Here is a 124637-nt window from a genome sequence, read left to right on the forward strand (position 1 = left end):
GAGCTGAAGTCGGACGCCCAACCGACTGAGCCACCCGGGAGCCCCTTGTGGGTATTTTATTTTTGCCAGCTCCACTTCTCATCTGTTTAGATGACGAGCAATGCAGTTCAGAGTTTTTCTTTTGCTCACTTGGTCAGACATTAACTTGTATTCTTGCCTTTGCATGTTTAATGTGAACAATCTGGATGTAACTGGCGACTCAGAAGAGGCAGGAGATTTTTTTTTTTTTCCAACGTTTTTTATTTATTTTTGGGACAGAGAGAGACAGAGCATGAACGGGGGAGGGGCAGAGAGAGAGGGAGACACAGAATCGGAAACAGGCTCCAGGCTCCGAGCCATCGGCCCAGAGCCCGACGCGGGGCTCGAACTCACGGACCGCGAGATCGTGACCTGGCTGAAGTCGGACGCTTAACCGACTGCGCCACCCAGGCGCCCCGAGGCAGGAGATTTTATTGAAAAATTCCAGCTTCTGTTATTGAACACAGGGCATGGTAAGAGTTCCCAAACTCATTTGCATGTGCCAAAAAGTTGTGGCAATACAACTTAAACTATTTGTTAAATACTAACTAAATCATTTGGTCTGGCTTACCTTCTACTATGGTACAAGACAAACGATACACATTGTGCAGCACCCTTGAGAGATGCTGTGCTATAAACATGACATATACCATATTCACAGATTAATTTCACATATGCTATGAAATTATATAAATTCACAAGATGTAGCCATACTCGGGAATATAAGCCCTATGTTTGTCTGAGGCAATAGGCTTTCTACTTGGCTGTCAAGATTACTGAACATACTCATACACAGACATACATATCTTTAAAGCTTCATAAGCTTATCACTTAGAATATATAATCTTTTTTTTAAAGATGCAATACCGTACCTGGAAATTGATTTTTTTTTTTTTTTACATTGCTATGGACAAATTTTCCTATATTCATTTAAGTCATTATTTTTGTCCTCGATACGAATAACTTGATTTATGATGAGACTAGACCATTTGCTGAGCGCTTGTCTCTACTGCCTTTGCCACATTCACTGCACAGAGGCTTACTCTCCAATTCGGCATTCTGACGTTCAGGGAAGTAGAACTTCCTGCCAATGAACTTCCTACACTCGTGGCATTCGCAGGATTTTTATAAATGCGTTTTATGATATAGAGAGAAGGGTGATTATTTTCTTAAAAGTGTCTCACGCTCGCTCTATTTCTAGGGTTGCTCTTCTGTGTGAGTTCTCTGATGCATCACGAGGTGTGATTTCTGGGAAAAAGCTTTCCCACAAGTGCTACATCCATAGGGCTTCTCTCCTGTGTGAGTCCTCTGATGTATGATGAGCTGTGACTTCCAAATAAATGCCTTCGTGCATTCCTTACATCCATAGGGCTTTTCTCCTGAATGAGTTTTCTCATGTCTGAGGAGGAGTGACTTCCCACCGAAGGCTTTCCCACATTCGCTGCACCCATATGGTTTCTCTCCTGAATGAATTCTCTGATGTTTACGGAGACTTGACCTCTCTCTGAAGGCTTTCCCACATTCATTGCATTTATTGGGCTTTTCATCTATATGGGTTCTCTTATGAGTAATAAGTTGCGATTTCCCACTAAAGCCTTTCCCACATTCACCGCACGCATACGGTCTCTCTCCTGTATGACTTCGCTGATGAATAATGAGCTGTGACGTCTGAGAAAAGACTTTGCTGCACTCACTGCATTCATAAGGTTTCTCTCCTGTGTGAGTTCTCTGGTGTGTAATGAGATGAGACTTTCTAGAGAAGGCCTTCCCACACTCACATCCATAACGTTTTTCTCCTGTGTGAACCGTCCGATGTGTCACAAGGTGTGACTTCTGGGAAAAGGCTTTGCCACATTCACCGCATTTAAATGGTTTCTCTCCTGTGTGTGTTCTCTGATGTACGATGAGTCGTGACTTCTTGCTGGTGACTTTTCCACAATCATTACATTCGTAGCATTTTGCTCCAACACGAGTTTTTCCATGTTCGGTATAGAAAAAGGATTTCTCATATCCATTGAATTTACCAGGTTTCCTTCTTCCACGGTTTCCAGCCTCAGTAAATAAACCTAACGAGTGTTTCAAATGTTTTCCATTTGAGACATGCTTACTGGACTTTTGCTTTAACGGTGCAAGGTTCATGCTGGATTGGAATGTTTTTCCACTGGCATTAGTTTCATGGACATGTTCCGATTTTTTAATCCTGTCTTGGATTTCTTGGTGCCAAGCTTTGTAATCGTCAACTTTCCAGTATTCTAGAAAGGAGAATGATAAACATATTTTGTGGATTCAATAATCGTGAACAGGTGAACTAGAAGTGCAGAAAACATCATGCACAACTATACATGTTTGGGAATTAAAATTAAATAAAGTGCTCTCATGGAAACTGAGGTAGAAAACTAATAATAGATAAGGAAAAGGGGGAAAAAAAACCCTTTGACTAAATAGGTTGCTAAAGGCCATGATATAATAATCTGTCCTAAGCAAAGGTAGGGTTTTATCTGAGCACAATCTGCATTAAAAAGTTGCACTACAAGGTAGGAAATGATGACACCAAAGTTATTCCTTTGGTTATAGGCATAGAAGGAGTAAACTTCCATAAAAGAAATCAAGTAGAGAATAGAAGGAATGACCACAGGTATATAACAGTAATCTGAGGCATTTAACAATAAAAAGGGAAAGAAAATAGGAGGGAATTAGAATGATGAGAAGAAAAAAACACAATGAATTCTCGGTACCAGTGAAAAGACAAGGGATCTATCAGCAGGATACGTTTGTGGTGTGGAGAGGGAAAAAGAACACACACGGTCTGAGGTGAGAAGGGTTGGGCTCCTTAGTACAGACCAGAGGAGCATAGCTCACTCTAAAATCAAAGCAAAGACGGACAGATTATCCTCATACAGATAAGTGATCTATATAAGATCTGGGTATCTGAGAAGCTCATATCCGTGGTTCTGAGTCCCTTCTAAAGGTTTAGTGATTGGAGAATTATCTAAACAGCATTTCAAAGGTGCCCATCCCTCACTGTCTTTACGTCCACTGTAAACTGACATGTATTTTTTTATTAAAATTAAAAAAAATTTTTTTTTATTTATTTTTGAGACAGAGAGAGACAGAGCATGAGCAGGGGAGGGCCAGAGAGAGAGGGAGGCACAGAATCCGAAGCAGGCTCCAGGCTCCCAGCTGTCAGCACAGAGGCCGACGCAGGGCTCGAACCCACGAACCGTGAGATCGTGACCTGAGCTGAAGTCGGACACTTAACCGACTGAGCCACCCCGGCGCCCCTAAACTGGCATTAAAATTCCACCTTGTCACATGTGACTCACCCGACAAGCTCTGACTTGGGACCTCCAGTTTGAAGATCACATCCGGTTTGATAAGTTGAAACCCTGTATATGAAAAATCACACATGACTTGAGCCTAATTTATTGGGGTTCAGACTTCTGAGAATAAATAAATGCTTAGTTTCAGGGGCTGTGCAGGGAGGCCTTCCATCTGGGATGTGAGTGTGCACTCAACACAAAAAAGCGCTGAGAATTCGTGAATTCTTAAACTAAAGCCTAAGTCATTGCACACTTCAAAGGCCCCCGTTGATAGTAAGCGAAGAGGAAATGGCAAGTGCCTGGGCAGAGCCTGAGTCCGCACAAGATGTCCTTACCCAGGGACACGAGACTGCTCACATTCTCCAGCATCACATTTCTGTACAAGTTCTTCTGAGCAGAGTCCAGGAGCTGCCACTCGTCCCGCGTGAAGTTCACGGCCACATCCTCAAAAGCCAATGACCCCTGAAAGAGCATGTCCCTACTGAATCTGAAGAAATGGATACCATAATAAAGGAAAGGCGGCAAGGCCCTGGAGTGGGAGCCCCCAGGAGCCGTCACGCCAAAGTGCCCAGTTCCCAGTAACGAATCGCAATTGCTCTGAGCCGGATGCCGGTTCCCTCTGTTCTTGTCTCTCTTACATCTAGAGTCAGTCACGTGACTGTGTGCTGGAGATAGGACGTACGAGGTGTGTGAGGGCCATCCGCGGGGAAGCTGCCGTTTTTGGGTAAAAGAGATACTGATTTTGCCCTCTGCCCCCTCTACCTTTCTTCCTGCTGTTACCGCAGACGTTGCCCTCAGAGCTGCTGCAGCCACCTTGGGCCGTGAGACAATGTGAGTGAAGTTTGGCAGAGCAGAAACCTGGAAACAATTTGTCCTTTATACCAGTCATGAGCTGTGCCAGCCCAGGACCATCTACTTCCGGGTGTCTTGCAGGAGGAAGTTCTATGGCCTTATTATCAGAGCTCCCACTATTTGTAAATGAAGTCATCTCTGATACACTGATTTTGACCATTCTTATCAGGATTCAGTACACAGGCTTTTTATCACATGCCTAGATTTGCATTATACCTTACTGGAGAAACAGAAGTCTTAAAAATCCTGTAGTGTTTTAAGTAAGATAGTATGACCTAGAATGTTTATCGACCCACAAGTGTGTGAGGTTCCACTCTGGTGTCATCAACACGAAGGTGAACGGGATCCACTCTGTCCTCACAGGGCCCTCAATCTTGTCGCCAGGTCAAGTTACCACAGACGCTGGGGCCAGAGAACATACGTGGTTTAAACACAACTGTAAGGGGTTATCATTTACCCCTTAGATCGGCAAAAATGAAAACTTTTCAATATCCAGACAAGCCAAGAATATGGATGAATGCACTGCGGGTGTGGCTGGTTCAGAGTACCTTCTGTGTGCCAGCACTGGGGACAGTCACCTGTCTGCCAGCACCGGGGACAGAGTCACCTCCTGTGTGTCAGCAGTGGGGACAGTCATCTGTCTGCCAGCACTGGGGACAGTCACCTTCTGTGTGTCAGCAGTGGGGACAGTCACCTGTCTGCCAGCACTGGGGACAGAGTCACCTTCTATGTGCCAGCACTGGGGACAGTCACCTTCCGTGCACCAGCAGTGCTGTCCGCCCGGCTCGCACCTTAGAGCAGGGGATGCAAATTGCCAAGCCCAGTCAGCACTTAGATGCTAAAATAAAGCTTCTTGAAAGCCAGCTTCCAGCCATCTGTTCACGTACGATCCATGACTCTCTTGCAGGACCGCAGGGGAGGTGAGCAGTTGTGCCAGGGATGTGTGGCCGGAAAAGCCTAAAATATTCACCTTCTGCTCCTGCCTTAGAGACTTTCTTGTACATGTCCGCCGGGCAATAAATACATTGGTGTTTTAAACAGCAAATCTGACAGACACCCGGGTGGCTCAGGGGGTTCAGTGTCTGACTTCGGCTCAGGTCATAATCTCGTTGTCCGTGGGTTTGAGCCCCGCGTCGGGCTCTGTGCTGACAGCTCAGAGCCTGGAACCTGTTTCGGATTCTGGTGTCTCCCTCTCTCTCTGCCCCTCCCCCACTCACACTCTGTCTCTTTCAAATGAATAAACGTTAAATAAATAACCGAACAGGGGTGCCTGGCTGGCTCAGTCCGTTGAGTGTCTGACTTTGGCTCAGGTCATGATCTCACAGTTCATGGGTTCGAGCCCCATGTCAGGCTCTGTGCTTATGGCTCAGAGCCTAGAGCCTGCTTCGGATTCTGTGTCTCCCTCTCTCTCTGCCCCTCCCCAACTAGCACTCTGTCCGTCTCTGTCTCTCAAAAAGTAAAATAAAAACGTTAAAAAATACACAAATAAATAAAACAAATTGTGAACTAATTTAACTCACTTCTAGAAAAAACCAGAATGATAAACCTCCACCCTACTTTCTAAAGGAAAGAGTCTATATACTCTGAAAAGTGAACAAAATGAAGCAAGTTATACTTCAGTTTCCACCATTTTTTATTTACAACATCTAGAATGCAGTAAAATATATATACAAAGAAGTATAAAAATGTGACCAAGAACTACGGCCACAGAAAGTAAAACCAGCCAACAGAAGGAGAACTACAGATGCCTAAGTTATGTGAATTAAGAGACAGACTCTAAAATAACAATACTAAATATGTTGAATAACTTAGAGGAAACATGGATATGATAAGTGAAGGGATGGAATCTTTCAGGAGAGAAAAGGAAATTAATTTTTTAAAAAAGAACCAAATAGAAACTCTAGACTGAACAGCTGATATTAAGTACTTATCAAATGGACTTAACAGCAGATCTGATGTTATGAAGGAAAAGATTCATGAACTTGAAAATCGATTAATAAAAACCATACAGGGGCACCTGGGTGGCTCATTCGGTTAAGCGCCTGACTCTTGATTTCGGCTCAGGTCATGATGTCACAGTTCATGAGATCGAGCCCCGCATTGGGCTCTGTGCTGACAGTATGGAGCCTGCTTGGGATTCCCTCTCCCTCTCTCTGCCCTTCCCCTACACTTGCTCTCTCTGTCTCAAACTAAATAAAATAAAGTTAAAAAAAAAACAACATACACAGTATAAAGTACTGGAAACAATGTATCAAGTGTCAGTGACCTGTAGGACAATATAAAAACATCTTATACACCATAATTGGAGGGTCAGAAGAAAGAAAATAGGACAGAAAAAAATATTTGAGTAAATAATGGCTGGAAATGTTCCAAATGTGAAGAAAAACATTCCACAGACACAAGAAACTCAAAGTATCCCAATCAGGATACATATAAAGAAAACCAGACCGAGGCTCATCAGAGCCAAATCGCTCAAAACTAAAAATAAAATCTTAAAATCAGCCAGAGGGTAAGACACAGTACATTCCAGGGATCAACATAAGAGGGATGGGACAACTGACCTCTCACCAGAAACAATGCAAGCCAACGTATAATGGAATGTCCAAAATGTTCAAACAAACAAAAAAATCTAGCATGTTTTTCAGGAAAAAAAACCCAAAACAACACTTTCAAAGGGTGGCTGCATGGAGACAGCACAGCATGTGTCCACCAACACCGAAGGCCTCGTCAAGGAGGGTGGGCCCATCGCATGGTGAGAAGAAGGAGGGAGGAAGCCCAGAAGAAAGTGCTTCGTTCCTGTGCCTGGGGACTCAGGCTGTGGAAAGCAGGAGGGCAGAGTCGCGCAGAAGCACATGTTCTCCAACGCCGGAGAACAGGGACCACCACACAAACGCTCCAAAAGAAGGCAGGGAAAAGAAACAAAGAACAAATAGTACAAATAGAAAACAAATAGCAAGATGCTAGACTGCAACCCAAATATGTCAATAATTACTTAAAATGTTAACGGACTAAATAAACATTCCACAGAAAAGAGAGATTATCAGACTGGAAAAAGTAAGACCTACCTATAGGATACTTACAAAGACACACTTAATGATGATTTTTTTAAAATTTATTTAATTTTGAGAGACAGAGAGAGACAGAGTGTGAGCAGGGGAAGGGCAGAGAGAGGGAGACACAGAATCTGAAGCAGGCTCCAGGCTCAGCTGTCAGCACAGAGCCCGACGCGGGGCTCGAATCCACGAACCGTGAGATCGTGATCTGAGCCAAAGTCAGTGACTTAATCGACTGAGCCACCCAGGTGCTCAAGACACAATTACAGAGGTACAAATAAGTTAGACGTAAAATACAGGAAAGGGTAATAGCACTCAGACGTTCATATGGAAACTAGTGTAGCTACATTAATATTAAACAAAGTAAGCTTCAAGATAAGGGGTATTGCTTATATAAAAGATAAAAAAGGACATTTCATAACAACAGAAGGGTCAATTCATCAAGAAAACATAATAACCCTAAATGTGCAAACATTTAATAACAAAGCTTCACCTGGCGGCCAGGTGGCTGAGTCGGTTAAGTGTCCAATTCCACTCAGGTCATGATCTCTCAAGTCGTGGGTTCAAGCCCTGCGTCAGGCTCTCTGCTGTCAGCATGGAGCCCATTTCAGATCCTCTGTCCCCCTCTTTTTCTGCCCTTCCCCTGCTCATAGGTTTGCACACACGCTCTCTCTCTCTCTCTCTCTCTCTCAAAAATGGACAAATATTGAAAAAAAAGGAACAGAGGGGCACCTGGGTGGCTCAGTCGGTTAAGCTTCCGACTTCAACTCAGGTCACGATCTCACGGTTTGTGGGTTCGAGCCCCCCGTCAGGCTCTGTGCTGACGGCTCGGAGCCTAGAGGTTACTTGCTTCAGATTCTGTGTCTCCCTCTCTCTCTCTGCCCCCTGTGCTCTGACTCTCTCTCCAAAATAAATAAACATTAAAAAAATTGTTTCAATAAAAATAAAAAAATAACAGAGCTTCAAAATACGTGAAGAAAATACTGACATCAATAAATGGGTGCGGTTTCAGTTGCATAAGGCGGAAAAGTGACGGATGTAGTGATGGTCGCACGATATTATGAACATGTTTATGTCCATCTTATCATAATCAACAAATAGAAAACATTACCAGCAATAATTAAAAGAATGCAAGCTAAAAATACAAGGAAATGTCATTTTTCATCTATCAGGATGGCAAGGATAAAAAGTTGACATGGGGGCGCCTGGGTGGCCCGGTTGGTTAAGCGTCTGACTCTTGATCTCAGTTCACGTCATGAGCTCAGGTCTTGATCTAGGGTCATGAGTTCAAGCCCCGTGTTGGGCTCCATGCTGGGCATGGAGCCTACTTAAAAAAAAAGAAAAGAAAAAAAAAAGGTGATACAGCTCAGTGTTGGTAAGGATGTGGGGAAGAGTCAGCAAAACACTGTTGATAACACAAATTTGAATACACTTTTAGAAGGCAATTTTGTAATCTCTATTAATATGGAAAACTTGCATGGCCTTTGACCCAGAAATTCTATGTCTGGGCATTTATTGTACATAAACTCTTGTACAAATCCTCAAAAAAAACTGGAGGTTTTCACCGGCTCTCAATAATTGATTGAACCAGTAGACAAAAATCAGTAAGAATATAGAATTGAACATGCTATCAACTGATTTAACCTAATTGACATTTATTTATTGAACATTCCATCCAACAACACATTCTCCTTGATTCACATGGATTATTCCCAAAGATACACCATATGCTGGACCATAAAATAAGTCCCAAAGAATCGATATCATAAGGAGACGTTCTCTGACCATAAAAAAATACAATCAGAACGTAATAACAAAAAGGTATGTAGAGAACTCCTCACCTCGAGTATTTGTAAATTAAGCAGCACACTTTACCTGATTCAGGGTCAAAGAATAAATCACAGTGAACATATTTTGGATTTAATTCTAACAAAAACAAAACAGACCAAAAACCCCACAGTACTGGGGCACTCTACTGGAGAAGCCTTACATGGATCTTAGGACAGTCAATTTTAGACATGTCTCAGCCCTGCAGATGTGGCTCTTTTCATACAAGATATGAATTGGGGCACATATTCATTCAGTTCACCGGTTTAATGATTCCCTGTACCATGTTGGTAATCTAATTGAGTCTATGATGCCAGCCAGATTAGTCAATCTGATGTGTGAAGCTGTTAAACTCGTGAATGACTTCTGAGGGTGATTAGATATTCAATGTGATCCAGACTTATGCTGAGAAGTCAGTTCTCTGGAAAAACAGTCCTAATTTGTAGCATTTGCTAATCTGTGTTGAAAATATTCCTACCATGGCTGATTTCAAGCTATCAAAGTTTAATAACTGGTTTACAAAACTCAGAATTTAAGTTTTGCAAGTTGGTATGAGCTGACTCCAACACATTACTGGTAATTAAAAAAAACAAAACAAAACAAAAGAGTGATTTTATGCCAAACACAAGATCTGGATTTCACATCCTATATAGGTTATTATCCCTACAAAAATAGTATATTTAATTTTGAAACAAATATCTTAATGCAAACAACACACACATTTTAGGCCCTTCTCTTCAACCATCACACTGAAACATTGGAAGGAATCATTAAAAAAGTTGCTATTAAAACTTGAATGGAAGGGGCGCCTGGGTGGTTCGGCTGGGTGCACGTCCAAGTCTTGATATCAGCTCAGGTCATGATCCCAGGGTTGTGGGATCAAGCCCCAAGTCTGGCTCCGCACTGAATGTGGAACCTGCTTGGGATTTTCTCTCCCTTTGTGCCCCACCTCCCTGCTCATGCTCGCTCACTCACTCTCTCTAAAAAAATAAATAAGGGGCGCCTGGGTGGCGCAGTCGGTTAAGCGTCCGACTTCAGCCAGGTCACGATCTCGCGGTCCGTGAGTTCGAGCCCCGCGTCAGGCTCTGGGCTGGGCTGATGGCCCAGAGCCTGGAGCTCGTTTCCGATTCTGTGTCTCCCTCTCTCTCTGACCCTTCCCCGTTCATGCTATGTCTCTCTCTGTCCCAAAAATAAATTAAAAAGTTGAAAAAAAAAAAAATTTTAAAAAAAAATAAAATAAAATAAAAAAATAAATAAATAAATACATAAAATTAAAAATAAAATTTAAAAACTTGAATGGAAAAAAATCTCGATATACTGGCCAAACAGCAGAATGTATCTAATGGAAGAGGACATTTGCAGTGTGAATTACCACACTGATGAATTCTGCAAGAATCAAGGTGAGAAGAAAAGAAGTCAAATATATTAAAGAAAAGTTTTTAAACTCAGAGCATAGATCCAGAAGAGAATACCCATCAAGCATTCCAAAACTGGAGAAAATGGAGAATAAAGGGGAGGAAATAATCAGGGAAGCAAAACAGGAAAATTGCCCAAAGTTGAAGGCAGGCAAAAGCTTTTCCAACTGAAAGCAATAAAAGAATGTAAATTAAAAAAAAAAAAAAATGTGACAGGGTGCCTGGGTAGCCCAGTTGGTTAAGTATCTGACTTCAGCTCAGGTCATGATGTCATGGTTCGTGGGTTCGAGCCCCGCGTCGGGCTCTGTGCTGACGGCTCAGAGCCTGGAGCCTGCTTCGGATCCTGCGTCTCCCTTTCCTTCTGCTCCTTCCCCATTCGTGCTCGCTTGCTCTCTCTCTCTCAAAAAATGAATAGACCTTAAAAAAAATGTGAATAAAAATTTTATGCCCAGACACATCAGTGGATACAGAAGAAAATGCAATGAAAACCACAAGGTACCATTTCACACCCACTAGAATGGCCACAGTGAGACAGTGACAGTGTTGATGAGGAGGTGGAGAAATGGAAGCCCTCATATATTGCTGGTGGGATTGTCAAATGAATCAGCAACTTAAAAAACACAGTTTGTCAGTTTCTCAAAATGTTAAATATAGTTACGACATGAACCAGCCATTGCACTCCTAGGCATGTATCCCAAGAGAACAGAAAACATATGCACAAATGTTCACGGTAGCATCAGCCATAATCGCCAAAATGTGGAAATAACCCAAATGTTTAGCAAATACGGAACTGCCAAAATGTGGTATAGTCACACAACAGATTATCATTCCACAACAAAAGACAATAAAGTATTAAAATATGTCCCCTCTTGAAAGCGAGCTACACGAAAGAAGCCAGTCGCAAAAGAACAGGTGTGATTCCATTGATATGAAATGGGGAGAAGGGGCAAATCCAGAGACACAGAGAGCGTACTGTGCTTGCCTGGAGCCGGGGCAGGGAGAAATGGGGAACACCTGCTAACGGGGTGCTCTTTTAGGAGGATGAGCAATTGGATGGTTGCAGAAGTCTCTAAACTTACTAAAAAACAGTAAAAGGGGCGCCTGGGTGGCTCAGTCAGTTGAGCGTCCGACTTCAGCTCAGGTCACGATCTTGCAGTTTGTGAGTTCGAGCCCTGCGTCGGGCTCTGTGCTGGCAGCTTAGAGCCTGGAGCCTGCTTCTAATTCTGTGTGTGTGTCTCTCTCTCAAAAATAAATAAACATTAAAAAAACAGTAAATTGTTCACTTTAAATGGGTGAATTGTATGGAACCATAACTGGGGAAATAAATGAATTACTTACCTGGGACTTAGTCATTTTCTGCCACACTTGGGAAATGGCCAGTAACTTTAGGCTCTGCTCTATCCTTCTTAACTCCTCTGGTCAGGACTCTCTTCACCAAGGATTCACCTCTGGGACTTCTTTATCTCAAATAAGCCAATTACTTCATGGAAACCGGAATCTGTTGAATCAGTTAACAAAGTCTCTTTAGTAGATGCAAATCTCCCTCTTTTGCTGAAAACTCACCTTCATTTAAAGCTCAAACTGTGTTTTCTATAGACTCTAAACAGACTTTAAATGGGTGATGAGTATTAAGGAGGACACTTGTGATGAGCATTGGGTGTGGTATCTGAGCGATGAAGCACTAAATTCTACACCCGAAGCCAACTTTACCATATATGTTAACTAACTAGAAATTAAATAAACTTAAATGAAAAAAAAATACTCTAGGCTCCTGGGTGACTCAGTCAGTTAAGCATCCAACTCTTAATTTTGGCTCAGGTCATGATTTCACAGTTCGTGGGATCGAACCCCGCGTTGGGTTCCACAAAGAGTGGAACCTGCTTGGGATTCTCTATCCCTCTGCCCTTCCTCTGCTCGTGCTCTCTCTTTCTCTCTCAAAATAAATAAACTTTTTAAATTTAATTTAATTTTTAAAATGTTTTATTTATTTTTGAGGGAGAGAGAGACAGAGCGCAAGCAGGGGAGGAGAGAGAGAGGGAGACACAGAATCTGAAGCAGGCTTCAGGCTCCGAGTTGTCAGCACAGAGCCCGATGTGGGGCTCAAACTCATGAACCGTGAGATCATGACCTGAGCTGAAGTCAGATGCTTAACTGACTGAGCCACCCAGGTGCCCCAATAAACAAACTTTTAAAAAAAGATTGTAAACAGATCTAACAAGGACTCAAACAGCAGCGTACGCAGAAGGAACCCCACAGCATTGATAGCATTTAACCAAGCATTCATTGTCTCTGAAAGGAAGGGAGACAGCAATGGTGTGTGTGTAAAATATATAGCAAACAGGAAATAAGAACATCAATTTCATTTAAAAAATGTTTTCAATGTTTGTTTATTTTTGAGAGAAAGAGACACACACACAGAGTATGAGTGGCAGAAGGGCAGAGAGAGAGGAGACACAGAATCCGAAGCAGGCTCCAGGCTCTGAGCTGTCAGCACAGAGCCCGACGTGGGGCTGGAACCCACGAATCACGAGATCATGACCTGAGCTGAAGTCAGATGTTTAACCCACTGAGCCACCCAGGCACCCCTTGAACATCAATTTCATTTTTAAATAAAGGCATGAATAAAAGAGGAAAGTGAATCCAACCATTCATGAAATGAATAATTCAGCTGAGTTTCTCCTCAAAATACAACAAACAATTCATTTTAAGGTCATAACGTTCTTTGAGAGTTCTAAATTAGTTAATACATGTAAGTACCTTAGAACTATAACTGGCACATACACATTTAGTAAATGCTAGTTAGCGCTCTTACTATTACAGGACATGATTATAGAGAAATCAGAAAATACATATCAACTAACAATTATTACCCATAACTCCACTACTTCAAAGGTACCTCTCTCATAGGGTGTTAGAAACCATCTGACATTGTTACAAAACTGTGATCTTACAGTCTCACATTTTTGAATCGCCTTTTATGCTATATAGTAAACCCACTTTCAGGCCAATAAATATAACTGTAGACCTGTGATTATATCGTATAAAAACTCAATCAATTTTCAACCAACACCTGATATCCAGGCATCCCTCGTCTTCGATCCCTGACCCCAAGTCCACCCAATCAGCAGCCTCAAAGACCTCCCAGTCAATTCCACAGCTCACTAATCAACCATTTGCAAAAGCCCATTCACCACTTACTCCACCAGTCATACTCCCAACAAGCCCTGTGAGTCCCAGTCACCAGACACATTCGGCCCATCACTAACTCCCACAACCCTATCACTTACACCAATAAGTCCCTCATTCACCCCCCAACTTATTAACTCCCACAGGCTTCCCGATGACTCCTCCGGCTGTCCCCACAAACTGTCGCCTCAGTTGTCCCAATCTACTATGTCCCCAGTCATTCCCACAGCCCCCCAGTTACTCACAGCCAAATGTCTACCAGTCTCTGCCTCCACCTCCAGGCTACCAAGTCACCAACCCCATAGTACCACAATCAGTCACTAACCCATAGTTCCACAATCACTACTCTTTCTTCCTTTTCTTTTTTGTTTTTAAAGGCGAACTCTGGGGCGCCTGGGTGGCGCAGTCGGTTAAGCGTCCGACTTCAGCCAGGTCACGATCTCGCGGTCCGTGAGTTCGAGCCCCGCGTCAGGCTCTGGGCCGATGGCTCGGAGCCTGGAGCCTGTTTCCGATTCTGTGTCTCCCTCTCTCTCTGCCCCTCCCCGTTCATGCTCTGTCTCTCTCTGTCCCAAAAATAAATAAAAAAATGTTGAAAAAAAAAAAAAAAATAAAGGCGAACTCTGCGCCCAACCTGGGGCTTGAACTCACAACCCCGAGTTCAATAATTGCCCACGCCAGCGACTAGGCCAGCCAGGTGCCCCAATACTCTTCTGACTGATACCCAGGCCTTCCTAATGGCTCAATCATTCCTACTGTCCCCAATTCCTCACCCATCAGGCATCCTGATCCTGATCTCTGGATTCCCCAGTCACTGATGTAAACTGACATCCTAGGCTCACTTCCTCCGTGAGCCTATAATTAGTGACACACACAGCGCCCCCCACACCTCCACTGGCCTCCCAAACTACTCAACCCGAAGGCAAAGTAACAGGTTAATGAGAAAAATCCCCCTCCAGTAATGTCCCCCCACTCACAGAGCTCTTGCAAACCCCAGCAATCCCCAAACCACACAAGACCCCAATCTATCACCCCGAAAATATTCAACTTCACGCTCCCTCCAATCAGCAAATTCTATTTGCCCTTCACTAACCCCACCAGGCGCCCGATTTCTGCACTCCACAGCTGCCCCAATCCCTGACACCCCGAAGGCGCCCCCAGCCCACATCACTGACACCTTGAGACCAGCTCAGGCCTGCGGCCCCATCTTTCACTCCCCGAAGGTGACTTTAAGGCACGAATGCTTTAAATCTCTAATTCTGTCCCACCACTTTCTGCAGGCCCCCGAACGCCGCCCTAACAGGTCCACAACCACCCCTCGCCCCACGCACCCCGCCAGCCCCGCCCCCGCCCCCACACTCGTCCGGACAGGCCCCCGCTCACTCACCTCACTACCCGTCACCGAGCCCCACGGCCCCTTCAGCAGGCGTCGGCCCCCAGCCGCTCTCAGCCCCGCTCCCTCCAGCGCCCTCCGCGCAGGCCCAGTCACCCATCCCCGGAGTCCCCTGCTCCGATCCTGCCTGACCGGCCCGCTCTGCCCCGCCGCCCCAGACCCCACTGGCCCCACACGCTGCCCTGACCCGCAGAACGCGCACCGGGGACACCGCGGGGCCCGCGCGGACACCGAGGCCGCCCCAGCCCCGCAGCCCGCCCGCTCCCCACACGGCCTCCCCCTCCGGCCAGTAGTACCAAGATTCGCCCGGCCCACCGAGGAAGCGTGCGCGCAGCACTACATTTCCCAGAGTGCCGCTCGTCCCAGAACTACATCTTCCAGAGGGCTCCGCGGCGCGCCTGGCCATATAAACTCCCAGGGCTTTTCACCAGTTCCCTGGTTGCAGGGCGCCGGCCGAGTGTATACGCGCTGGTGAACGAATGCGGGAGTTGGTGGTTTCTCGTTCCTTCCATAGGAGAGCCTTTCAGTCAGGGAGAAGCACGCAACTTAACAAACTCCGGTACTAATGAAAGTAGGGGCCTGATTGTGCTCGGAGGACTTGCAGACCGGAAAGCAGTCTGGGGTGCCCAGCTGGCTCAGTCGGTGGAACAGCCACTCCGGATCTCAGGGTTGTGGGTTGAGCCCCACTTCGGTGTAGAGAGTAAAAATATAATATTAAAGGGCGCCTGGGGCTCAGTCCATTAAGCCTTCCACTCGTGATACCAGCTCAGGTCATGACCCCAGGGCCCTGAGACCAAGCCCCACATTGGGCTCTGCACTGGGCGTGGAACCTGCTTGGGATTCTCTCCCTCTGCCCGTCCCCTGCTTGCGCGTGCGTGCGTGCGCTCTCTCAAAATTAAAAAACAAACAACTAAAATCTTAAAAAAAAAAAATTGGTGCCTGGGTGGCTCAGTCCGTTGAGTGTCTGACCGAGTTCAGCTCAGGTCATGATCTCACAGTTGCTGAGTTGGATCCCTGCATGGGGCTCACTGCTGTCAGCGCAGAACATGATTGGAATTCTCCCTCTCTTGCTCTCCCCCCTCCCCTGCTCACACTCTCTCTCAAAAATAAAAATAAAATCAATCAATTAAATTAAACGTTCGGGGAAAAGACCGTAAAGGAATCCAAGGACAAGTGCGTCTCCCATGGGCTGAGCACTGGACATTGGGGTGTGGAATCCAGGTCGGTCCTGCACTATGTGGTTTCGTGGGGATTCGGATCAGGTGATATCTGACACAGAAAGCACAGGGTAGATGTGAGTAAATCTTTTTAGTGTGCCTCATCTCTTTTTAGAAGTTGTGCTCACTAAACTGTAAGTATCCTACTCTTTTAAGATTCGAAGGATTAGGGGAGCCCCCAGTTTAGCATGGGGGGAAAAAAGCGAGGTGAGCCAAGGGCTGGGCAGAGCATTAACTCTTAACACTGCCGACAAGTAAACGAAAGCTGGTCTCTTGATGTTCCAGGAGTATTTGAATGATAAACATGTTGGAAACTGGCGACAGCTCAGATTTGGTTTGGGTTACCTAGTTGAATGGAAGCTAGAGTTCATTGTTCCCAATGATCACGCTCACACATATTAATTCATTCAACAGTTTACTCAGTAAACATACAGGTACAGAGATTTTCTTTTCAAGCACAGCAGAGAGATGTGTGTGCACCAGTCTGAGCTCCCACAGCTCCCACAGGCGCCCTTGCTCTCCAGGTGCACCAGGCAGTGGAAACACATGCCAGCAACTTACAGCCTGCTTCTCACCAAAGGGACAACAGCTGACCTTGTTCATTAGCTGTCTGCCCTGTCCTTGTGTGTGAGGCACAGGTGGCCCAGATCTCAGATGTCATTGCCTGACACATTCTGCTCTGTACAAACACATACAACAGAATAAGTATATATGACTTGTTCATGCACTTAGAGCGGCCCTGTGGCCACCATGGTTTGGAGATAAAGCCACACAGCCATTCCAATGGTAGTGGTAGTTTAATATGCTTCCTTAACATAACCCCTCTCTAACAAATGCTAGAAGTTAATCTGCTTCCCCATCTTCTTGGGAATCTCAGCTTGATGTGGGTTTTTTGTAAATAATTTTAATGCTAGGAATCATAGCAATGCTTTAAATGAGAATCTGATAACAAATGTCACTTCATTTGTATTTCTCTCTTATCTTACCAGTGGCTGCTTCTATAGCTACACTATTTGTTGGGCACTTTTAATGATTTAGGTGTTGTAAAATATCTATGTATAATGACTTAGTTATTCAATAAAGTTGGTGTTCCCTGGTTTATTTAATCTTAGCATCTGAAAGGAATAGGCTCAATGACAAGATGTCCAGACTACCTGGATTCAATGAGTAGTCACTGTGACCTAAGTTACAAAGACCCCCAAAGAAAATAAAGTTACCAGATGGCACCACCAAGTCCACAGGTGGGGTGAGCCACGCTGGGAGGCACCTCGTAACTTAGCTACTGGTCATGCTTGTGAGCTGGTCACAAGATGTTACACTGCCTGTGTCTATGCTGCAGACAGACATGATGAGATGAAGTTTTCTAAGATAATGAGAGTGAGTGTAGCCTGACCTTCAGCATGACAAAGGGGTGGGGAGGGAAAAGCTGTTAGGCTTATGTGCTGCCACCTAGAGGGCACACGGCACTGTTGCAGACACTGCCACAGCTGACTGTCACAGTGCTAGTCCAGTTGTGCCCAAGCTTTGAAATATTTATATCATTTGCTAGCTAATTCCTTAAAGACAGGATCAGAGTTATACACAAGTTTACTGGCACAGACTACAGTGTGAATGGTGCCGTTGCGGTTGTACAAAAAGGAACACCTGCGTGAAAAGCTTCTTCAAAATGCAGATCGAAATGCAAACACAAATGGGAGAGAAAATACAGGGGTGCCTGGGTGGCTCAGTCAGTTGAGCGTCCGACTTCGGCTCAGGTCATGATCTCACGGCTTGTGGGTTCGAGCCCTGTGTCGGGCTCTGTGCTGACAGCTCGGAGCCTGGAGCCTGCTTCAGATTCTGTGTCTCCCTCTCTCTCTGCCCCTCCCCACTCATGCTTTGTCTCTCTCTCAGAAATAAACAAACATTGGGCGCCTGGGTGGCGCAGTCGGTTAAGCGTCCGACTTCAGCCAGGTCACGATCTCGCGGTCCGTGAGTTCGAGCCCCGCGTCAGGCTCTGGGCTGATGGCTCGGAGCCTGGAGCCTGTTTCCGATTCTGTGTCTCCCTCTCTCTCTGCCCCTCCCCCGTTCATGCTCTGTCTCTCTCTGTCCCAAAAATTAAAAAATTAAAAAAAAAAAAAAAAAAAAAAGAAATAAATAAACATTAAAAAAATTTAAAAAAGAAAAAGAAAATACAGCTGTGCAGCCCGATGCAATATTTCCCTTCAAAAGTGGTTACCAGACTGGGTGAGAGAGGGTACAGAAAGGTGAAATGAAGTCTTAAGAGGTATTCGACAAATGACAGGACGGTGCTGCTACGTTGGGCCTCTTTGGTGGTTTATTTCATCCTAACTTATCACACTTCACGAGGCTGGGTAGTGTGTGACAGGCACTGGGGTGGAGCCCCTGAAGTGATTGTCTGTAGTAATGCTGACCTGCTGACATGGAAGTCTTGTGTGGGGGTTACAGATTACATAGATTATATGTAATAAAAAGCAACAGACTCTGGAATGAGGACATTTTAACTGCACAGCACAGTGTTTCTAAGTGACAAGCTAGGAAGCATGAAGCATCATTCCCTTCTGCCTTACTCAGAAACTATCTTTTTCCTTGTCCATACATATTGAACATAAATGACATTTTTTTTTCTTTTTGTTGTAAATTGCTTGGCTAATCGAGAGGTAGCATAAGACTTCATAAATGTTTTGGTTTCAAGAGTTAGTGTAAGTGCAAGACCACTGGATATGTAGCAGACAACAACCTATGGAGCCATTTAGATTTGCAGCAAAACAAAAAAACACAAAGAATTTTGTTGCTTGTTATAATTTCTACTGAACTGGTTAAAAACAGAAAATATTGATATTTAGTGTGGGAAATCTTGATGGATGTCAGTCTATGCCCGACGAGGCACATGTCCCAGTAACTGATTCTGTCCCAGTAACTGATTCTCAGAATTGTGTTAAATGCTCGTTTAACACCTGGCACAGAAAACAAGTGCTACACTCAAAATATTAACCTAAGAACATTCACTAGAGGAACCATGTCCAGGTATGTGTTCTGAATTAAGGAAACCAAAACCAACCAGAGGTCGGTAAGCACCCAGAAATAGTTAACACCCCAACTTGTGAAGAGCAAGGAGAAGGAAGCGTTAACTGAAAAACGGTCTATGGCGCCAGGAGGGCAGCAGGGGGAGGGGGGGAGGGTGTGCTGCAGCCCTTCGGGCACAGACACCACTCACACCCACCACTCACACCGAGGTCCAGGCAGGGGCGTGGGGTTAAGTGTTCCAACCTCTCTCCTCCCGCCCGCTGACTGAGTACCTCCCGTGTTCAAACCTAAGCACAATCCCTGATGAGGCCGTCCCTAGGGGACATCCCCTGGGGGTGCAGAGCCGGGAAAGGGGGGGGATGTGGAGAACGAGCAGCACATACACACGTCCGTCACATGTGCCATTCTACTGTGTGGCTGCTACACACACAAGTTGCCCTGAGCCCTGGGGAAGCAGGTTTCTGACTCAGAGGATGCAGTCTATTTAACTAGTTCTGAAGATTCACACTTAAGTGTTGTCGTTGAGATACACTTTACTTCTAAAGACATCATAACCCACAATACATTATTTGGCTTTAAGCAGTCAATTACCATTTTAAAAGACTCTTAAATGAGGAAAGAGATCTTTTATATTTACCCACATATTCACCACTTCCAGAGCTCCTCTTTTCTTCCTGTAGATCCTCATTTCCACCTAGGATTTTCTTGCTGCACCAAAACTTGCTTTAGTGTTTCCTGAAATAAGGTCTATAGATAAAGTCTCTTTCATTTTGCTTCTCTGAGAAACTTTTTTTTTTTTTTGCTATCATATTTGAAAGATGTTTTTGATGGGAAATAGACAAACGGCAGGTGGTGGGGGTTTTATGTAAAGTTGTCTGTCCCTCACTCCGTTGTGTTCCAGCTCGAGTAGTTTCTGACCACAAGTGTGTGTGGTCCTCTGTTCTGTGCAAGTATCCTGTCTTTCTCCAGGTGCTTTACAACTGTTCTCTTTATCATCGGGTTTTATCCGTTTGACTAGGATGTCCATCAGCAGGATTTTCTTCATGATCTTGAGGTTCTTTGAACTTCTTGAATATGTGGAGTTACATTTTTCATCATCTGTGTAAACATTTCATCTGTTATTTACTCAAATACTTTCTTAGGCCTCTTCTCTGCCCTGTCCTTCTAGGACTCCATACGAATACACGTGCCTTGCTGTAACCAACTCCCTATTGTCTTTTCTTCGAGTTTTTTTTTTTTTCTGTGTCCATCAGTTGGACAGTTTTTATTTTCACTCAAGTTCATTGATATTCTATGTCTAATCTGCTCTTAATTCCATCCAAAGTTGTTTTTTTGTTTTAATTTTCAGATATTGTTGTTTTCATCCTGAGAAGTTCCACTCAGGCTTTTAAAAATACATCTTCCAATTCATCTGTCACATTCCTGTTTTCCCATATATCTATAAAAGCTATTTGAATATCCTTATTTAATGCCAACTGCTTCCATTTTTTCTGTACCTTTCTAGTGACTGATTTTTCTCCTGGTTACAAGTCATATTCTCATGGCTCCTGTGTATGCCAGCTATGTTTTTGGATGCCAGACATTGTGGGTCCAGACTAGCTTTCGATCTAGGATTAATTACTTCACTACTAAGATAATACTCTGCTGGGAATCCTACCCGATGCCCCATGTGTTAAAAGTCGTTGCCATTTCAGGTGGTGGGAATTTTATTCCCAGCCCTACATTGATTTCTGGGAACTGTTTGGCGGACTGCTTTCCAGCACTTTTCCTGGACTCAGGAAATTTCTGGTCACACATGTGCAAATCAGTACTAAGCCAAAAGACTAAGCAGACTCCTTGTAGATTTCTGCAGCCCTCTCTCCGGGAAGCTCTCTCCTCTCCAGTACAACTCGCTGCAAACTTTAGCTACTCTGGCCTCCCCAAATGCCAATTCAGCAATTCTCTTTGATTCAGCAAGACCACATTTGTTCCTTCCCCTGATGTGCACCCTGGGAACTGCCACCAGGCACCAGGCACCAGGCACCAGGCTGGGCTCTTATGGGCTCACCTCACTCTCTACACCTTCTGCCAGGGATCACACACTTCCGCTCCGCCTGTCATAGGTCTCGAAACCGTTATTTCATATACATTTTACAGTTTCTAGCTGTTCAAGGCAGGGGATCAGTCTGGCCCTTGCCACATCACCACAGCAGAAAGCAGATCTTCACACTTAAAACACAGCTACCACTTAAAATCAACTACTCTTTGTAACTTACGTACAACACAACTCTATAGGATTATTTCGATAATCATGCTTACCAGAATTCTTCAAAACTATTAGGACTTCTTCATACTGAAATCTCTAATTCAAGATGCTCAGTCTTTTGCATACGTCCTTTGCATACGTCTTCTCTAGTGTACCACGAACTATCCTTTCTTGACGAACCCCCCCGCTCAATTTTTACAACGACTGAGTTTCTCCTCGTGTTTAGGTCCTCTGATGAGAAGCTGTCACTCCTGCTACCAGGTTCTGCCCTACTAGGATACTGACAAGACTTCCACACCAACAAGTCATTAACGTGTAACAAGCTGTGTGTTTCAGGAGAAGGCTCTTACGCCGTCTACGTAAAAATACCTCCCTCCTTTCTGAACTCTGCTGGGTGGGACCTGCATTCTCAGTGTACTGACAGGATTTCCCCATCAGTCTGACAGATTTCCCATATTCACAGCACTCGTGCGGTTTCTAGATTACATGAGTCCTCTGATGAGCCATGAGCTGTGACTTCCTGCTGAAGGCAGTCCCACACTCACTGCATCCATAGTATTTATCTCCTGTGTGAATTCTCTGATGCCTCATAAGGTGTGACTTTCTAGTGAAAGACTTCCCACATTCACTACATTTATAGGGTCTTTCTCCTGTGTGAATTCTCTGATGTATAATGAGCTGTGCCTTCTCAAAGAAAGCTTTCGCACACTCACTGCACCCATAGGTTTTCTCTCCTGTGTGATTTCTTTGATGCTTAATGAGCTGCACTTTCTGAACAAAGGCTTTCCCACATTCACTGCACTCGTAAGGTTTCTCCCCTGTATGAATTCTCTGGTGCCTTAGAAGCTGTGGCTTCCAGGCAAAAGCCTTCCTGCACTCGCTACATTCAAAGGGTTTTTCTCCAGTATGGGTTCTCTGATGATGAACGAGGCTTGACTTCTCGCTGAAGGTTTTCCCACAGTCCCCGCACTCATAGGGCTTCTCTCCTGTGTGCGTCCTCTGATGTGATATCAGGCTTGACTTCTGGGTGAAGGCTCTCCCACACTCACTGCACTCATAAGGCTTCTCTCCAGTGTGAGTTCTCTGATGCGTCAGGAGCTGTGACTTCCCAAAGAAGGTTTTTCCACATTCAACACATCCATAGGGTTTCTCCCCTAAATGGGTTTTTTGATGTCTGATTAGCTCTGACTTCTTAAAGAATGCTTCTTCACAGTCACCGCACTGATAGTTCTTCTCTCCTGTATGAGTTACTTGATGCTTCATGAGCTGTGGTTTTCGGACAAAGGCTTCGCCACACTCCTTGCATTCGTAGGGTTTCTCTCCTGTGTGGATCCTCTGATGCCTAATGAGGAGTGAGTTCCTGCTGAAGGCTTTGGTACACTCATTACATGCATACGGTTTCTTCCCCGTATGAGTCCTCTGATGAGTGATGAGCTGGGACTTCCAAAAGAAGGCTTTCCCACAATCACCACATTTATAGGGTTTCTCTCCTGTATGTGTTCTCTGATGTGTAATGAGCTTTAATTTCTGGGAGAAAGCTTTCCCACAGTCACTGCAGCCATATGGTTTCTCGACAGTATGCGTCCTCTGATGTCTTTTAAGCTGTGACTTCCTGCTGAAAGCTTTTCCACATTCGCTGCATCCGTAGGGCTTCTCTCCCGTATGAGTTCTCTGATGTAAAATGAGTAATGACTTCCTACTGAAAGCCTTCTGACACTCACCACACCCATATGGTTTTTCTCCCGAGTGAGTCCTTTGATGAATAGTGAGCAATGACTTCTGTGAGAAGGCTTTTCCACATTCACTGCATCCATAGGGCTTCTCTCCTGTATGAGTCCTCTGATGTATTATGAGCTGTGACTTCTTATTAAAAACTCTGCCACACTCCATGCATAAATAGACTCCAGTATGTGTAATATGGTCTGCAATGAGCCACGACTCTCTACTGCTGGCCTTTCTACATGTATTGCAATCACAGTATTTTATTCCACCATGGGTTCTATCAGGTTTGATGTAGAATAAAAATTTCTTACTGAGCTCATCAAGCTTCTTTCCTCCAAGGTTATTTTTTGAAATAAGAAACTCAAAACGATGTTTCAAATGTTTTTCACCTGTGCCACATTTATGGGGTCTCATTGCTAAATGAACAAAGTTAATGCTTGAATGAAGTATTTTCCTAAAAACATCACATTCATCGCCTCTCTCCATACTTCTAAGCTCGTCTTGATTATCCTGGTGCCACATTTTGAGATTGTTATCTAGCCAGACTTCTTCTAAAAAGGAAAAAAATGAATCATACTGTGTAAATCCCCCAATGATTATGCTTATTGAACAAAACTTCTGAAATGGAGCCTAGGATTCCAGTTAAAAAAAAAAAAAATCTCCCAAATACAATCTCTCCTTATGGGACAAGAAAAATGTTCACACACACTGTATGTTAACAAACTGGAATTTAAACATGAGAAACAGTAGGTTCCTGTACTAGCGTTACATTTAAAGAACATTCTCATTCAAGACCATCACCTGAATCACTGACATCACTAACTTCATCATCACTGAAACTATCTCTTGGGGTTATCAAAGAGTTCTCCAGAGCTCAGCATCAACACTTTTATTTAGGATTTTTGACATTTTAACTGAATGTATATAATCTATGTAATGAATCTACATGTAATCCTATCAATGAAAATTATTCCAAACCACAAGAATTCTTTTAACATTAGGACAGGCTTTTTTTCACCAAGTACAATTGTTTGTGATTTCTACAACACGACCATTTATTGGATTATTTTTAAATGAATGCTTGTTTGCTTTAGGATATCATTTATTAGCAATGGTGAGGTAATATTCCCAATATACCCTGAAAGATAAAAGATCTGCCAAGACTTCAAATACAAGGCAGCTACTTCTCTTCTGCAGGATTTTTTGGAGGGAAGGGGGTTGGGGAGGTAGAGCCTAATCTAATCCTCAGACATATCAGAATGTCCGAACAAGGACCAACTAGAGCTGCTGGTATGGAGAATAAAAGGATTCAATGTTTTGAGGTTGAGTGAGTGGACGTATTAATACTATTCGCTGAGTGGGCTCAGTCGGTTAAACGTCCCAACTTCAGCTCAGGTCATGATCTCACAGTCTGTGGGTTCGAGCCCTGTGTCGGGCTCTGTGCTAATGGCTCAGAGCCTGGCGCCTGCTTGGGATTCTGTGTCTCCCTCTCTCTCTGCCCCTCCCCCACTCACACTGTCTCTTTCTCTCTCTCAAAAATAAATAAACATTAAAAAAAAGAAAGAGTAGGGACACCTGGGTGGCTCAGTCGGTTAAGCGTCCGACTTCGGCTCAGGCCATGATCTCGCGGTTTGTGGGTTCGAGCCCTGTGTCGGGCTCTGTGCTGACAGCTGGGAGCCTGAAGCCTGCTTCGGATTCTGTATCTCCCTCTCTCTCTGCCCCTCCCCCACTCATGCTCTGTCTCTCTCTCTCTCTCAAAAATAAATAAACTTAAAAAAAGAAAGGAAAAAAGAAAAGGTGATCAGGCTTTTTACCCCTTTGCTTAAAAACCCTTTGGTAAATACAAGCTTTCATCCTGACTCACGTGCCCTTGCATGTCCTGGTCTCTTCCAACCTCTCTTGACTTCCGCTCACAGGCTCTTCCTCACTACTGCTCAGCCACAGTGAATGCCTTCCCATCCCTTCCATCCCAAAGGCCTTTTCTGCCTTAGGACCTTTTCATTTGCTGTTTTATTTGACACGCTTTTCCCAGCTTTCAGCAAGCCTGGCTCATTTAAGCGTAAACATCATTTCAAGAGCATACTAACGATACCCTGTTTATTTCCTTTCTGGCTCTCACCAAACAAGTAATCACCTTACTTCTGTGTCCCCCACGGGAATGTAAACCCTGGGGGCAGGGAGAAGGCTCGTATTTTTCACTGTTGTATCCCCACAACGCAGCACACAGCAAGTGCTCAACGCACGCAGGATCAGTACTGTTCACTCCTAACTGGACTTCTTTTTTATTTATTTTTATTTTTTTTTAACATTTATTTATTTTTGAGACAGAGACAGAGCATGAACGGGGGAGGGTCAGAAAGAGAGGGAGACACAGAATCCGAAACAGGCTCCAGGCTCTGAGCGGTCAGCACAGAGCCCGATGCGGGGCTTGAACTCACGGACCGTGAGATCATGACCTGAGCTGAAGTCGGACGCTTAACCGACTGAGCCACCCAGGCGCCCCATAACTGTACTTGTAAAGCAGTGCCCTTCCGTGCCATTAATCTTGATCATTAACTTTGCATTTTAATACAAATGCTTCGTGTTTGATACTTAACTATTGAATAAATACAGTTTTGCATTTTCTTCTATATTAAAATTCTCTGGTCCTGTGAGGCTATTTCATGGCTACTTCTCTCAATTCCTCTCATTCTTCGTAACAGCAGCTGTTCTAAAATAGATGAACATAAAATCTATCTTCACAGGTGGTGGTTTCTAAGCTACATATACCCAGACCTAATAATCCATGTGAAGGGTACCCAGAGATCCATAATTTGAAATATTTCTTAAGGTGAGCAGAGACACTTGCTTAGATGAAAACCTTTGCACTAAAGAAATATTTGATAAACAAGAAAGGTCCTGCCTTACCTGGCCCCATAACAGTCAATTAATGAAACATTTAATCAGTACACACCATAAATCCTACAGATAACAGAGAAGAATACGTTATTTGCCATCTTTCTACGTGGGGAAAAAAACCTGTAAGATCTAATTGTTTAAAAATTCCAGGGGCGCCTGGGTGGCGCAGTCGGTTAAGCGGCCGACTTCAGCCAGGTCACGATCTCGCGGTCCGTGAGTTCGAGCCCCGCGTCGGGCTCTGTGCTGACAGCTCGGAGCCTGGAGCCTGTTTCTGAGTCTGTGTCTCCCTCTCTCTCTGCCCCTCCCCCGTTCATGCTCTGTCTCTCTCTGTCCCAAAAATAAAATAAAAAAAAAAAAAAAAAAAAAAAAAACGTTGAAAAAATAAAAATTCCAGATAACGTCTGACCAGGGCCAAGATTCCTACAATACAATACTAACTGGGCAGAGACTTCAGAAAGGCTGGGAGTCAACAGTCTCTGGAGGTAAAAAAAGGGGCCACCTGAAGAGAGGGACACTGTCTACGTGAGGAAAAGATATGATAATCAATGGCCCACGTGCAGAGAAAAATGAATGAAATGCGTGGAGGAAGAAACTAGTTCTAATGCAGCTGACCCTGACTTCTGGGCCAAGAAAATACAAACCAAAACTGAATAAAATGCTGCTATACCATGAGTTCTTCAATATAAATGTAGTTAAAAGATCACATGGCACATGGGGGTCCTGAGCCCAGCAGACGATGGGTTGAACGAGGAGCTTGGAGAAGACAAACATCAAAGGCACCAAAAAGCACCACGGGAGCTGACCGCACAGGGTCAGTCTGCACAGAACAGGGAAAGAGGCAGAGCCCCCTGACCAGGTTCACGGTGTTAGCTTTTCATTCTGTATCCTTAGATTCACTGTCTGCTCTCTCTGGGTTTAAAACAGAAATCTGACCAATTAGAGGGACAAATCAGAGGGACTGACTCAGTGTTCCTTTAACAGGAAAAATTTATGAATTCATAAAGAGTTATGAGTAAAGAAGCCTAGCCCTGCAGGCTAGAAGTGCGGGAAAGAAGGGAAAGGAGACCGAGGAGCTGGGAAGAAGAGCCCAGCCCAAAAGCAAGGCCCTAAGTGCTAGCCCCCAACTTATGCTGCTGTATAGGAAAGGGGGTACGTGCCGCTTTCAGCTCTGTGCAAAAAGGACACATCCTGATGTGGAGACCGGGACAGAGAGCACATGAAAACCCAGAAGGAACTCAGGGCACCAGTCCTGAGCCAACTCTAAACATTTAGGAATTTCAACCAGTTTTATAAATAACATTTCAAACTAACTTTTCAAAACATTATAACCTGACATCAAAAACCTTATTAAACTTTCACTGTCTGTCACACACCTGATTACCTCTCACCTGAAAAGTTCTGACTTAGAACTTCATCTATTATCCATGGCTCTTCCTGCTCCAGCTTGAAAATCCCATGAGGCTTGATAATTTGATAACCTGTTAATTAGAAAAACAGACAACTTGGACCCAACTGCTTGGGCTGACGGACTCTTAAACATGAAGAATATTTACCACGAAGGCTAGAAAATAAACCAAGTGAACCAAAATCTTGTGATTGCGTGTCAAGTGATCCTTGAAATCTGTAACTCAAATCCAACATTAGTAAACATCTTCCAGGTGCCACAGTTACTAGACTCACGCTGTTTCCACAAGAACACTCTTACCCAAGAACACTAGGTTGCTATAGTTCTCCAGCATCACGTCTCTGTACAAGTTCTTCTGCGTAGGATTAAGTAGCCGCCACTCCTCCAACGTGAAGTCCACAGCCACATCATCAAATGAGATCTAGAAAAGCGGATTTGCTGTTAAACCTGAATGGGCTCCATGCAGAATACATGCTTTCTTCTCCACGGTGCCAGGCAGCCGCAGGGACCCCTAGCTCCCAGTTCTGGTGCATGTGTGTCACACTTCCCTCCTGAGTGTGGGCTGCACTTACAGGCTCACCTCCGCTGAACACAATAATGATGGGATGTCACTGCTGAGATCAGGTCACAAAAGAAGGTCACTTCCATCTGGGGAACGCTCCTTGCTCTCAGGGGGAATCCAGCTGCCATGCCTTGAGGCAGGCCTGTGGAGAAGCCCATGTGGCCAGGCACTGAGGCCTGCCCACTCCCACGTGAATGAGCTTGGAAGGGGAGTACCTCCCTGTTGCACCCTGAAAGGACCTCAGCCCTTCCTAACCTCTTGAGCACAGGCTTGTAGGAGACCCCGACTGGGAACCAAATGTGAGCGCAGCTGGCAAATTTCTAACCCAGAGAAACTGTGAGATAAACGTTGATGTTATTAGCCACGGAGGTTGTGGTAACTTGTTACACGGCAATCGAGAACTAACATAATATCATAACCGTGCACTATACGTTGAGAGAGAGACAAAATGTTAAAATATTTATCATTATGAATTTACTTGTCTATCCATCCATCGATCCATTACAAAAGAATTTGGAATAGGTTGTATTTAAAGTCACTGTGCTTCTCAAAGAAGGTACCACTGGGTATTTGGGAACAATTCTTAGCAGGCCCACGCAGTGTAAGATCCTCAGCATGCCTGGCCTCTACGTGCAAAATGACAGTAATGTTTTTTGGTTACTGTCAAAACCCAAACCAAACCTACACATTTATCATTATCATTATTTTAATATTTATTTATTTTGAGAGAGAGAGACAGAGCATGAGCAGGGCAGGGGCAGAGAGAGAGAGAGACTCAGAATCCAAAGCAGGCTCCAGGCTCCGAGCTGTCAGCACAGAGCCTGATGTGGGTCTTGAACCCACCAACCGTGAGATCGTGACCTGAGCTGAAGTCAGACGTTTAATCCACGGAGCCAGCTAGGTGTCCCCCCCGCCCCCCCGGCATTATCTACATATTTAAAACACGCTTCTCCCTCCAGGTGGTTTTGCACCCAAGTAGTAACAATTAACTGGCTCCTTCACATATCTTCTTGAACACAGGTTTTGAGCATTAAGGCTCCCCAAACCGGAAAAAGTATTAGAAATATAAATATGAGTAGAATAAAAACCATGTTCTTAAATACTTTTTGGTCTTTTCAGGCCAGGAAATAAGGTGTTACAAAGGTCATGAAACAAGATACAGGGTTTTGGGACAAAAGGCAAAGGAACTACAATAACAAAAACGAAACGATGTGGAAGAACAACCACGTTGCAGGATTCACGTTATCTGAGTTTAAGACTTCCCACAATGCCCCAGTGATGAAGACAATGGTAGTATTAGACAAAAGTTGAATGAACCAGAACGGACAGCCTAAAAACAGACCCCCCTAAACATGCTCGGTTCATTTTTTACAAAATGAATGCCATGAAGAAAGGAGTTTTTTCAACAAATGATGCTAGAACCCATAAGCAAAAGAATAAACCTCAACACATACCTCATACCATATAAAAATGAATTCAAAATGGATCACAGGCCTAAATGGGGGGAAAAATCATAAAGCTCTAGGAAAAAACCCATGTGATCTTGGGTTTGGCAATGAGATTAATAAGAATTGGGGGGAGGGGTGGGGAGGGACACCTGGGTGGCTCAGTCGGTTAACTGTCCAAATTTGGCTCATATCATGATCTCACAGTCCATGCGTTTGAGTCCTACGTAAGGCTCTGTGCTGACAGTTCAGAGCCTGGAGCCTGCTTCAGATTCTGTGTCTCCCTCTCTCTCTGCCCTTCCCTTGCTCGTGCTCTTTCTCTCTGTCACTCAAAAATAAATAAACATTAAAAAAAAATTTTTTTTCAGTTTATTTTGAGAGAGAAAGAGCATGTGAGCCGGGTAGGGACAGAGAGAGAATCCCAAGCAGACTCTGCACTGTCAGAGCAGAGCCCAATGTGGAGCTCAATCTCACGAAGCACGAGATCATGACCTGAGCCAAAACCAAGAGCTGGACACTTAACCTACTGAACCACCCAGGCACTCCTTGGCAATGAGATTTTAGGTACAACACTGAATGCATGATCAACTTAAGAAAAAAATCAACAAAATGGACTTTTTCAAAATTGAAATTTTTTCCTATATGAAAGACGCTGTTAAGACAAGGCATAGACTATGACAAAATATTCGAAAACCACTTATCTGACAGAGCGCGTGTATTCAGAATAAATAATTCGTGAAACTCAACAATAAGAAAATACAATTAAAAAATGGGTGTCTCTTGAAACAAGGGAAATAAAAGCAAAAACGAACTACTGGGACCTCATCAAGATAAAAAACCTTCTGCACAGCAAAGGAAACCATCAACAAAGGTAAAAGGCAACCAGCAGAATAGGAGAAGATATTTGCAAATGACATATCTAATAAATGGTTAGTATCCAAAATATATAAAGAACCGATACAACGCAACACTCCCCAAAATGTAATCCAATTAAAAATGGGCAATAGATTGGGCGCCTGGGTGGCGCAGTCGGTTAAGCGGCCGACTTCAGCCAGGTCACGATCTCGCGGTCCGTGAGTTCGAGCCCCGCGTCAGGCTCTGGGCTGATGGCTCGGAGCCTGGAGCCTGTTTCCGATTCTGTGTCTCACTCTCTCTCTGCCCCTCTCCCGTTCATGCTCTGTCTCTCTCTGTCCCAAAAATAAATAAAAAACATTGAAAAAAAAAAAAAAAATGGGCAATAGATATAAACAGACATTTTCCCAAAGACACGTGGATGGCCAACACAGGAAAAGATGCTCAACATACTCATCACCAGGGAAATGCAATCAGGGAATGGCTAAAATTAACAACACAAGAAACAACAGGTGTTGGCGAGGGTGCAGAGAAAAGGGAACCCTCTTATACTGCTGGTGGGAATGCCAACTGGTACAGACCCTGTGGAAAATAGTATGGAGGTTCCTCAAGAAGTTAAAAATAGAGCTACCCTACAATCCAGTAATTGCACTACTGGGTATCTACCCCCAAAAATACAAAAACACGAATTCAAAGGGATACATGCACCCCGTTTATAGCAGCATTATCTACACTAGCCAAGATGTGGAAGCAGCCCAAGTGTCCATCAGCAGATGAAAAGATACAGAAGACGTGGTATACATACAATGGAATATTATTCAGCCATGCAAAAGAATGAAATCTTTCCATTTACAACAATGTGGATAAAGCTAAGTAAGTTAAGTCAGAGAAAGATAAATACCCTCTGATTTCACTCATATGTGGATCTTAAGAAACAAAACAAACGAGCAAAGGAAAGAGAAAGAGAGAGAGAGATAGAGAGAAAGGCAAACCAAGAAACACTGTTAACTGTAGAGAACACACTGATGGTCACCAGAGGGGAGGCGGGAGGGGGCATGGGGGAAACAGGTGATGGGGATTAAGAGCACACCCCCCCCCACCCCCCCCCATGATGAGCGCCAGGTGACATATGGGACAGCTGAATCGCTGTATCGTACACCTGAAACTAACACTCTGTTAACTATACTGAAATTAAAATAAGAAACTTAAAAAAAAACCCTCTTATTTAAAAAGAAGTCAGCTGGGGCGCCTGTGTGGCGCAGTCGGTTAAGCGTCCGACTTCAGCCAGGTCACGATCTCGCGGTCCGTGAGTTCGAGCCCCGCGTCAGGCTCTGGGCTAATGGCTCGGAGCCTGGAGCCTGTTTCCGATTCTGTGTCTCCCTCTCTCTCTGCCCCTCCCCCGTTCATGCTCTGTCTCTCTCTGTCCCAAAAATAAATAAAAAACGTTGAAAAAAAAAAATTTAAAAAGAAGTCAGCTAACCAAAAAATAGACAAAAGATCTTAACAAGCACTTAACTAAAGAAGATGTACAGATAAAAAATAAACATGAAAACACGTTCAACATCATTTGTCAATAGGGAAATACAAATTAAAACTATAATGGGACACTACATACCTATTAGAATTGCTAAAAACAAAAACAAAACACCGCACACAAAAAGTGACAAATGCCAGTGAGGATGCAGGGCAACAGCTCTCCTGCCGTGAAGTTGGGAATGCCAAAAGGGCAGTGACTCTGGAAGATGTTTTGGGGTTGAACAGAGACTTACTACTCCCAGGTACGTGCCCAAGGACACTCAAAACTTCTGCTCACCTCAAGATTTACGTTCAAATCTGTATGCACATGAACACAATTGCTAAAATCTGGAAGGAACCAAGCAGCCCTTCAGAAGTGAGAGGGTAAGCAAACTGGCAGGTTCGTACGAGGGGGTGCGACCCAGTGACCGCACTCAGCAGGAAAAGGAGCCAACTACTGATTCAAACAAGGGCGATGAATCTCGAAGACACAAGTGAAACAAGGCAGTATCAAAAGGTTATACACTAATGAGTCCATTCTATGACATTCTGGAAAAGGCAAAACTGCAGTGACAGAGAACAGATGAGTTGCTGCTGGGGTTAGGGACGCACAGAGGTGAGACGGGGAATTTCTGTGGAGGCTGGAGCTGTTCTAAATCCCGACTAGGATGCTGGTCATGTTAATTTATACACGTCCTGATCACGAGGAGCCCTCCCATGGGCCGAGACATCTGGATACGCTCCCGGTGAGCTTGTCGTTACCCGTGTGGATGCTCAGGAGCAAGGCCCCCACACTCACCAACAGACGTGCCCCGTCAACCCGACGTGGAGACCAAACCTGCCTCCACCACAAAGCCCTCGAGTATGTGACTGATTGCCACCAGGACCCAGAAGACGCTGGCCTGTGGAGACTCAGATTCCGTCCTCAGTGGGGCCTGTGCACGTGCCGCCCGTGCCATCAGAAGAGGCTGAAACGGCCTGGACGTCACGTCTGGCCTTCCACACGCTGGCCGTGGCTAGAAACTGCCCAGACACAAGTTCCTGTGCCGAGAACCACGACATTGACAGGTAGCTCTCATCGGGCCCTCTGCCCCGGCCAGAGGGTTTCACTGGACTCTGACTGCAGCTGACACCCTCTTCAAGTTTGGTTTAGCGTCCCCATGGGTTCCACTGACTTGGGCCACACTATCCAGGCACTACAAGACCACATTTGTTCCTTTCTGCGGTTCCCTGGATTCACCACATCTGAGAATGGCCCCAGATGAGCCATGCAGTTGTCTCAGTGGACACTTAAGGACAGACTTATGTGACTGATGGGAGGGGTCAAGATAGCCCCAGCCCAGATTACACAGCTCAGACGGGCATCCTGGGGCCTCAGTGCAGTAAGTCCCCAAAGGACACTTCTCTTTGCTGCCATGTGAAGACCAGGCTGTCTTCACAGACACACCCATCTTCCACAGTTACTGAGACCTCAGGCTCCATGGGGGACACAGCAAAAGGCTTCCATCCCCTATGACCTCTTCCTGAAGATTTGACGAATGTGAGATTATATAAAACTGTTTTAAAATCTTTTGAAAATTCTGGAGGTTTTGCTAGCCGATTCTTAAACATGATGCATGTTTCCGGTTAAGTTAGATAAAAATATCTGTACCTCTTACATACACCCTTTCCAGACAAAGCGTCTGGATGAAAACAGATGAGCTTTTAAAAAGTTGTGGGAGTGCCTGGGTGGCTCAGACTTCAGCTTAGGTCAGGATCTCATGATCATGGGATCAAGCCCCAGCATTGGGCTCTGCAATGAGTTGGAGCCTGCTTGGGATTCGCTCTTTCTCTCTCTCTCTCTCTGCCACTCTCCCCTGCTTGTGCACGCTCTCTCTCTAGAATAAAAATTAAAAATAATTTAGGGGCGCCTGGGTGGCGCAGTCGGTTAAGCGTCCGACTTCAGCCAGGTCACGATCTCACGGTCCGTGAGTTCGAGCCCCGCGTCAGGCTCTGGGCTGATGGCTCAGAGCCTGGAGCCTGTTTCCGATTCTGTGTCTCCCTCTCTCTCTGCCCCTCCCCCGTTCATGCTCTGTCTCTCTCTGTCCCAAAAAAAAAAAAAAAAAAAAAAATTAAAAATAATTTAAAATAAATAAAGTTTTGATTACTAAATGGGGTACACTGATACAACAGAAAAACAAAAACAAAATCAACCTAGCACCTGGGGAAGCATGGGGGGAGAGAAGTACACGAATGATGTTTGTTCTCTGGACTTGCTCCTAAAAGCTTCCCCCTCCTCCTGGAAAAAACAAAAAGCAAAAGACACACCTCCCAGTGCTGCCTCTCCAAGCTCGTGCAAATCTCTGGATTTAGACTGACTGCTGAGCCAACACAGATGCCTTCCCGACAGGGCTGACTGGAGATAGCAGACGGCAGCCTCAGTTCCTGTACTTTCCAGGAAGAGCATCCCCAGAAGTTGCCCACATCTAACAAAGAGTGGACTAATAAACTGGGGTCGTGGACACAGCAATTTGGAAGTAAATGCCCCAAGCACTTCCTCTAAAGCCAAGGACTAAACTACATTATTCAGACTTGACTAGAAACCCAGGGCAGAAGGGCCCACAGTGGAAAGCCACACTGGGGGCTGGCCCTGCTTGAGGTACCCTCCGTAAATCCTTTGTTTCCAGAAAAACCACACGTGTCCTCTAGGGTTGCACTTCTGACCTGTGTACCCCAACCTTCGTGACACTCTCCATTTCTTGAGTCAAGAAAGTAAAAAGAGCTAAAGGCAGATACACCCACGCCCAGCTTTTGCCAACAGAAGCAAAGATATTTCTATCCAAAATGTACCAAAACTCCGGGGCGCCTGGGTGGCGCAGTCGGTTAAGCGTCCGACTTCAGCCAGGTCACGATCTTACGGTCCGTGAGTTCGAGCCCCGCGTCAGGCTCTGGGCTGATGGCTCGGAGCCTGGAGCCTGTTTCCGATTCTGTGTCTCCCTCTCTCTGACCCTCCCCCGTTCATGCTCTGTCTCTCTCTGTCCCAAAAAAAAAATAAATAAAAAACGTTGAAAAAAAAAAAAATTAAAAAACAAAATGTACCAAAACTCCAACTGAGAGAATATGGGGACCATCTGAAAGTTTTGTAGTGGTCAATTCTGCCGGATGATTTAGGTTTCTTTCCTAAAACTGGAACACAGGTAAGATGGGTATCGGGGCCCACTGTTTCAGTCCTGAAACAAACTCTGTTCTGAGCTTTCCTTCAAATTTGTGCCCTTAGCTCACACTGAGGAACTCTGTAATTTCTTAGCACTGCGAAATATGTTTATTATAGGGCTATTTAGGACTGTGTCCACTCTCTCATCCACATCAATAGCTGTCCAAATATTTTGGGCTCTGCATCATCAGCAAGGTTTGCTTCTACTGAGTAACTAGTCTGCTTTTCATCAGAGGAGACCACGTAACTATTCCCGCTTCCCTTCCTGTCTCCACTTCTGGGAACATCTGAGGACAGCGGGCAGCTCACCTTCTTGTACATCCATGCTTCAACTTTAAGACTTTGGTATGATTCCACAATCCACTTCGTTCTTCTCTGACATCTTCTTTCCCAAGTTTGTATTTTCTGATTATGACTCAAATGTATTTAGAGCTTTCCTGCAAACCTCTCATATCTACATATAAAAACTGCCAAATAATAAACAAGTAACTCACCTGTGACTTGATCATTTTCAGCTGCTTGGAAAATCTGCTCTGTTCTGATGCTCTGGAGAGAGGCCTCTGGTCAAATGTCTGTACACTGAGAATGCACCCCTAGTCCTGAGGCCTCTTCTTTTTTTATCTCACATGAGTTATCTTGTTCCTCAGAGCCATGCCCTGGAGATGCAGTGGAATTTCATTTTAGATGATGTCATTAATTCGGGACCCTATCTCGGATCTCTCTTCCTGACAACACCCATCGGGTTTAGTGGGTAAGAAACAGGGAGGAAGTCTCGGCTGGGCCAGACTGCATCTGGGCTGGGTCTGCGCCACACAGCACACTTGCAGCCCTGGCCCGCACCCGAGAACGCCACGTGAAAGCCACATGTCTCACTGGTTCGGCCAAACATCCCCAGAGGAGCGTCACCCCACCAAATGCTCTGCAGAGGTCAACAAAGTTCAGGAACATAACCTTGGCTCGCTCACTCTGCAGCAGTATTTCCTGGGGACACAGGTGCTACAGAGTAAAATGCAACTTATCTCTAGGCAGGATGGTAAAGGGAAAATGGCTGTTAGACCAAGACGGCGAAGCAGCCTGGGGTGCTGGCTTTCTACTCCAAAACCAGCCCTGCAGTGAAAAGAAAGCCTAGATCAGAGAAACTAACAGAAACAGTAAGAAGAGAGGCTCTGGGGGAAGACTAAGGCTCCCGTGTGGGTCTGAGGCGGAGCTGGGGGGAGCCACATCCACGACAGCGAGGAGAGGCGTGAGGAACCTTCCCTGTGGTGCCTCTCGGTGCGCGCCGGGACAAAACCGCCTGCCCTTTCCCTCAGAAGCCAGCAGGGACAGCCCGGGCCACACTTCCAAGATCAAAATCCCTGCAGAGTGAAGGGGCCGCAGAGATGACAAGGGCTGCCCTTCGTCACCTCCCACAGCCCTCCGTACAAGGACGCTGTCCACACCTGCTGCTCAGGGTCTCCGACCCTTGACGGCAGGAGATGCTTGAGGGGGTGGTGGGACAGCACTGTGTGTTCTGCAGGGTCCACGCTGTCGGCCCTGGCGCCCCTCCCCTCTCCTCCCCTTCAAAGGTGCAGCCTCAGCCCTCCCCTAGTGCAAATTACCCAGAGTGCAGGAGAGCAGCTAACATTCTAGAGGAATATGCATGAGCTCAGAGGCCAGTAAAGGCAAATACAAACTAAAACTAAGAAAAAAAATTAATTCTCCCTCATGCAAAAAAAGGGAAAAAGACTCCCCTGACTCCTCTTCGCAAAGTATTTACTTTCGAAAACCCACAACCGTACATTCTCTGTTCCTTTGACACACGTATAAATCTCTTCTAAAGCTAAACAAGCTTCGTCCAGCTTCCCACCCCAAAACATCTTTCTTTTTTTTTTTTTTTTTTTTTAAATTTTTTTTTTCAACGTTTTTTATTTATTTTTGGGACAGAGAGAGACATAGCATGAACGGGGGAGGGGCAGAGAGAGAGGGAGACACAGAACCGGAAACAGGCTCCAGGCTCCGAGCCATCAGTCCAGAGCCGGACGCGGGGCTCGAACTCACGGACCGCGAGATCGTGACCTGGCTGAAGTCGGACGCTTAACCGACTGCGCCACCCAGGCGCCCCACCAAAACATCTTTCTTAAGGACCTAGGAGCTATCTCTTTGAAATCATCGGGAAGATACACTCCTATTTCCCAATCTCAGGAAGGGCAGGGGCCTGGCCAAGTGCCTGACTTTGGCAGCTGATGTCCCGCTGCAGTCCTGTCACCAACACAGAGGTCTATTTTCCCTTTGGATAAAGGTGATTGGCTAACACAAACAGCCACCCCAAGTGCCAGGTAAGTAGCATGAACCATGTGCGACACATTATCATTTATCTTGAGACCACGTGGACATGGGTTCTTCCGGCCTGGCTGGAGAAAAGAGGGAGATTTCTTTCTGCCTTTGCAATCTCTTTAGCAGGTTGTCTGTGAAGCTCACTGCATTCCAGTTTAACTGCTTTTCTTTTTCTTCTGCTTTTGTGAGATTTAGGGGTTGACAGATTTGGGTTTTAATTATTTCCCCAACAGACCAAATAACCAGATAACTGAGTACAACCACTATTTTAAAAGCTTTTTAAGAGATCACAGGGGCGCCTGGGTGGCGCAGTCGGTTAAGCGGCCGACTTCAGCCAGGTCACGATCTCGCGTCTGTGAGTTCGAGCCCCGCGTCGGGCTCTGTGCTGACAGCTCGGAGCCTGGAGCCTGTTTCCAATTCTGTGTCTCCCTCTCTCTCTGCCCCTCCCCCGTTCATGCTCTGTGTCTCTCTGTCCCAAAAATAAATAAAAAACATTGAAAAAAAAATTAAAAAAAAAAAAGAGATCACAAACCACCTAACAGATATCTCAGGCAGAATTATTGGAACAAATGAACCAAGATTTCAGCTAAGTATAATAAAAAAAAAAAATACTACATCTTGATGTGTACACATACTTACACTTTGAATTCCTTCACTGCTCATGGACCAGGTCACTTACATTCAACCAGATACAAGATCAGCGCCGGGGACTCCACAGCATGAGATCACAAAGAGATGTAATTTCCTTCCTAATACACCTAAAAGGAAATGTTCAAAAATCACAGTACCCAGTAAACTTGGGGACAAGAGGGACAAATCCCACCTTTCGCAGCAGCCCTGCCAAGAGAGGTCTGTCTGGCAACTGTGGTCTCTACCTGTGGTCTAGGGTATTTGCTGAGCACCTAAGCTCCCGGTGCTCCCAGCTTGGTCTCCACAGGCTGACAGGCTACTTAAGAAGACTGGACACGGTGGACTGGTCAGTGGGCACTTTTCCAGCAAATAAACGGAACAAAGAGATAATATAGTACCTGTGGAAGGTTTAGGGCAAGAGCTCTTTAAAGACACTGTTCTATTAAAGAATAGGTGAGGGTGTCTTCAATGTCCCAATGGACATAGAGACAAATCTGCTGCAAATGAAGATAGGAAGTTATGCTTGGATGTTAGCGAACTGCCAGGTTTTGCCCCAGGGCAACTAACAAGAGTGGGGCCAGACCAGCCCCCCCGAAGGCAGTTACTACCCACCCCAAGTTGGGCCAAGGGCTGGAAACAGACGAGACAAAGCTGCTCTCATCACCACATGCTGCTTGGTCAGCAAAGCCCGTGCCCTGTGCAGACAGTGAGCAGGCAGGAGAAAAGAAACATCTGAACACATCTTAGCCTTGACCTGACCCTGTACATCAGCTTCTGCCATCATCTCCTGAGGGCCTTGAAAGTCTCCCACTTTATGATGAAGAGAACGGAGGGACGACTTGGGCCAGTAAGTGGAGACAGGTTCCCACAACAACAATGTAAGGAGGATCTTGTGGGGCAGTCAAGAAAGAATCGAAAGACAGGCTGGATTTTGAATATTGACCCAAAACAGTGGTAGAGGGCAGAGCAAGGGCATCCAGAGCAGGAAAAATTCCGAAAAGTGGGAAGGGAGAAGAATGACAGGGGTTTTGCCCACTTGTGGCGTATATACACATAAAAGTCAGATCCCCCCAGGGAAACTGGACTCTGTTTAGTCCAGTGTGAAGAGTGTAGGGCTGGAGGGCAAATCTCTGAGAAAAGGTTCTAGGAGAGCAGAGAGCAACATTCAAAGGTGAAATGCCCCTTTCCAAGATGCCCAGGGAGTTCTCCTGGACACAGTTAGGGGTCTCAACAGTCTGGGAAGCCCTGAGTGAAAAAAGAGAGTTGTTGCCATCCGAACCTGGGGTCCCTGAGATCAAAGGCCCACCTGCCCCAGGAGCTTCTGTTTAGCTTGGACCCCTTTGGGGTTGATGCACGGATCTTCTCTCACCTCTGGAAAAGGGAATGTGCCGACTATACTAACCTCCCAAACTGCCACTCTCGTTTCCTCCTTCAGGATCCTGACATACTCCTGCACCCCGCCCTCACACGCACATGTACATTCAGCACTCTCATGTACACACACACATGCACAGTCTTGTTTACGGGCGGGGAGAGCAGCAGTTTGCTGAATGCCTCTCACAACCAGGCCCTGTTCTGAACACATGGGAGAGACGACTTAAGGTCCCAAGACAGACAGGGTCCCTGTCCTCTAAGAAATGCATTCTAAGATGGAAAACAAGTAAATAAAGTAACGTCAGACTAAAAGAGTGCTCACAGGAAATTTTAAATGTGACAGAGGAAGCGGTGGGTGGAGGGTGCTCCTTCCCACGGCCAGAAAAGGCATCCTGGAAATGACTTTTAGCTGAGTCCTGAACAGAGGATGGAACCCACTGTGGACGCCTGTGGGAAGAGCATGCCCATCAGGGAGCACCACACTCAAACGGCTGGAGCTAGAGAGAGCTGAAGGCGGTTCGGGGATAGAGGAGGGCAATGAGGCTGAACCAGCTGAGAACGTTTAAGTGAGGAAATATTTCAGTAAAAGGAGCCGTCACTGACCAACAAAGTGATGTGTTGGGTGAGAAAGACCAAAGAACAACAGAGAATATGGTCATTTAACAGAAGTTACTCTGTGAGAGTCTTGCCTGAGCCAATGCATGGTCAGCACTCATTGAGACTACCCACACCCACAAACACAACCACACAGGCCAATAATCACCAAAGATGGCCTCAATCACACACGAGGTCCAACAGACCTTGAATGACTGAACCCCCAGCCACCCCACCCCACGGACCAACCTTTAGCATTCACAAGGCTCCCAGTTCCCCACCCACCCACCTGAGAGTTCTCCAGCCCCCATTTCACTGAACACAACAGGGACCTCACAAATTTCAGACCGCACAACCACTGAGCCCCATAAGCCCCACTCCCACTTATCCCACTAGCCCATCATCCCACTAGGACCCTCATTATTGATTCCACAGGCTGCCCCTCCAGGACCTTCAATTACACATATGGTACGTCTCCAGTGACTGCTCTACAAAGCCCCCAATCACCAACCCCCAAGTGACAAAACCAACGCACAGAAGTGCATCAATCAATGAAATCCAAAGTCTCTCCACAGCCCTGCCCCCAATCAGATACCCTTAGGACCCTTTATTCCTGATCATTCCAGGCTCCCCCTCGCTCAGCCCCAAGCACCCCGCATGGTCATTCCTATAGGTCCCTTGACTGATTATGACGGCACCGCCCCTCATCACTGATTCCCACAGGCTTCTAAACACTAACGCCGAGAAACCCGTCACTGGCTCCCCTACACTCCCAGCCAGTAATCTCAGCAGAGTCTGTTCATTGACTAGGAATGGAGTCAGTGAAATCCTAAACACTGAGTCCCAAAGGACCCCTACAGAATTCCAAGCCCTCCCTCCTTCAGTTGCCCATCCACTCACCTTAACAGTGCCCCGATCACCGGTTCTCACAGAACTGAACCCAGGGGATGCCCAATCCGTAATCATACGGGGACCCCAACCACTCACTTCCATGACACCCCACTTTCTAATCTACCCCACGCTCACCCACCATTCACTAGCACCCCTACAGATCCTCACAACCCTCACCTGAACGGGCCGCCAGCTCCGCCCTGCCCTAACACGCTACCTCCACACTGTCTGCTCACTCACAACCCCCACAGGCCACCCACCAACTCGCATCCAGACCTTGTCACTGACACGCAGTGCCCCAGTCCCTGATGCCTCAACCACAAAATCTCCCAAACACAGGCACAGACCACTCAGCAGCACAGGCCACCCCGGTCCTCCCCCTCCATCGAAACAGCTACCGCTGAACTGCCAAATAGAATGTAAAGAAATATCTTATTCCACAATTACTGCAGGAGGTGGAGGCATACTACAATAGGGAGAACACTGTGGCCGGAAGAGTTGCCAGCATCTACGCAGGGCAAAGACCTACGTGGTTCCTTCCACGGAAAGGGAGATCCGAGGTCAGAAGAACCAGGAGCGTGGAAGGAAAGGGCAGGATGATCAGATAGTAGATCAGAGGAGGACAGTTCTCGGGAAGGAGGGGGCGCAAAGCAGCTCAAGTAGGCAGTGAATCAAAGTTCAGGGCCTGGGGCAGGGGTGGGGAGGTGGGGGAGAAGAAGGCTTAAGTCCCACGTCTCAGTAACAATCATCTTCTCCTGACTGCTCAGTGGGGACGACAGTCCAGCTAATCGCTGATGGGGCAAAGGATGGGAGTTTGGAGGATTGCTATCCGGCCGCGTCATCGGCCAACAAGGGGGCATGTGTTACGCAGAACACATGCTTCCTGGAACAGGAGACGGCGGGAGACGTCTTAACCTTCCTGCTTCCCGGGAGCCCAGGGCTCAGTACAATCCAGCACTGTCACAAACCAACAGTCCTCGCAGTCGAAGAAATCCTCGGGCCGCCAATTCTGAGCTCCCCCAAACAGACCTCCACAAAGATCTTATGGTTCATCCACACCGGGCCCACTTGCCGACCCGGAGGCATCTAAATCACTGACGAGCAGAGTCCTAATTACTCCGGAAAACCACCCTTCGGCTGCATCCCCGACGGCACACACTCGCCGTCCAGCGTCTCCACACTGGGGCAGCTTCAGGGACTTCCTCTCACCCGATCCCTGCCCCTCATGCCCAGAACCGCCAAGCCCACGAGTCTCGGCCTCCGCCCAAAGCCGCTCCCACTATGACTCACGCCAGAGGGCCCCATCACCCACTTAATTCCCTCCGCCGGCTCCACAACCACTCGTCCACCGCGAACCCCGGCTCACTGATTTATCACAGACACTCCAATCCCTTGGCCCGCGAGCGCCCCACGAATTGGCCGGTTCCACCATCTCCCTCACAGCCTCGTCACCCACCACCACAGGCGGCTCCGCCAGACCCCCAAATCTCCCTCCTGACACCCACAGTCGCCGCCCGCCACACCCGTCCCATCCCTACTTGCCCCCAAGCCCCTAAAGCTGCCCCAGAACCGCACCGCACCGCACCGCCCCCACGCCACGCCCCACCCGGACCGGAACCGGCGCCTGCGCTGCGTGGCCGGCCCCCACAACCTCCCCCCCCCCCCCCCGCCCCGGATCCTCGTCGCACCCGGCTCCGGAGCCAGTTCGTGCGCGCGTCAGGGTTCACCGCGGGGCCCCCGCGGACATCAAGGCCGCCCCGGCCCCCGCAGCCTCGCCGCGTCGCCCCTACCCCCCACCTCAGGCTTCGGGCCGCTGCGCCTGGACTCACGCGGCCCACCTCGGAAGTGTGCGCGCAGAACTACATTTCCCAGAGTCCCGCCCTCCCTAGAACTACATCTCCCAGACGGCTCTGCGGCGCACCTCCCCGGATTGGCAGGTCGGAGGTTTCCGATGGACCTCCTCTCCCGCGCTGCCTGAGGGTCTCCGGGTCAGAAATGTCAGGCGGAGCCGCTCTCCTCAAAATATGTCTGTGGGTGAACATAAATGTGTCACCAGGAGGAAACTTCTGTATCCTTTACATTTCTGATGCTAAAGCGAAGTCATTTACAAAGTCAAAGTCAGTGAAGCAGGTAAATTCTAGTGCATCCAACTCAGCACTGACCAAAGTAATGAAAATAAATGAAATGAGGGCTTTAGGGAGAAAGAAACTTTAACTGTGGAAAGAGGAAGAAATTAACGAATATAAAAGCAGAAGTTAGGGGCTCAGGTTATGATCTCACGGTTCGTGAGTTCGAGCCCGGTGGCGGGCTCTGTGCTGACAGCTCGGAGCCTGGAGCTGCTTTGGATTCTGTGTCTCCCTCTCTCTCTGCCCCTCCCTCACTTGCACTGGGTCTCTATCTCTCTCAAAAATAAATAAACATTAAAAAAACTTTTTTTGAAACAGAAGTTAAGGAATTAAAACGGCAAAAACTTGAAAAGCCACGTTTTTAAAATAAAATATGAAATCATACTAGAAATTTTTACCAAAAAATGGGGAGGAACAGCAAAAACAGCTGGTAAAGAGAAAATAGAAATAGCCATAAAAAACAAATTTAAGGGGCGCCTAGCTGGCTCAGTTGGAGGAGGGTATCACTCTTCATCTTGGGGTCCTGAGTTCAAGCCCCACATTGGGTATAGAGATTACTTAAAATAAGCTAGGCACGTCTGGGTGGCTCAGTTGGTTAAGTTTCTGACTTCAGCTCAGGTCATGATCTCGTGGTTTATGGATTCAAGCCACAAGTCATGCTCTGCTGAGACTCAGAGCCTGAAGCCTGCTTTGGATTTTGCGTCTCCCTCTCTCTTTGCCTCTCTCTCTCTCTCCCAAAAATAAAATTTAAAAAAAAAATTAGAAAAAATTAAAAAATAAATAAACTGAAAAAATTAAATACTTGTAAAAGAATATTTTACTCAATTCTCTGTAGTATGTTAATAAATGTGGAAAACAATGAAGTACATGTTTAAAGGAATAGTTAGGTAACTAATTTATTTTAAAATAATATCCATGTAGAACTAAAGCCAGTGTTAAAAAGCTTTCAGCTCCTGGCTCAGATGTTTTAATGGGTGAATCTGAATCCTCCACACTATCAAAGGACATAGTTCTTGCCAATTTCCAGAAAAATCTAGATAGAAGGGAAGTTCTTAACACAAAGGTAGCAAAAAACTTATGCCATAACGAGACAAAGTTTAAAAAAAAAAAAACCAAAAAACTATAAAGCAATCTCAGTTCTGATATTTTTGTGAAAATTATGAAAAAATAGCAAATGAAATCAAGCAATATTAAAAATACATATCAGGGCGCCTGGGTGGCTCAGTCAGTTGAGTGTCCGACTTGGCTCAGGTCATGATCTCACAGCTCGTGAGTTCGAGCCCCACGTTGGACTCTGCTGACAGCTCAGAGCCTGGAGCCTGCTTTGGATTCTGTGTTTCCGTCTCTCTCTGCCTCTCCCCCCACTTGTGGTATGTCTCTATCAAAAATAAATAAAATGTTAAAAAAAATACATATCACAACTAAGTAGAAGGCATTGCAGGACTTTATAAACTAATGTAATTAGTAATGTAATATAATTATTAAAGATTAAAGGGGGAAACGTGCATCATCATCTCAATGGATACTGAAAAATCATTCAATGAAATTCAATCTGGAATGTGTATTTTTAAAGAATTTACTCATACAGGGGAGCCTGGGTGGCTCAGTCGGTTAAGCGTCCAACTCTTGATTTCAGCTCAGGTCGTAATTTCACGGTTCCTGAGTTCAAACCCCGTTTGGGCTCTGCACTGACATTGCAGAGCGCGGTTGGGGTTCTCTCTCTGCCTCTCTCTCTCTCTCTCTCACAATAAGTAAACTTAGAAAAAAAAAAAAAGAACTGTGTTATAGCTACAGTTTTTTTCACATTTAAAATGCTCATAAAATTTCTGTCAAGTAAGAACTCTCAGATATGGGGATGCCTGTGTGGCTCAGTCACTTAAGTGTCTGCCCTCAGCTGAAGGGAGCTGCCTCACCCCAAGAGTAACCTCCTTGGGGTCAGCCCATATCCAAAAACTGGTCAATATAAGGTTACAAAGTCCCCACCCCTTTATCCCAATTTTCTTCATCTCTGAACAACCAGTTTCAGAGATTCTGTGAAATCAGTTGAGGCCTCTGTTGTGAAAGCATCACTGTTCAACTTTACCCCTGTCCAGTCCTGCTTCCCTTATTCCCGCACGGTGGTCGTTCCTGAGAGCAGTCCCTAATACACCACCTGTTTATTATAAAGTCTGTTTCCCGCAAAATTCAACCTACTGCATGTGTATACTTACTGTCCTAGCTAGCTTATAAATCTTAGAAAAACAAATTTGTCTCATTCTTTGCTGAGTCCCTTAAGGGAATAGACTTAGATAGTAGATATTCTACAAGAGCACAGTAATAGGAAGATCTAGAAAAGCTAAGACTGAGAAGAAACTATTACGGGGGCGCCTGGCTGGCTCAGTCTGTGGAGCACGTGATTCTTGAAATCAGGCTTGTTGAGTTCAACCGTCATGTTGGGCGTGGAGCCTACCTAAAAAGGAGGAGGAGGAGGAAAGAAAAGAAGAAGAAATGGTGATGTAAAAGACAATTCCAAAAATGAAGAAATAATTATTCTAGGTGTATTCCATATAAATTAACCCAACCAATCCAATATCTAATAAGAGCCCATTGTTTCCAAATTTGGCAACAAAAACAAATAAGAGCACTTTTTAAAGTTTATTTATTTTGAGAGAGAGTGTGAGCAGGGGAGAGGCAGAGAGAGAAGGAGACAGAGCCACATTCTGTAAGCATTTATGGGAGAAACAAAGCAGCAATGACAGAAAATCTCACGATCTTGAGTAATTATAACAACACCAAAAAGGCAAATTAAAGTCTCAAAAACCTGGTGAAAGAACAAGTAAATAAGCCAAAAAAAAGCAAAGGATATATTAAAAGTAAAGGCAAACAACCAGACAACACTGGCAAGAACTAAAAGACGGAAAGTAACGGACATCTAGAGAACACACTATTAGAAAACCACAGGCCCAAAGTGGGGGCACTTGTAATACCTAACCTAATACAGTCCCAACTTCCTAGAAATGCAATCCTAATAGGTCAGCACCAATAAGATAATCTGTCACATAGCCCTTTTCATCCCCCAAAGGAAGAGGAGGTAATCCACACTAAACATCCTTTGTCCTCAAATGAAGGTGACCTTACCTAAAATAATCTTTTTTGTTTGTTTATGACCTCTTTGTCCTGCCTTTTAAAACCTTTTCCTTTCTGTAGCCATTTGAAGCTCCCCTCTACCTGTTAGATGGAATGTTGCCTGATTCATGAATTGATTAATAAAGCCATTAGATCTTTAAATTTTAGTTGGTTTGATTTTTCTTTAACAACACTATCTAAAGACTGCTTCTTTATGTGCACATGGCACACTGTCCTGGATAGGTTCTATATTGGACCACAAAGTTAGTCTCAATAGATTTACAAGGATTGAAATTAAAACAATTAAGACAAAACTCAACATACCAAAAAAGTCTAAACTGATAGAAATACAAGTCCTGAGCTCTTTTCTTTATTCCACTTACCTCCAATTTAATCTTCCCTTTCTATCTGAATCCAGAGCCACTCAGTTATAGACTCATAAAACTGCCAAGCAGATTATATTTTTAGCAAGTCTCAAAAATATATTCTCTGCCTAGTTCTCTGATTGATGTAAATTTTTACCACGTAAAACCTTTCTTAGGCTAGCCTCCAATCCTCCAATCTGGATTGCCATTTTATGTCATGTAAGTAAATGTAAATGCACAGGCTCTAATCCTACAGTCTTCCCTGATCTTTCCATAGGGACTTTAGTCTCTTGCTAATCCAGGTCTCCTTATTCATAATTATGTGCCTACATTTTTGTCTTTATTTCCCTATTTCATTCAAATATTTGTTGAATAGAAAGCTTTTCTTTAAAAAAAAAAAAAGATTTTCAGGCAGAAAGGCCTTTTAAAATTATGCTGTTCAGGGGCACTTAGGTGGCTCAGTCGGTTAGGCTATGGACTCTGGATTTCAGCTCAAGTCATGAGTTCAGTTTGTGAGTTTGAGCCTTGCATCGGACTCGGGATTCTCTCTCCCCCTCTCTCTGCCCTTCCCATGCTCTCTTTCTCAAAATAAGTAAAATAAACTTAAAAATATGCTATTCATAGTTTTGGGGGGTTTAAAAAAAATTTTTTTTTTAGTGATCTCTATACCCAACGTGGGGCTCGCACTCACAACCCCGAGATCAAGAGTCGCCTGCTCCACCAGGAGCCAGCCAGGAGCCCCATTATAGTTTTATTGTATTGGTATGAGATAATTGTTTGATCTTGGACCAGGAGTCTATTCGTGTCTATTCTTGGTGCCCTTCTATTTATTTCTTTTCACCTACTGTAGTTTCTCTTGTATGGAGTTACTGTGTTATTCAGTGCGCTGCTATTCAAGACTTGTTTTATAACGCTGGGAACGGCAGCTGGTGGCCTTACAAAGTGTCCTTCTCTGCTACGCGTTGGGATCTGAACCCTGTCTTGTTTGAAAGCAGACCTCAGCCAGTCGGTCCCTGCACTGAGGCCGGAACGCAGAGGGGACCGACACTAACCCACCAGGCTTGGTCCGCTCTGCACAGCCGCCTTCGGCTGGAGGCCGGACCAGTGAACAGGGACCCTCCGCAGAGGATTCTGGGAGATGTAGTTTTCTTCGGGGCCGTTCCTTCAGGTGCATCGACGCATGACGTACTTCCGCTGCGCCGCACCCGCAGCTGTAGTCGGGTACTCTCCTGCAGGGCTGTTTCCGGCTCGGTGTTGGTGGACCGGAGCGGGCCGGGGAGTTGCGAGTTCCCGGGGCCCCGGCCCCGCGAAAGCACAGACTTAGCCCTGGCCGGCACGTCCTGTGCAGACCGGGAGCTTGGCCAGCTAAGCCCTACGGTCGGTCTGGGGCGTGGTCGGAGCCAGGCCGGCCTCGGGGGTTCCCGTGTCAGGGCCGCGTCACCGTACAAACTCCTCTCCGACTTCTTCTGCCCGGGGCCCGAGGCCTCGGACGGGTAGGTGACGGGTGCCCGCGGACCCACCTTCTGTGGGGCGGGAGGTCCGTCCTGGGTGGGCGCGGGTGAGACCAGCAGGGAGACCCTCACGGTTCGGTTCTCTGCTCCGCAGTCTGCACGAAACAGCACGGGATGGCCGCCGGGTTCCGGACAGCTTCGTGTTGGGTAAGTAGGGACTTTCTCGTTTTTAAAAAGGTGACTCGGCACTGAGGATGGGCACGTTCATCTTATGGTCACAACCGGGGCCCGAACTCGCGTGTTCCCGCGCTTCACCCCTCCCCGCCCCCTTCTCCCCGTGTCTCTGGTCTCTAGAAACGTTCCCTGTTTTCTGGCATTTTGTGTCCGGTGTCCTCTCATTCGAAAGTTATGCTTTATTGCCAGCTGCAGACCCTGAACTTTGGGGGAAATGAGGGTCCTTGTTAAGGGAGCAGGAGGGAGCAGTTTTGGAGCTGGGGAGGGCCAGTGGATCTGGCTGGTGACTAGCCAAGTGATTGATGGAGGGAGCGAGAGGGGACTTGACAGTGATTGCTGAACTTCTGACCTCTTGACAGGGTGGTGATGCTTCCAGTCTTGGGAACGTTATAAGCGACATCCAGGAAAAGAGTGTAGCTTTGTAGGTGTTGAACATGTGGTGCCTACAGTTGAATCTGTAGCTCGAGCGGGAGTTCTCAATTGGAAATGTCCGGATTAAAGGTCCCTATGTTAGTTGGAGCTCAGGATATGATGTCACAGAGCCCTGCAAAGGGCCAAATGGAGCGTTTGTGGCAAAGACCAGGAAGGACTGTAGTGCAGAAGGGCCAGGGAGCAAGAGAGGTGGAAGTTTGGGAGAGTGGCTGTTTCCCTGTAAATTTGAGAAAAGAGATCTTCATAAAAGCCGTGAAATGGAATACTTCAGAGCAGTATTTCATGAGACAAATGGTATCTTTTGGACTTGGATATTTATAAATCCTAAGCAGTTTTTCCCTACCAGAGAGAACGTTGGAATGGTCACTTCCTGAGAGGTAGTGGGAGTGTTGTAAAGTGGATCACATAAGATCGTGGACAGTGGAGCGTAAGGCAAATTACTGACAGCAGAGACCTTTCTTAGGTGGTGTGACACTTCATGTGTGACAAGAGTTTGGGTGCCAGTAAGAAGGGAGTTCACTGAGGTGGCCTGAGTGATACACTTGACCTTAAAAGTAAGGATATTTTACTTTATTTATTATTATTATTTTTTTAAGTACTGTCTACACCCAATGTAGGGCTCAAACTCACAACTCTTAGATCAAGACTAAGCCAGCCAGGTGCCCCAGGATCCCCAGGATATTTTTATCCTTCTTTTTTTTAAACGTTTATTTATTTTTGAGAGACAGAGAGACAGAGCCCAAGCGGGGGAGGGGCAGAGAGAGAGGTTGACACAGAATCTGAAGCAGGTTCCGGGCTTTTGAGCTGCCAGCACAGAACCGGGTGTGGGGCTCAAACCTATGAACCTCCAGATTATAACCTGAGCCAAAGTCAGATGCTCAACTGACTGAGCCACCCGGGCGCCCCTAGGATATTTTTATTCTCAGTAACTATATAGGAGCGCCCGGGTGGCTCAGTCGGTGGAGTGTCCAATTCTTGATTTCAGCTCAGGTCATTCCTGGGTTTGTGGGATCTAGTCAGGTCTGCATTGAGCATGGATCCTGCTTGAGATTCTCTCTCCCCCGTCCCTCTCCCTTGCTTGGTCATGTGCACGCTCTCTTGCTCTTTCTTACAAAAACAAACAAAACCATAACCGTATAGAAAATACAGTAAGAGAAAACATGTTTACAATAGCAACTAAAAAAAGGTAAAATAAGTGAACGGACTCATACTTTATAAAGAATAAGTAAGTAAACAAGACTAAATTAAGACTCTTTATTTTATTTTATTTTTTATTTTTTTAAATTATTTATTTCTGAGACAGAGACGGAGCATGAGCGGGGGAGGGGCAGAGAGAGAGGGAGACAGAGAATCGGAAGCAGACTCCAGGCTCCGAGCTGTCAGCACAGAGCCCGTCGCGGGGCTCGAACTCACGGACCGTGAGATCATGACCTGAGCCGAAGTCGGACGCTTAACCGACTGAGCCGCCCAGGCGCCCCAAGACTCTTTATTTTTTTATTATTATTTTTTTTTATTTTTATTTTTTATTTTTATTTAAAATTTTTTTTTTCAACGTTTTTTATTTATTTTTGGGACAGAGAGAGACATAGCATGAACGGGGGAGGGGCAGAGAGAGAGGGAGACACAGAATCGGAAACAGGCTCCAGGCTCTGAGCCATCAGCCCAGAGCCTGACGCGGGGCTCGAACTCACTGACCGCGAGATCGTGACCTGGCTGAAGTCGGACGCTTAACCGACTGCGCCACCCAGGCGCCCCTCTTTATTTTTTTAAATGAAGACTCTAAAACTATTGAATAGTAGTAGGTACCACAGTTGGGTAGGTACTTTGTATGAAATCATTAAAGACTTCTGACGCTGTGAGGCAGGTGTGTCTCCATTTTACAGGTAAGGAAACTGGGAAACCTGTCCATGGTACCAAACTGGTAAAGGATACAAGGGGACCAGGGTTGCAGGGCAGGGATTCAAACAAAGCAGTGTTTTCAGAGTTTGTGCTCTTATTGCCCCTTACATTTTAATTTTTTTTTTTTTTTCAACGTTTTTTATTTATTTTTGGGACAGAGAGAGACAGCATGAACGGGGGAGGGGCAGAGAGAGAGGGAGACACAGAATCGGAAACAGGCTCCAGGCTCCGAGCCATCAGCCCAGAGCCCGACGCGGGGCTCGAACTCATGGACCGCGAGATCGTGACCTGGCTGAAGTCGGACGCTTAACCGACTGCGCCACCCAGGCGCCCCTGCCCCTTACATTTTAACGTGAACAGTATTTGCCTGTTTTGAGTGCACGTTTTAACTTAACAAACATTTATTGACTATTACGCCAGGTAATTTTCTAGGGCATGTAGGGGTGAACAAGATTGTCAGGGTCCGTGATCCCATGCAGGGTGTGGGAGATGGTCAAACATTCCAGAGGAGCGTCATAAACAGACAAAAACAGCTGTGAATATCATGCGTGTGAAAGAGAGCGGCTGGGTGGCTACTTTAGATTGGCTTCCTCTCGAGGCAACGTATAAGTAGAATCTGAGTGATAACTTCATGATCATAGTACAGTGGGTGTAGCAGGGGAGGAAGCATTGCCGCCTGGGGTTGCGTTCCAAGCAAGTGGCAGGTGCCTCTGGTGGAAAGCAAGCCCGGGCTGGAGTGGATCGGGTTGGTGCATCAGCCGGGGCCAGATTGTGTAGGGCCCTTTAAGTGAGGGGAAGGATCATGATGGAAAGTCCTAGGAGATTTCATGTTACCTTATGTTATGTTATTATTTTCAAACTGTAGAGAAGTTGCAAGAATAGTATTAAAAACTCCTGTACAGTATTGTATAAAAAAAACAAAAACCCTTGCCCCAGAATTGTCAACTATTTGCCATATTCAGTCTGTCATTTTCTCTTTTCTTCCTTGCCTGTGTATATACGCATGTGTACACACGCACACTCATTTTCCTCCCTCCCTCTTTGTTCCAGTTCGTGGCATCACTTCACCTCTGAAAGCCAGCTCTTGCCTACACACCTCATCTTTTTTCCCCAGTCCTCTCTTCCTTCTTTCTTTCCCTCCTCCCTCTTCCTTTTCTTCTTTCTCCTTTCTTTCCCTTCCCTGTTATTTTATTGACACATATATTCTAGCTTAAAAGTATTGCTTTTCCTCTTTAATATTAAACAATTTTTGATTGCATCCTTTTAGAAAATGGGATTGTAAGACACAGCCAAACCCCCTTTGGCTTCCTCTTCTGTCAAGAGGTAGTCACTAGCGGGTGCCCGATCTCAGGGTTGAGTCAGGCCCCATAGTGGTGTGGAGCCTACCTAAAATAAAATTTAAAAAGCTTTATAAAAGGTAGTCAGATTGGGGGCTTCCCATCCAGACTTTTCCTTTCCTTTCCTTTCCTTTTTTTTTTTTTTTAATGCTTTTTTTATTTTTGAGAGAGAGAGAGAGAGGGAGAGAGAGAGAGAACGCATGAGTAGGGGAGGTGCAGAGAGGGAGACAGAGGATCCAAAGACAGCAGTGAGCCCGAATTGGGGCTCGAACTCCCGAAGCATGAGATCATGACCTGAGCCAAAGTTGGACACTCGACTGACTGAGCCACCCAGGTGCCCCCAGACCTTTTCTACTGGAAACGTGGTTTTATGTTTTTCTTCTCTTCTGTAAATGGTGCAGTTTGCCATTTCCCCTACATTTGTTTTCGAATTCTTTATGGCAATACATATAGATTGTTGTGTTTCTTTATTCTTTTGAGAGACAAGTATGTTTAAATTTTTAAGAATAATTGATTAAAATTATGATTTTTATGGGTGATGGGGTGGAATGTCAGGTGTGCTTAATTCAACATTTGAAAAGTTTTGTTTCTATATGAATTGCATCATACTGTGTATAATTATATTCCAATTTGAAAAAACGTCACTATGGAATGGACGTACCATATTCTCATTTAGCTATTCTCTTATTGATGGAAATTTAGGTTGTTGAGCGTGTTGCTCTTACAGACTTTGAAACAGTGAACAACTCTGCACGTGTGTGGATGTTCCTATCATTAATTTTTGGTGACAAATTTGGTACTTCTACATTCTCTTAAAACACAGTGCAGTCACAGGGCGCCTGGGTGGCTCAGTCGGTTGAGCGTCCGACTTCGGCTCAGGTCATGATCTCGCGGTCCATGGGTTCGAGCCCCACGTCGGGCTCTGTGCTGACGGCTCAGAGCCTGGACCCTGCTTCAGATTCTGTGTCTCCTGCTCTCTCTGCATTCTCGCACGCGCTCTTTCCCTCTCTCTCAAAAATAAGTAAACATATTTTTAAAAATTAAAAAAAAAATGCACAATTCAGCTTCTTATAATCATCTTCCCATCCTACTTCCCCTTTCTCTCCTTAGAGGTAATCAATTTGGTGTATATTCTTCTAGATCTGTGTACATACCTTTGTGTATAGCTGTTTATATCCTTAAAACATTTGGTTTATTTGTGTGGGTTATTATTTAAATGGGTTTCACTCTATATAACATTATTTCTGTTTTTTTCCATTAAAAAATATATTTATAGTTGTGTCTGTAATGGTTTTATACATATTTATCTCTATGTGACTTTTGACATTTTTTTTCTTTAATTGAGTTCTAACTTAATGATAGTAAAATGCATAAATCTTAAATAGACTGTTTATATTCTTTTAGGTTTCTGGACCCAATTCCAACGAGAGGGGTGGGGGTGCAGTTCCCCTACATACAACAGCAAGCAACTCTCGGACACCAGCAGGTTGTCTGAGAATTCAACTTAATTCCAGCACTGTCTGCCCAGAGATGGCACTAGATTTCACAAGCTGAGGGCTCAGTCCCACCAGACTGCCCTTCTTCCCCCAAGCTCAGCCACAGGTTTCAAGGCCCAGGCTGTTGTTACCAGGGTTACAGATGGGAAGTTTCAAAGACTTGCTCCTTAGGTTCAGTTAATTTGCCGGAATAGCTCACAGAACTCAGGGAAACACTTAATTTACATTCACCCGTCTATTAAAGGATATGGTAAAGAACACCAAATCAACAGCCAGAGTTAGAAGCGCACATGGGGAAAGGGCTTGGAGCCTCCGCGCCCTCCCAGGTGTGCCAGTCTCCCCTCTCCACGTCTTCAATCTGGAAGCTCTCCGAATCCAGGCCTTTTGGTTTTTAGGGAGGCTTTGCTGCATCGGTGTGATTGATTAAATCATTGACTGCTGGTGATTCAACCTCTAGCCCTTCTCCCCTCCTTGGAGCCTGGGCAGAAGTGGGGGGGCACTCTCCCATCAACCAGCTGCCCAACTGTAGGTTACCTAAGGGTTTCCTAAAGTTGCCTCATTAACATAACAAAAGATACCTTAATCACACTTATCAGGGAATTTCCAAGGGTTTTAGGAGCTGTGAGCCAGGAACCCTTGGATGAAGACCAAATACATGTGAGAAATATGTTTTGAACATTTGAATGACCAGATATTTTTACAAATCACAAGACTGAAGCATACACTGAAGACAAATCAAAATCAAAATAAAGATTTCCGACCCCCTAGCAGGTTCCGTTGTGTTTCCTATCACCACTGCCCCACCCGCCAGGGGCCACTTCGTTTTTTTCTGTTACACCGTAAATCTTGCCTTTTTTTTTTTTTTTTTTTTAAACTTAATGTAATTGGAATTCTAAGTGTCTGGGGTTATGTGTCAAAGAGTAAAATTCCTTTCTACTTTTAGCTGAATTCTGAATTTTAAGTGTTGAATTCTACTACATTACTTTGTTTCATCTATTAAAATGATTGGTTGGCTGTTCTCCATGAATATACTAGTGTGACTTCACTGATAGATTTTTGTGGGTTTTTTGTTAATTTTGGATTGTCCCTTAATTTTTTGGATAAATTTCCTCGTCCTAGTGCTATGTGTGTGTGTACAGGCCTTGTTACTTTACTAGTATTTTTATCCAGATATTTTGATCAGAGTTAATAATAAATGAGTTAACACTACAGTCTGTGCTGTACTTGCCTGGTTTTGTCTGTGGGGTTTTGTGTAAGTTTGTGTGATATACTGTGTGGGCATCCCATGGTTTCCTGGCTCAACATCAGTTAGACATTTTGGGAATTTTATGTTCTTTCCATGTTGGTAGAACTTAAATGTAGTGTGGGTCCATTGCCTTTCTGGAGAGGGTATACCTTTGTGGGGTTTTTTGGGGGTTTTTTTTGTTTTATTTTTTTAGTGTGTTTTATTTTTTATTTTTTGAGAGAGACAGAATGCGAGCAGGAGAAGGACAGAGAGAGAGGGAGATAGAGAATCCGAAGCAGGCTTTAGGCTCTGAGCTGTCAGCACAGACCCCAATGCAGGGCTCGAACCCACAAACCATGAGATCATGACCTGGGCTGAAGCCGGACACTTAACCAACTGAGCCACCCAGGTGCCCCAAGAGGGTATGCCTTTGATTGCTACTTATTTATTTGGGTTTTTATTTATTTTAATTTTTTTTTTTTAAAGATTTTAATGTAACCTCTGTACCCAACATGGGGCTTGAACTCCTAACCCTCAGATCAAGAGTCGCATGCTCTTCTGACTGAGCCAGCCAGCGTCCCACTACTTATTTTGTGACCATTGATTAGTCAAGCTTGCTTTTTAAATTATTTCTGGGCCAATTTTGGTTACTTTTACTTTTTTAAAACAATTACTTAAATCCACGTTAGTTTACAGATTACTTTTACTTTCTTAGAGGATTTTTGCTTCTTAAGTTTTCAAATTTATTGGAACAAATTTGTAAATATAGTTAGGTCTGCCACCATGTTTGCTTTAGAAACGTGAATTCAGCACAGTTGGTACCGTAGGGAACAACGTGAACTTTCTGTCTGACTTCAGACAGGCCTCTTTCCACTATTTTATGATGAGCTGCAGCCCCTCTGACATCCAAACACCAGGTCTTGCAAAGTGAAGTGCTATATTGTCATTTTATATATTTCTTAAATAAAAGAAATATTTTTATATATTTCATAAATGTCATTTTATATATTTTATATATTTCATAAAACTTCTGGTTTTGGTAGGTTCCTGGTGTTCATTTTTATGTGTTGCTGACAAAGGTGTTGTGCCCCAACCCCATTCTCCCCATAATCCCCGTGAGTTTGCTGTGTGACTTTGCATAGTGATGATTTTTTGCAGCGTACCTGTCACATTATGGTAGAATTGCCTCTGTATAATAATCTCATGAATTTAACAATCTGAGAGTTATGGACTCTGTCCTGGTCATAATAGTCTTCTTTTTTTTAATTCCTGCGTTTCTTGACCAGGCTTGGCCAATAAAAGCTTTTTAAAATAGTTTCTTTGTATTTTATTTTTATTCTCATCAAGCTCAAAATATAGTAAAAAGCTTAAAATAAGCCTCATGGCTTGCCTCCACTCTCTGCTCTGCACCTTTTTTCTTCCATCCTGTGCCCACACTCAGCCATTTTGGTCCCTGTTCACTCTTGGGCCCCTGCCGTAGCTTTTACACAGTCACATTGGTGTGCGTTGCTTTGGTTTCTCCTCCGTCATAAAGTTGCTGGCTTGATGAGTGGCCTGGGCTTGATCTGGATGCAGGAAGTCGCGGCCTCATTTTTCTCCATCACAACCTCAGATACGCCTGTCAACTCTCTCTGTCCTTGGCTCCGGCGGTTGTGTTGGCGAGCATTCGTGACGCTCTGGTCACTTTCAGATATTGGAGAGTCCAGTCTATGCTCTCTTCCCGCCTCCTCTACTCGCTGGACTTAGGCTGCGCAGGAGAGATGGGAGGGCTCATCTCTTTACTCCCACTTCCTGCGGAGGCTCCTCCTGGGTTGGGAAGATCAGTGCTGAGGCCAGAGAAGCTCCTGTTGTCAGGTGGTCCGTGCCCAGCGCCAACACGGTTGCTTGGAGCCTGAGACGGGCCCCGCCCTGTATTTCCATGTTGTGAAGCGATTCTCTCTCGCTCACCTCTGCAACTTCCCCCAGAATTCACTGTCTCTTCCCACTGCAGGGTCTTCCTGCAGGCAGCTCTGTTGGGTTGGGATCCTGTCAAGGGGGATCACGTTCAGGAATCTTTGGGTGTCACTTCTCCACTGCCTTGGCAGAGTGCTCCAGAATCCTCGTCTTTAGGAATTCCCAGAGTGCAATGTACCAGATTCCTGGTTTACTGAAATCCCTGAACACAGACCAGTTCCTTCTGACTGGGCTCAGTGGACATCCACACTGCCTCTTCCTTCCCTCCCTTCCCCCAGTGGCCTGCTTCAGGGAATTGTGTCCGGCTGCTTCTCCAGCCTCTCGTTCCCCTCATTTCTTCTCCCTCAAGCATCCTCGCCTTGTCAAAGGGCCGCGTCCTTGCCGTCCTCCTCAGCACCCTTCTCTGTTGGCCATGTCATACCCACCAGGATGTCATCTGGCTCTGTTCTCACTTGATGCCCAGAACCCAACCACTGCTTATTAACTCCAGTGCTCTCACTCTGGCACCAGCCACCTTCATCGCTCCCAGATCCAGGACCCTCCCTCCTCCGTGGCAGGAAGAATGCTGTCAGGTGTGAGTCAGATCACTCTGCTCTTGTCTGAGGCCTTCCGACGGCCCCTCCTCTCTTGGAATGGAACCCCAAGACCTTCCCATTCCCTTTGAGCCATGCAGGACTGTGTCTTAGTTTTCATGTAGCCTGGAGGGCTCTTCCTGCAGAAATCTTGACATTCCTTCCTACATCGCTTGGGTTTCTGCCAAATGTTGCCTCACTGGAGGGCTCCCTGATCACTCCATCTTCCTATGCCTGCTTCCTGAACTCTGTCCCCTTACCCTGCTTGAGTCTTGGCAGAGCACCGTCCCCACCTGCTTGGTGGGTAGTTACAGGTTTACTGTCACCTCCCCCTGAAGGAACAGAAACCCAATGTGCATTGCTGAGCCCCCAGCACCTGGGACAATCCTGGCACTGTCGGTGACTCATAAATGCTTGTTGAACGATCAGTACTTTTTTGGTCCCATGAAAGGATTTATTACGAGCCTACTGGGTAGTTCGCGCTTACGGCTCACACAGAACTGCCAGCCCACCCCCACCCACAGTGGCTCTCCATCGTCTTCAGCTCTGCAACACGAGCTCCAGGCCCAGAGTCTGCTGGAGGGAACCCTGCTTGGCCTCAGTAATGGATCCCTTCTTTTTTTAATCAAAAAAATTTTTAATTTTTTTTTTTTTTTTGAGACAGAGCACGAATGGGGGAGGGGCAGAGAGAGAGGGAGACCAAATCTGAAGCAGGATCCAGGCTCTGGGCGGTCAGCAGAGAGTGCGACATGGGGCTCGAACTCACAAACTGTGAAATCACGACCTGAGCCGCTGAAGTTGGATGCTTAACCAATGGAGCCACCCACGTGCTGCTGGGCCCCTTGTTTTTTAATTTATGTGTTTATGTATTTATTTATTTAATTTTTTTTATGGTGCCAGGCTCTCACTCCCTCTGAGACTCAAGATGGGTTGAGTAGCTGTGAAGATGACAGCTACTTTGGAGGGTAGCCCTTCCCATGTGTTTAGAATTGTTCTCTCCATTCCTGGGCAAAATGTATCCTGGATAATTTTTTTTATCAAAGATTTGAAACACCTGTTTCATATGCATGTATAGATGTTTATTTCCCTCTACAAGACTGAAAGCTTCTTGAAGGCGGAAGCTGGTTGTGTTCATCCTGATATTTTCAGGATCAAAAACAGTATTTTGAACATGGAAGCTCAAAAATTTTTTTGTTTTGGTTTGGTTTTATTCTAAAAGCCTGTGCTGAACTGGGCACAGGAGGCAGTCAGTCTATGGAGGAACATTTCTCCTTTCCCAGCTCCTGTACATCTGTCCACATCACCTAATGCAGTGGCATCCGATTGAATGGGATGTATATTATTACAGGGGTTGTTGTCATTCAAGGATATATCTATGGAGTTCACCTGGGATGAGTGGCAGTTACTGGACTCTGCGCAGAAGTACCTGTACAGGGATGTGATACTGGAGAACTATAGCCACCTGGTGTCTGTGGGTAAGTGCAGCTTCTTTGTTGAACTCCGATCACGAATTATAAATTGCCATCCTTTTTTCTTTTCTTTATCTACCCTGAGGTCTCTAAAGTACTTAATGATTATGGACTTGAACTTTGGAGGTCACAGGCTCCTAGTCCCTATTTGGCCCTCATCTCCTAATTGTAATCTTCCCCCCAAGTGCAAGTGAGCAGTTTCACCTTGTAGTTCCAGACCCCTGAGTTCCTAGCAGCTCGGCCCACATCCTCTGTGATTTTCCATCAACAGGGTATCATGGTACCAAACCTGATTTAATCTTCAAGTTGGAGCAAGGAGAGGAGCCATGGATAATAAATGCCAAAGTTTCCCGTCAGAGCTGTCCAGGTGGGTGAGTGGGAACCAGGAAGATGTGGGTGGGGGTGTGAAGCACAGCTTGCACTTAGGCCGTGTTGTGCAGAAACTTTCCTTTGAAGCCCTTGAACCATGGGGGGCACTCGGGATGGGCCCACAAGCCAGCTCCTCAGGAAAGGAAGGGACCATCGCTCTGTCCACGTGTGGGTTTTTGTCTCTTAGCTCTGAGGGGCAGGCACACCCTTCCTATCTGCACTCTGCTCAGATGCTTTCTGGGTTAGTTTCCTTCCCCCCATGGTCCAGGGCCGCCTCAGCCATCCCAGCCTCTGAACAGTCCTCTCTCCTCTCCTTTTGTGTGACTTCATGCCCTCTGCTCTCCTTATGTGTACTTCCTCTCTTCCTTCCACAGATGAAGCCCTCAGTCTTTTCGTCCTTTGCTCAGCATCATTGTGTTGTGTTATTTCAGTGCTTCCTTTTCTCAAACTGGTCACCTTGAAATTACAACTGTTGCTTTCTTGGGCACTTTTCTTAAAAGGATTCCAAAACCTACCACGGACTCACCTGTGTCATTAAGTGATTTTGTCACCTTACATTTCCTGGCTCCTTACTCTTCCCTTCGGAGTCATACAGAGTTTCCCAAATTTACCTGTTCTTTCCTGCCAATATTGTAACGACTGAAAGTCTCTTGCACTCTGAGGATTTAAGCTTTCTTTCCCCCGTGTTGTAGCATCCTGTGGACATCCTTGTCCTCTTTCTCCCGCCCTCTCTTCCTGGCTATAAATGCTCATAAGAGAGCCGGGCTTCCTCACTCATTCTCAGCAGCAGAACTGGGAAAGAACGCTTCCCCTGTGCCTTCCTCACTTTGATTACTGCTGCTGTTGTACTTGAGCTACCACGACCCGGCTCTGCAGGCTCTCCTTGGGTGCCCCGTCTCCCTTCTCCTTTGCTAATATCGGTTCTGCTTCTGTTTTTGCTAGTAGTTGAACCTTTGGTGGTGTCTCCATAGCTCCTATGTCCTCAGTTGTCACCCAGACAGGATCAGTATTTTCCCAGGCGTGGACAGCTCAGATTCTTAGCCATATTTGAGAACTCTAGTCTTTTCTTTAGCTGTTCCTGCTGTAGTTATTTTCATAAACGTCCCTGTCACTAGTTTGAAGAAATACACAAGTGTCTTACATCCCAGATTCAACCTGAGTAAACATTAAAGAATTTATAGTTTCAAGTGACGCTTGTCTGGCACAGGATGGCAGCTCCACAGTGGCTCAGTGCGGAAGCTCGGAGATGTCAGGGACCAAGGTGCCACGTGTGTCCCTTTTCTCACCCTCAGATGTTATACTTTTCTTCTGCCCAGGTGGGTACCTTCATGCCGGGCATCACATGAAGACACAGTCACTGGATAAGCCCTGTTTTTTTCCAGAAAATCCCTTTCATCAGTCCCCAGAATTTTTCTCAAAGCCTGCCAGCATGTTTTCTTACAGTTGACACGCCAGTGTCTGAACTAGCCGGGGGGCGGGGGCGGGGTGGCAGAGCTTGGTGGAGCACCACGTGGACCCTGTCCTCCCCAGTCAGGGCTGGTGCTCGGGAGGAGGGCAGTACCGTTGGGAGTGTAGTGAACAGTGTGTGCTAGGGTCCTGCCTCTGGGTTTTCATCACACTGCCCTTCTTGCCACCTGGACGCCTTTAAATGTGCGAATGTGAACATGAAACACGGTCATCGCTTCTCCGGGGAGCGGTACATGTTCTTATCCTGGACCTGAGTCCAGTCCCAAGTCCAGAATTTCTTGAGATGTGTGTGGTATCAGCAGACAGGTGTGGCTGTGGCCTCACGATCTGAAGTGATGGGGTGAAAAGATCGACGGTCTGTTCTAGACACATGCAGTAGTGGGGAAGGAACTGGAAGCTATGGTAAAAGCTTCTCTTTCCAGAGGGGTGGATGAGGGATGGCAGTCATCACTGGTCTGTCGCACACTCTCCTCCTTGGGAAAAAGTTCAAGGAGGACTTCTTGCCCTGGCATTGGTGTAATTTCCCTGTTCAGTCTTCTCTTTTTGTCCTGTGCAGCCCCTGGTGAGATAAGGCTTGGGAGAATGGCCCGTGTCTGTCGGTGCAGATTTGGGGGTATTTAGGGCTAAAAAATCATAGGCTGTTATCAGATCAGGCTCAGGTTCCCTTCAAAACTTCACAAGTTTCCGGTTAGTTTTTTTTTTTTTTTCCCTGCCTAATTCTGTTAAGCCAGTAACAACAACCAAAAATTGTCCGGACGTGTCTTCAAGCCTGAGAAGTCCTCTTTTCTAGCCATTGGTCTTGGTATTATCACCCCATCCCCCGATTCTTGAGTTTAGTGGGCCCGCTTTGAGGTACAAACCATACTCCAAATGGTTTCCACGTGAACAGGGAGAGAGGGTTTATCAGGAGGTCCTCAGGAAGCAGGAGAGCTCCTGATGATTCCACGGTGTGAAGCTGTCGTGGGATGATGAGGCTGTACCCCGATGAGTGCTCGACCCACACCTGCCACTTCTTTCCAGGCGCCCTGTGTGGACCTCACACTCACCATGGCGTGATTGGGCCTCATTGCTGTGCGGCCTTCAGTGTCATCCGCTCCAGGGCTGTTTTGGTACCCCTGCCCTGGGGGGTCCTGTCCATCACAGCATGGAGATCAGCCCCCTCTTCACTGAGCACTGACCTGTGGTCTGTGTGCCTGCTTACTGTCTTCATTTGGATATTTGACTGGGATCGTAAGTGTAGTAAGATTCAAAACAAAGTCCTTCGTTTTTCCTCCAAACATGGGTCTCTCAGTGTTTTCCCTCTGCAAGGGCAGCACCCCGTTTCTCAAGCCTACAATCTGGAGTTAGTAAAGCGTCCCCTTCTCAGCTTCTCCTTCATCTAGTCCTTTGGTAGGTTTTCTTGGTTCTGTCTCCGTGTATGTTCCACATTTGCTCAGCTCCAGAGTTCAGTCTGAGCCACTATCAACGTCTTCCTGCCTTACTACAGCGGCTTTCTCGTTGGTCTGTCAGCCCTTCTCTTCATTTTTATTTAACAACCAAATATCTTTTAAAAGCATGACATGAAAGGAGGGCCTGGGTAGCTCAGTCAGTTAAGTGTCCAACTGGTAATTTCAGCTGAGGTCATGATCTCAGGGTCATGAGATTGAGGCCTGTGTCATGTGGAGGATTCTCTCTCCCGCTCTCTCCCCTATCCTCTCCCCTCTGCCCTTCCCCCGCTCTCACACATGCTCTCTCCCCCAAAAAATGTTTCAAAACATGTTTTCTGGGAAAAAAAGAAAAAAGAAGAACAGGGGCGAGTCGGTTAAGCATCCAACTCTTGATTTCGGCTCAGGTCATGATCTCACGGTTTGTGGGTTCGAGCCCCACATCAGGCTCTGTGCTGACAGCTCAGAGCCTTCTTTGGATTCCGTGTCTCCCTCTTTCTCTGTCGCTCCCCCACACGCACACTCTCTCTCTGTCTCTCATAGATACATATACTTAAAAGCAGAACACGAATCAAGATGTTCTCTGATTAAAACCCCTTGGTAAGATGAAAACTTTTTGTCATGGCCTTGCCTGTTTGGTTCCTGCCTCACTCTATTCATTCAGTGGGCTTTGACTATCCTGACCTTTTTCTATTTCCTTTTTTTTTTTTTTTTTTAATTTTTATTTAAAGTAAGCACATGCAACATGGGGCTTGAACTCACAACCCTGAGATCAAGAGTCTCATGCTCTACTGAGTGAGCCAGCCAGGTGCCCCATTTTTTCTGTTCCTTAACTGTGCCAAGCAGGTTCCCTTCTCAAGAACTTTGTATGTGCTTTTCCTTCGGTTTGAAATGCTCTTGCTTTAATTTTCGTGTGGCTAACTCAATCTTCTATTTTTTTTTAATTTTCACTTTTTCTAAATATTTATTTTTGAAAGAGAGAGTGTGAGTGGGGGAGGGGCAGGAAGAGAGGGGGACAGAGGATCTGAAATGGGCTCTGCGCCGACAGCAGAGAGTCTGACACAGGGCTCCAACTCATGAACTGTGAGATCATGACCTGGGCCCAAGCTGGACACTCAGCCACTCAGGAGCCCTGCTAACTCAGTCTTTTAGTGTCTCGTTGTACCTGTCTGAATATTATACCCTAGTTACTCTGTATTGTCTCAGTTCACTTTTTGAGTAATAAGCATCTGTAATAATGACATTTCGATATCAGATAAATGACGTTGGCTCCTAAGTGCAGGCTAAGCTTTGTAAGCCTCTGTTTTAAAAGCCATTTTGGGGGCACCTGGGTGGCTCAGTCGGTTAAGTGTCTGACCCTTGGTTTTGGCTCAGGTCGTGATCTCGAGGTTCATGAATTTGAGCCCCACGTTGGGCTCTGCACTGACAGTGCAGAGCCTGCTTGGGATTCTTTTCCCTCTCTCTGCCCCTCCCCTGCTCACCTGCTCATGTTCTCTCTCTCTCTCTCTCTCTCAAAACAAATAAACTTATAAAACCATTTTTAATCACTGCTAATTTGCCACCCGTATTTCCGTAATGGGCTTGGTTTGACGTCGTTCCTCGTGCTCCCCAGCTCAGAAAGAAGGCATGTACACTTGGCCAGTATTTCTTTCGAACCAGTGTCTGAGGTCTGTTATCAAAAAAAGACTCATTACGTGGCAGTTTTAAAACTAATTTGATATCAGCTACATGTGATGATTAAAAATGTATATATGTATTTTTTTCTTAGAAGATTGGAAAGAATGGTACCAGAAAAATCCAGATGAGCTTGAAAATGTTGAGAGAACTTATGCTTGTAGTGCATTTGGAAAACTTAATCTGAGCAGAACCCATGTTTCTTCAAGACAGAGAATCCATAAGTATAACACACATGGAAGAAGTTTGACACAAAACTCAGGTTCAACCAGAAACTGTCTGAGAAAAAATCCTGATAAGTTTCATGGATACGAAGAATCATATTTTCTTAAGCATCAAAGAGCTCACAGTATAGAAAAAAACTGTGTGTGTAACGAATGTGGGAAAGCTTTTCGTTGTAAATCACAGCTGATCGTCCATCTGAGAATTCATACGGGAGAGAGGCCTTACGAATGCACGAAATGTGAAAGGGCGTTCAGTGCGAAGTCAAACCTCAATGCTCACCAGAGAGTCCACACGGGAGAGAAGCCCTACTCCTGCAGCGAGTGCGGGAAAGTTTTCTCTTTCAGGTCACAGCTCATCGTCCATCAGGAAATTCACACGGGAGGGAAACCTTACGGCTGCAGTGATTGTGGGAAAGCCTATAGCTGGAAATCACAGCTCATTTTACACCAGAGAAGCCACACAGGAGTGAAACCTTATGAATGTGGCGAGTGTGGGAAAGCCTTTAGTCTGAAGTCCCCGTTTGTTGTACACCAGAGGACTCACACGGGAGTGAAGCCCCATAAGTGCAGCGAATGTGGGAAAGCCTTTAGGAGCAAGTCCTACCTCCTGGTTCACATCAGGATGCACACAGGCGAGAAACCTTACCAGTGCGGTGATTGTGGGAAAGCCTTCAATATGAAGACACAACTTGTTGTTCACCAGGGAATCCACACGGGAAATAATCCTTATCAGTGCGGTGAATGCGGGAAAGCCTTCGGTAGGAAGGAGCAGCTCACTGCGCATCTGAGAGCACATGCAGGGGAGAAGCCCTACGGGTGCAGTGAGTGTGGGAAGGCTTTCAGCAGTAAATCCTACCTCGTTATACACAGGAGAACACACACAGGAGAGAGACCCTATGAATGTAGTTTCTGTGAGAGAGCCTTTTGTGGGAAATCACAGCTAATTATACACCAGAGGACTCACTCAACAGAGAAGCCCTACGAATGCAGCGAATGTGAGAAAGCCTATCCTAGGAAGGCTTCACTTCAGATACACCAGAAGACTCATTCAGGAGAGAAACCTTTTAAATGTAGTGAATGTGGGAAGGCTTTCACCCAGAAGTCGTCCCTCAGTGAACATCAGAGAGTTCATACAGGAGAGAAACCGTGGAAATGCTCCGAATGCGGGAAGTCCTTCTGTTGGAATTCAGGGCTTCGTATACATCGAAAAACTCACAAGTGAGAAATTGAAGTGAAGTAGATGTTAGAAACTCTCTCATAGAAGTTGATCCTCAGGAGACTAAATGATAATATGGGTGGGATGCACCAAGCGGGAAGTCCTAAAAATACACTCCTGCCGATTGAGTCCGAGAGAGACGGTCATATTTGGAAGAATGGGCAAAAGCTTTGAGAAGTAAGTCCTACAAGTCTCTGTAGACAAGAACTGAAGGAGTGAGGAACAGTGACATCAGATGCGGTGGTGTCATTATGAAGATAAAATTCAGAGAATTTGTATTTAAAACCTTCTAAATTTAATAAATTGGAAAAGGATTGTCCCATAGAAAATGTTATATGTGGAGAGTCACATTCCAGATTTGAAGCTATGTTTTAGATTGAAGAAAACCTCAATTATAAATGGTAGATTTTTTCATGGTGGAATATAAAGTTGATTTTTATTTTGATATGTAAATAAAGCGGTGGAGGAAAATGGCAAGGAACATATTCTGAGGGTTGAGAGATATTTAGTGTGACTTTCCTGAGTAACACTGAATAGCATTTTTAAAAATTTTTGGTATTTTATTTTTTAACGTAACTTGTTAGACATATATTTGGTAGCTTGTGGAATAACATCCCCCCGATATTCTCCATATTAAATGCTAAATATCAGTATTGTCTCTTCATTTCTTAGCAATATAACAGAAATAATGTTGGTTTTAATAATGAAAAGATACTGCTCCCTAAATGAGTTGACTCACTCACCGATCTACATAAGTGGGTCTGGCAGTTATTACGCGGCTGCTGCATACGAGAACTCATTGGAATGAACGTGGATTATATGTTAGCAGTGCGGGGTCTGTTCATGGGTAAGAGCACAACTAGTTTTCTCTGCAGAAGCACCTCTCGTGTGCGTTGTCCAGTTGGCGTCTTTCCGGGCATCTGTTCATCAGCCATTGCTGGGTCTTTGCTAGATTTTGAGCCTCAGATTCAGTGTCACATGAACCAGAAGGGAAGTGTGGGAACTCACTTACTCTTGCCCCAGAATTGAGACCATCAATTCCTCCTGCCCTCCTGGTTTCCCAGAATAACTCTGGGTGCTGTCTCTCTTTGCACCTGCTTTGCTGGCCTGTGTGCTTCCTCCTCTCCAGTAAAAGTGTTTTTTTCCGCTAAAGTTAAAAAGAGTTAATTTTTTTTTAAGTTTATTCATTCATTTTGAGAGAGAGCAGAAGCACAAGTGGGGAGGGGCAGAAGAGAGGAAAGAGCAAGAATCCCAGGGAGTCTCCACAGTGCCAGTGCAGAGCCTGACATGGAGCTTGAACTCAGGAACCGAGAGATCATGACCTGAGCCGAAGTCAGACACTCAACCGACTGAGCCACCCAGATGCCCTATTTCTTTTTTTCAATATTTATTTATCTTGAGAGAGTGAGAGATTGTGAGTGGGGGAGGGCCAGAGAGCCAGGAAGACAGAATCCCAAGCAGGCTCCACACTCAGCGCAGACCCCGACTTGGGGCTTGAACCCAACGAACCAGGAGATGATGACCTGAGCCGAAATCAAGAGTCGGACAGATGTTTAACCGACTGAGCCACCTGGGCGCCTCAAGGAGAGTGAATTTCCGGGGTGCCCGGGTGGCTCAGTCGGTTAAGCGTCCGACTTCACCTCAGGTCATGATCTCACGGTTTGTGGTTCGAGCCCCACTTCGGGCTCTGTGCTGACAGCTCGGAGCCTGGAGCCTACTTTGGATTCTGTGCCTCCCTCTCTTTCTGCCCCTCCCCCACTCGCGGTCTGGTCTCTCTCTTCCGGAGTCAAGAAGAAAATCAGATTCTGTTTACATTCCAGTATGGAAACCTGTTAGCCCATGGTATGAAATAGTGTCCTTGTGGACACCAAGAACCTTGTAACCCCTGATGATTAGATTTTGGGAACACTGAGGGACTGTTGCCAAAGAAGAGTTTTTAATTTATGAAGAAATAGGAGACAAGGTGGGGTGGCTACTCCTGGTCATTCATACTAGCCCTTAAGCAGTGACAGACATGAAGCCCTGAAATCTATTCTCAAGGAAGAGTATTAACTGTGACATTTGTCTTGCTGAAGTAAGCTGTCCATTTCACGTGCTCGCTGATCCCTTATGTAAACAAGTATTGGTCTAGAAAAAGTTGTCTCTTGATGATTCGTGTATTGATAGCTTACAGGAGTCTGAGGACTCGGCCTAGCAAACTCCTGGCAGACGTCACTAGAGGCTCTAGAAATACATAGCTTGGATGTTGGAAACTTACAGCTCACCCGTCACATGCAGCTTGCTGCCTGTATTTGTATGGCTGGCAAGCCAAGAAGTCTTTATGTTTTTATTTATTTTATTTTATTTTTTTTTCAACATTTTTTATTTTTTTTTTTTATTTTTGGGACAGAGAGAGACAGAGCATGAACGGGGGAGGGGCAGAGAGAGAGGGAGACACAGAATCGGAAACAGGCTCCAGGCTCCGAGCCATCAGCCCAGAGCCCGACGCGGGGCTCGAACTCACGGAGCGCGAGATCGTGACCTGGCTGAAGTCGGACGCTTAACCGACTGCGCCACCCAGGCGCCCCAGAAGTCTTTATGTTTTTAAATGGCTGCAAAAAGATCAAAACTACTTCACGAATTGAAAAAATTATTTGAAATTCAAATTTCAACATCCATAAATCAAGTTTTGTTGGAACACTGCCAGGCCTAATCGTTTGTGTGTTGTCTGGCGGCTTTTGCACTAACTACAATGGCAGAGCTGTGACAGATACTGTTGCCCAGGAAACCTGCCAACTCCTGATGTAGGGCCCCTTTCCCTCCCTGAAAAAGTGGAAGAGAAAACCTTGCAAGAGCAGGTTTATTCTGCCAACACCCCAGGGCTCAATACTACCAGTTCTGTGCCCAAATCTGTTCTCATAAGGATCCCAGTCGTTGGCTTAAGTCTCACTCTTGTTATCTAATTTTCACGTGATTATTTCCATAAAGAAACTATTGCTAATTAACTTCACATCCTGAGGTACTGGAGGCTAAGAATCCAATACATCTTTTTTGAATGGACACAATTCAAACCATAAGTTTGCCCTCTTGCTCCCCCTCACCAAATCCGTGTTCTTATGCAAAGTACATTCCCCCCAGCCCCAAACCCCCTGAAGGCTTAATTCACCCAGCAAGCAAGGGAGCTCAACTTGAAAGACTCCCTCTAAATACCATCTAAATACCATCTAAATCAGATGTGTGTGAGACTTGGGGTAGCTTTGTCCCGAGGCAACGTTTCTCTCCCTTTGGGAACATGTGAAATCAGACAAGTTCTCAGCTTCCAACGTACAGTGATCAGACAGGCACAAGATAGACCTTCCCATCCCAAAAGGGAGAAGTCAGGAAAAGGAGTTGTGAGGCCTAAGCAAGTCCAAAATGGGGCAAATTCCATTAGATTTTAAGGCCTGAGAATAATTCTCCTTGGCTAAATGCTCTGTCTTCTGAGCCCACTGGGGTGGTGGCCCTGCTTCTCATCCTGGATGGCGGCCCCGCCTCTGGAATTGAAAAGGTGGCTTCACCCTCTGGGACCAAGGAGGTGGTTCTGCCCTCAAGGTTGTTCTGACCTGTGTGCACATCTAGATAGCTCTATCAGCCTGTTCTTCTGCCTGTAGAACCCCAGACATCCAACGACTTTCCTTCATTTCAACCCGTCCCTGTCCCCATCAGTCCAAGCTGGTAACATTTCTGCTGAGTCGGTTGATGGATTTAGTCCCACACCTAATATCTCTGCTGTTCTGCCACATCCTTGTTCTCTCCAGAGCGTGCTTTTGCATTTTTTGCAGTATGGGTAAATTGAGGGTCTTCCAAATTTGTTTAACAATTGCTTCTTCAGCGTATCTCTGTCCTCCCAAATTGTACTATTAGCAGCAAGAAGTCGGGCCAGGTCTTTAACGCTCTGCTTAGAAATCTCTCCCGCTAAACATTCCAGTTCATTGTTTCTAAGTTCTGCTTTTTACGACACACTAGAACACAGTCTAGCCACGTTCTCTGTCACTTCATTACAAAAACCATTTCTTCTCCAGTTTCTAGTACCATGTTCCTCACTGTTACCTGACACCAGAAGTACCTTGGACTTCCATGTTTCTACCAACAGCGTCTTCAGAAGGCAGTCCAGGTTTTTCGTACCAGGTGCCATCCTCTGCCAAATCCAAAGCTGCTTCCACATTAAAATATATAATTATTTTTTTATGAGAGCGTGTGAGTGAGCGAGGGGCAGAGAGAGAGAGGGAATCCCACCAGATACAGACAGAGGGAGAGAGAGTGCAGAGCCCAAGCTGACCTGATGCCGGGCTTGAATTCACCACCTGTGAGATCATGACCTGAGCTGAAGTCAGATGCTTAACTGACTGAGCCACCCGGGTGCCCTGCTTCCATGTTTTAAGGTATTTGCAGCAGCACCCTGCTTTCCAGTGCAGAGACCTTTATTCATTTGCTAGGTTGCCATAACAAAGTCCTTCAAAATGAGTGATTTAAGCAGCAGACACTTGCTGTGTTATGGGTCCAGAGGTCAGAAGTCTGAAAACGAGGTGCCACAGAGTTGTTCTCTCTGATGCTGAGAAAGAAGAATCTTGTTGCTAGCTGCGCTCTTTGGCTTGTCCATTCCTTTGCCTCTTCACATCATTTTCTCCCTGTGTGTGTCTGTATTTGTGTCCAGATTTCTCCTTTTTATATGGATACCAGTCATCTAGGCTTAGGGCCCCTCCCAATGACCTCACTTAAACATGATTATCTTTGGGACACCTGAGTGGCTCAGTCGGTCGAGCATCCAACTCTTGATTTTGGCTGAGGTCATCATCTCATGGTTCATGGGATAGAGCCTTGGATGGGGCTCTGTGCTGATAACCTGGAGCTTACGTGAGGGTCTCTCTTTCTCTCTCTCTGCCCCTCCCCTGCTCTCTCTCTCCCTTTCTCCCAAAGTAAATAAACTTTAAAAAAGACAATGATTATCTTTTTTTTTAAGTTTTTTTTTTTTGTTTTTTTTAATTTGAGAGAGAGAGAGAGAGAGAGCGAGCAAGCAGGGATACTGAAGCCACGTTTTGTCTCTTGGACTTTATTAGGACTACTGATGGAATTTGAACAAGTTTTGTGTATTTGATAATAGAACTGCATTTATGTTCGATTTCTCAATTTGATAACTTACTGTGGTTAGATAATGGAATGACTTTCTTGGAAATACTGAAGAGTTCAGGAGTGTAGAGGAATTATGTCTGTCAGAAAAATATGTTCTTATATAGAGAAAGCAGACATGGTAAAATGTTAACATTTGGGGAATATAGGTAAAATGTATTTAGGAATTCTTCACTATTCTGTGAATTCTATAATTATGTGATTTTTTAAAACGTTGCATCAGTATCAAATAATTTCTAAATAATAAAAAAAATGATTCATCAGATCAGGTCAATATATCCAAATCAATGCTATTTTCTGCATACCAGAAACTTTACAAAATGCGATTTAATAAAATGAATCCATTAAAAAATATATTAAAACACAACATGTAAAAAAAAACTTGTGGTGTTGGAACTGTTCAGTATCATGACTGTGATTATTGATACATTAACCTACACAGGTGTAAAACTGAGTAGAACCTAATACATGAACACGGGTGTAAGTGAAACTGGAGAAATCTTGATAAGTACTGTGGACCATATTAATGCCAGTATTCTGACTGTGATACACTATAGTTTTGCAAAATGGTAACATTGGGGTAAACTGGGCTAAGTGTGTAAGGGATTTCTTTCTATTATTTTTTACACTGCAGGTGAATTTACAATTGTCTCAAAGTTTCAATCGAAATAAGTCTATTAAAGATGTAAAAGGGGAATGAATATTATATACAGTCAATGGAATATTAAGTACTATGACACAAACTACAACTGCATAAACCACACGTCCAAGTATTAGATACATAATACTGAGTGATAAAAGTCACTCTCAGAAGGCTATGCAGAATCCCATTGTTGAAGGCCAAATTAAAGTGAAATGGAATTACATATTATTTAGGCAGGCATGTATCTGTGATAAAATGATGAACCAGAAAAGAAAGGACGATAACTGAAATATTTGTGTTGGTGTCTGTCTGTGCAGAGGAGCAGCAAATAGAAGCTGCAAATTCCTTGTAATTTCTTGTTTCTCAGATTGGATGACAGAGTCGTGAACATTCATGAGAAGGAACTTGAGAACTTGTAACTAATGTTAGATGAAAAGAGGACATAAATACAGATAATACATATTTTTTAAAATTACAGGAGAATACTAAGGGTAACCATGTGCCACTAAATATGAAAAATTAGATAAAATTTCTCCATTTTCTTGCAAAATTCTCCCATTTTCTTGCATGGCCAAAATTGACCAAGCTGAAAAAGCAAGACTTACTAAGTCAGTAACAAATAAGGAAATTGCATTGTAGTTAAAATGTTCAATGAGGGGCGCCTGGGTGGCGCAGTCGCTTAAGCGTCCGACTTCAGCCAGGTCACGATCTCGCGGTCCGTGAGTTCGAGCCCCGTGTCAGGCTCTGGGCTGATGGCTCGGAGCCTGGAGCCTGTTTCCGATTCTGTGTCTCCCTCTCTCTCTGCCCCTCCCCCGTTCATGCTTTGTCTCTCTCTGTCCCAAAAATAAATAAATAAAAAATAATAATAATAAAAAAAAATGTTCAATGAAATGTAGCAAGCTTAGATTACTGAACAGTAAAACTGTACAAAACATTGATGGACTTGATCATCATTGTGTTATACAACGGTATGAGAAAATTTTATTTTATTTTTTAGTGTTCGTTTATTTTGAGAGAGAGCATGAGCAAGGGAGGGGCAGAAAGGGAGAGAGAATCCCAAGCAGACTCCACGCTGTCAGTACAGATCCCGATGCAGAGATTGAACTCATGAACCGTGAGATCATGACCTGAACTGAAATCAAGACTCAGATGCTTAACTAACTGAGCCACCCAGGCACCCCAGTATTAGAAAAGTTTAAAGGATAGATTACTCCTAAATTCATTTTACAATCCTAGTATAAACTTCACACCAAATCTGGATAGAGACCATAGAAAAACATATTATAGGCTGGTCTAATAGATGAAACTTCTCTGAATGAAATGGAATCCAAGCTTTCCCATGTACACATCTGTATATGTCCATTTAGGCTGAATTATGTGAAATTACTGATAATTGGCCATTTTTTACATATGTGGTAGATTTTGCTTTCCAAAGATGACTGTAGCCAAGAGCCAGCCCCTTCTCACCTCCTCTTCCACAGTGTGGCTGAGCCACCCCTCCCACCGAGAGTTCTGTTTGCTGGTGGTCGCCCTAGCCACCAGAATGTGGTGGAGGGCTGCTGCGTGCCCCCTACACACACACACATACACACACACACACACACACACACACACACACACCGGAAAGGCAATGCAGCTTCTGCTGTCCTGCCTGGAGTACTTGTTCTTGAAGCTCTGGGCTGCCACGTGAGCAGTCCTTCAGGCTGTGATGCTAGGGGTACCCCTGAGAGTCCATAAAGAGAAACAACGTAGACGGGTTCTGAGGCCACATGAAGAGAAAGATGCCGTATTCTTCAATGCCATCGTCCCAGCTCCAGCCACCAAACAGCTTTGCATGCGACATCCTGAGCCAGAAACTGCCTGGCCAAACCTTTCTGGAATTCCTGACCAACAGAACCATGAGAGAGAATAACATCTTTGTTGTTATGTGTGCTAGGGTTTTGAGGGTGATATTTTAGGTAGCAGTTGTGATTAGAATAGAAATTTGGTCTACAAGTGGGGTGCTACTGGCCTTGGCACTGGGTGGTCAGCAGAATCTGGAAGACTCTAGAGGAAAATAGTAGTGAAACCCTGAAGGACCCTTGGGGAGAGTATTAACAGAGTCCAAAGTCATAGGTTGTTGCTGAGCGCTTGAAGGAACATGGGGAGAGTGTTATGGGAACATGGGGAAAGAAGGCTTTTTAAATTTTATTTTTGAGAGAGAAAGAGACAGAGCATGAGCAGGGGAAGGGCAGAGAGAGAGCGAGACACAGAATCCGAAGCAGGCTCCAGGATCTGAGCTGTCAGCACAAAGCCCAATGAGGGGGCTCAAACCCATGAGCCGTGAGATCATGATCTGAGCCAAAGTCGGACGCTTAACTGACTAAGCCCCCAGCTGCCCCAAGGAGACTTTTTAGATAAAGTCAGACCTTCTCAATATTGCCTTTGCCCTGACATACCTAATGTCCTCAAATAGAGTACCTGGGGATGTGGCTTTTGCCTAGTTGATACATAAAAAGCCCACAATGTCCCCGCTCCCACTTCCTATGTATCCCCTGCAACAATGCATATTTATAATTACCAAACTCCTTCTCTACCAAAATACTCCTAAAACAGAAATGGGGGTGGGGGGAGCGGGCGGTGCCTGGGTGGCTCAGTTGGTTAAGCATCTGACTCTTGATTTCAGCTCAGGTCATGATCTCATGGGTTCATGGGATTGAGCCCCATGTCTGGTTCTGAGCTGATCGTGGAGACTGCTTGGGATTCTCTCTCTGCCTCTCTCTCTCTCAAAATAAATAAATAAAACACAGAAATTTGGGAGCTCCTCTTTTTAAGAATAGAAGTCAAGCCTTCAATGAGATAAGCCATAGCATCAGCTGGTGAGTTCTAAGAACCTGCTTGCAAATCTGGTAGAAAATCATTTTGAAGAAAATTTTATTACAACTTCAATTCCCAAGAGTATTTTCCATTACTTGAGTTGGAGACATGCTAACCAAAGAGTTGTCGTGAGATTCATGAATGTCTAGTTAAAAACAAACCCAAAAAAAAAAAAAAGGTAAAATTGCAAAGTTAGTGGAAAAATACAGGATAAAATTATGGTATGGCTAATTGTAGTGTTCACGCAAAAAAGAAAATGGGAGAAAAATCAAATTGTAATCTGAAAAGTGATATAAATACATGCACACAATAAGTTTTAATTTTTGAATGTTTATTTATTTTTGAGAGAGAAACAGAGCATGAGCAGGGGAGGGGCAGAGAGAGAGACAGCGACACAGAATCCAAAGCAGGATCCAGGCTCTGAGCTGTAAGCACAGAGCTCGACGTGGGGCTTGAACCCATGAACCATGAGATTGTAACCTGAGCTGAAGTTGGACGCTTAAATGACTGAGCCACCCAAGTGCCCCCATACCACAAAGTTTTAAACAGCAATATCAACTTTGACTAAAAAGGACAAACCCTATGCAAAATAAAAGGGGCTCTTAGGACTGCCAACTTTTGGGGTCAGGAAGAGACTGAGAAGGATTTCTTCTTGCAGACATGGATCAGTTTTTATTAATAAGGAAGGATGACTCAGATGGCAGAATCAAGGTCCAGAGGGCGCAGCCAAGAGCTAGGAAGAACTCCAAGAGAACAGGACCAAACCCTAAAGGGCGAGCTGGTAACATGTATTTAGTAGGACTTAGGCATTTCTGTAGACCAATGACTGCGGGGTGGGGACTGTTGTCCCCGGTTTCAAATATGAGTATCTGTAGCAGTTTTTCTGTGTGTGCTCTGCTATTGTATTTTGGGTGTGCAAGATGAAAACAGCCTCATTTAACCTTAATTTCCTTAGATGTCCATCTCCAAATATAGCCACGCTGGGTTGTGATTTCAACAAAGGAATTTTGAAAGAACACAAATATTCAGTCCATACCGTATTTAATAGCAAGTAAGAAAATACACTAGGGGAAAAAACTTCATAATATCATTAGGATTGAGAAGCTTCTTAGGAATACATCTGATACAATGTTGAATTTAAAATGAGGGGCGCCTGGGTGGCGCAGTCGGTTGAGCGTCCGACTTCAGCCAGGTCATGATCTCACGGTCCGTGAGTTCGAGCCCCGCGTCAGGCTCTGGGCTGATGGCTCGGAGCCTGGAGCCTGTTTCCGATTCTGTATCTCCCTCTCTCTCTGCCCCTCCCCCGTTCATGCTCTGTCTCTCTCTGTCGCAAAAAAAAAAAAAAAAAAAAAAAAAAAAAACGTTGAAAAAAATAAAATGAAAACTATCAGGGTGTGTGGGTGGCTCAGTTGGTTAAGCCTCCAAATCTTGGTTTTGGCTTCAGGTTACAATCTTGAAGTTGTGTGAGTTTGAGCCCCAAGTCAGGCTCTGTGCTGACAGGGCAGAGTCTGCTTGGGATTCTCTCCCTCTCTCTCTCTGCCCCTCCCAACTCACCATCTCTCTCAAAATAAAGAAATAAACTAAAAAAATAAAATAAAATGAAAACTAGGAATAAGTCTCTTAAAAACTTATAGAAGCAGAATTTATGAATAAAACAATAACATTCATAAAAGAACTGAAAAAATTCAGGGGTGCCTGGGTGGCTCAGTCAGTTAAGTGTCCGGATCTTGATTTTGGCTCAGGTCATCATCCCACAGTTTGTTGGTTCGAGCCCACATCAGGCTCTGTGCTGACAAAAGCATGGAGCCTGCTTGGTTTCTTTCTCTCCCTCTCTCTCTGCCCCTCCCTGCTTCTGCTCTCTCTATCTCAAAAATAAAAAAAAAAAAAATTTAAAAAAAGAACTGAAAATTTCAAAGATATACTATGTTTAAAAAAATTTGTTTTTAATTTTTATTTATTTTCGAGAGAGAGAGAGACAGACAGACAGACTGTGAGTGGGTAGGGGTAGAGAGAGAGGGAAACACAGAATCTGAAGCAGGCTCTAGGCTCTGTGCTGTCAGCACAGAGACCTACCCGGGGCTTGAACTCACAAGTGGCAAGATCATGACCTGGGCCAAAGTCAGACGCTTAACCAACTGAGCCACCCAGGCACCCCAAAGATATACTATATTGATAGAGTCAAGTCAGTATAATGAAAATATTAATTCCTGCAAAATATACATTTAATAAAATTCCAATGAGAACAATAAAAGAATTTTCTTTCTTGAAATGGGACAGATTCTATCATTTACAGGAAAGTTTACTGGTCTCCAACTATGCAAGATAATCATGAACAAGCACAGGTAGAATAGTTTCCCTTCCAGATACAGGAGGTTTTTTTAAGCTAGAATATGAAAACATTATGGTACTCACACAGTTATAGACTAATAGGCAGATGGAACAGAAAATATTCCAGAAAGGGTAACTTGGGCATAGAGGAACTTGGGATATAAAAGAAATTAATTTGTAAGTATTGAAGAAAGAATGGGTTGTTTGATACTTGGTGTTATGGGCTGAATTGCGCCCCCCTTTCAAATTCTTATGTTAGAGTCCAACCCCCAGCACCTCAGGAAGTGACTGTATTTGGAAACAGGGGCTTTAAAGAGGAAATTCAGGTAAAACTCAGTCATATAGATGACCCCAATCTGGAAATGACTGGTGTCCTTGTAAGAAAGGCGATTAGGACACAGACACACACGGAGGGACAGCCATGTGAGGACACGGCCACCTGCAAGCCAAGGACGGAGTCTTTGGAAGAAACCAAACCTGCCAACACCTTAGTCTCGGACTTTTCACGTCCAGAATCTTGACACACGAGATTTCTGTTGTTCGTCCCACCCTGTGGTATTTGTTGTGGCAGTCCCCGTGCTACTGCTGAGAGGGTCTGCGTTGTGTCTGTGGAGTCTTGGTTCTTGGATTCCCCTCAAAACATTTGCGTGGGGATCCTGCTCAAATAAAGAGGGCCAGAAGGAAGGGATCAAGCACAAAGCAGCTTGCTGAGGACAGGCCACTCTCGGGAAGGGAGGGCGGGCAGGTCCAGGGTGGCACCTGCACTGAAGTTTTGTATTGGCGACGGGTCACAGGTAGGGCAGTCTCCGACTGAGGTTGTTCCCCTCCCCTGGGAGGGGCAGTTCTGGCTCCTACAAGGTTCTTGCTGGAACTGTCATGGCCATCTTTCCCCAGGGGGAGGCGAGGTGGGAGGGGGGCTGAAACCACCAAACGCGTGAACTATAATAAACCCGGGGTGGGGGGGGGGGTCATGCTGGGCAGAAGTTGAAGAGGAGAGCACGTGTTTTGCACCTGTGGCTCTTGGTCTGTCAGCTCCCAGGGTGTTAGAAGCCACAAGGCCAAGATGTTGAAAACCACAAAGGATGTTGTGCCCTCGGCTTCTAATGTGTCACCTGTTTCTCACCACCCTTGCCTCCAGCTAACTGCCTGCTCTATCACTAGCAAACGAATACCCTTGGAGTCAGGAAATTTGCTTCCCATAGGGCAACAAAATGAAATGAGATCAATACTTCGCACTATACGCATACACACAACTCCAGAAAGATTAAAACTTAAGTGTCAAGCCAAAATGCTGAAACTGTTAGAAGATAATACAAGGAAATATTTCTTTTTGTTTTCTCTTTCAAGAGAAAGATTTCTCAACGAGACACATAAGGAACCCATAAAAGGAAACCTAGATACATTTTATGATGTCAAAACTAAAATCCAAGGGACCAACATGGTTATGATCTAAGTTCAAAGACAATGAATTAAACAAAAAAATTAAAACATGTTGCATATTGAGGATTTGTAAACAATATACATTCAACTCCATGAATCTAGTAGAAAAAGATAACCTGACAGAAAAATGGGCAAAGGATAATTGACAGTCTATGAAACAAAACCCCAAATTGTGTGGAAATATATACACTTCAGCAGACACGTTACCTGTATGTTCTGCATTTCAAATATTAGTCCAGTTTTTAAAATCTTTATCTTAACTATTCATATCTCGCCACTAACTCCTCCTGATGTTCCAACATTAAACAGCATACTAGCTTTATGGTTATTGTCTATTTTTAAAATTATGTTAAAGCAGCTAACAATTTTTTCTAATTTGTTCTTTTTTTATTCTTTTTTGAGGAGGGAGGGGGAGGGGCAGATGGAGACAAAGACTCTTAAGCAGGCTCCAGACTCAGCACAAAGCCTGACATGGAGCCCCATGCAGGGCTCAATGCCATGACCCTGGGCTCACGACCTGAGCCGAAATCAAGAGTCGGATGCTCAACCGACTGAGCCACACAGGTGCCCCTCTAATTTATTTTTTAAAATTCTGGAATATAATTGTAAAATGTTTATTTATATTTAGAGAGAAAGAGCATGTATGCAGGAGGGGAAGTTAGAGAGGGAGAGAGAATCCCAAGGAGGCTCCGCACTGTCAGTGCAGAGCCAGACATGGGGCTTGATCCCACGAACTGGGTGATCGTGACCGGAGTCAAAATCAAGAGTCAGATGCCCAACCAACTGAGCCACCCAGGATCCCCTCTTAGTATTTTTGCATGGGTAGTCATAACCAAGTTTTGTCTGAGCTTCCTTTTCAAGTCATACATGTGGATTTTGGTGTCTTTATGCTGCCTAATAAATAGAAACAGTTCCTTCTTCTATTTCCTCTGGAAATTTTTATGTGTAAGAATTCTGTAATCACTGGATGTTTGAAAGAATTCCCCAGAAAGTCAATGGTTGGTGCTTTTTGGCAGATAATCTCTGAAATTGTCCTCATTTTTATCCATGACGTGTTTTTCTCCTTTCTTGAGTTGAATTTGACACATCCATCCCAGGAGAATCATTTAATTTCAAATTTCTTAGCATAGAGAGGATTCTCATTCAATTTCCTGTATGTCTGTGGTTGTTCTCTTTTTATCATCCTTTCCTTCTCTCTGTAAGGATAGTGACTTATTTAGAGCTTTCCCCACATCACTTGAATTATGGATCAGCTTTATTTTTTTGTTAATTCCTATCTACTTAATATAAACGTATGGGTAAATTTTTTTTTATTTCCTCAGTTGGATTCTTTTTAAAAAATTTTTTTTTCAACGTTTTTTATTTATTTTTGGGACAGAGAGAGACAGAGCATGAGCGGGGGAGGGTCAGAGAGAGGGAGACACAGAATCAGAAACAGGCTCCGAGCCATCAGCCCAGAGCCCGACGCGGGGCTCGAACTCACAGACCACAAGATCGTGACCTGGCTGAAGTCGGACGCTTAACCGACTGCGCCACCCAGGCGCCCCTTTCTCAGTTGGATTCTTAAACCAATTGTCTCTCCTTTTTTAACGTATTGATAGATTTGGGTTCTCAGTGTTTCAAATCGTAATCTTTTTTTTTTTTTTTATAATGTTTTTGTTTCTTTTTGAGACAGAGAGAGAGCATGAGCAGGGGAGGGGCAGAGAAAGAGGGAGACACAGAATCCGAAGCAGGCTCTAGGCTCCGAGCTGTCAGCACAGGGCCCGATGCGGGCCTCGAACTCACGGACCGTTGGATCATGACCTGAGCCTCAGTCAGACGCATAACCGACTGAGCCGCCTAGGCGCCGCCTAAATCGTGATCTTTTACGTTTTTCCCAAAAGCGTGTTCACGCAACTCGGTCCTGAGCGCGCGGTCGCCCTCGCGTCTCTAGGCAACCAGGGCTCCTCAGAGGGCCGGGAGCCTTCGTGCCGCGGAGCCTTCTGGGAAATGTAGTACAAAGGCCCCTTCCTTGAGTGAAGCTGACTGAAAAAAAAAAAAAAGAAAAAAGAAAAAACAAAGGCGTCTTTCTCGCGCACGCGTACTCGCACTCGCACGGCCACCGACGCTTTCGGGTTGCGCCCCTTCTCTTTGTCCTTCGTCGCCAAGCGAGAGGCGAGTGTGGGCGTCTCCGCGCGCGCGCCCGCGTACCCGTGCGCGGCCCCGGGCCCCGCCGCAGCCCGGTCGGGATTTCGTGGGCCCGCTGGCTCAGCACGGAGGCCAGCGGGTCGTGGCCGGGGGCGCGTGCGGGCGGGGGGCGGGGCGTCGGTGAGTCTGGGGGGGGGGGGGGCGCGCGGGGCGGGTCACGTGGTTCCCGGGCCTGCGCGTCCGAAGACTGAGGCCTGCGGTCGGTGCCGGGTTTTTGCGGGGTCCGGGCCGGCCGTTGGGGTTCCGTGTGGGGGGCTCGCGGGAAGGACTCGGCGGTCGTGTTTGGGCCGCAGGCTTGGAGGTCTGTGGGCGTCGGCGCGGGGCTCGGGGTTCGCAGGCAGCGCGGCGGGGCGCCGGGTGAGTGCAGGGGCGCGGGGCCGGGGCCGCCGCGGGGACGCCGCCGACCCCGGGCCTCTGGGCTCTTACTTGGGCGGGGGGGTTGGCCTTTCCGCTGGGGTTGTGAGGGCCGTGCCTCCCCGCCTGGGTTCCCGGACGCGAGGGGCTGCGTGGGTGGTCCCGGCCTGAGCCCAGAGCTGGTCCTTGAGACGTCGGGCGGCGAGGGGACTTCTTGCCTGTGCCCATGTAGCCCGGCTTCATCCGCCCAGCCCCGCCTGGATCAGTAGGATTGTTTCCAAAGGCTTCGCTGCTACAGAACAACCCTCCGGGCCAAACCCAAACCCAAACCCCAGGCAGTTTCTGACCGACGATAAGTGGCCGCCGTGGCCGGGACAACAATGGCCCGAAGTTCTTAGGGCCGAATTTGGTCCACCCGCGATTTCTGGGCCTCACGTTTATCGGCTGAAAGTGAGGGGGTGAAAAGAAATGTTTTTCCCCTAGCTCTGATGCTTTTTGCCGTCATTAAAACATACTTCTGTTTATTTTAATCACTTACTGCTTGTTTCATCCGTGTAGCGGTGGACTGGAAGCGCTCGGCTTGCCGGCTGTGCTCTTCTTGGATTAGGGACCTTAAGATTTTGAAAAATAATATTTATACTTTTTTTCTGTTATGAATTTAGAATGTGTTCACTGCAGTCAGTCTGGAGCATCTGGACCCACAGACTCAAGTGAAAATCTTCCATGATCTCATCGCCAGGAGATAGTGACTGTTAGCATTTTAGTACATTTCTTCTAGTCCGTGCATGCTGTCTACTTTTGGTAGGCGTTATTTATGTTTGCTTAAAAAAACAAATTGGGAGTATGCTGTTCGCAGCCATTTCAGTTTATCACAGATACGTTTCTTCAACGTGAGCTGTTTTGTTCCAGGCCCGTAGTGTTTTCAGCGGGCCTCTGAGAACTTCTTTTGTTTTCCTCCTCACTCTGCCCTGGTGTCCTTATTTCTGGACAGCGAATGGACTGCATGGCACCTGTACTGGAAATCTGAACAGAGACTCTGGGGGCCTTTGTCCAGCTCTCCCTCCAGCGTTTTGGGGGGCGGGGGGCTGTGACTGCAGGTCTGAGGGGCACTGAGGGGACCAGCGGCCCAGATTTGCCACTTCCTAGGCGTGTCATCCATGTTGGGCAACTTGCTGAACCTCTCTGTGCCTTATCACTGTCTGTAGTGGGTGCGGGATGCATCAAAAAAAGGCACGATGATGTTTAAAACGTCTGTCACAAAGTAATTAGTCAACACTTTTTATTACTCTCCATTTTCCCCCTGAATTCCCTTTAGAACTTGACGCTGAGTGGAACTGTGGGATGATGATGAAGGTTGCGCCTTCCTTCTGAAGATAAACCTGAGAGCTGTCACAGGGAGAGGTGCAGTGTGATGCGGGAAACTGCCCAGGTACATGACAAAACCGCTGAAGTTAAATCGGGCCAAACTGTACGGTGAAGGGCATAGGCTTCATTTGCTGAGAGGACGTGTGGTGCCAAATATAAAAGTTCAGAGAAGAACTTCTCCCTGAGGGGCCAACTTTCAAAACATTTGTTTAGAGTAAGGTTGGATCTCCCTTTTTTTTTTTTAAACCTTTTTTTAAAAAAATGTTTGTTTATAGGGGCTCCTGGGTGGCTCAATTGGTTGAGTGTCCGACTTCAGCTTAGGTCATGATCTCACGGCTCGTGGGTTCCCAGCCCTAGGTGGGGCTTTGTGCTGACATCTCACAGCCTGGCACCTGCTTTGGATTCTGTGTCTCCCTCTCTCTCTGCCCCTCCCCTGCTCGCTCTCTCTCTCTCTCTCTCTCTCAAATGAGAGAGACAGAGCACAAATAGGGGAGGAGCAGAGAAGGAGAGAGGGAGACCGATTCTGAGGCAGGCTTCAGACTCTGAGCTGTCAGTACAGAGCCTGACATGGGGCTCAATCCCATGAACCCTGAGATCATGACCTGAGCCAAAGTTGGAGGCTTAACTGAGCCACCCACTTGCCCCTCCTTTTTTTTTTTTTTTAAAAAGATTTTATTTTTAAGTAATCTCTACACCCAGTCTTGGGCTCAAACTCACAACCCAAGATCAAGAGTCACATGCTCCACCAACTAGGCCGGCCAGGCACCTAACTCTGCATTTTTCGTAATGATAAACTTAAATATCATTGGAAATGTTTGATTTTTTATTTATTTGTTTATGTAAGTAGGCTTCATGCCCAGCATGGAGCCCAGCACAGGGCTTGAACTCACACCCAGAGAACAAGACGTGAGCTGAGATCAAGAGTTGGATGCTTAACCAACTGAGCAACCCAGGCATCCCCATCAGAAATACTTTAAAACTACCACACTGATGGCTTGTCACACCCTGTTGAACTGAAATTCTCAACTCTGTTTTCTGTAGTAAGTCTACATCATGTTGACTTAAGTTTTCCACTCTTGATAGGTTCTCACTGAAAGCAAGTAAACTTTCTTTGACAACAATTGTAAAGGAAATTTTAAAATCAAATTGTGAATTTGTGTTTAAAGAAATGATTTCAATAAGAAACCTAGTTTCATTTGTCACAATGCCAGAAATTTTATTGTGTGAAATGAAGTGAAAGCATAATGTGAAGCAAGTGACATTTATTGTAGGTATATTTTCTTGGTTTGTGGTGTGTGTGTTGATGTTTTTTTTTTAGCCACACGGGGGTTTTTATATTTAAAAAAAATTTTTTTTTAATGTTTATTCATTTTTGAGAGAGAGAGAAACAGCGTGAGCGGGGGGAGGGGCAGAGAGAGATGAAGACACAGAATCTGAAGCAGGCTCCAGGCTCCGAGCTGTCAGCACAGATCCTGAGGCGGGGCTCAAACTCACAAACCATGAGATCAGACCTGAGCCGAAGTCGGACGCGTAACTGACTGAGCCACCCAGGCCCCCTAAATTTTTTTAATGGTTAAATTTATTGACTTTTTAAAAAAAATTTAAAACATTTTTAAAAAACGTTTATTTATTTTTTCTTGAAAGGGAACATTTTATTTGCGTTTTCTAGGAAAAAAATAGGATCAAGAAATACCCTTGAAAAGATTAATACATCCCCATGGAGACTAGAACAAAGAACTCTCAATTCAAGCTCTTTTATTTATGTAAGGATTGTCATTAAGAAAAAAGAAAGGGGGCGCCTGGGTGGCGCAGTCGGTTAAGCGTCCGACTTCAGCCAGGTCACGATCTCGCGGTCTGTGAGTTCGAGCCCCGCGTCAGGCTCTGGGCTGATGGCTCGGAGCCTGGAGCCTGTTTCCAATTCTGTGTGTCTCCCTCTCTCTCTGCCCCTTCCCCGTTCATGCTCTGTCTCTCTCTGTCCCAAAAATAAATAAAAAAAAAAAAAAAAACGTTGAAAAAAAGAAAAAAAAAAATTTAAAAAAAAAATAAAGAAAAAAGAAAGATGTACATATATCATTATCTACTCATCTATCTATATAGCTAGGTACAGAGAGGATACATTTACACACATATTCATACATGGTATGTATTGGTTATATAGATCCGTGCGTGTATACGCCCACACACACACACTACTGTGTGTATCAAGTACCGTTTTAAGCACTTTGCAAATAACATCCGAGATGTATAGATTAAAATCACTAAGCCATAGTAATTTTATAGTAATTATAATCTGTGAAGTTTGAAATATGCAAATAATGGTAGAAAATTATTTATAAAAGAGGTTTAATGTCATTTTGGTGCTTTTTTTTTTTTAACACATCTTTTTTTTTTTTTAATTTGTATCTGAATTAGTTAGCATATAGTGCAACAGTGATTTCAGGAGTAGATTCCTTAATGCTCCTTATCCATTTAGCCCATCCCCTCTCCCACCACCCCTCTAATAACCCTCTGTTTGTTCTCCATATTTAAGAGTCTCATGTTTTGTCCCCCTCCCTATTTTTACATTATTTTTGCTTCCCATATGTTAATCTGTTCGGTGTCTTAAAGTCCTCATATGAGTGAAGTCATATGATATTTGTCTTTCTCTGACTAATTTCGCTTAGCATAATACTCTCCAGTTCCATCCACATAGTTGCAAATGGCAAGATTTCATTCTTTTTGATTGCCGAGTAATCCTCCATTGTCTATATATACCACATCTTCTTTATCCATCCATCAATATACATTTGGGCTCTTTCCGTACTTTAGCTATTATTGATAGTGCTGCTGTAAACATTGCGGTGCATGTGTCCCTTCAAAACAGCACACCTGTATCCCTTGGATAAATAACCTAGTACTGCACTTGCTGGGTCATATAGGGTAGTTCTATTTTTAATTTCTTGAGGAACCTCCATACTGTTTTCCAGAGTGGCTGCACCAGTTTGCGTTCCCACCAGCAGTGCAAAAGAGATCCTCTTTCTCCGCATCCTTGCCAACATCGGTTTTTGCCTGAGTTGTTAATGTTAGCCATTCTGACAGGTGTAAGGTGGTATCTCATTGTGGCTTTGATTTGTATTTTCCTGATGATGAGTGATGTGGAGCATTTTTTCATGCGTCGGTCGGCCATCTGGATGTCTTCTTTGGAAAAGTGTCTATTCATGTCTTTTGCCCATTTCTTCACTGGATTATTTGTTTTTTTGGGTGTTGAGTTTGATAAGTTCTTCATAGATTTTGGTTACTAACCCTTTATCTGATATGTCGTTTGCAAATATCTTTTCCATTCTGTTGGTTGCCTTTTAGTTTTGCTGATTATTTCCTTCGCTGTGCAGATGCTTTTTATTTTGATGAGGTCCCAATAGTTCATTTTTGCTTTTGTTTCCCTTGCCTCTGGAGATGTGTTGAGTAAGAAGTTGTTGCGGCCAAGGTCAAAGAAGTTTTTGCCTGATTTCTCCTTGAGGATTTTGATGGTTTCCTGTCTTATGTTTAGGTCTTTCATCCATTTTGAGTTTATTTTTGGGTATGGTGTAAGAAAGTGGTCCAGGTTCATCCTTCTGTATGTCGCTGTCCAGTTTTCCCAACACCATTTGCTGAAGATGCTGTCTTTATTCCATTGGATATTCTTTCCTGCTTTGTCAAAGATTAGTTGGCCATACATTTGTGGGTCTATTTCTGGGTTCTCTATTCTGTTCCATTGATCTGAGTGTCTGCTCTTGTGCCAGTACCATACTGTCTTGATGATGACAGCGTTGTAATACAGCTTGAAGTCTGGGATTGTGATGCCTTCTGCTGTGGTTTTCTTGTTTCAAGGTTGCTTTGGCTATTCGGGGTCTTTTCTGGTTCCATACAAATTTTAGGATTGTTTGTTCTAGCTCTGTGAAGAATGCTGGTGTTATTTTGATAGGAATTGCATTGAATATGTAGATTGCTTTGAGTAGTACTGACATTTAAACAATATTCTTCCTATCCAGGAGCACAGAATATTTTTCCATTTTTTTGTGTCTTCTTCAATTTCTTTCATAAGCTTTCTGTCGTTTCCAGTGTGTAGATTTTTCACTGCTTTGGTTAGATTTATTCGTAGGTATTTTACGGTTTTTGGTGCAATTGTAAATTGGATCCATTCCTTGATTTCCCTTTCTGTTGCTTCGTTGTTGGTGTATAGGAATGGAACTAATTTCTGTGCATTATTTTTATATGCTGCCACTTTGCTGAAAATTTTTTTTAATGTTTATTTATTTTTAAGAGAGAGACCAAGTGTGAGTGGGGGAGGAGCAGAGAGAGAAGGAGACACAGAATCTGAAGCAGGCTCTAGGCTCTGAGCTGTCAGCACAGAGTCCAACGTGAGGCTCGAAATCATGGACTGCGAGATCATGACCTGAGCTGAAGTTGGATGCTCAACTGACTGAGCCACCCAGTTTCCCCCCTCTCCCCCTTTTTTAAAAATTTCTTTTTAACGTGAAGTGCCCAACTCTTGATCTCAGCTCAAGTCTGGATCTCAGGGTTGTGAGTTAAAGCCCCGTGTTGGGCTCCATGCTGGATGTTGTCGTAGACTCTTTTTTTTTTTTAATATGAAACTTATTGTCAAATTGGTTTCCATACAACACTCAGTGCTCATCCCAACAGGTGCCCTCCTCAGTACCCATCACCCACCCACCCCTCCCTCCCACCCCCCATCAACCCTCAGATTGTTCTCAGTTTTTAAGAGTCTTTTTTTTATGGTTTGGCTCCCTCCCTCTCTAACTTTTTTCTTTCCCCTCCCCCATGGTCTTCTGTTAAGTTTCTCAGGATCCACGTAAGAGTGAAAACATATGGTATCTGTCTTTCTCTGTATGACTTATTTCCCTTAGCATCTAACACTTTCCAGTTTCATCCACGTTGCTACAAAAGGCTATATTTCATTCTTTCTCATTGTCACGTAGTATTCCACGTAGACTCTTAAGTCTAAACTTCTTTCTTGGCCAGCAAGAAATCGGGTGCAGGATTAAAATGGGAGGGATGGCTAATGTTCGTGAAAAGACAAGAGCCCCGATTAAGGGTCCTTGCTCCGTTTTTATTAGGATCAGAAGGCTTACAAACATGGTGATGGACATGCACAAAGAGACAATGAAACTGTGGACATTAACTCATGGACGTGAGGGAAAGGGGTTCTTGAAGATATTCGGGTTTAGGGGTTTGGGTTGATAAAAGACAAAATGCTGGCAACAGGTGGATGGGCAGGTGTTAATGGCAGACATGAGGAGCTGTGTCTGTTTATTTTCGCTAGCCTATGGGATAAGACAGCAAGTAACCTCAGTGTTAACAAGGCACCTTTCTTTTGTTAATTAGCTCGCCTCTGGGCAGCTTCACCTACAGTGCTCTAGCCCTATTTACCTAATTTGGTCCTTCCTTCCTATGAAAGCAGCTTTCTGCTATAGTACTGAATTGGGGGTCCTTTAGCCTTGAATACCTAATCTTGCTTACCTCATGTACCTTTGTATTGGGGGCCTTCCCCCACCCCCGTTCTGGGGGCCTTTGCCCCCACCCTACTCTATTCTGGGGGCGATAGCCCCCCTTCTCTATCCTTATTCGCCTAATCTTGTTTACCCAGTCTTGGGTGTGAGCATCCTATGGCTTTGTAATTCTTTATGCTTTGTTAACCCATCAGTGCAGGCTCAGGGAGTTCCTAAGCTTATTCCCCACAGACATGAAGACTACTTGAAATCCTGGTTCCTAGCAAGAGGAGAAAAGATTTTAGGTGCAGTATGAATATACCAATAAAGTGCTTTATTCCTATGTTCACAGATCCTGGTTACCCACAAATGAGCCTGCTCATGTGATATAAGAAAGGAGCTCCTGGAGCCAGGAACTTGTCAGTGTGAAAGACCCAGCCACCGCCTTACAGTGGAGCTTTGGGACAGAAACGGAAGAGGCTCAGCGTGGAGCAGTTCTCAGATGTGCAACTCATCTGGCCTAGGCAACAGAAAATGACCATGTTACAGGTTAGTTGATTGTTTCTTCTTCATTATTTTCCAGGGGATTAGAAGAGGTATGTAAGTCTTCCAGTGAAAAAGAAAAGTGTAAGTAGTTCAGAAATCAGAGGAAGATAACCTTGGAGTTGAAGATCCAGGTTGGGACAAAACTGGAGCAGTTAGAATAACATGGGCATCAGGGATGGCAGCTCCCTCCACAGTGGAAAATCTATGTGTAACTTTTGACTCCCCAGAACTTAACTACTGGTAGCCTACTGTTGACCAGAAGCCTTACCAATAACAGGTGATTAACACGTACAGTATTTTGTATGTGTATGATGTACCATATTGTATGATAAAGCTAGAGAAAAGAAAATGTTAAGAAAATCATAAGAGAACATACATTTATAGTACTATACTGTATTTATTGAAAAAATCTGTTGGGGCGCCTGGGTGGCGCAGTCGGTTAAGCATCTGACTTCAGCCAGGTCACGATCTCGCGGTCCGTGAGTTCGAGCCCCGCGTCAGGCTCTGGGCCGATGGCTCGGAGCCTGGAGCCTGTTTCCAATTCTGTGTCTCCCTCTCTCTCTGCCCCTCCCCCGTTCATGCTCTGTCTCTCTCTGTCCCAAAAATAAATAAAAAACGTTGAAAAAAAAAAAATTAAAAAAAAAAAAGAAAAAATCTGCATATAAATGGACCTGCACAGTTCAAACCCCTGATGTCCAAAGATCAACTTTATTTAACTATAGGGCTTTCAGAAGGTCTTGAGATTTGAATTTTAATGAGCCATAGTGTCCTGCATAATCAATGAATTTGAGGTACAAACTTGGTTCTCAAATTTTTAGCAGTTTTAATAAAGAAATTAGAACATTTCTACGAGTTGCACTATCCTAGAAAAACGTAAACTAATTCTTCATAGAGAGTAAATATTTTTCATTCTTTGATGAAGTTTTGAACAAATAATACCGTGTGAGTGATGTCCTCAGAGAAATATAGTAAATACATGGGTCTTATGGTAATTTTTCATAGTTTTCTGGAGTGTGACCCAGGGAGAAAATGCCAGAACAGAACTTAGTAATCATAATTTCTCTCTTTAAATGCGGAGCAGAATTCACATACAGAAAAGTACATAAAATGTAAAAGTACAAAGTAATGAATTATTATCAACTGAACGAATACCCATGAACCCACCATTCAGGTCAAGGAACAGAACATTCCAGCCCAGGTGAGGCCTTCCATGTGCCTCTGCCAGTCACAACTTCTCCCTCTTAACAGAGGGAACCAGGACCCTGACTTTGTAACCATTTCCTTGCTCTTTATGGCTTTACTCCAAAGTATCCGTCCCTAAACACTGCAGTTTCATGTTGTCTGCTGCAGTATGTACTAATTCGTGTTTGTTTCTTTCAACATTTTGTTTGTGAGATTCAGTGCAGTTGGAATCTTCTCTCCAGTTAAGGCAGCTTCTCAGTATCACCAAATCCAGTCGGTGGTCACATTTCTAGTTGTCTCGTAAAATTTACAAGTCACTTGCAGTTTGTTTGCATCAGAATCCAGGAAGGTTCATACGGTGTAATTGGTTCATCTGTCTCTTAAGTCTTCTTAACCTATTGGCTCCTTTTTTTTCTGGCCCCATTCTTGATTGAAGAGGCCAGGGCATTTATTCTGTGGATCTCCCACTGTCTGGGTTTTGCTCCTTGCATCCCCACAGTGTGCCAGCGTGTTCTGTGTTTCCTGTAAATAGGCAGATTTAGAGTTGTGCTGGCTAGGACCCAAGCCACTGGCCACACAACAATGTTTCAGTTTAAAACCACTAAATCCAGCCCTTCAGTCACACTAGCCACATTTCAGGTACTTAGTAGCCATGAATTAGTGCAGACAAAAGCATATCTTCACCATTACAGATTTGATTTGGAGGCTTGATCAGACTTAGGTGTGACTTTTTGGGTAAGAGTGTTTCAGAGGTGGTGGTATGTATTCCAGGAGGTGACTCCTGTCTGCTTGCCCGTTTTGTCACGTCAGCAGCTTCATGATTGTTGCCTCGATGGACTTTTATTAGGGGCCACAGAATGATACTCTGCTTCTAAGCACTTCTTTGTTTCTTAAATGAAGTTATTGCTCTATCACATAAAATATGTCAAGGATCAGCTTGTACACTTTCTGTCCCAGATCTGTAATTAGTCATTTCCACAGTACGTGGCATTTGAAATTTTATGGTATATAAAATTTTAAAAATTTTCTTGCCAAAACGTGGAAATATAGTAGGTTTTTACATACTGACTTTGCATTCAGGAACTTCTTAAGCCTGTTTGTTTATTTTTAAAGTTTATTTATTTATTTTGAGAGAGAGAAAGAGAGACAGTACCAGTGGGAGAGAAACGGGTAGAAAGGGAGGTAGAGAATCCCAAACAGGCTCTGTACCTGTCAGTACAGAGCCTGATGTGGGGCTTGAACTCACTAACTGTGAGATCATGACCTGAGCGGAGATCAGGAGTTGGACTCTTAATCCCTTGAGCCACTTAGGCTCCCTTAAACCTTTTTATTAATTCTAATAATTTTCTTTAGATTTTATTAGATTTTCCATGTTAACAAAAATATCAGCAATATTTTTTTTCTTAGTAAAAATAAATTGTAAATTTCTAGTTTGCCAGGACTTTTTTTTTAATTTAATTTTTTAAAATATTTATTTATTTTTGAGAGAGAGAGAGAGAGAGAGAGAGAGAGAGAGAGACAGAGCACTAGTGGGGGAGGAGCAGAGAGAGAGGGAGATGCAGAATCTGAAACAGGCTCCAGTCTCTGAACTGTCAGCACAGAGCCCGATGTGGGTCTCAAACTCACAAACCATGAGATCATGACCTGAGCCGAAGCCGGATGCTCAACCGACTGAGCCACCCAGGTGCCCCAGGACTTTTTTTTTTTTTTTTTTTTTTTTTTTTTTAAGTAAGCTACATACCGAATGTGGGGCCTGAAGTCAACGACCCTCTTAGATCAGGAGTCAGACAGTCCTCCTACTAAGCCAACCAGGCGCCCCTGCTAAGACTTTTTGTAACAAATGTTGATTACTTTTCAGTTTTTGGTATGTTTTACTCTTTTCTCGTCTGCTTGTTCTTTTTCATATTTTTGTATTCCTTCCTTATGGAATCCAGTCCTTCTATATGAAAATTTAAACGAGTGTTTTAGCAATTTTGTTCAGTTTTTTTCTGTTGTTTGTAGTTCTTGTGTACATTCTTTTAATTTGCAAATATTCTTTATCTGCATCTATTGAAGTGATTACATATCTTTTCTTAATCTGTTAAAGTAGTGAATATATATATTCCTTTTAATGTTAAATGCAACTTGAATTTTGAATTTCTCGGATAAACTCCAACTTAGTCCTTTTTTTTCTTTCCCCCCAGTGCAAAAAGGTGATTTTCTTAAACCACAGGGATAGGACCCATGGGCAGGAAATGCTGCCTGCCCCGGGACTGAGGAGAGACTGATTATATACCCAGGAGTAACTCTGACTTAGCCTTAAATTTTTTTTTTTTTTTAAGTTTATTTATTTATTTTGAGAGAGAGGGTGAGCAGGAGAGGGGCAGAGAGAATCCTAAGCAGGCTCCACCCTCACAAGTGTGAGATCACGATCTGAGCCGAAATGAAGAGCTGGACACTCAACCGACTGAGCCACCCAGGTGCCCCTCCAGCTCAGTCTTGCTATATTTTCTTCTTTACATATTGCTCAGTATAGTTGTCATTTAGGATTTTCACATCAATGTTCATGTGTAAACTGGCCTTTGCTTTTCCTTTCTTGCAGTATCCTTACTGAGTTTTGTTATCAAGGTGATGCTTGTATCAAAGTATAGGGGTGTGTTCTTGCTTCTGTGTTTGGTAATTGTTTAGTAAAACAGGAATTATTTCTTCATTAAATGTCTACAGAATTAACTGGTAAAGCTGTTTTTTTGTGAGAAGACTTTAACTCATAAAACCAATATTTTCCACATGACTAATGCTTGATGTTATAAAATCTTTAATGGGAAAATTATCCACTGAAAGATCAAGATAAAACGTTAGATTTTAATGTAACAATATGAGAAGCTCATTAATTGCTAAAGGTGGAGGTTGTACACTGCAGCTCATCTTTTTTGTAAAAATTTTTTTACATTTATTCATTTATGAGAGACGAGAGCATGAGTGGGGGAGGGACAGAGATAGAGGGAGACACAGAATCCGAAGCAGGCTCCAGGCTCCGAGCTGTCAGCACAGAGCTCGATGCGGGGCTCGGACTCATGAACCGTGAGATCATGACCCGAGCCTGAGTCAGATGCTTAAGCCACTGAGCCACTCAGGCGCCCCTGTTGTAGCTCATTTTTAAGAGACTATAAGTTGATTAGTTCTGGTGTGGTGTCAAAGAATATCCACAGTTAACTAAATATCATTGTTTGTAGGATTTCTTAAAATCCTACATAGCGGTGGGGTGCCTGGGTGGCTCAGTCGGTTGAGCGTCCGACTTCAGCTCAGGTCACGATCTCACGGTCCGTGAGTCCGAGCCCCGCGTCGGGCTCTGGGCTGATGGCTCAGAGCCTGGAGCCTACTTCCAATTCTGTGTCTCCCTCTCTCTCTGCCCCTCCCCTGTTCATGCTGTGTCTCTCTCTGTCTCAAAAATAAATAAACGTTAAAAAAAAAAAATTAAGGGGCGCCTGGGTGGCGCAGTCGGTTAAGCGTCCGACTTCAGCCAGGTCACGATCTCACGGTCCGTGAGTTCGAGCCCCGCGTCGGGCTCTGGGCCGATGGCTCGGAGCCTGGAGCCTGTTTCCGATTCTGTGTCTCCCTCTCTCTCTGCCCCTCCCCCGTTCATGCTCTGTCTCTCTCTGTCCCAAAAATAAATAAAAAACGTTGAAAAAAAAAATTTAAAAAAAAAATTAAAAAAAAAAAATCCTACATAGTGGTCATACTATGCACGACAATGTTACATCTTCTTTACAGTATTTGTACTTTTTCCTTGCATTTTATTGTACTGGCCAGGACCTCCTGGACAATGTGGGTTCGAAGTGTCATTGCCTCCCTGCTCTCGGCGGGCACTGCTTTCTGTCTGGTGCATTCCAGCATTCGTTTCTGGCACCATCTGGAGTTAGTACAGACTGCCGCTTAAGGACACCCAACAAGACTGCTCTCATTTCAGTTGCCAGCTATAAGTCTCCCGAGCCACCTGTACTTGTGACCAACTGGCTACAAATTTGGGGGGCTCCCATGACCCCTTCATGTTTGCTGGAACAAGTCACAGAACTTAGGGAAGTGTTATACTTACAATTACAGTTTTCTTATCAACAACACAAACTGGAACCAGCCAAATGAAGAGACACATAGGATGGGGTCTGGGAGGGTTGTGGATGCAGAGCTTCTGTGCCCTCTCCCTGTGGAATCAGGGCACATCACGTTTCTGGCACGTTTTTGTGTTCAGCACCTAGGAAGCTAACCTCATGTTCCAATGTCCAGAATTTTTATGGAGTTTTTATCACGTAGGTATGGTCATGTAGGTTGATTGAATCAGGGGCTGTATGATTGAGCTCAGCCTTCTCCCCTTCCTGGAGGTTGTGCTGATACCACCTGACTCAAAGCCTCAACTGTTTAATCAGATGGTTGATCTTTCCAGCCAGTGTCCATCCGGAAGACTAGGAGCCCACTGTGAGTCACCTTTTTTGTGAGAAGCATAAACTCAGGAGGGGGCCCCATGAATAATAAAAGCATTTCTGTCACTGGGGAAGAGCAAGGCTCTGTCCCAGGAATCTGACACAGAGGCCAGACAAATTATACAGCCGTTTGCCATTAGCTGCCTGTGCTGTGTAAATTTAAATTAGTTAAAAATAGGGGCTCTTGGGTGCCTTAGTCAAGCGTCTGACTCCTGATTTTGGCTCAGGTCATAATCTCAGCGTGGTGAGATCGAGCCCTGCGTAGTTGGGTTCTGGGCTGGGCATGGGGACTGCTTAACATTCTCTCTCCCTCTGCTCCTACCCCCCTTGCACACACACTCTTGAGTGCTCTGTCTCTGAAAAAATAAAAAGCTGAGGGGTGCCTTGGTGGCTCAGTCGGTTAAGTGTTTGACTTCGGCTCAGGTCATGATCTCATCGTTCTTGAGTTTGAGCCCCATGTCGGGCTGTCTGCTGTCAGTACAGAGCCCTCTTCATTTTAGGTCCTCTGTCTTAAAAATAAACACACATTAAAAATAAATAAAAATAACTATAAGTTGGTTAAAAATAAGTAAAACTAAAAAGTCCTTTCCTAGTCACCTTTGAAGTATTCAGTAGATGTTTGTGGCTAACAGCTACCTTGTTGGATGGTGCAGATAGAGGACATTTAAGTCATCACAAAACATTCTTTTAGCTAATGCTATTCCAGTCCTCAGGGAGCAAATATTCCTTATTTTGCCGTTAAGTGTGATGTTAGCTGTAGATATTGGTAGGTTATGATTATTAGGTTTGTTCGATTCTTCGTTTGTTTGACAGTATTTCACAATGAACAGATTTTTATTATCTGCCTTTTCCACGTCTGTTAAAATAATGGTTTTTTTTCCCCGTATTCTGTTAATTTTTATGGATTTCTGAATGCTAACCCTGTCTTGCACTGCTGAAGGAAACCTTATTTGGTCAACTCACATTATGCTTTGTTTATATATGGCTTTTTGTTAGGAATTTTGTTTCTATTAATTTCCCTGTGATGTTCACTCCTTTCGTGTTCTTCTTTGGTTTGGTCTGCTGGCCTTATACAGTCAGTTGAGAAGTTTACACTCTTGCTCTGGTCTCTGGAGGAATTTCTGTGAAGTCACTTTATTTATTCCTTAAATGGTTGCAGGAATTCACCTCTGAAGCCTCATAGATTTGGAGGTTTCTTTGAAGGAAGGTTTTGGGGGATGGGGTCAGTCTTTTTAACATTCAACTAATACAGATTTTTATTTCATATTGTGTAATTTTTGAGTGCACTGTTTGAATATCTGTTTCATCTAAGTTGTCAAATACATTAACATAAATTTACTAATTTTGTTATCTTTTTTAACAGCTTTTTTGAACTATGACCTCAGTAGGATCTACCCAATTTAAGTATATACTGGGGTGATTTTTTGGTAATTTTATGTTGTGTTACTGTCCTTACCCTCCAGTTTTAGAGGGTTTGTTTCATCCCAGGAGAATTTTGTCATTTTGCAGTCAATTCCTATTTCCATCCATAGCTAGGGAAACCACCAATTTGCTTCCTCTCTATATAGGGTTTCTTTTTGGACATTTCATATCAGTGGATTTATATAACGTGCATTCTTTTGTGTCTAGCTTCTTCGCATTAGCATAGGTTTTGAAGTCCATCAACATTTTAGCATATGTCAGAAATTCATTCTTTTTATTGTGGACTAGTGTTCCGTTAAATGGATATACCTCTCTTTGTCTCTTCACTACTTGACGGGCATGTGGATTATTTACCCCTCGCAGTGGTTATAAGTGCTGCTCACGGGAGCAGCCATGTACAAGTTTTTTTTTTTTTTTTTTTTTTTTTTTTTTTAAATTTTTTTTCAACGTTTTTTATTTATTTTTGGGACAGAGAGAGACAGAGCATGAACGGGGGAGGGGCAGAGAGAGAGGGAGACACAGAATCGGAAACAGGCTCCAGGCTCCGAGCCATCAGCCCAGAGCCTGACGCGGGGCTCGAACTCACGGACCGCGAGATCGTGACCTGGCTGAAGTCGGACGCTTAACCGACTGCGCCACCCAGGCGCCCCAGCCATGTACAAGTTTTACATGAACACGCTGTCATTTCTCTGGAGTATATACCTAAGAGTGTAATTGCTGGGTTGTATGGTCCAATTATATTTACTTTTCAAGAAACTGCCACAGTCCATCGTGTCAGACCACTTTGTATTTCCAGCAGTGTCGAGTTCCAGTTGCTCCACATCCTTTCCAATACTCATCAGCTCTCTTTTTATCACTATGGCGAGTGTGAAGTGGTGTTTCATTAGGGTTTAATTTCCTTCATAACTAATGATGTTGGTCATTGTTTCATGGGCTCATGTGCTTATTAGCCGTTCCTGTATCTTCTTTGATAAAATATATTAAAATATTCTACCTACTTTTAATCTTAATTTTTATTTTTTAATATCTTTTTTTTTAATGTTTTTAATGCTCATTTATTTTTGAGAGAGAGAGAGAGACAGAGCACGAGAAGGGGAGGGGCAGAGAGAGAGGGAGACACAGAATCCAAAGCAGGCCCTAGTCTCCGAGCTGCCAGCAAAGAGCCCGACGTGGGGCTACAACCCAGGAACCGTGAGATCATGATCCGAGCCGAAGTTGGATGCCCAACCAACTGAGCCACCCAGGTGCCCCTATGTTTTAATATCTTTTTAAAGGAAGCTCTACGTCCATGCAGGACTTGAACCGCTAACCCCGAGATCAAGAGTCACCTGAGCCAGCCAGGTGCCCCTACCTACTTTTTAACTTTTCTTAAAATTTTAATTTAGTTTTTTTATTGAGTCCTAAGAGGTTTTTCTTATAAGTTCTGAGTCAAGTTTTTTTTTTTTTTTTTTTCAACGTAAGTAGGATTTGCAAATAATTTATTCCTGATTGTGGCTTGCCTTTTCATTTTTCAGTTGTGTAGTTTGAAGTGCAACAGTTTTATATCTTGTTACTTGGATAGGAATGTGGAAACCTTACATTGTCTAGGTGTTGTGATGCTCTGTCTGCTGTGTTTATGTTACACCTTTGCATATTGAAAATCCATCAGAAGATACTACAATACTACGATTTTTGCATCCAGCGGTCAAACATACTTCAAGGAACGAAGAGGAGGGGCACTTGGGTGGTTTAGTTGGTTAAGTGTCTGACTCTTGACTTTGGCTCAGGTCGTGATCTCATGGTTCATGGGTCAAGTGTGGAGCCTGCTTGAAATTCTCTCTCTGCCCCTACCCCACTCTTGTGCGTGAGCTCTCTCTCAAAATAAATAAATCAACATTAAAAAAAAAAAAAAGGAGCATCTGAGTAGCTCAGTCAGTTAAGCGTCCCGACACAAGCTCAGGTCATGATCTCACAGTTCGTGGGTTCGAGCCCCACGTCGGGCTCTGTGCTGACAACTCAGAGGCTGGAGCCTGCTTCGGATTCTGTGTCTCCCTCTCTGTCTGCCCCTCCCCCACTCATGCTCTGTCTCTGTCTCTCTCTCTTAAAAATAAGTGAACAGTATAGAAAGGAAGGGAGGGAGGAAGGAAGACAAAGAACGGCAAAGAACGTAAGAGGAGAAGATTGTGTTGTATTTGCATGGATATTTGCCATCCCTGTTCTTAATTCTTGAGCCTGGAGTTGCCTGCTGGTACTGCTTCCTTCAGAAGGCCTCGCATCTGTCAGCCCTTTGCCAGCAGCTCTGCTGCCCTGGATTCTCTTAGTTTTTCTTCATAAGAGAAAATGCCCTCACGTCACAATTATTCCTGGTGAATAAGCTGGTTACAAAATCCTCGGTTAACAGGTTTTTCTTTTCAGCACTTTTAAAGTGTTTTCCTTTTCTGGCCTCTGCTTTTTAATAGGAAATTTACAGTCGTTTGAATTGCTGTTCTCTGTAAGTGAGGTGACTGTTTCCTTGTCTGTATTCTGTAGCAGTTTGATTATGATGTGTTTGGTGGTGGCTTTCTTTTTTTCACGTCAGACACGTAATGTGCCGACGTCGTAACAAGGTTTAAGGGTGGCACATGTCACACAGTGGCGTGAACGCTCACTTATCACACTTATGAACTACAAAAGGCTCGGTGGTGGCTTTCTTTATGTTATCATCCAGTTGGGGGATCACTGAGTTTCCTGTTGACTTATGCCTTTTGCCCCATTTGAGGAGCATTTGGCCATCATTTCTGTTTTCCACCATGTTCTTGCTTTTTTCCTTCTGGAACTCCTCTGACATGCATTTGGTGACAGTGTCCTGAGCCCTGAGTGTCTGAGCTCTTTTTTAAGTTTTTGTTTTTTTTTTTCCTTCAGTTGCTCAAAATGGGTACTTTTATTGACTGTCTTCAGGTTCACCAGCTCTTCTCAGAGTGTATGATGTGCTGCTTAGAGTCAGGTTTCTTATTTTCTGATGCTATTATGGATTATTTAGAGTGCATGTTTTCTGATCATCTCAGGTAACTTTGGGATGGAAATCCATCTCTTTAAAAATTTTTTTTCTTAATGTTTATTTTTGAGAGAGAGAGAGATCATGAGCAGAGGAGGGGCAGAGAGAGAGGGAGACACAATCTGAAGCGGGCTCCAGGCTCTGAGCTGTCAGCACAGAGCCTGACGCGGGACGTGAGCCACAAACTGCAAGATCATGACCTGAGCTGAAGTTGGATGCTCAACAAACTGAGCCACCTGGGCACTCCGAGATGGAAATCCATCTTGACCTAAATCCAGAAACCTTTCTAAAACGTAGATTTGGTTATATCTCTCTCATCTCATGGAATCATGGCTAGCTGTTGACAATGAGAAAGTGTCTATCTCTGTTAACCAGTCTGCCCCCCCACCCCCCCATGTGGCCTTTTAATCTAATTACTACTTTGTACCTTGTGTTCTTATCTAACTGAACTGTTTGTATCTCCTCAACTCTCCTGGTTTTGGGGTTTCATTGGAGCTGTTGGCTCTCAGAATGCCTTTGCACCTCCTTTTTTTGTGGAAAGCATTGCTAATTTCTTAAAACTCACCTCAGGCTTTACCTCTTGCAGAGAGCCCGAGTTGACACCGAAATTGAAGCTGTCCTTGCTTTGACCCACGTGGTGCCTCAGCTACAGCAGCTTATTGTGTGAATAGGCGTATATATTTGTAGCCTCTACAAGACTATGCAGTTTTTTAGGGTATTGTGTTATTACCTTTTTTTGGGTACCACCTCTCTGGTGGCAGATTTGAGGTTCAGTAAATATTTTGTTGGTGGTTCAGAATATTTTTGAATTTTTATTTATTTATTTTTTTAATTTGATTTTTTTTTGGGGGGGGGGGTGGCGGAGAAAGAGTATGTGTGTGACCAGAAGAGGGACAGAGGGAGAGAGAATCCTAAGCAGACTCCAGGCTCAGCATGGAGCCTGACATTTGATTTCACAACCCTGGGATCATGACTTGAGCCGAAGTCAAGAGTCACACCCTCAACCAGCTGAGCCATTCATACGCCCCCTGTTGAGATTTAAACTCCCGAATTCCATTTCTAATGTATTGTATATATGGAAGGGTGGAAGAGTGCATCATCGTGTTTTATTGCAGAAATACCGTGCAAAGGACACAGTCATTGTCCATAACTTGCTGTGATGAGAAAAATGTGCTTACACTCCAATTCTTTCCTATCTCTCAGAGTGATAATTGCTTCAGATTGACCAGGGTTATGCTTTTACAGGAGGCATTCTCATTTGAGGATTTATCTGTGGACTTCACCCAGAAGGAGTGGCAACTCCTGGACCCCAGTCAGAAGGACTTATACAAGGATGTCATGCTGGAGAACTACAGCAGCCTAGTTTCGCTGGGTAAGAAGAACTTCCTGGAGGACCTCAGACTATGCCTAATACCTTACTTGTTTAGTTGCTGAGAGCTGTGGGGGTTCTGAATTTTTTAATGGTTTTGAACCTGAATTCAGGAGATTAAAAGTTCCGTGCACTGTGACACTAGGGAAAACATCTGGACCTGCCTTCCAATTACGAAGGCTTATTTTCTTTATGCGTCCTCCGAAACTTACCGCATTCATGGGGGGTTGGCACCTAATGCAAGGAAATGGCTATGTTTCACTTGCTTCTTCTGTGTTGAATTACTTACAGAGCAGTTTTGTATAGCAGGTACAGTTCTGCTCCTTTTAAGTCACTTTCCCAAGGATTGACAGCTAGTCATTGAAAGAGTCTGGATTTGAACCCAGGCTGATGGGCTCAGGAGCCTCTGAAGCATGTAATGGTTTTGTATTTGGATTACAGAAGTGAACAATCTTAGAACCATCAGCCACCAGGGAGACCCCTGCTGTTGAGAATTATTTAGTCTGTTCATACACAGATGGGTACTTCACTGGGCCGGTGTGATGCCAAATCTTTCTGTTTCTTCGGTGGCCCTGAAGCCCAAGCAGTCAGGGTCAAGGCTTTTGTGTTTTCCCCTGAACAGGGTATGAAGTTATGAAACCTGATGTCATCTTCAAGCTGGAGCAAGGAGAAGAGCCATGGGTGGGAGATGGAGAAGTTCCAAGTGCAGACTGCTCAGGTGCGTGTGAGAACCGGCCAGAAATTCAGTCTCAGTTGGTCACTGGTTGATAACATCTCTGAAATGTGCTTTAGAGAGCTCTTTTCACAATCTCTGGCCCCGTGGTGGGGTTTCAGAACACCTGATGTGAGCCACTTTGTGTCTTTAGGTGTGGCTTCTTTGCTTCCAGCTTGTTTAGGCCATGAACTACTCCCTGTCTGCCAAGTCTGGAACTTTGGCTTCTTTCATATTCTGACATGTTTAATCTTCTGTTCTCTGCTCACCTACGGTTAGACACTTCTGCTTGTACAGTTAGGAGGTTTCTTTCTCGCCTCAGTGGGGTGTCTGATGCCCAGAGAAGTACCCCGTGGGCCCACTGCACTCCATTCAGCCTCTGTACAGCTGAGAACAGTTGCTTGTTCCTCCCAAACAATTGGTCCTTTTTCTCCCTTTTTAAAATTGGGTTCTGTTGTACTTTTCCTGTAGATTGGATACCACGGAGTACATTGAATGGTCTCTCTCTTACTTAAGTTTTTTTGCCCTTTGGAAGTTATCTTTTTAACTTAACTCCTCAATGCACACTTAAAACTAGGCCCATGATGTCCCTTAGGGACATCTGAATTACCCAAATAATTGGATTTGGAATTTACTTCACTTACTGAATTATCCAAATTTCTAGATAGGTGTAGAATCTAACCTTCTTTTATAAGTTCAGGCTCCCTCGAAATCACCCCCTGAGATACGTATCTGAGTGGCACTGCGGTGGGAGGAAGGGCGTTGATATGGGGGTGGGGAGGGAATGGCAGTGCCTGTGATGGAAGGGTGCTCACCTGTGGCGGCTGCCTGGACCCCCCCGAGGGACCAGGAAGCCGGTCACCTGCTAATGCCCAGTGCTCAGGGCTTGAGCGTTGCTCTGGGGGCGTTCGTGAATTCTCCAGAATGCCCAGAATCCCTGCACACAGACCAAGAATGCACTTGCAGCTTAAGGATTATTTTGGGCAGAGAGAGATGGGTGCCTGGGGTGGGCCCCACAGTCTTCCCAGGGTGCAGGTGCCATCTGAATGTAGCTGAGGCATTGACAAGAGTCTGCTACAGCCTATAGCCTCTTCTTTCAGGCTCTCCACTGTGTGAATCTGTGCAGCCTCTCCTGCTGTTTATACCCTCTTCCTCAAATTCATGGTCAACTCCATTTGAACATTTCTCAGTGTTTTCAGACGAAGTACTTACTCTTCTCTGCATCTCCGTTTGATTGTGCTGTGTTTTATCTTAATCCTTTCCACACAAACTCTGTTTTCACATACACATTCATACACACGGAATGTTCCTTGACTGTCCAGCTCAGTTGGTCTCACTTTTTTCGGAAGTCCCATTCCAGACCTGATCACAGGCTGGGTAATATTCTTTAGTTGGTTGGTCTCTGAGCTTTGTGTGCATGCACAGACACAGGCTTATAGTTTTATACCCAGCTCTGTGTCAGACAGGATTCATTCTGCAAATTCTTCTCCACAAGCCCATTGTTCTAATACAGGTGTTTTTAGCCAGGTGTGCATTAGATCACATGGGGATTTGATTCAGTAGAGTGGTGTATACGTATTTTAAAATGTAGTATTCTAGAACTGGAATTTGTAGTTTGAGAAACTGTTGTGATTTTTTTTTTTTTATGTGCCCCTCTCTCATTGATAGCCACCACTTGAGTTTCTACTAAAGTGATTAAAAAGTAAAATACCTGGAAAATACCATACAGAAGCATAGAACTTACTTAAGAAGTGACATTTGCATCCAATTTTTTAAACTCTGCATTTAAATAGTGAACATTTATGTTTCACTGCAATGTAGCGCAAAGTTAGTTGTCAAAATTAACAAGGCCTGCACTTCAGGGTCCCCAAGAACACCACTATGCTCAGAGGTTCAACGGGACTGCGGATGTTGTAGGAATGGCTAAGATTTATTACAGTGACATAATGACACATAGCTGCATCACCATGGAACGGGCACAAGCAGAGGCTGGAGGGATCCAGGTGCAGGTTTCCTGTGCTGCTCCCTCCATGAGGGTGACACAGAGCTCACTTCTCCCCCAGCAACGAACATGCAGTAGTATGTGTGGTATTTCTGCCCAGGAAAGGTCACTAAAGACCCAGCACCCAGGGTTTTATTGGGAGCTGGTCAGAGGCACCTCTGCCTAGCACTTCAGCTAGGAGTCCAGCATTCCAGACTCCCAGGAGACCAGGTACTCACCATAAACCACGTGGTTCGCACACAGTCCACCACAGGGAGCTCCTTTTATCAGCTGGGGAATGGTAGGAACACTCCAGAAACCCAGGTTCCCAAATGCTAGCCAAGAGCAACCTTGCAAGTAGTCGTGTGTGCATAGCACTCTCAGGCCTGGTGCCAACTCTTTTCTGCACAACAACTTTAGCAATTCATAGAAAATTGAATATGTGTTGATTTCTCTTATTATTTTTAAGGTATTGTGCTGGATGGTGTGGGTATTCCTTGTCTACACAGTGCTTACTTTCTCACGGGAGGATAAAAGTGAACAAGTTTTCAAATAACCAGGGTAAAACCGAGATCCTGAAAGTGCTCTTCTAGAAATAAGGTAGATAATAATGTGGTAGAGAGAGTGTTAGTCTGCTCAGGAAGTTACTCCCACAGTTTTGGAGGCTGGAAGTCCCAAGATCAAGGTGCCTGCGTGATTTGGGTTCTGATGAAAGCTGTTTTGCTGGCTTGTAGCAATGTAGCTCTGCCCTCATATGGCCTTTCCTCATTCATGCATGTGGGTAGATTAGGGGCCAAGGAGTACTCTGGTGTTTCTGATAAGGATACTAATCTTTTTGAATCAGGGCCCTGCCATTATGATCTCATTTAACCTTAATTCCTTCCTTTGGAATCTCATTTCCAAATACAACCACACCGGAGGTTAAAGCTTAAATATATAAATTTTGGGGAATGACACAAACATTTGATCCATAACAGGGTCATGTGGAGAAGGCAACTCTAGACATGAAGACTGAAAGGAACAAGCTGTCTGAATTAGGAGAAAGTGTTCCTTAAAGGAATGACAAATATGGGGGTGCCTGGGGGGCTCAGTCGGTTAAGCATCTGACTCTTGATTTCAGCTCAGGTCATGATCTCATGGTTTGTGAGTTCGAGCTCTGTGTCAGTCTGCTCTGACAGTGCAGAGCCTGCTTGGGGTTCATTCTCCGTCTCTCCTTCTCTCTGCCCCTCCCCTGCTCGCACTCTCTCTTTCTCAAAATAAATATTAAAAAAAAGGAATGATAAATATGAATGTATTAAGTCAGGAAGAGACTTAGTTACTTAGAAAGGCCTTGCCTCAGGGAGATAGGGGTTGGGGAGTGTGTGGAAAGTAGATCATACATCAACTTGTAAGCAATAGGAAGGAGTTTGAATTGATTCAAACAATTTTAAATAATCATAAAATTATCTGATTTGTATTTTAAAAAGCTTAACCTGACTGCAGAGTAGAAAATTAACGGGAAGCAGGGAAACCAGTTGGAAGGCTATTTTACGGAGATATTAAGATGGATTAAATTACAGCAGAGAGGAACACCTGGGTTGCTCAGTCGGTTGAGCATCTGATTCTTGATTTCAGCTCAGGTCATGATCCCGGAGTCATGGGATTGAGCCCTACGTGGAGCCTGCTTGTGATTCTCTCTCTTTCTCCTTCTGCCCCTCTTCCTCACTCATGCTTTCTTTCTCTCTAAAAGAAAAAATAAAATACTTAAAAATAAACAAGCTACAGCAGAAAAAAGTGGTGGGGAGAGTTGGGGTATCTGGGATATACTACAAATGGTCAAACATGAAGCAAACCCATTTTTCTAATGGGGAAAAATTAAAGTTGGAAGAAGTTAGATACAATTTCCAAATGTGTATTTAGTTTAACAATGTAACAGTTAAAGGAACAAAATTACAAGTTTAATTTGTAAGTACTCATTTTCTGTTCTCACGTTTCCTGTTACCACTTTATTCAAACTTGTAACGTACATCTCAAAGCTAACATTTCTGTAGTAGACTTTTGATTTTAACCCCCAGACTTCATTATCCTTCATTCTTCTCAACTCAGTAATGAACACCATAATCCACTGAATTGCTCAAACCCCAGTCTTAGGGTTCATTCTTGATTCCTTGCTTTCCCTTATTCCTTACATGTCAAATCCATCAGCAAATCTTGTTGACTCTACCTCCTGAATGCATATGGCCAACAGTAAGTTGTGGGTTTCCTGCAAATTTATTACCCTTGATTGACATTTAAGTCTTTAAAAAGTTTTTCACATTACTGGTTGGCTTTCATACCTGTGGGTAAGAGCTCAGGAAAAATTCCAAGTGTTGATTATTAGTGAAAAATAAGCCTTTTGAAGAACACTTATAACAGTGGCCTAAGTGGTTATGTTGTGAGAATAATGACAAAAGAGCTATATAATAAAGGGCAAATTGAGAATATTTGAAGAATGGGAACTTGTATCTTAAGATATTTTCAGTGAAAGAACACATAGATTGTGAGGTTTTGTGCCTAAACACGTTAGATGAAAAATGGTGTGCTCCACGAAGTGGCTCTCTTGGTGATAATGCTGAAAATGTTTCTGGTAAGTTTAAAACGTTCAGAAAATTTTAAAATGGGAAAAGGGGGGGCGCCTGGGTGGCGCAGTCGGTTAAGCGTCCGACTTCAGCCAGGTCACGATCTCGCGGTTCGTGAGTTCGAGCCCCGCGTCGGGCTCTGGGCTGATGGCTCGGAGCCTGGAGCCTGTTTCCGATTCTGTGTCTCCCTCTCTCTCTGCCCCTCCCCCGTTCATGCTCTGTCTCTCTCTGTCCCAAAAATAAAAATTAAAAAAAAAAAAAAAATGGGAAAAGGGACAAATATGATTTCTCATTCTCTAAGCTTGTAATGGCTTTAGTAGTTACTCTGTCAACCTGTTAATTTTCTCTATTTGTTTTCTTTTCCATTACAATTAAGTTGCGCAAGGTCAGGGGCTTGTTTCCTGTCTCTTGCGATTCGTGCTCCACCTGGGGCACAGTGTGTACTCAGTAGGTGTTGAGGAAATCATTTCCTCACAATATTGGATCAGTGCTTCTTCCAACCTCCTTTCTTTGTTCCTCGTTGCTCTTGATATATTTTTTACATTCTCTTACTTTTTATAAACTTATATTTGACCACAATCACAGGTGACATAATAATACTGCCTGTATGTCATTCCTATTTATAGCATTTTATTTTCTTTTTTTCCCCAGTACCTAGAGGATAGACCTTCTACCTGGGACTGGGAAACGGCCTTCCCCAGCATTCATCCCCTTACATAGCATTGCTGGTTTTTCATTTAGGAAAGACAACCACAGAAACATTCACAGGTTTTTATTTCTTTGTAGAACAAGACTTGCAAGGAAATGGTCACATGACGTGGCGCCAGGATGACCAGGAGAAGCTTAGAAATCTGAAACAGGATCACGAATGTGATGCATTTGGAAAAAAACTCAATCTGAGCATGAACTTTGTTCCTTTAAGGAAATCAAACAGTGAAGATAATGTAGATGGATTATTTTTAAAACATCACTTAGATTTACTAATTCCAAAGGCAGATTATGGAAAGACAGAATCGGATGGTTTCAGTGTATTTGATAAGTTGTTTCTCGATGCCAAGCCTGAAGAAACTGATGCTTGGTTAAAATACTATGAATATGATAAATATGATAAAATTAGTTCTAAGAAGTCACAGATTATCATATTTCACAGAACTCGTCTAGGGGAGAAACTCTATGAATGCAGTGAATGTAGGAAACGCTTCACTAAGAGATCAAGTCTCATTAAACATCAGACCAGACACATAAGGGAGATAGCCTATGGCTGTGGTAAGTGTGGCAAAACCTTTCCCCAGAAGTCACAGTTTGTTACACATCACAGGACTCACACAGGAGAGAAACCTTACAATTGTAGCCAGTGTGGGAAAGCCTTCTCCCAAAAGTCACAGCTCACATCCCATCAGAGGACACACACAGGAGAGAAACCATATGAATGTGGTGAATGCGGGAAAGCCTTCTCCCGGAAGTCCCATCTCATATCACACTGGAGGACACACACAGGTGAGAAACCCTATGGGTGCAACGAATGTGGAAGGGCCTTTAGTGAGAAGTCAAATCTTATTAATCATCAGAGAATTCATACAGGAGAGAAACCTTTTGAATGCAGAGAATGTGGGAAGGCCTTCAGCAGGAAATCACAACTCGTTACACATCACCGGACTCACACAGGAACAAAACCCTATGGGTGTAGTGATTGTAGAAAAGCCTTCTTTGAGAAATCAGAGCTCATTAGACATCAGACAGTTCATACTGGAGAGAAGCCCTATGAATGCGGTGAATGTCGTAAAGCATTCAGAGAGAGGTCAAGTCTCATTAACCATCAGAGGACTCATACAGGAGAGAAGCCTCATGGGTGCATTCAGTGTGGGAAAGCCTTCTCCCAGAAGTCACATCTCCTATCCCATCAGATGACACACACAGGAGAGAAACCGTTTGTATGCAGTAAATGTGGGAAAGCCTTCAGCAGGAAATCTCAGCTTGTTAGACATCAGAGAACTCACACAGGAGAAAAGCCCTATGAATGCAGTGAGTGCGGGAAGGCTTTCAGTGAAAAATTAAGCCTTACTAATCATCAGAGAATTCACACAGGAGAAAAGCCTTATGTGTGCAGTGAGTGTGGGAAGGCCTTTTGTCAGAAGTCCCATCTCATATCACATCGGAGAACTCATACGGGAGAGAAGCCCTATGAATGCACTGAATGTGGGAAAGCTTTTGGTGAGAAGTCCAGTCTCGCAACTCACCAGAGAACTCATACAGGAGAGAAACCATATGGGTGCAGGGATTGTGAAAAAGCCTTCTCCCAGAAGTCACAGCTCAATACTCACCAGAGAATCCACACAGGAGAGAAACCCTATGAATGCAGTCTTTGCAGGAAAGCTTTCTTTGAGAAATCTGAGCTAATTAGACATCAGAGAACTCATACAGGAGAAAAACCTTATGAATGCAGCGAATGTGGGAAAGCCTTTAGGGAGAAGTCAAGTCTCATCAATCATCAGAGAACACATACAGGAGAGAAACCCTTTGAATGCAGCGAATGTGGAAAAGCCTTCTCTCGGAAATCACACCTCATACCACACCAGAGGACACACACTGGGGAGAAGCCCTATGGATGCAGCGAATGTAGGAAGGCCTTCTCTCAGAAGTCACAGCTTGTTAACCACCAGAGAATTCATACAGGAGAGAAACCTTACCAATGCCATGAATGTGGGAAAGCCTTCTCCCAAAAGTCACAGCTCATTAATCACCAGAGAACTCATACAGCAAAGAAATCCTAGGATTGGAGTTAATATTAGTCTTTGACAGAGACCTTACCTCTTTGTACTTCAGAAAATGCAGTTATGGTAAACCTTTCAAATAAATAGTCACATCACATTGTAGGTCTGAGTAATCTTTTAGGGTAGGAACTCTAAGTGAGGTTATGTAGGGAAAGTTTTCAGATGATTAACATGCTTATATAGGAACTCATGGAGTAGAATGAACCTATGAGATGCAGTGGATTTTAAAAGCTTGGCAAGCATACAGTAGGAAATTAATAGCAAAGATGAGTACTGTGAACATCAGAAAGCTTTGCAGAGGCCACATCTCATTAGCTGTTGGAAATATGCCCACTGGGGTAAACCCTAATTCAGCAAATGAAGAAAAATCCCATGAATGCGGCAAGTGAGGTAATATTTCCATCAAGAAATCACAGCTCATTGTGCATTAAAATACTCTCAGGAATGAAGCTCTGTGAAAATACTAAATATGGGACACTCTTCAGCAGGTAATCCAACCATATTTTTTTGGGGGGGGGGGATTTACATTGTGGGTAAGCCTAATGATTGAAAGAAATGGGAAACGTGCCCCTAGAAATAAGGCTATAAAGGGAAGCCATACATTTTTTTATAGACGTGGTTATTAGAAACCCCATACTGATGACTGACATGTTCATTCTGAAGTATGAAGTTTCAAAAATATGTGAATAAATTGAGTCATTGAAACATCTAGATAAGACATTTCTCAGTGGTATTTATGGTTTATTTTCCTGTGTCACACAGTGTGTCTCATATTTTGGAATCACATATGATGATGTAATTGTGAGCATGAAATGCACATACCTTGTAGTAGTGCCTCTGATGTCAGGACATAATCATATGCCACTGGTTTTTCTGTTTTAATGATACTATTGAAATGGCAATTGGTATAACATGTCTTACTGTTAAGTACACAGCTTAATAACACCACATCTCTTTTTTTCCTTATGGCTTGTTGGCATATAAACGGGTCTGTGGTTGCTGATGTTTCTCTTCCGTTATGAAAGCCAACATTATATAAAGTCTGCAATCTCAGACTCAGAAACAATTTACCTAATACCTGGTTAACGAGTATTCAAAGACAGGAACGCAAAACGCAATAGTGACTCATTGTGTACTGAGTGAGCAAAAGAAAGGCGTGTGAACTGTGTCACACAGCACTCGAGCTAAATGGCAGTAGTGCTGTCCAGGTGTTCTCATTCAGCGTGGTGCCTTTGTGCATCCAGTGTACGTACATCAAGTGCTGTGTGCCCAAGTACAGCTTGTATTTAAGTTACTCTGATGAAATATGCTGTGTGCTATTGTTTTCAGTGTTTCATAAGATATTTTGTGGAAAAGCTAGGGGGAGAAACCAGTTATTTAGGGGTCACTTTCAGAAAATGTAAAGTATAGATTTTTTTGTGCTGAGAAATATATTTTTGATGTATTCAAGGAAGCCTATTTTACCTTCCTGCACATTTCTGTGATGTCCGGACAGGTATTAGGAAGTAGGCCTTTCACTGCTTCGTCATTTGAAGTATCTGTGCTTTGCCTCTCTTCACCAGCTGCACCGTGCACATGGTGATCCTGTTGTGAACCTTTCATTGTAAGTAGGGCTCGCTTTGACAGTGCATGAACCACCCCTTAGCTCAGGTGGAACTTGGCAGTGATCTTTATAATGATCCTTGACAAAGTGTATAGTGTTCTTTGTATGATGGTGAAATGCAGAAAAGTCCTGACTTTGATTCCAGACTTGGGAAAATCAAGACTTCTTTCATGCACAAGTTGCTTTGTCTGCACCTTTGAGTTTACCAGTGTTCTTCCCTGTCATTACCAATTTTACATCATTGTTGAAAAATTGGGAATTCAATGAGAGTAATTTTCTAATCCACCACACCGGGATGGTAATTTGAAAAGTATCTAACTTCCCAAATTTTTATTCATGCTCAAACATATGGACTTCCTGCTTTTCTCCCTCAAACCTGAAGGTGATTTTATCAACTTCATTTGTAAATGAATAGTTATAGGGTTATGTTTTACTTTGTAGATTCTCCCATTTTTAAATTTTTATCTCTCCTGATTCTCTTCCCTAGTCCCAGATATTGATTCATTAGTCCTTGGATTGAGTTTGGAGTCTGTTGTCTAAAAATGACCTAATTTTTCTCACTTCAGTTCTAGATTGTTCCATTTACTATTAAGGAGTTAAACCCAGTAGTTTACTCTCTAGATAACCGAACTTTGGCTTTAGCCTACTGGTTGAATACCGAAGAGCAGATTTTTTCCTTAGGGGTCATGTGTCAGTCATAGGGAGTGCTAACGCTGGCAACAGAGGCCTTGTTTATCAAAGTACCTTACGTGGAGACCCAGGTACGCTGTGTAGAACTCACTGGGTACTCTCTTTCTGAAGAGGGGTCTTTGAATCTGAAATTAGATATTTTCAGTGTCCACGTTTTAAATTACCTTGGTAAACCACAAAAAAACACGAGTCCCCCCATTTCCCCTACCACAAATCCCACATCAAGAAGAAAGCTGGTTTTGATGCTAAGAGGGATTTACTTGCAGCTTCATGGAGCATAGTAGCTGATGTTGGTAGAATGCATAGGGAGAGCATCCCCTCCCTCCTCTTTCACCACCCAGGTTCCCCCACTGTCCTGGAAGACAGTTCTGCCAAGGACAGTTCTACTGTATTCCTTTTACTAAGTAATGGATCATTTGGAGATCAAGTCTGTGAGTCTTGGGGAGTGCCTTTCTATTCAGTGTTTCTTTGTGGGCTTTTGTAATCTGACACCATTCTCTCTATGGATCCAATGTTCTGGGTATTTTGATCTCAAGATCATCGCCTGTAGAACCTGAGGTGAAATAAACCCAAAGAATATCCACTTTATCCAGCAATACCTGTACCAATAGAAGAATATAGATCAGTGGGCATCTGGAATCTACATCCGAGGCTTCCCTCATTTGGCCGTTTATTCCAGCAGTATATGCTCAGGTTGTCAGCTCTGCTGGGCTCATGAGTCTACAGATAGGGTACCAGCAAGCTGCTAGGTGTTCAGCACCTAGTCTGGCCTATGCTGATGTGCTAACCCAACCATGACCCTTGTAGCTGTATGTATAATTTCTTGCACCTTGCCTTCATTCTTTTTTTAGTCCATTTTCCACACTACACATAGTATTTTAAGGTGCAATTCTGATTATACACTTCTGTGTTGAAACAGTAGGTAGCTAATTGTGGACTTAATGAGGACTTCTGTATAAATCCGGCCTATCCATCATTTCTGAATATCTTTCCTCCTGCACAGTACTTTTTGGCCTCCTTGAACTACTTGCAGTTCCTTCGTATTTCTACAATCTCACAAGTCTCCTGTCACTGAAATGCCCATGTTCCTTATTAATGCTTGGCCATCCTTTATGAACCGCACATGTGTTTGTCACTGTGGTAATACAATCATCGCATGTCTTGTCTTTTCCATTAGAAAGCTTCTGGAAACCTGGGACTATCTTGTTTGTCTATACGGTTTTAGCAACTGAGGTTGTAATCTATGAACGTGGGCGCTCACGGTGGCTGCTTTCCACCACATAGGGAAGCATAGTCTGCAGTGAGGGAGAAGAGTGAAGCCTGGAAGCTTATTCCGGGACCTGGTTCTTGTCCTAATGTCCAGACTCACATCTGCCCTTTTCATGCCTTGATTGTTGCATTCTTCTGTGAGATATCCCAAATACCCTTCTAATAAATTCTCATGCTTGCTTCATCTGGTTCAAGTTGTGTTTGTTACTTACAACCCAAATATTCCTAACACAGGAGGTTAGGCTGTGCGATAAGTTGGGTTCTCTGGAAGTGGATCCTGAGATGCAGTTTGGAGTGCAAGGTGTTTATTGAGGATCAGCATCTGTGGGGTGATGGGAAGATGAATAGGACGGGGTGGGTCGGAGGAAGAAGTCAGGCTGGACTGAGGCTGGTGAGACCCTGGCCACACCAGTAGGAAGCTCTGAAGGAAGTGCTGCTCGTGAGTGTCTCCTGTGGGGCCAAGATGGTCAGGTCTCCACATCCCCGAGGAGCTCCGTCACCAGGGGCCTGTTGCCCTGGGAAGGGGAGCATCCCAAGTGAATCTGCTCTCTTTAACTGAGACCAACTCCACAAACTCCGGCAACTGGGGGCAGTCAGCTGACCACTCCCTGCTGCTGAGCAGCAAGTCCTTCCCTGGAGAAGGTTGGGTGGCCTCACTCTGTGCCCACAGTCCATCCCACCACTGCTGAGTTCCATTTTCCCAGCGTTAGGTCTGTCCAAGGAGAGACTGAGGAAACAAAGTTCGCTGGGACCGAATGGTCCCTCCTGATGCTGTTGTTTTCTCTCACCTGTGAGCTATTCTGGGGCCTCTGCCACCTCTGCTGGCATTGATGGCTCACCTCCTTGCTGAGGGGTCTGAGCCATGGTTCCCGTGCCCTCAGACCAAGTTGCTGTATCTGTGCATGTACCTTCACAACTGGGTAAGAAAGTTGCAAGAAGCCCCTAAGTGGATCACCTGAATCCATTCCTTCCTCCCCACCCTGTTGTGTAAGCAGCACTGCATCCTCCTCGTGCATCAAGTACCCCTGAAAAAGAGCGACTCCTCGTCTGCCCTGCTGGTCCCTGGACACAAGGAGCACAATGCCCGCGGTGTACCTGGAGCTTGCAATTAAGTAGGAAACTTGCTCTGTCTTGGTGAAAAGTGTGTTCTCCTTACAGATCAAGACTTCTAACCCTGCAGAGCCCAGAGTTGTGGGTATGGGAAGCACAAAGGCCTCTGGAGGCAATCATTGGTAATGTGACGGTAGGTGAGGCCATCCCTGCTTAAGAGAGACAGAGAGAGCACGTGGTGAAGGGCAGAGAGGGGGGCGGGATCTGAAGCAGGCTCTATGCTGACAGCAGCGAGCCCAGTGCAGGGCTTTAACTCACGAACTGTGAGGTCAGACTTTTGGCTCTGAGCCAAAGTCAGATGCTCAGCCAACTGAGCCACCCAGGTGCCCTTCTTGCTTTCCGTTTTTGTTTTGTTTTTTTTCTTTTTTCTTTTTTTTATTTATTTAAAAAAAATTTTTTTTTTTTTTAACATTTATTTATTTTTGAGACAGAGAGAGACAGAGCATGAACAGGGGAGGGGCAGAGAGAGAGGGAGACACAGAATCTGAAACAGGCTCCAGGCTCTGAGCTGTCAGCACAGAGCCCGACGCGGGGCTCGAACTCACGGACCGTGAGATCATGACCTGAGCCGAAGTCAGGCGCTTAACCGACCAAGCCACCCAGGCGCCCCTTTTTTTTCTTTTTTAAAAGAAAATTTTTAATGTTTATTTTGAGAGAAAGAGAGAGGTAGTGGGGAAGGGCAGAGAAAGACAGAATCCAACGCTGGCTCCAAGCTGACAGCACAGAGCCTGACACTGGGCTTGAGCCCATAAACTGTGAGATCAAGACCTGTGCTGAAGTCAGGTGCTCAACCAACTGAGCCACCCCAGTGCCCCACTTTTCTTCTTTTTAAAAAGATTTATCTTAGAAGGAGAGGGAGAAAGCGGGATAGGGAGAGAATCCCAAGCAGGCGCCACACTCAGCACAGAGCCCGACATGGGGCTTGATACCATGACCCTGGGATCATGACCTGAGCCGAAATCAAGAGTCAGACATTCAACCTACTGAGCCATCCAGGCGCCCAGAATCTGCTTTTCAAATGGAGAATATATCTCTGCCACAGAAATCATGGCTTTGCAACAGAACCCTAGAGGGCTCTGCAGCTCTATCAGAGATTGAAGTAGACTCCAGACAGCATCTTTAACTGCCTTGGATACTTCTAACAGACCTTCTGCACCATGTGAGTTAACCCACAGGGTACCTCGCACCAGTCCTGTGTCTGCTGCAGAGCTCTCTTGCTCTAGGGGCCACTCAAAATTGGGAGCTTTACAAACCACCCAAGATCGGAGTCAAACTTCCAAGTGTGTTCCATGATCCCTTCCAACGTCAAAGAGGCCCATGTTAATGTTCCTTTAACAAATTTTAGTCTTTCCATTTTCTTAAAAAAATTTTTTTAATGTTTATTTTTGAGAGACGGAGACAGAGCACGAGCGGGGCAGGGGCAGAGATAGAGGGAGACACGGAATCTGAAGCAGGCTTTAGGCTCTGAGCTGTCAGCACAGAGCCTGACACCGGGCTCGAACCCACGGACCATGAGATCATGACCTGAGCTGAAGTCGGATGCTCAATCAGCTGAGTCACCCAGGTGCCCCAGGTCTTTCCATTTTCATTCATTCTTCAGAACCACGTTTTAGGACGAAATTTTGATAAAATTTAGACAATAAAATGTATCTACTTTTCACATAGAGTTGAACTTCCATGAGTTTTGGTAAAAATGTTTAGGCCAACGTGAGTACCACTCCTACCAAGTTGTAGATTATTTCATTTCCATCACTTTAAAATGTTCCCTTGTACCTCTTCACAAATTTCACTTCCACTGCTGACCTTAACCGCTGATCTCTCTTCTGACACTAGATTCTTTTTATCTGTTCTAGAATTTCATATGATTGGGATTGTACAATAAGTAACCCTTCTTATCTGGCTTCTCTCAGTCTAATGTTTTTGGGATTTGTGCATGTTTTTTGCGCATTAGTAGTTTTGTTTTTGTTGTTTTTTTTTATCGCTCAGCTTTCCATTGTATGGAAATACCATTGTATGGATATATCAGAGTTTGTCCATCCACTCACCTGCTGATGGACGTACAAATTGTTTCATATTTTGGCCATGAAGAATAATGCTGAGTCTTTCCACTACATTCACCAGAATAGCCAGACGTGGAATATAAAACAATACAAGCACTTTGGAAGACAGTGTGGCAATTTCTTTTTTTTAATTTTTTTTTTTTAACGTTTATTTATTTTTGAGACAGAGAGAGATAGAGCATGAATGGGGGAGGGGCAGAGAGAGAGGGAGACACAGAATCCGAAACAGGCTCCAGGCTCTGAGCTGTCAGCACAGAGCCCGACGCGGGGCTCGAACTCACGAACCGCGAGATCATGACCTGAGCCGAGGTCGGCCGCTTAACCGACCGAGCCACCCAGGCGCCCCCAGTGTGGCAATTTCTTAAAAGTTAATCATACAGTTGTATGGTGACAGCTGGCAGCTACACGTGTGATGAGCAAGCACAATGTGTGGACTTATCAATCATGTGTTGTATACCTGAAATGTTAACATTTTGTGTCAACTATATGTCAATAAAAAATAAAAAACTGGTAAATATATACGTACCATAAGATTCAGGAATTCCACTCCTAAGACTATACCCATGGAAAATGAAAATATATGTTCAGAAAACTTTGTATACCAATGTGCGTAAGATCTGTGTAGGGAATGTTTGGTTTGTCTTCTTTTAAGCCCTGCTGCTGACGCTACAGATTGAGGGTCAACGAAAAGGAAAAAAAAAAAAAAAAAAAAATAGAGTCAACAAAAGGAGAATCCTGAGGGGTATATATTTATATATTCCTGTTCTGAAAAATGTTTGAGGAATACATTCAGAAGAGCTTTGTGTGGCAGAATCTGGGAGCCTTTTTGAACAGATGTGTTATTGTTTGTCCCTAAGTAATCTCAGGCCACTGAAGAAATTTGACTTTTAAAAAAACTTTTTTTAACATTTATTTATTTTTGAGAGCGTGAGAGCAAGCAAGTGAGTGGGGGAGGGACGGAGAGAGGGAGAGAGAGAAGCAGGCCGACTGCAGGGCTTGAACTCACAAACCATGAGATCATGACCTGAGCAGAAATCAAGAGTTGGCCGCTTAGCCGACTGAGCCACCCAGGCACCCCAGAATTTGACTTTAAAATTAAAAGCAGGATTGGGGCACCTAGGTGGCTCAGTTAAATGTCTGATTCTTGGTTTCACCTCAGGTCATGATCTTGTGGTTCCGTGGGTTTGATCACTGCGTTGGGCTCTTTGGTGACAGTGCTGAGCTTGGGATTCTCTGTCTCCTTCTCTCTCTCTGCCTCTGTCTCTCAAACAAAATAAACTTAAAAAAATTAAAAGGATGTTTTATTTAATATATGTTATTAGGGCCCACAACCAAAAATTTTGGACAAAATAATAGCATTGCATCCTTACATCACACTAAAAAACAAATTACAGAAGGGATAATTTTGTAATTGCATATAAGAAACAATGAAAACATCATATATAAATATATGAATATTTATAATATGGATGAAAAAGGTTTTAGAAACACATCCTGAGGATGTGTTTTTAAAACCTGAACCGTGGTTCAGTTGGTTCTGCATCTGACTTTGGCTCAGGTTATGATCTCACAATTTGTGAGTTTGAACCCCATATCAGGCACTGCTCTGAGAGCACGGAGCCTGCTTATTCTCTGTCTACCTCTCTCTGTCTCTCCCTCTTTCTCTCTCAAAAATAAGATAAACATTATTAAAAAACCATAAATTTCACTGTGTAAAATTTAATGTTATAGGATATAAAATTACCTTCTGTTGTCTAGTTTTAGGATTTAAGTCTTTTACTCTAATTTGTGATAAATCTATACAATGAAAATGTGCACATTCACAAAATGATGCTAATAGGATATATTAATTCACTTAATTCAAAAATATTTTATGAGCCTTTATACACCATGTACTACCTGTCATGTACCACTATTCTAGGCAATGGGGTAAAGGTCTGAACAAGACAGAAAAGGTTTCTGCTCTCAGGAGGTTAATTCCATTTAATAAGGAGAGATATGGCAATGCAAACTGGTGCCCCTTCCCTGGGAAACTGGGGGGGTTCCTCAGAAAATTAAAAATAGAACTACCCTATGACCCAGCAATAGCACTGCTAGGAATTTACTCAAGGGATACAGGAGTGCTCATGCATAGGGGCACATGTACCCCAATGTTTATAGCAGCACTTTCAACAATAGCCAAATTATGGAAAGAGGCTAAATGTCCATCAACTGACGAATGGATAAAGAAGGTGTGGTTTATAAATACAATGGAATACTACTTGGCAATGAGAAAGAATGAGATCTGGCCATTTGCAGCAACGTGGATGGAACTGGAGGGTATTATGCTAAGTGAAATAAGTCAGAGAAAGACAAATACCATATGTTTTCACTCATATGTGGATCTTGAGAAACTTAACAGAGGCCATGGGGGAGGGGAAGGGGAAAAAAAAGTTAGGCGAGGTGAGAGCAGAGGAGGGACACAGAGAGGGGAAGAAAGAGAATCCCAAGCAGGCTCCATACTGTAGTATGGACACCGGGCTTGGTCCCAGGAACATGAGATTGTGACCTGAACTAAAATCAAGAGTTGGATGCTTAACTGCTGAGCCACCTAGGTGCTCCAGTGTTATATTTTTGTTTCAACTATCAAACTCATGAGAAGGACAGTTCATTACATTTATCCCTATTTTTACCCACGCCACTGTCTTTATAAGTTCTAACCCTTGTTATAATTTCTTTTACAGTTGGAGAATTCCCTCTAGCCAGCCTCTAAGGTAAGGGCAGCTGGTGACAGATTATTAACTTTCCTTCACCATCATATGGAGGTCTTTATTTCCCCTTCATCTGAAGAGTATTTTTGCTAGATACAGAATTAAGGGTTTACAATTATTATTTTTTCCCTAGCATGTGAAAAATGCTTCTGGCCTCCACTTCTCAGATGAGAACTCCCCTGTCACTCACTTTTTCCTCTGTAGGTAGTGCTTCATTTATTTTATTTATTTAACATACTTATATTTTTAAATGTTTATTTATTTATGAGAGAGACAGAGTCAGTGGTGGAGGGGCAGAGAGAGAGGGAGACACAGAATCTGAAGCAGGATCTAGGCTCTGAGTTGTCAGCACAGAGCCCAACACGGGGCTCAAACTCACAAACCACGAGATCGTGACCTGAGCTGAAGTTGGATGCTTAATGAACTAAGCCACCCAAGTGCCCCTACAATATATTTTAAAACTTAGAATGTAGATACCCTTTCTTTTTTTAAAAAAAATTTTTTTTCAACGTTTTTTTATTTATTTTTGGGACAGAGAGAGACAGAGCGTGAATGGGGGAGGGGCAGAGAGAGAGGGAGACACAGAATCGGAAACAGGCTCCAGGCTCCGAGCCATCAGCCCAGAGCCTGACGCGGGGCTCGAACTCACGGACCGCGAGATCGTGACCTGGCTGAAGTCGGACGCTTAACCGACTGCGCCACCCAGGCGCCCCGTAGATACCCTTTCTAAACAAGAGAAATTCAATAGTCAAAAGGGAAATGAATAGATTTTACTGCATAAAAACTTCAAAGTACAGCATGCACGCAAACACACACACACAAAGGGAAATGAGAAGTAATGGCTTGTAAGAATATGCTTTATCTGTAACATACATATAAAGGCATAAAATCCCAAAGAGCTCTTATAAATCAATGATAAAAGCAGAGATTCTAGTAGGAAAATGGACAAAAGATATGAATAAGTATTTCACAGAAGGTAAATAAGAACTAGTCAATAAACAGAGTTGCTTATTCTCACAAAAAGCAAATTTACAATAAGATATCTTAAGTCACTATATGACAAAAATTAAATTTGGTAATAGCCATTTGTCATTCATTCAGTCAATAAATACACATTGGGCCCTCACTCTGTGCCAGCAATATGGTATAGAGATAATAATAAGCAAAATAGTCTCTAGATTCATACAAGTGAGGTTGACAATTATTAACAAAGTACACACATAAATACATATGTTTATAAACAAGCAAATTAGGCAAATGCTAGAGAGAGTAAGTATAGAATTCAGTGAGTTTTATGGGGACAAGCTGGCACCTGACCCTTGCCCAGTGAGACCCTCCGTCAGAGGGTCAGAGCAGGTCCAAGTGGCAGGCCCTCAGAAGAGAGGGGTTTGGAAACAGAGCCCCATCTGAGATAAAACTCAGGAGGGTAGTGCTGCTGGTAGGCTGATGGCTTGGACATGGACAGTGTAGAAGTGGAGACTGGACAGAAACCAGAAACAAAGAAGGGGTGTCTGATGGCTGGTGGGTGAGTGCAGAGTTCCTGTGCCAGAGATTGGGAAGCTAGGTGACACCATTTTCACCTCTACCATGCATGTGCATAGACACCCACTTGCCCCACACAGTTCCACCCCAGTAAGCTAAGCAGCGCCACCTAGTGGAGAACAGAGCCTTTTGCCAAGGCCCATCCAACTGTACCAACCAAGCCCTAGAGAATCACCCGTCTCTCTGCCTCCTTAATGTATGGACTATAGAGTGCATCATAGTTTGATTTCTAGGGGAAACTGGATGTAGTTACATTCGGATTTCATTTGGTTTGCTGCTCCATCTATTTGGGTTTTTAGGGTTTTTTTTTTTTGTTTTTTTTTTTTCATTTTTTTCTTTTCTTGGATTCAGAAAAAAATTTTATTTTCCGTTTAAAAACTTTTTTTTAACATTTATTTATTTTTAAGAGACGGAGACAGAGAATGAGCAGGAGAGGGCAGAGAGAGTGGGAGACACAGAATCTGAAGCAGGCTCCAGGCTCTGAGCTATCAGCACAGAGCCCAACAGGAAGCTTGAATTCACGAGCTGTGAGATCATGACCTGAGCTGAAATTGGTCACTTTAACCAACAGAGCCACCCAGGTGCCCCTATTTCCTGTTTTTATAAAAAAATTTTTTTTTAAATTTTTTTCAACGTTTTTTATTTATTTTTGGGACAGAGAGAGACCGAGCATGAACGGGGGAGGGGCAGAGAGAGAGAGGGAGACACAGAATCGGAAACAGGCTCCAGGCTCCGAGCCATCAGCCCAGAGCCTGACGCGGGGCTCGAACTCACGGACCGCGAGATCGTGACCTGGCTGAAGTCGGACGCTTAACCGACTGCGCCACCCAGGCGCCCCTATAAAAAATTTTTAAAGAAATTAATTTTCACTGTATTTTTTATTTTTTGTAAATTTTAAAATTCTAGTTTACTTCATTTCATTTTATTCTATTTTATTGTATACATTTATTTTAATTTTTAAACATTTTCTTTTTACTTTCCCTTTTTTCCTTTATTCTATCAAGCTTCTTTTCAACAACCAGACCAAAACACACCTAGGACCTAGCTTCCTTTAATTGATTTTTTGTGTTGGTTTTTATTTTTTAATTTGTATTTTATTAATTCTTTCTCATCCTCCAAAATGACAAAACAAAGGTATTCACGCCAAAAGAACAGGAAGAAATGAAAGCCAGGGACTTAATCAACACATATATAAACAGGATGTCTGAACTAGACTTTAGAATCACGATAATAAGAATAGGGTTGAAAAAAGAATAGAATCCCTTCCTGTGGAGATAAAAGAAGTAAAATCTAGTCAGGACTAAATTAAAAATGCCTTAACTGAGATGCAATCTCAAATGCATACCATGGCGGCAAGTATGGATGAAGCAGAGCAGTGGATTAGCGATACAGAAGACTAAATTATGCAGAATGTGAAGCAGAAAAGAGGGGAAAATTAGGCAAAAGAGCACTATATAAGAATCAGACAACTCAATGACTCATTAAAAATGAGTAACATCTGAATTATAGGAGTCCCAGAAGATGAAGAGAGAGAAAAAGGGGTAGAAGGTTTATGTGAGCAAATCATAGAAGAAAACATTACCAACCTGGGGAAAGACACAGACATCAAAATCTAAGAAGCACAGAGAACTCCCTTTAGATTCAACAAAAACCAACCGTCAACAAGGAATATCATAGTCAAATTCACAAAATACACAGACAAGGGAAGAATTATGAAAGCAGCAAGGGGAAAAAAGTCTGTAACCTACAAGGGAAGACAGTTCAAGTTTGCAGTTCAAGTTTCTATCCACAGAAACTTGGCAGGCCGGAAAAGAGTGGCAGGATATATTCAATGTGCTGAATCAGAAAAATATGCAGTCAAGAATTCTTTATTCAGCAAGTGTGTCACTGAAAATAGAAGGAGAGAGAAAGAGTTTCTCAGACAGACAGAAACTAAAGGAGTTTGTGACCACTAAACCAGCCCTGCAAGAATTTTTAAGGGGGACTCTCTAAGGGAAGAAAAGATGAAACAAAACAAAAAAGACCAAAAGCAACAAAGACTAGAAAGGACCAGGGAAACAGCACCAGAAACTCCAACTCCACAGGGAACACAATGACAATAAATTCGTATCTTTCAGTACTCACTCTAAACATCAATGGACTAAATGCTCCAACCAAAAGACATAGGGTAACAGAACAGGTAAGAAAACGAAATCCATCTATATACTGTTACAAGAGACCCATTTTAGACCTAAAGACACCTTCAGATTGAAAGTAAGGGGATGGAGAACCATCTATTATGCTAATGGTCACAGAAAGCCGGAGTAGACATACTTATGTCAGACAATCTAGCTTTTAAAATAAAGACTGTAACAAGAGATAAAGAAGGGCATTATATCATAATCTTCTCGAGTGCACATGGAACATTCTCCAGAACAGATCACATACTGGTGCACAAATCAGCCCTCAACAAGTACAAAAAGATTGAGAGCATACTGTGCATATTTTCAGACCACAATGCTATGAAACTTCAAATCAGCCACAAAAAAAAAAAAAAAAATTGGAAAGACAATGAATACCTGGAGACTAAAAAACATCCTATTAAAGAATGAATTGGTTAACCAAGAAGTTAAAGAGGGAATTAAAAGGCACATGGAGACCAACGAAAATGATAACATGACAGCCCAAAACCTCTGGCATACAGCAAAGGTGGTCGTGAGGGAAGTATATAGCAATCCAGGCCTTTCTAAAGAAGAAAGAAAGGTCTCAGATACACAACCTAACCTTATACCTTAAAGAGCTGGAAAAAGAACATCAAACAAAACCCCAGACCCAGTAGAAAGGTGGGAAATAATAAAGATTAGAGCAGAAATCAATGATATTGAAATAAAACAAACAGAACAGATAGATGAACCCAGGAGCTGGTTCTTGGAAAGGATTAACAAAATTGGTAAACTCTTAGCCAGTTTGACAAAACAAACAAACAAACAAAAAAACAAACAAAAAAACCCCCAAATAAATAAAATCAAGAATGAAAGAGGATAGATCACAAACAACACTGCAGAAATACAGACAATAATAAGAGAATATTATGAGCAATTATATGCCAAGAAATTAAGCAATATGGAAGAAACGGACAAATTCCTAGAAATATATAAACTACCAAAAGTGAAACAGGAAGAATTGAACAGACTCATAACCAGTAAAGAAACTGAATTCTTAATAAAAAAATTTCCCCCAAAATAAGAGTCCAGAGCTGGATGGCTTTTCAGGGGAATTCTACCAAAAATTTAAAGAATAGTTAATGTCTATTCTTTTGAAGCTGTTCCAAAACATAGAAACGGAAGGAAAACGTCTAAACTCATTTAATGAAGCCAGCAGTACCTTGATTCCAAAACCAGACAAAGACCCCACTAAAAAGGAGAAGTACAGACCAATTTCCCTGATGAACATGGATGCATAAATTCTCAACAAGATACTAGCCAACCGGATATAACAACACATTAAAATAATTCTTCATCATGATCAGGTGGGATTTATATTGGGGATGCAGGGCTGGTTCAATATCAGCAAATCAATCAATGTGATACATCACATTAAAAGAAAGGACAAGAACTACATGATCCTCTCAATAGATGCAGAGAAAGCATTTGACAAAATACAGCATCCTTTCTTGATAAAAACCCTCAAGAAAGTAGGGATAGAAGGATCATAAAATATCTCAGGATCATAAAAGCCCTATATGAAAGACCCACCGCTAATATCATCTTCAATGGGGAAAAACTGAGAGCTTTCCCCCTAAGATCAGGAGCATGTCAGGGATGTCCACTCTCACCACTGTTATTCAACAAAGTATTGGAAGTCCTAGCCTCAGCAATCAGACAACATAAGGAAATAAAAAGGCATCCAAATCAGCAAAGAGGAAGCCAAACTTCCACTCTTTGCAGGTGACATGAAAACTCTATATGGAAAACCCAAATGATTTGACCAAAAACTGCCAGAACTGATCCATGAATTCAGCAAACTTGCAGGATATAAAATCAATGCCCAGAAATTGGTTGCATTTCTATACACCAATAACGAAGCAGCAGAAAGAGAAATAAAGTGACCAATCCCATTTACAGTTGCACCAAAACCCATAAAATACCTAGGAATAAACCTAACCAAAGAGGTAAAAAAAATCTTTACACTGAAAACTATAGAAAGCTTATGAAAGAAATTGAAGACACAAAAAATGGAAAAATATTCTATGCTTATGGGTTGGAAGAACAAATATTGTTAAAATGTCGATACTACCCAAAGCAATCTACATATTCAATGTAATCCCTATCAAAATAACACCAGCAGTCTTCACAGAGCTAGAACAAATAACCTTAAAATTTTTATGGAACCAAAAAAGACCCTAAATTACCAAAGCAATCCCGAAAAAGAAAACCAAAGCTGGAGGTATCACAATTCCAGATTTCAAGATGTATTATAAAGCTGTAATCATTAAGACAGTATGGTACTGGCACAAAAACAGACACTCAGATCAGTGGAGCAGAATACAGAATCCAGAAATGGACCCATAAATGTGTGGCCAACTAATCTTTGACAAAGCAGGAAAGAATATCCAATGGAATAAAGACAGCGTCTTCAGCAAATGGTGTTGGGAAAACTGGACAGCGACATGCAGAAGAATGAACCTGGACCACTTTCTTACACCATCCCCAAAAATAAACTCAAAATGGATGAAAGACCTAAACATAAGACAGGAAGCCATCAAAATCCTTGAGGAGAAATCAGGCAAAAACTTCTTTGACCTTGGGCACAACAACTTCTTACTCAACACATCTCCAGAGGCAAGGGAAACAAAAGCAAAAATGAACTATTGGGACCTCATCAAGATAAAAAGCTTCTGCATGGCAAAGGAAACAATCAGGAAAACTAAAAGGCAACCAACGGAATGGGAGAAGATATTTGCATATATCAGATAAAGGGTTAGTAACCAAAATCTATAAAGAACCTATCAAACTCAACACCCCCCAAAAACTAAATAATCCAGTGAAGAAATGGGCAACAGACATGAATAGACACTTTTCCAAAGAAGACATCCAGATGGCCAACTGACACATGAAAAGACGTTCAACATCACTCATCACCAGGGAAATACAAATCAAAACCACAATGAGATACTACATCACCACTGTCAGACTGGCTAAAAGTAACAACTCAGGCAATGGCAGACGTTGGCAAAGATGTGAAGACAGAGTTCTTTTGCATTCCTGGTGGGAATGCAAACTGGTGCAGCTACTCTGGAAAACAGTATGGAGGCTTTTCAAAAAATTAAAAATGGAACTACCATATGACCCAGCAATTGCACTACTAGGTATTTATCCAAACGATACAGGTGTGTTGTTTTGAATGGGCACATGCACCCCAATGTTTATAGTAGTGCTATCTACAATAGCCAAATTATGGAAAGAGCCCAAATGTCCATTGACAGATGAATGGATAAGGAAGATATGGTATAGATATACATAATGGAGTTATTACTCAGCAACCAAAAAGAATGAAATCTTGCCTTTTGCAACAACATGGATGGAACTAGAGTGTATTATGCTAAGTGAAACTAGTCGAAGACAAGTATGACTTCAATCATGTGGAATTTAGAATACAAAATAGATGAATATAACGGAAGGGACAAATACAAAACAGGGAGAGGGACAAAACACAAGACTCTTAAATATAGAGAACAAACTGAGGGTTGCTAGAGGGGTTGTGGATGGGGGGATGGGCTAAATGGGCAAGGGGCATAAAGGAGAATACTTGTTTGGATGAACACTGGGTGTTATACGTAGAGGCTGAATCGCTGGATTCTACTCCTGAAATCATTGTTATGATATGCTAACTAACTTGGATGTAAATTAAAAAAAGATTTCAGTGAGTTTAGAATCAAAGGGACATTGCTCAGAGATCACAATAGGATCACAGAACACTTCTTTGAGTAAGAGTTGCTTGAGTTGAATTATGAAGGATGAGTTGAAATGAACAAATGAAGTGGCACCTGGGTGGATCAGTTGGTTAAGTGTCTGACTCTTGATTTCAGCTCCGGTCATGGTCTCATGGTTAATGTGTTTGAGCCCTGCATCAGGCTCCATGCTGACAATGCAGAGCCTGCTTGGGATTCTTTCTCCCTCCCTCTCTGCCACTCCCCCCCCCACCCCCCCCCGCCCCCCTCCCCCCGCTCTCTCAAAATAAATCAACTTAAAAAAAAAAGAAAAGAAATAGGAATGAACTAGTGAAGTTATGGTGTGAAAAGATAGGTAGCTTTTTCAGGTAGAGGGAATTAACATGCTCAAAGGTTGTGAGGTACATGGCATTTGGGGAAACAATGCACAGAGAGGAGGAAAGTAATATAAGAGCTTGAAAAGGCAGGGGTGAGATCGTGCACTCTTGTGGACCATGTTAAGGACTTTTGCTTTACCTCAGCACAATCAAAAAGCATCAAATTATGTTAATCTGGAGAATATGTTTGGAACTGCCTTTTAAATATTAGGCTAACTTTTGTGTGAAGAGATTTGGAGAAATGGATGTGGTTAAGTCAGAGCAAGATTCCAGGTGAAAATCGTTTGGACAAGATTACTAGATGAGATTAAACAGACATGTCAATCTCAACGTATCCCCGAGCAAATCCATTTCTTCTAAATTTGTTTCTTTTCCTATTTTCATCATTTTGTGTGAAATAAAATGATTAGCCAAAAGATCTGGGCAAGTCATATAAGTGAAATTGAAATTGAAATCATGAGAGTGGGTAACATAGTGGTTGAGGAGGTTTTAAGGAAT

At 44.0% G+C, this 124637-nt stretch overlaps 4 protein-coding genes, 2 long non-coding RNA genes and 1 other non-coding gene across 21 annotated transcripts; 2 read left to right on the forward strand and 5 right to left on the reverse strand.

Moving 5' to 3' along the window:
- Window positions 1–436: 436 nt before the first annotated feature.
- Window positions 437–3360, reverse strand: LOC131489555 (zinc finger protein 182-like). Its single transcript, XM_058691574.1, has 2 exons — window positions 3342–3360; window positions 437–2270 (listed from the first exon to the last, which is right to left on the reverse strand). The coding sequence occupies exon 2, from the start codon at window positions 2155–2157 to the stop codon at window positions 1216–1218; it is 942 nt and encodes a 313-aa protein (XP_058547557.1). The 5' UTR covers window positions 2158–2270; window positions 3342–3360; the 3' UTR covers window positions 437–1215.
- A 3-nt stretch (window positions 3361–3363) lies between these two features.
- On the reverse strand, window positions 3364–15389 carry LOC131489556 (uncharacterized). Of its 5 annotated transcripts, none has more exons than XR_009250652.1 (3): window positions 15056–15389; window positions 11824–11983; window positions 3364–3404 (listed from the first exon to the last, which is right to left on the reverse strand). It is a non-coding gene; the product is annotated as an uncharacterized LOC131489556 (long non-coding RNA). The 5 variants fall into 5 exon arrangements; XR_009250651.1 differs by lacking the exon at window positions 3364–3404 and adding an exon at window positions 3807–4592; XR_009250653.1 differs by lacking the exon at window positions 3364–3404 and adding an exon at window positions 5806–7919.
- A 1287-nt stretch (window positions 15390–16676) lies between these two features.
- On the reverse strand, window positions 16677–21660 carry LOC131489557 (uncharacterized). The gene is made up of 2 exons (XR_009250654.1): window positions 18418–21660; window positions 16677–18189 (listed from the first exon to the last, which is right to left on the reverse strand). It is a non-coding gene; the product is annotated as an uncharacterized LOC131489557 (long non-coding RNA).
- A 20-nt stretch (window positions 21661–21680) lies between these two features.
- Window positions 21681–41158, reverse strand: ZNF605 (zinc finger protein 605). Its single transcript, XM_058691573.1, has 6 exons — window positions 38695–41158; window positions 38092–38480; window positions 35634–35795; window positions 27873–27993; window positions 27556–27645; window positions 21681–23820 (listed from the first exon to the last, which is right to left on the reverse strand). Exons 3-6 carry the CDS (start codon window positions 35646–35648, stop codon window positions 22025–22027), a joined length of 2022 nt encoding a protein of 673 aa, XP_058547556.1. The 5' UTR covers window positions 35649–35795; window positions 38092–38480; window positions 38695–41158; the 3' UTR covers window positions 21681–22024.
- Window positions 41159–47890: 6732 nt separating this feature from the next.
- Window positions 47891–65629, forward strand: ZNF26 (zinc finger protein 26). Of its 4 annotated transcripts, XM_058691587.1 has the most exons (6): window positions 47998–48030; window positions 48143–48195; window positions 49118–49208; window positions 58485–58611; window positions 58877–58972; window positions 63634–65629. In XM_058691587.1, exons 4-6 carry the CDS (start codon window positions 58512–58514, stop codon window positions 64983–64985), a joined length of 1548 nt encoding a protein of 515 aa, XP_058547570.1. In that variant the 5' UTR covers window positions 47998–48030; window positions 48143–48195; window positions 49118–49208; window positions 58485–58511; the 3' UTR covers window positions 64986–65629. The 4 variants fall into 4 exon arrangements, with proteins under 4 accessions (XP_058547566.1, XP_058547567.1, XP_058547569.1 ...); XM_058691583.1 differs by lacking the exon at window positions 49118–49208 and having other exon boundaries at window positions 47891–48030; XM_058691584.1 differs by lacking the exon at window positions 49118–49208 and having other exon boundaries at window positions 47891–48030; window positions 63637–65629.
- On the forward strand, window positions 48180–110555 carry ZNF84 (zinc finger protein 84). Of its 8 annotated transcripts, XM_058691578.1 has the most exons (8): window positions 79736–79935; window positions 80595–80683; window positions 81248–81361; window positions 82145–82337; window positions 87115–87311; window positions 98625–98751; window positions 99371–99466; window positions 104825–110555. In XM_058691578.1, exons 5-8 carry the CDS (start codon window positions 87297–87299, stop codon window positions 106807–106809), a joined length of 2223 nt encoding a protein of 740 aa, XP_058547561.1. In that variant the 5' UTR covers window positions 79736–79935; window positions 80595–80683; window positions 81248–81361; window positions 82145–82337; window positions 87115–87296; the 3' UTR covers window positions 106810–110555. The 8 variants fall into 8 exon arrangements, with proteins under 8 accessions (XP_058547563.1, XP_058547564.1, XP_058547561.1 ...); XM_058691580.1 differs by lacking the exons at window positions 79736–79935; window positions 80595–80683 and adding an exon at window positions 48180–48195; XM_058691581.1 differs by lacking the exons at window positions 79736–79935; window positions 80595–80683 and adding an exon at window positions 79536–79698.
- Window positions 96918–97021, reverse strand: LOC131490676 (small nucleolar RNA U13). Its single transcript, XR_009251187.1, has one exon. It is a non-coding gene; the product is annotated as a small nucleolar RNA U13 (small nucleolar RNA).
- Window positions 110556–124637: the final 14082 nt, after the last annotated feature.

This window comes from Neofelis nebulosa, chromosome 11 (genome assembly GCF_028018385.1).
Source record: "Neofelis nebulosa isolate mNeoNeb1 chromosome 11, mNeoNeb1.pri, whole genome shotgun sequence".
Lineage (NCBI taxonomy): Eukaryota > Metazoa > Chordata > Mammalia > Carnivora > Felidae > Neofelis > Neofelis nebulosa.

Excerpts from the sequence above, each read along its gene's own strand:
- ZNF26 (XM_058691583.1), top strand. The coding sequence starts at position 48,163 with ATGGCCGCCGGGTTCCGGACAGCTTCGTGTTGG. Across the intron at positions 48,196-58,484 it reads TCCGGACAGCTTCGTGTTGG|GGGTTGTTGTCATTCAAGGA; the intron begins GTAAGTAGGGAC and ends ATATTATTACAG. Across the intron at positions 58,973-63,633 it reads TTCCCGTCAGAGCTGTCCAG|AAGATTGGAAAGAATGGTAC; the intron begins GTGGGTGAGTGG and ends TTTTTTTCTTAG.
- LOC131489555 (XM_058691574.1), bottom strand. The coding sequence starts at position 2,157 with ATGAACCTTGCACCGTTAAAGCAAAAGTCCAGTAAGCATGTCTCAAAT.
- ZNF605 (XM_058691573.1), bottom strand. Across the intron at positions 27,646-27,872 it reads TAGCAACCTAGTGTTCTTGG|GTTATCAAATTATCAAGCCT; the intron begins GTAAGAGTGTTC and ends TCTAATTAACAG. Across the intron at positions 23,821-27,555 it reads TCTAAGTCAGAACTTTTCAG|AAGAAGTCTGGCTAGATAAC; the intron begins GTGAGAGGTAAT and ends TTTCCTTTTTAG.
- ZNF84 (XM_058691580.1), top strand. Across the intron at positions 98,752-99,370 it reads CAGCAGCCTAGTTTCGCTGG|GGTATGAAGTTATGAAACCT; the intron begins GTAAGAAGAACT and ends TCCCCTGAACAG. Across the intron at positions 99,467-104,824 it reads TCCAAGTGCAGACTGCTCAG|AACAAGACTTGCAAGGAAAT; the intron begins GTGCGTGTGAGA and ends ATTTCTTTGTAG.